Source organism: Cryptomeria japonica, chromosome 6 (genome assembly GCF_030272615.1).
Source record: "Cryptomeria japonica chromosome 6, Sugi_1.0, whole genome shotgun sequence".
Classification (NCBI taxonomy): domain Eukaryota; kingdom Viridiplantae; phylum Streptophyta; class Pinopsida; order Cupressales; family Cupressaceae; genus Cryptomeria; species Cryptomeria japonica.
The window spans coordinates 568,191,256-568,335,434 of NC_081410.1; the positions used below are offsets into that span (position 1 = coordinate 568,191,256).

At 34.9% G+C, this 144,179-nt stretch overlaps 2 protein-coding genes across 3 annotated transcripts; one reads left to right on the top strand and one right to left on the bottom strand.

Annotated features, from left to right (window-relative positions):
- The first annotated feature begins 58,803 nt into the window (after positions 1-58,803).
- Positions 58,804-62,667, top strand: LOC131049374 (mitochondrial phosphate carrier protein 2, mitochondrial). Its single transcript, XM_057983420.2, has 6 exons — positions 58,804-59,446; positions 59,766-60,127; positions 60,558-60,601; positions 61,602-61,816; positions 62,011-62,135; positions 62,474-62,667. The coding sequence occupies exons 1-6, from the start codon at positions 59,219-59,221 to the stop codon at positions 62,526-62,528; spliced, it is 1,029 nt and encodes a 342-aa protein (XP_057839403.2). The 5' UTR covers positions 58,804-59,218; the 3' UTR covers positions 62,529-62,667.
- Positions 62,668-72,203: 9,536 nt separating this feature from the next.
- On the bottom strand, positions 72,204-119,728 carry LOC131049324 (cyclin-T1-4). 2 transcript variants are annotated; one of them, XM_057983372.2, is made up of 7 exons: positions 119,560-119,728; positions 107,759-108,146; positions 85,821-85,902; positions 75,113-75,247; positions 74,736-74,911; positions 74,470-74,621; positions 72,204-74,132 (listed from the first exon to the last, which is right to left on the bottom strand). In XM_057983372.2, the coding sequence occupies exons 2-7, from the start codon at positions 108,010-108,012 to the stop codon at positions 72,781-72,783; spliced, it is 2,151 nt and encodes a 716-aa protein (XP_057839355.1). In that variant the 5' UTR covers positions 108,013-108,146; positions 119,560-119,728; the 3' UTR covers positions 72,204-72,780. The 2 variants fall into 2 exon arrangements, with proteins under 2 accessions (XP_057839355.1, XP_057839354.1); XM_057983371.2 differs by having other exon boundaries at positions 107,759-108,158.
- Between the last annotated feature and the right edge of the window lie 24,451 nt (positions 119,729-144,179).

The following is a 144,179-nucleotide window of genomic DNA, read 5'->3' on the forward strand; positions in this document are numbered from 1 at the left end:
CACAAATCAAGCAAAGAACAAAGAAAGATTTGGCATTTCTCCACTTCGTTCATCCTAACACCGACAAATACTTATTGAGCCACCAACATATTGAATGCTTCCAGGTGGTCTGTAATTCATCCACCCTCTTCCATCTTCAAGGAATACAATTTCTTCCTCAATAAAATTTGATTTAATAAAGATTTCTCTTGATACATTTCACCAAGCTTAGTCCATAGCGTCTATGCAGAGTTTTCTTCATGGATATTGATCAGAACAGAGTTTGTCAGGCACAATTTGATTGGACCCTTGTCTTTTCAATCCACAACATCATACTAAATCGCCGCAATAGGATTTGAGAGCCTTTGGATATTTGCATCAATAACATCCCACATATCTCGATTTATTAGCAGATCTTCCATCTTCAACTTTCACATCTCAAAATTCGTTCCATTAGGACCATGCAATGTCCTAATGGTTCATATGGTGTCCTAAGGGGTCATACAATGTTCTAACATCATGTGTGCCCCCTTAGGACCCCATATGACCCCTAACGACACCATATGACCCCTTGGGACACTATATGAACCATTAGGACCATATGATGTTGTAATGGTTCATATGGTGTCATAAGGGGTCATACGACGTTCTAACACCATGTGTGACCCCTTAAGATCCCACATGACCCCTAAGGACACCATATGACCCCTTAGGACACTATATGACCCATTAGGACCATATGATATCCTAATGGTTGATATAGTGTCCTAAGGGATCATACAGTGTTCTAACACCATGTGTGACCCCTTAGGACCTCATATGACCCCTAACGACACCATATGACCCCTTAGAACACTATATGAACCATTAGGACCATATGATGTCCTAATGGTTCATATGATGTCCTAAGGAGCCATACAGTGTTCTAACACCATGTGTGACCCCTAAGGATCCCATATGACCCCTAATGACACCATATGACCCCTTAGGATATTATATGAACCATTAGAACCATATAATGTCGTAATGGTTCATATGGTGTCATAAGGGGTCATATGGTGTTCTAACACCATGTGTGACCCCTTAAGACCCCATATGACCTCTAATGACACCATATGACCCCTTAGGACACTATATGAACCATTAGGACCATACAATGTCGTAATGGTTCATATGGTGTTCTAACACCATGTGTGACCCCTTAAGACCCCATATGACCCCTAACGTCACCATATGACCCCTTAGGACACTATATGAATCATTAGGACCTTACGATGTCCAAGTGGTTCATATGGCATCCTAAGGGGTTATACGATGTTCTAACACCATGTGTGACCCCTTAAGACACCATATGACCCCTAACAACACCATATGACCCCTTGGGACACTATATGAACCATTAGGACCATACGATGTCCTAATGGTTCATATGGTGTTCTAAGGGGTTATGTGGTTGTTTGCGCACTTTGTGTTCGAGCGAAGTACCTTGGGTTTGAATGAACCCCTTCATACGAATCCATGTTCGCACAAACCGGATTCCTAGACATCTCTCTCCCAAATTATTCAAAATTCTGAGAAATTATGGCCTTGAAACCTCTGGTTTAAGGCTCAAATGAAATAATCTTGACAACCCAAAATTATAGGATGGTAGTGCTCGAAGAAAGCTTTCCAACAACTATAATTTGGTTACATTGTGAGTTTATTATGATCTTATTTTTAAAATTTTACGAAATATTATTTTTTCAGCAAACATGAACTACTCTGTTCAATGCATTGGGAAAAATAGTAAACTAATTCAAAAAAATTATGAAAAATATCTATGCCCTACATATTGATGTCTTCTTTCTAACAAAAAAATAAATTGAATTTCGATATATATAGAACAAGTTATGTGTTCAAACGTACACCTATGTCTAAATTATAATTAGTCTAACTTCAAAACTTAATAAAATGAAAAATATTCAACATATCACTATCAAACCAACTCCATGACCTGGATATTGATGTTACAAACCAAAATTCAAAAGAATTGAGTTTATCATTTATAGAAAAAAAGTTATGTATTTCAGGAGGCATATCACTCTTAAAAAATGATGTTTTCTATAAAAAACTACTTTTTGAGGGAGATGGAAAAATAAAAACAATTTTCTTCAAAAGAAATTGAAAAAAATATATTTAGAATCTGCAGACAAGATGTTACAAATCACTAATTTATATCATCTTCAAATTTTTAATGTTTTAAAAGTTATAGGTGTCGGAAAGTGAAGATTATTTTAAAAATGTTCATCTCAGTGTCAAAGTTGGCAAAAAAGTGGGAACCATTATTGTGAGTTCACCCGGGGGCATATAGCTACCCTCAGATTTTATCACACTTAGTAGGAATTCTAGGAGATTTTTTATTTCAACTAACAAAGCAGGATTCCGCAAAGTATGGTTCCTAACATTGTATTGCAGGTACTGCTACACTCGGGGCTTTGTTCGATACTTATAGAAATATCCTTTTTACATGAATGTTTACTTTTATGTAATTTAGCTTCCATATGCACGCAGTGTCATATGACTGCTAAAGGGATAAATTTAGGACCGTAAATTGTACCCCTTTAATTAGGGTGTCCAATTCCATGCTCAGTTAGTACTCATTTTAGTATGTCTCATTAAATATTATGCATTATAGGACTTCCACATGCATTTAATTAATTAATTAAATTTGAGTCCTTTATTAATTTAAATTACATCACACTCTATAAACTAGGCCCTCGATTCAAGGTGTTCCCTTTTATTATTTTATCCTTAATCTTACCCCAATTGCAAATTCTAAAATACATTCCACATATCTATACATCATGGTTTCAACCACCGAGCTAGAATTAGCATTGGAACCTCGTTATCTTGCATCCCTAAAAAAATGGGATAAATTTTTTAGGACCAGGATAGTCAGACCCCCTTGGTCTCGCACTTTTTCCTTGAATTTAGACAGGATAATTTGGCAGTCTTGATTAATTAAAATCCCGCTATGTGTGAAAAATAAAAAATCTAGGTTGGCTTTTCGTCAAATTCAAATCTAGGATTTCACATATAAGTCAAATCACTTCCTCATTTGTGATAAGCTTTTGGCATCTTTGGAGAGCCACATTTATGCAATTGAAGGTATTTTAATGAAGTGAAGGTGTTGTTTTAAAGGAGTCTCAAATCTGCAAATAAATCAATTATCAAGTCTTGATTCACTCAACTATGAAAGTTTCATGAGACATTGGAGGTTGGTAGGGAATCACCAACTGATGATTGACTTGTACCTCTTCCTAAGGGATTTGGTATGATTTCATGTTGTTCTCATGTTTTTACTATTGAGCTTTAGATCTACATCATATTCATGTTGTTCTCATGTTTTTACTCTAGTTTGCATATTGGACACTTTAGCTCATATTTAGGGATTGAGCATTATTTAGCTAGAGGAATAAGTCATAGGTCTGAATGTATCTCTCCCTAAATTTAATGCATTCTTTATTCATTCAACTTAATTTAATAAATCAATCAAATGCTAATTTTTTTTAAGTGGCATTGGAACTTCCCACTCACCTTGTAGCTAGCAGTTAATTTAGTTTAAGTGTTGAGTCAATTAGTTCTAATTTCAATAAGAGGTTGTTAGATTCATAAATCATGGAAGTTCAAGATATTATTTATATCTTCTTTAGTGACTCATTTAAGGGTTACAAATCATTTTGGTGAGAAAAGGAAATAAATACAATTTTTAGTGTGAATATTCTATTGGACTTTATAAATTTTACTGCAATTTCATTAAGGGATAATGTTTTCTTTTGTCAAATGGTATTTTGATCTTGGTTTATTTGTCTAAATTGATTAAACTAGTACAATCAATGTTGTGTATGGTTATGCGAATGCTTATTATTATAGCATTGGTTTATTATTTTTTCCTTATCTTTTAGTTAAATAGAATGAAATTATTATCGTCCATTTATTTTGAATCATTCCATAGTTTTGTTACCTTCTCTTTTGTCTTTTCTTTAAATTGAATCATTTGAAGAAGTTTTGAATCACTAAGAGAAAGTTCAATATTATGATATGCTTAAATGTTATGTGATGCATGGGGAAATGTTACTGGTTTGAAACAAAATTAATTGGAATGATATATTTATAAATAGATATGTATTTTCAAGAACATTAAATTGGTTAAACCCAATTATAACTAGGTTTATATGAATTTGGATTTTAATTTACCAACAAAGGCCCCTTGTTGAATTGATCACACACATAGATAACCAAAATGATCAATACCTCACTATAAATAAACCTTGGATTAAGATTCCACACTTTTTCAAGAGGAGTAAGGGATATTTTATTTAATAAAAGTTGGTTGTACTAATATCACCATCAATAGTGAGAAACATTCATCCTAGCATAAGATCTTCACATTTTACAATATTATTAGTGCACTTAAATGTTATCTTGTTCAAAGCATCACTTGAAAGAATAATTATTGAGTTAGATAAGAACAACTATAGATCTCTTGAACCATCACTCAAATATGCACTGCTAAAGAACATGGTACACAAATCATTATAATTTAAGCAAAGGGTAGAGCACACGGGAGATAAAAATCTCCTAATCTTATTCATCACAATATATAATGATGTGGTTTGGGCAAACATATACATGTGACACTTTATTGGCTAGATTATATTGGTCCTCAATGATTATAGTGTTGTAAAATATATCTTCATACAATTCACACTCTATTGGGGCTCACCTTGGTGTCTTTCACTTCGTGCCCCTGATTATGACTAATTATGCTCAATCTAGTGTCTAAATTTGGAAGCTTAGCACCTTTCTAATCTCCTTGACCTTGATTTTATCCTAGGAGGTCAGTATTAAGGCACCTAGAACCATGGTGTAGTCAAAAGGGGCCCAAATTTGAACCCTCAATGGTCATAAGTTGGTTGAGTGGGTAAATATTCCCCAATATCATCATTCTTCAAATTTTAAACATATTTTGTGAGGTTGAGTATAAAATCAAGTCTCACCCCCTCATTTGAATCATCTCTCATATCATAATTCATTTATCATCAAATAAGTTTAAATTAAAAAAGCAATCAGACATTGTTAGGTCTGACTTGGAAAGCTAATGTACTGAGAGGGGAGGGGTGAATCCGTACTTCAAATTTTTCCTTGAAAAACAATTTTACTGATAAACATAAACTAAGTATTGTTGATCTCATAAATATATAATAGTGAAACATAATCTTAGAAATAACATCCATAAAAATTTCACTCCATAACACAAAGATTTTTGGTCACGCAGAAACTCTTGGTTAGAGAGAAAAACTGCAATGGGGATGGCACCCACAACTTCACTACTGTAGTAATCAAGATTGCTCGATTAGAGCTACATGTTTAGCTATTTATGATAGTTTACCCTGTTAGGAGTGTAAAGATCTTTAGATCTACCTTGCTAAAGGATTTTACAAACACTTTTACAAAATGTTGTACCTGGTTAAAGGCTTTACAACTTATAGACTTTATTAGTCTTTTACCCTGTTAAAGGTTTCTAACACAACTTAATAATTCAATCAAAATCTTTACAAAATATCTGCAACTTCACATCTGAAATGTTATAGAAAACTCTATGTGCTCAATATAAAATTACCTTTCTCATAGCATTCCTCGGTAATTGATAAATAAACTCGGTAACCACTTCTGTATACTCTGTCCCTTAAACTGTTCTCTGAAACCTTCTCGGTAACCTCTGAATATCTCTGTCAATCTTCTTTCTTCACACTTAACTATATCATCACTTCATTTCTTCTCTCTTGATTGTCATGTCATATCTCAAATACTCAATTCATTCTATTTATATAGATCTCTAAGATGGTGATTTGCTCATGCTTCGATCATACAAACATATTTTATTGAATGAATAAACATAGAAATTATTTCATTGGATAATCTTCCTCAAAATCATACAAAATCTTTAAATGCAATTTCCTATGTAATAACAGTTTCATCTTCTCGAATCTTGTAACACATTTCACATGTGTGTCCAGGTTCATTGAATCTGGTAACACGTTTCCACTCGGTTCAGATTAACTTGGTATTCCTTCTTTGTTGCTCAGTAGACATATGAAATTTACTCGGTAGACATTCTGTATTCATCACGGTTCATAGCTTGGTGTGTATCATCTCGGTGACTTGTCTCTCTTCTGTAACTGACACCGATAACCTTGGTATTTACCGACTGGACTTTTTGGTAGTATTAACCGACTAGTGTATATAGGATGACTTTGGGCATAAAACTAATGACAACTTAGTAAATAACAACAATCTCCCCTTTTGACATTAGTTTGGTATGTTTGACAAAACTCCTTTCAAAGTCATAACACAAAATCTATATACTTGTAAAATAAACTAACATGTCAGTATATACATTGTTCAAATACATACCCCCCTTATCAATATTCTGTACATAACTTGATGTTCCATACTTTGTATTCCATGCTCTTGATGTTACATGCTCCCCCTGTCAATTTCAACTATACACTCAGTATATATAATAAACTCTGTACACTCAGATACTCTGTATACTCGGTACACTCCCCCTTTTTGACAAACATCAAAACTAGTTACCATTTGGTGGGGGCAACTGATCAAAAATAGATTTATACTTTGTACGAGCTTCTATAAGAGCGTTGGTAAGTGCATCCTTGACACTTTCTATTATTATATTCTGAGCTGTAATATCAGCTGACAGTGTGCTCAAACCATCTAAAGTGCTTCCCTCTACTTGAGTTGACAATTGGGTAGCTCGGTTGATCTGCTCTTGAACTGATGACAAATGGGGAATAAATAATGTTTGAAGAGTCATGATATCCATCCTTATTTTATGCTCTTCATTCCAAAGTTCTAACTGTTGAGCCATAAGGGTTTGTAGCCTTGTATAAAAATTTTGAAGAGAATTTGGCTCGGTAGTCAATTTATTTGAGAGATCGGTAATCTCTTTTTCAATGACTTCGGTCTTATTCTTGATATCTTTGATGAAGAATGAGAATGTACATAACTTCTGAAATAAATAAATAATATGCTTGAGTTGAGGGGACAACTCATCAATGAATTCAATAAGCTTTATTTTACCTATAGCAATTGCTTTCTGCACTTCTTCAATCATCTGGGCAGTTAGCTCTTTATCTTTCAATTTGCTAAGGTATTCTGATGCTTCTACTCCTGATTCCTCCAATTGAGTGAGTATTTCATCCAGTTGCACATGGATGGCAACATCTTTATTGATGGTAGCTTCAAGTATCATGTCTGTCAATATTGTTTTGACCTTCTGAAGTACTCAGTTCTTCTACTGAATAGCTATCTGTCTTTTCTGTTGTGCTTTGGCTTTACAAAGCTCATCGAATTCTATCAGTGCTTGCCCTTTCAATTTTGTAATGTCAACATTCGGTAACACAATGGGCCTTGACAGATCTATCTTAAAACTGTCTTTTTGCTTTCTTCTCCTTAGATGATGATGCCTTCTCCGGTTGAATGGGTACAATGGCTTTTGAGGCTTGTCCTTCCTCGGTATGTTGCTCGGTAGAGGCAACACTTTTGTCAGTTCCTGTAGTCTATGTTGTATCCTTCGGTGTTTCCTTGCTCGGAGTTTCAATGGCAATTATCCTGGTGCTTGATGGTACTTGGGAAGTTTGCTTGCTGGTGGCCTGAGAGGTAGATTCATTTGGTTTATCATTTTGACCCTCTATACCTTGATCTGTGTCCTGAAGTTTCTCGGTTGTAGCTTGTTGGGTGATAAGAGGATAGGACTTAACCTATTCCACAACTGATTCACTTGATATCAGTTTGGCATAGGAGCTTCCTTCTATCATTTCTCCTTCCTGTGCTTCAGTGTCTATTACAACCTCATCTAACTGAATAGTGGAAGCAGGATCTTGCTCGGTGATGTCAACTATTTCTACCTCACCTTTTGGCTCTTCAGCCTGAATCCTGAATATTTTCCTCCATTTTTCTTCAGTTTCTTTTTCAACTTCAAGATATAGACCATTCATCATTTTCAAGGCCCTTTGTTTTACTTGAAAATTTGTCTGGTAGTTTTTCAAATGATCTCTTATGTCATCTACTGACATATCTGGAAAGAGATGAACTAAAGCTCTTTCTCTTATTTGCTTCTCCGAGTCCATAACATATTTCCATCTATTATCAATGTGTGAGTACAATGCTTCTGGAAGAAAACCAACCACTTCCAATGGAACTACTCGGAACTTGAGAAGTGCACAAATTACAGTCTCTTCTATTTGCCTCTTCTCTTGATCTGTTCTTGTATCATATTTTACATATCTAAATGACCCAAATCCACCATATTCCTTTAATTTTGCACAAAAATTGTCAACACTATGTACATCTTCCTTTGTGCTTTTTACAACTTAAAGTTTATTTACATCTTCTGACTCTGTGTCACTTGCCTCTTTATCCAAAATTAGTTTTCTGGGCTTCTTTCTATAAGTTTTTGTAACCTTAGGCATTTCTACATTCTTCTGCTTCTTACCGGGTGATGCAGCTGATGATCTAGTGTTCAGTCGCTTTGCTAGCTTGGTCGGTGATACCTCGGTTGTATCCTGTTTCTTTCTTTTCAAAACTTTGCCCTTTGGTAACTCGGTGCTCAGTGTAATTGCTGCTTCTTGAGCTTCAGATTCTTCCTCGATCGAAAGTTGATCACTCTTCCTTCTTGTTGGCTTAGTAGGTGTGGAGGTAGAACCTTCTCCAAACTTTTCAGTTAAATCCTCGATCATTCTGGTGGGTTTTCTAGCAGCCTTCGGTACTACAATGTTCATTTTTATTTTTTCCTTCACCTCTTCATAGGTACCATATCTGTTCTCGGTAGCATGCCTTGAAAGTGCTAAAAAGGCATCTATCTGTTGTTGAGCAATGTCAAAATCTATCTCATAACCCATAGGCGGTAATGATTGAGTCCTGGGTTCTACTGCATTGACATAACAATAGTCGGTATCCACTTCAAAACATATAGTATCCTTGTACTTTTCCACTAGCTGAGGTGGAATCTTGTACCTGCTATGCATCTTTTCCTAGAATCTATTGAAGTAATCATCCATTATCATATTGAAATTATCACCTAGCTGATTGATGAAATCATTTATTTGATGGGTGATAGGTTGGTGTAATTCCTAAACAATGTTACCGACTGATGGAAATAATTTCTGAAAATAGAAGAACATACACACTAAGAGTGACCCAAACTTTAGTGTGTTTGCAGTATTATTCTTCTTCAGTTTCCTTATTATATTGAGATTTTCTAAAAGATTCTTCAATAACACTTCACATAAATCAATTTGCATACCCTTTTTAACAATTTTATAAGCCAAATCTACAGCTGCACATGGTACACTGTTTTCTCTTGCAGACTGGAAGAAACAATAACCAATAACTCTAATAGCAAAATTGAGTTCTGCATCAATCACATTATTCAACTTAAGACCTCTGCTATCAGACTCAACACTTGTTAATGTTATCAATTCCTTCTGTGAAATCATCTTCTATGCTCAGGCATGGTCAAATATAGGGTATCCGGTTATCATGTGAATAAAATCCTTGGTGATCTTGAAAGGTTGATCCTCTAACCACATAAAATCATCATGCACTCGGCTCAAGACAAATTTGACCCATTGGGGTTTGAAGACTCGAGGATAGGTTAGGGCTTCGGTCAATCCCTTAACTTTGATATACTCAAACTTTCTATCTAGGTTTCCATCGGTGCACAATTTGTCATATATATCCTTAATCTCAGTATGACCTAGCTCATCGACTCAGCACTTGGTATAAAATCTAACATCTTCGATCAACAGAACCCTATCCGGAATAAGAGAGAATGTTGTTTTCTCATCGGGTTCAGATGCCACTTTGGGAGGTAAGGTGTATTTCAGTGTAGGCTTCTCAATGCTCTCTACTACAATGGGTTTATGTACCTTGGGAGCCATTTCAAACTTGAAATTCTACTTACAAAATAGCTTAGGGTTTCAAATAACCAGAAGTTGCTTCCAACTTAGTAAATACTTTGCAAATATTCACAACTGACTTTGATCGGTTAATTGTTGAAAATGCGGTTTAGATTATGCTAAATACCTTGAATTCACTCTTGGAAATGTTTGATCACCTTTTGATTCGCTCTGCTCTGCACTTTGAAAACTGATAAGTGAAAAATGACCGTGCAAAATACTTTAAATACCTCCTTTTGACCTTATCGGGCTTTGTGTGGTTAGATAAAATAGGCATTAAATGCACTCGATTCCACTATACCGACTATCTCTCTTATAAGCTTTTACCGAATAGACAGGTTTAATTCATTTACTGACTTCTCTGGTAATTCAAAAGACTAGATAATATTTCAAACTTGCTATTACATCTTAGCTATGCTAATTTTGGAATTATGTGCATGATTATATAGGAACTGTTAAGATCTAACCTTGTGAGAATGTAGTCCCTCCATACCTTTATTGATTAATTCGAAGTCGATGCACCTAACTCAGCAGGTAAGGTGCTTCCTTCATTAGTTGACACATCTCCCTTCTTTTTCCAAAATTTCTGTAATTTGCTTCTTATCTCCTCAGTATCTTCTCTAGGTTGGTCTATGCAGTCTTTAGCCACGTGTCCAACTTTTTGACAATGAAAACATGTCATTCCGGGATTTCTCCATGATCTTTGGTTGTTCATTTCAAACCTTATCATACAGTTTGCACTTATATATCTGTATCTTCCACAACATTCACAACATATCCTTGTATTGTAATTCCATGGTATTGAAGTATATTGTTGATTGAGATCTATGTGAGTTCGGTAGCTTCTAGTGTTTTCTCGGTGTGGAGTCCACATATAGTTTTTCTGCTTAAACCAACATTTCTTGGTATTGTGTCCATATCTATTGCAATTTTTGCAAAACCCCCTAAATTTTGCCTTCTAATAATTGTTAACAGACTTTGTCCTACATTGCTTAGATGTGTGACCATACTTATTGCAATTGTAACAATAACCATCAAACCTAGTAACATTCAGTTGCTTACCTTTTCTGCTTCGGTAAACGTTGGCAGTATGTCCTCATTTTCCACAGTAGTTGCAAATAGGCTTCTTGTCCTTCATGTTATTGATGTTCTCTTTGTTTCCAGCTTTCTTTGATGATTCTCCTTTCTCGGTGGTGTTGATCCCTTTCTCGATAGAGTTGTTTCCTTTGTAATCGAGTACTGCAATTTTGTTGGGTGTTCTCATATTTCTTCGTTGCTCATCCAACATTCTTGACGATTCGTGGCTTTTTCTCAGTGTTTCTTTTGAATTCTTTTCTGCTTCTAGTTCATTGGCCAGTCTTGATAATTCAAGTTTCAATGCTTGGATCTCATTTTCCTTTAGAGTAGCTTCATGATGTGCATAATCCAATTGATTAGATAGATTATGTTGAACTTCAGTCATCCTTGATATTTCATCATTCTTTGCAGACACCATTGCTTCTAGCTGTTGTTTTTCTCCTTCTATATTTCGCTTATTATCTTCAGCTGCTCTCAATGCTTCAATACTTTCAGTCATCTGTGTGCTGAAATACTCATGTTCCCTTCTCATTGCTTTTAGTTGTTCATTAAGTGCTTTGTTCTTTTCTTTCAATCCTGCAATCATTTCTTCAGATTCTTCTGATATGCTATTCTCAGATGATGTCTCAATTTGTTCCACCAACTCTTGTGAGTCCTATAAATCATCAGACAACCTTGTTCTGAATTTCAGTGATCTTTGCATTTGCCTCTGCATATCTGCAATCACTTGATTAGCATGATCCAATTCTTCTTGAAGATTCACAATCTTGCGTGATTGTTTATAGCCTTCCATTGATAGGATCTTTCTCTTTAGGCTGTTAGTCCTTTTACCAAGAATTGAGCTTTGATAACAATTGTTAGGTCTGACTTGGAAAGCTAATGTACTGAGAGGGGAGGGGTGAATCAATACTTCAAAACTTTTCTTGAAAAACAATTTTACTGATAAACACAAACTAAGTATTGCTGATCTCATAAATATATAATACTAAAACATAATCATAGAAATAACATTCATCAAAATTTCACTCCATAACACAAAGATTTTTGGTCATGCAGAAACTCTTGGTTAGATAGAAAAACTGTGGTGGGGATGGCACCCACAACTTCACCATTGCAGTAATCAAGATTGCTCAATTAGAGCTACATGTTTAGCTTTTCTGATAGCTTACCCTGTTAGGAGTGTAAAGATCTTTAGATCTACCTTGCTAAAGGATTTTACAAACACTTTTACAAAATATTGTACCTGGTTAAAGGCTTTACAATTTATAGACTTTATTCGAGTTTTTTACCTTGTTAAAGGTTTCTAACACAACTTAATAATTCAATCAAAATCTTTACAAAATATCTGCAACTTCACATCTGAAATGTTATAGAAAACTCTATGTGCTCAATATAAAATTACCTTGCTCATAGAATTCCTCGGTAATTGATAAATAAACTCAGTAACCACTTCTGTATACTTTGTCCCTTAAACTGTTCTCTGAAACCTTCTCGGTAACCTCTGAATATCTCTGTCAATCTTCTTTCTTCACACTTAACTTTATCATCACTTCGTATCTTCTCTATTGATTGTCATGTCATATCTCAAATACTCAAATCATTCTATTTATATAGTTCTATGAGATGGTGATCTATTCATGCTTCGATCATACAAACATGTTTTATTGAATGAATAAACATAGAAATTATTTCATTGGATAATCTTCCTCAAAATCATACAAAATATTTAAATGCAATTTCCTATGTAATAACGGTTTCATCTTCTCGAATCTTGTAACACGTTTCACATGTATGTCCAGGTTCATTGAATCTGGTAACACATTTCCACTCGGTTCAGATTAACTCAGTATTCCTTCTTTGCTGCTCGGTAGACATATGAACTTTACTCGGTAGACATTCTGTATTCATCTCGGTTCATAGCTCGGTGTGTATCATCTCGGTGACTTGTCTCTCTTCTATAACCGACACCGATAACCTTGGTACTTACTGACTGGACTTTTCGGTAGTATTAACCGACTAGTGTCTATAGGATGACTTTGGGCATAAAACTAATGACAACTTAGTAAATAGCAACAATTTTCAAGTCAATGAAGGAGAGATCAAACATTCAAGATGGCATCCATGATCAAGTTTATATGTTTCCTTCTTGAGTGAAGACATGCATGAAATCCCACCTAGCAACATCAACCTTTCACATGAGGTTTTAATGCAATAAGATTCATAGAAAAGGTATATCATTGTCAATTCTACATTTCCTTAAGGTTTTAAACTTCTTTCCTGCAAGGGTAAGCTCTCTTTTCAATCAATCATTGTTGTGGTGGAAGTTAATTCCTACCTGGGGTTTGACCTAGGCAAGCCCCTAGACATAACAACACTTTTTCTCTCTTTTCCGTGTAGGTGACAAACCCAACAATAGAGAATTATAGATCTAGAAAGTGTAGACATAGATACATAATTTTAGATTCAGAACAAATGGAAAATCCTAGACATTATTGTGAATGCAACAATGTTTGATACTTTTTTTTCTGAAATTTTGGGAGGATGATCTACAAAGCATCCTATTTTGGATTTTGCACACCTAAGCTGATTAAAACACCCATATGATTGTGGTGCCTAGCTCTAGTGTCTAAACATTCTGAACCTAGATTGCAGACACAAGTTCCTCTCTATATCCCATTTCTAGATCTACTTCAATATCTTCTTGTTTATGTTGTTTCTTGTCAAAATACCTACTTTTTGCATTATTTCTCATTGTATCTTATCCAATCATATAAAAAATAAAATAGAATACCCAATCAAAGCACCCAACTCTTCCAAGGGTCTAAAGTTAGGCCTATTGATTATCCCTTGATGAATGTTGATATGAATGGGTTTGAATTACTAGTTTTCATGTTTGAACTAGTTAATCTCATTTTCACTACATTTTAATGATATATTACATCTTCTTTTGCCTATGAAATTTCACATCTTCACCCTATAATAGAAAAGTAGCGTAAAATAGGCCTATTTGTATACTACCTCCCATTGAAGCTTCTCACTTTTTAGAAATAAACATATCCCATTTTTTTGGATAATAAATTATGTTTATTAGGAATGATTTATTTGGGTATGTAGCTAACTTAGATTTCATGTGGTTCACAATTCCCACAATATTTACCTCTCTAGATTCTATTTAAAATAATTTATTGAAGGATTTATATAATTTTAGACCTAATTCAATTATAACCTACTGAGGCATTCCATTACTTAAATCTTCAAAGCCTAACATGTAGTAATGAACTAGCTATACATTAATTAACAATGTGGTGTGGAAGGGATCAATATTAGGCTAGCTATCAGATATGAAATTTCTTAAGGAAACCTTAATGGTTTCTCCTAAATATCCTTATCATTTTCTACATTATTGGGAGTGAAAGTAGGATGGACTATTTCTTTTATAGCAACTAAGTAATACAAAACCATTTTTGTGTGTTCAAGGATCCTAAGTTCTCCATTTGGAATTGAAACTATATTTTGACTCATGACAACCCATATCAACAATGTTGTGATTGGGTAAGGGTGTATTATGTGAAATAGTGAAATCATTAGCTTTAGGAATATAAGACATGACTATACCACAAGAAGACAAATATTTAATACGCATCTCCTTCTCTTTATCTTCACCTCCTCCTCCCAATGGTTGGGATGAAGCTTACTCTATTTTTCTAATTGTATTTTCTCTTCCTAGATTATATTTTGTACTTGGAAGTGTTGCACATCCACTACCCTTTGGGAGATATATTTTCTTAGTTGCTTGTTGTTTCATTCGATCCTTCCTTTTAATCACCATCCCATGAACATGGTTTATTTCCTTGCTTCTTCTTATATCTTGCAATTTTCTCTTTTCATATTTGTTGTTGTATTACTAGTGTTACTTCATGGAGGTACTTGTCTATTCCTTAGTTTATACAAATTTTGGGCATGTAGTATTGTAGCTTCAATAAGGACTCATTTGTCTTCATTTGATCGTGTAGTTCCTTTATATTTTTATCGCATGAGTTCTCTTATGTGTTTAAAACCATTAATTGGTAATTCATATAGCATTGAACCCACACCATGATCATATTGAAACATTTTACTCAACTACATCATAATAAGGATATTCAAGTTCTTTATCTATGGATCCATATCTAGATGTATCTACATAATCAATTTATTCATTATAATAATCATCACATCCCTCCTCATCAAGGAATTCCTCTTCATTGATAGATAACACAATGACAACATAATTATTGAGGTCATGTAGAAGGTAATGCACATCACACCTTGATGATGTGTATTAGAAGTGCACATTATTCCTTTATAAAGGATCAAGAGTTAATTTGTCTTGTTTGTTTAATTCTTTTTACTAGAGAAATTGTTTATTATGATAACACGGTCTTTTGGACCAATCAACATTGTATGCATAGACATCTGAAATTGACACATCATCAATCATATAATAACTCAATTAAAAATAAATACCTATTTTTGCTAGCCTAAAATCTATTGGAATATTATACCAATACTTTAGTTTATTAGATTAAAATAATAATAAAAAATAATGCTTAGTAAATATGTTAGTTTATAGTTATATAAATAAATTAATAGTTAGTTTTTGGGAAGTTATTCTCATAGCTATTTTGCATGAGAAAACCAATGGTTATAGATTCCAATGAAATGTAATGCAAATATTATTTCAAAGAAATTAATTACTATTTTATAATTTTTGACATTCCTATGTAAAAATGATTTGATCTATTTTTTTTGTATGGTTGCTCTATCATTTTCCATAACATTAGTGATGTTAGGCCTACGAAGAAGCAATAGTAAAGAAATGTGGTTTTTTGGTTATGCATTATTTTTAAATGACATTTTTTATATCACTAAAACACAGTCACAATTAAACTATGACATCTTTCACATTTCTCAACGAACTCAATGAAATTTCAAAATTATGTGATTTTATTGTTTAATGATGCACACAAAGAAAATTGATGTTTTCGTAGAATAAAGATATAAAATTGAAGAAAAAAAGTAATTTATAGTTGCCAAAATCAAGCCTAGAGGGGGGTGTAAGCAAATTCATTGTGCAAATCATGTGGATTTTTTGCTATGTATGATGAGATTTGAAGGTGTTCCAAATCAAACACATAGTGATGTATGAAACATATATGTGTGAAGTTTTGATAAATGTGTTGAATCCTATCATCTTCATCAATGTGCTTTCTTTGCATTATTTTTTAGGTGAGCTAATATTTTTAATATTATTTTTTCTTGAATTTTTTTGAATATGAGAAGAAATAAGTAGGATGTTTTTGGAATGAAATTAGACTTATCTTATTATAAAAGGTCAATGGTACATATTTAATAGAAGATGCATGTGTTTTAATTTGAATATGCTTTTTGAAACTATTATAAATGAGGCTTCAAATATTGTAAAAAGTGTATTATTGATTCAAATTGACAATTTCAAATTTGATATATTTATTTCCATCATGTCACCAAATATTTGTGTTTTCTTAGTCATTTATAACAATGATATTCATGCCTATACTATTGAAGAGAGAAATAAGACATCAAATGAATAGATTGTAACAGAGTCAAATTAGAGGTTGGAGGCATTAGAGGTTGGAGGATTCTCATCATCTCAAGCCAATTTATCACTCAAGGACGATATATTGCATGAGAAGCACCATTTCAATCTATGCCCCTTTAAGAACCAAGGGGGGCTTGGATTTTCTTAACATTTCTCACTTATGGATGGAATTATTGTATCTACATTGGTTGAGATTACTTTGTACAATAGAGGAATATTTGGTGAACTCATAGTACGAGAGGAGGAATATTGACACACTTAGAGGAGATGTGGACTCTCAGAGATGAGTTGTTCTCTCACTATACAACACTAGAAAATATATTTTGATACACTTAGAGGAGATGTAATCTTTCAAAGGATTTTTTTTCTCTCATTATCTATGGAGGATGGAGACATTTTATGTTCTCTCGTGTTTGATAGGTTATTTATAGGTTTAAAATTTAGGATATCCACTGGTGGAGTTAATCTAATATTTCCTGAGTCGGCAAAGAGAATTGGTAGAGGTGTTCCATCAATGTTTCCAAAAGGGTTGGTTAAACTCTTTCAATATTTAATCATTTGTTTAGATTGGTGTAATAAGGGATAAATGTTGGAATATTACTATTATTACTTAGATTGAACCCAATGCTAAGTACCTAACCTAGCAATCTAGTGAAACATTGGATCACTTTCAGGTTCCAAGCCACCTATTGTGAAAGTGAACCTCTGGAGAAGGTTGGTTCTATTAAGGTTTAGGCATACCTGCAAAATACACAATAATAAATATAATGTAGAATAAAAGAGGCAAAAATAACAATTCACAATAACACATAGATTTAACGTGGTTTACCCAATGGGCTATATCTATAGATAAATAGTCATCACTTTATTTTATTATCCAATGAAGAGAAAATTACAATTAATCACATTTCACATTACATAACCACTTATTTATCAAACATTTTTGGTTGTTTATAAAGTTTGATTTACAAGACAAAATAATAGATGACTCCTTTATTAAATAATGGGAAATTTTTGCTTTGGGGGCACCATCACCAACAACCCCCAATGAGGGTGTTTCCCTTAGACCCCTATTGTGGCCTCCACCTTCAAGCTCCCGTTGGGGGGATATCACCCCCTAGGTCCCACAAGAGGGACTTTTCCTCCCTTCAACCCCCATTTAATTGATTTTGGGGAAACTGTGATTGACAAAGTCACCAAAATATAAGCCCAACAACATGGTCAGTCGCCACATGCTAACAGGTTCCTAATAACATTTCACCTAAAACCTACTCTAAACTACTACTTTTCAATGGAAAAGGGAAAGAAGTACCTAAAAACGAGAACGAAAATGATGGTGATGCACTAGATGTTATATATAAGACCTATTTTATTGTTCTATGCATACAAAATACCAATTTTGACTCAAATTTGCTTACACAACTCAAGCTTCAACATGCTCCTATATCAATATTACATGGAAAGGTTAATTTTTTGACAATCATAAGAGGAAGAGAAGGTAGTGTTTTCTTTAGAAATGGAACTGTTTTCATGTCAACACAAACCATGACCCACACATATCATTTTTTTTTGTGTCTGGAAGTGCTAAAGACTAGAAATTCATTTTGAGGATTTATATAAAAAAAACCAAAAAAAGAAGAAGAAAGATCTATTACCTAATTTACACAAAATACACATGCTTTTGAAATTAAATATGCTAATATTTATTGATTTCAAATGCTAAACAATACATATTCTGAAAATAACTGAAAATGCTTCAAAAATGATGTGAAAACATTGATTTTCAATCTTAAAGGACTATTTTTTGAGCTACAGAATAATAAACTTTGTTGGAAGGATATTATAAAGCTACAATATTAGTGAAAAAAATATAAGAACTAACTATTACTAGGTGTCCCTTTTTCTCTATCCAACTTGGAGAGAATATGGGACAAACTTTAAGACTTCTTAAGAGTCCTACTTTGACCAAGCTACTTGACCAACCTACACTTAAAGTTCTTGCAAACTATCTTCCTTGCTTGATTCCAACCAAAAGCTCCAAAATAGCATAGAGGAAGGATTGTTGGCTTGTTGCTTTTTCAAGAAAAAAATAAAAAATCTACTCTTAAACCTCGATATTTGCAAGTGTTATCTCCACTCCCTTAGATAGCTAGATGACAAGTCAAATTGCCCCCTAGATAGTTGGATAAAATTTCAACGCAGTAATGAATGTCTTCAAACTACTTCAAAATAATCCTTAACTACCTCTAAATTCTCTCCAATTGGCTCTCATTGATTTGATGATCAATTGCATAATAATAGAGCATATATTTTCTAATTTCTCCACAACTGTTCCAACTCCTAGGAGGCATAGGATAAGGTTCTTTCAATGCATTTTTAAAAGGCTTCTTTTCTAACCTTAACCACTCACTAGCCTTGCTTATTCCATGATGGATAATAGGTATGCTTTGATGGGTTCTACAACTATGATGGTTTGTCATTTTAACCACTCCTTCAAGAGCTCCATTGTTGTATAAATAATAAAACTGATTGATCTTTTCACTTACATAGTCTATAAATTCTCCTTCTAAGACTCAAGTCTTGAAATTACCTCTCACATGTGTCAAAGGTGATTGCATATTGTTACAACTATCTTTACTAATAATAAATTCTCCTAACTTCTTGTTATATGGATATAAGGCATGTTTTTCATGGCCGTCCTCAAGGTTTGTTCACTTTAGTCATATGACTAGTTACTTGGGCTATCATTAATAATTTTTTCTATGTTCAACTCATGACATATTAGTCTTCTTATTTGTACCTATTCATTTCATAAAACCATTTCTCTTCTTAAATAATGTCTCTTTTAATCATTGTTCTTTCTACAATTGACACCTTTTCAATAATGATAGTCCTAAAACTACTCATCTATGTTATGACTGTGTGTATCCTCCTACGAAACTATGAGTTCATTTTGAAAAAGTCTAGTTATAGGCACTTTGTAAGGGACTATATCATATGGCTTTTTAGGCTTTGCATTCTCTTCACACTGTCCTATGATCCTTGATTGTATTGTTCTCATAACATGTTTTCATTTCTACCACATTACATAATTATTTATTTATGCAAAAAGACAATTTTAAAGGACACAAAGAAAGACTCGTTGACCAAAAGACTTTGATTTATCATTGAACCAAGAGATCTGGCTAAGGGTGTGTTATAGTCTCTATGACATTCACTTAAGATATTGTTTGACTAACTTCTCAATTTGGGATATGAAGCTTGATTCTTTTTTGGTTCATCTATTTGTTCTTGACCCTAAAACTTGTTGCTTCATAGGAGTTTGAGTTGAGAATTCCCTAGTAGTGTGTACTTGTTCATTTATTACCTAGTTAGTTGCACTGGATTTATATCTCAAAGTTTCTCATGTATCCCCTTCATGTTTGGTTGTCAATGTTCCAATAGAATTGAATCTCACAAGTGACAAAACCTTTTGATTGTAGTTTGGTCCATATTTAAGGGTGGTGTTTGTAGAGTTTGTCTACTTCTTTTTCTAAGTTATCTACTATCAATATATAGAGAGAAAATAGATCTCTATCTATCTTCACCATGACTAGATCATTCTTCTTGGAATCTACTAAAGTTTTAGTGCCACTTGCAATTTCTCAATAGTCCAATAAAGTAAATCTCCTTGAGAAACATTGATAGCTTCTATGAATGTCTCGTGAAATTTTTTATAGGTTGAATCAATCTTCTAAATTAATTGCTCATTTTTATAGGTTGAATCAATCTTGAAATGAATTGGCTATTATTAGAACTATAGTACATATTGAATTTTGGTAGGACCAAGGACAATCAAGCTATTTAAGGCTAGCCTCATTTCTAAAACCTTTGAATTTTAGTAAGATCTAAAGATTTTAGTTTCTTACTTCTTGTTCAAGTACTACAAAAAAGAATTGAAGCCTCCCGAAGATATCAAAAAAAAAAACCACCCAAAAGAGTTCTAATAGAATCTTCAATTCTTATTGATGTCATGAAAAAGATTCCAAAGTAGTTATATTTAAAACAAGGATCTCATGTAAAATATTATCTAACATGGCAACAAATTATGCTTTATTTTCTTTCCACTTCTTTGTATGATGCTCTTTGATGGCTATACTCTCTTAAAACAAGATTGTCTTCTTGAGCTTGAACTATCTTTAGTTTGTTCTTCATTGTGTTTGTCCTCTCTTCATGATTCTAGGACTCTTTCATGACTATCTTGTGCCCTTGGATTTTCCCTCTCATTATTTTCTCATTTGTACTTTATTGTTTCCTAGATTGCAGAGGTTCTATATATGTAAAAGAATGTCCTTTTATACATCCTTGCATGAAATGATTAATGTGATTATTGATGTTGATTGTGTGTCTCTTCATTGCACATCCCATTCATCTATCTCTCAATCCATATTCTTCCTTTGATATGACAAAATATTTGGACAAAGAAGCTCCAAGTTGCATCTTCAAATCATCTTTCACTAACATCTCAACCCCCAATTATTTTATGAAGAGCTAAAGTCTATCCTTGCAACCTTCCTTGAATAAAATGTAAATTATTATATGTTGTATCTTTTCTTATTTGATTTCTTTCCATATCTAAAATGTCACAAGTCTACCCTCATCCTTCTTGTCCTTCACTTGAATATCTTAATTTATTTGGCCTCTGCCATTACATCAATGTCATAGATTTTAATCTTGCACACTAGACCTTCAAGTATACCATCCATTCTTGATATTTATGATGTCCATTCATGCTGGCAAATTGTCTATGGGACTACTCTATCTTTCTGCCCATGGTCTTGTTTGGTAATGGTGTATGGTGATTATCTCCTTAGTTTATATTTCATGATTTTCGATAGGGTTTTACAAAGTTTTGACAAATGATACCATATTCAAACATTTACCATATAGACCATGGATATATTTGAAATCAAGATCCAAAACATATAAAAGAAACAATTTACATTATTAAATGACTATCATGGGTCTCATACAACCCTTACTATGAAAAATATCATACAATTCCATAGATGAACTCTTCAAACATCTGCAACAGAAGATAACAAACCCATAAATATGCACAAATCCACATAAAAATAGCCTTGAATGCCCTTAAATGTGTGGGTATTGAAGATGCCTAAAACACTTGAAACCCCTCTTGATGCTTGCAACGTCCCCCATTTTTCTCTTTAATTTTGCAATGTGCCCTTATTTTTTAACAATAGCACTAGGCTAAGCCCTTCAAATAATAAGGAATAGTCCAAAAAAAAAAATTTACAAAATAATATTATAATTTTAAAAAAAATTACATCTAAATAAAAAATAATTTATATGAAAGATTTTTAAATATCTTATTATGGTCATGTTGTAACTCAATTCACTATTGTTATGAGTAATGCTTTTTATTGTTATAATTAATATTTAGAAAATATGAAGAGAATATGTCTCTTCAAAAGAAATTTACAAAAAAAATTTATTGATTATAGACACTATTGTTGTTCAAATCCGTGAGTACACCAACCCAAAAGAAATTTACAATTAAAATTATAATAATTTAATAAAATGCAAGATAAAAAAATTAATTTAATAAAATATTAAACTATAAATAAATTTAAAATTATTATAAATCTGTTATAATATAAATCAAATTTCAAACTCCAAAACATAAAATTTTGACAATTTTTTTAAAAAACAATATTATAATTATAAAAAAACACACATTAAAGAAATTCAAACTTAAAATTATAATAATTTAATAAAATATAAAATAATAAATAAATTTAATAAAATATTGAACTCCAAATAAATTGAAATTATTATAAATCAATTAAAATATAATTCAAATTTCAAACTCCAAAACATAATTTTTTCACAAAAACAATATTATAATTTTATAAAATACATATTTAGATAATATCTCTTTAAAAAAATTCAGAATTAAAAATTATAAAAATTTAATAAAAAATAAATCAATTAAAATATAATTCAAATTTCAAACTCCAAAACATAATTTTTTTACAAAATAATATTATAATTTTAAAAAATAGATATTTAGAAAATATATCTCTTAAAAGGAAATTCAGAATTAAAATTATAATAATTTAATAAAAAATACAAAATAAAAAAATTAATTTAATGAAAATTTTAAGTACAAAATAAATTTAAAATTATCACAAATCTATTAAAATATTATTCAAATTTCAAATTTCAAAATTTAATTATTTTACAAAATAATATTATAATAATAATTTTTTTTTATAAACAATATATATTTAGAACACATATCTCTTGAAAAGAAATTCAGAATTAAAAATTATAATAATTTAATAAAAAATAAAAAATAAAAAAATTAATTTAATAAAATATTAAACTATAAATAAATTTAAAATTATTATAAATATGTTAAAATATAATTTAAATTTTAAACCTCAAATCATAATTTTTTTACAAAACAATATTATAATAATTTTTTATTATTATATATTTGGTTTCCTTTATGTTATTATGTAAAATTCAATGCTATGTGCGGTCTATCATTATTTGGTTTCATGGTAACATTTTATTTCAAGGTATTAAGCATCACTCTTTCTCTTCCTATTTTGAGGACTAGTTTTATTTCAGAATATTTGGTTGGCACCCCTTTTGAGGTTGATCACTTGTTTGAGTTGCATTAGGGGTGGTGTTGTCCACATATTGATTATGTGGTTGCATTTTCGTTGATGTAATGCATTTGAGTGTTTTATCATTGGGGGTGGTGTCTTCTATGGTTATCCTATGTAATTGCTTTTGTTTAGCCTATATCTTTTATGATTACTCCGTGCAAATTCTTAATTGCTTCATTTGGAATGTAATTATTATTATTTATATTGGTGGTCTCTAATTGTTTCCCCGTGCTTGGCCATATTGGGATGTACACTTGTGACATAATGTGTGTGTTATTCTTTCTCCATGTCGTGCCATTGCAATTATTATGAAAAATTGTTGGATGTCGTGGTGTTTTGTTTTTGCTTCTTCTAAGTTGGTCGTATCTTTGAGGATAATGTGTTTTAATTATGAATTTTGATGTTCATTTTTTCTGCTCAAGTCAACTCTCTCGGCTCGTGTGGGATGTCCAACATCCCTGCCAAGCAATATTTTGTTATGATGTCGCCTTTTATGTGGTTTGTGTTATATATGTCTGGGAAATATGAGCTCTGTGACATTAGTGTTTTCAGTTGTTCATCCTTATGTCGATTGCTCATTCTAAAGCTTGATACAGAATTTCCGTAAGTTTGGTGATTTTCATGACTTTCTTGCATATGAAGATGAGAAAGTTGAGCGTATTTTTATTGTTTGCATGGATTTTCTTATGGATACTCATTTGGTTTGGGCTCTGGCTGATTCCTTCTTGGTCTCAAGATCCTACTCTTCTCTAGATATGGATTATGCTCTGTCTTTTTATAGTTTTGATTATGGCTTGCTCCCTTATGGTGGTTTCATGCCTCTTAATGTGTTTCTTGCTAATGGATGGTTTGGAGAGTTGTTTTATGTAGGCAGGTGTGGACAATTTGGTGACTGCCATGATGATACAATTATACTATTTGAATGGTTGATCGATCATGCTCCTCCTCCTTATTTAGGAGCTGCTCTCGATGTGTTTTCTGGGATCCACTCTCTTTTGGACGTTCTGGTGGTTTTATGTTTCTCCTCAATTGATTCTTCCTCCTCGGGTGTTGATGTGATCCCTCATTCTTCTTCAGCACCTCTAGAAGAATGTTCAAGCACATGGTATCTTGAAGACATGATATAATCTTCTTATGAGTTCATGGTATCTTGAAGACATGATATAATTTTCTTATGGGTTCCTTTTGTTTGTAATTTTGTGGATTGGTCAATATGGAGGTTATCGGGTTTATTGGTTTGTACTGGGTTGGGTCGTGGGTCTATGATCATGTATAGGGTGTTATTCAATTGATATTTTTCAACAGATTTTCGATCTTCTTGCCAGTATTAATGAATTAAAATTATTCAGTAGCTTTATCACTATTATCACAAAATAAAAAAAAATAAAAATAAAAATAATAATAATAATTATATGAAAGATTCAAAATATATTATTGTGGCCACTATAACAAACAATAGAAATTAAACAATATTATAATTTTAAAAAAATTACAAACTGATTCAAAATATATTATTATGGCCACCGTAACAAACAATAGAAACTAAACAATATTATAATTTTAAAAAAATTACAAACTGATTCAAAATATTTGAATCTTATTATGGCCATTATTATGGCCACCATACTTTGATACAATCTACAGCAGTAACAAACAATGGTATATAATTTCCATATTTGTTAATTTGGATAAAAAGTTGCTGATCAAACTCTGCCAATTCAATCCTCCGAATTATTCTTCCTTCGTTACCATATAATACTACTTCCTCACCCACAATCAATATGCATCCATTGTCATTAACTGCCATCCTGCAAATTTTGTGAGGCAAAGTGATGTGCAGACGACACCATTTAATTCTTTCTCCACCTTCTTTATCCAGCTTCCACATTTGATGATATTTTTTGTCCACCAGTACAATACAACCATCACATCCAGCCAATTCCCAAGATGCAGAAAAACTCATCCAATGAATCATAACATTATAATGTTTTTCATAAACTTTTGTCTGTACTTCTTCAGATGGGAAACCATTACGTGAAGGGTAGCTTGCACAAGGATCTGCTGGGGATGGAATTACAGTCCAACTATTTTCAACCCAATTAAATTCAATAACCTCCCCATTGTTTACATAATTTCTCAACCAATAAAATCGTCCTTGAGAATAAAATCCTCTCCCCAAAGGAAAATATGAATGCTCAACAAACATCTGATTCCATGAATTAGTTTTGGAGTCATAAATCTCAACAATACTTCTACTATTTGTGTGCCAGTAGTACTGTCCAAGCAAAATTATATGCTGATTGATGGAAGAAACAAAAGCAGTTGCTATGAAATCAGTACCCAAAGTAGTAGTGATATGTAGAGGACGAGGAACTTCTGTCCAAGTTAAACTACTTCCATTAGATTTATTACAGATATAAAAATTGGAAGGACCGTCTCTTACCCATTTGGAGCAACAGTAGATATCATTGCAAACCACCTCCATGCACTTACAATTCTCTGGAAAGTTTACTGAAGGAACCCTAAAAAAATCTGCATCACCTTCAATGATCCATGACTGTATCCCCTCAGACCCATATGCAGAGAACTGCAATAAGAACACAGAGCTCAAAGGAGAAGGATCTGGCAAAATGGTTTTGAAAGACTCAGGTGAAGAAAGAATCTCCTTCCACCTCTTACAGACCAATCTCATCCTGGAAAAATCTCTGCTTGACAATTTTGCTACAGCCATTAACACCAACTCTTCTGGTAGATTTTGCCATATCTCTGCTGTTCTATTCTTCTCCATCAAACCTGCACTGAGCAACTTGGGCATCTTTCTGAAAGATTGGATTGAGAAAAACACTAAATTGTTTCCTTTTTGAAACTTTTATCATCTACAAGCTAATGAAATAGATATCATGCACCGCATACCCAAGATCTTATCCATTAAGAAGGCAAACTGAAGAGTAGATTTCCTGTTGTGCCATGTATGCTTGGAGTTGGGCGTACTGTAACCTTCCACCTCAATAAATAGGAGGCATTCGGTGTAATATGTCGGCCTTGCATGCAGCCATGCGTTAGCTGGAGAACTGAAGTGTTATATTATCTTTAGTTCAAATATAGTTTTTTTAAAAATTTCTGCAGCTTATTGGCATAAAAGCTATATTTAAAAAAAAAACAAAGCAGCTAATGATCCATAAAAGAAAAAAAAAAAAAAAAACTAATAATTTTCAATTGGATGTTTTTTCCCCTCTGCATTGGATATTGTTTATGCAGCATACAAGATGTACTTTTTACAATCTTTAAATTGAAATTAAAATATAATGGTTTTTTATTTTTAATTAATTAATAATCATGATCACATCAATAAAATCACGGGTGTTAATAGTATTTTTAAAAAGTAAAAAATTAAGTTATGGTTAATTATATTGAAATGTAAACAACTAATTTATAATTAATTATATTGAAATATATTTTTATAAAAGTGAATGTAAGATGGGGATATTACATTAATGTCATATAGAATTTAGCAGTTAAGATATGGAAAATATTGTTCATTATCAAATGAATGTTTGGAGTTCTATGGAGATTTGTCTAGATCTTTGTGGGTCAAATTTAAAGTTTTAATGATTAATTTTGTATCTTATAGGAATGACATCATGTGGATAAATGAACTATGATCAATAAGAATGATTTGATATATAGTAGCAATAGAGATTTCTTCTCTTTTGCCATCTTGGCGCTTCAATTTTTCAAGGTTGTATTTATAAACATCTCCAAGGAGTTTGTTAGATTGTTTACGCCAAGTTCTCCAAGGTTGATCCTTTGTTTGAATCAACTTTATTATTTTGAACAATGATTGATTATAACATTCTCAAGCATGCAAAAAAAACTTTATGATTATGATTCCTTTTGTCCCATTAGAAACTCAAGCATGCTCTAGATATTCTTTTTAGTCTAAAAAATATAGCATGTTCCCACAATGATATTTCTTTGAATCATTCAACTCTATGGATTATTTGCATATTAAATTCTTTAAATGCCAAGACTATGTAGCAAAAAGTCACACAAACATGTACAATGTCTACTCATAATTTCTAGTAGGAAACGGCAAGAGTCTATAACTTAAAAGTTTAAAAAAACAAAAAACCCAGGTCATTCTTGAGCCACTCAAGATCAATCCTAAGGTGTTTAGGATTGACCTATAGCAATATAGTGCTAATATGTGGACATGATTGCAAATAAGATTGCAATAAATGAATGATAGTGGTAAATAAATGAGAGTGTAAAATAGGATTTTAACATACATTTGAATTCACAAAAATAGGTGTAAATAAATGTGAAATAGAGAGTGATAAGTATCAAGTCATGAGCCAAACTTAGCACAACAATGTGTGAGTTGTTAATATTATGCCATCAAAAGAGCCCAAAAGTGTATGTAAATTTTCATGAGTATGCAAATTTCACCATTATGTTCTTTTACCACTTTAAGGTGCATGTGAATCTATAAATATAATTTCTTTTAAATTATTTGAATATTTTTAGCCAACATGACAAGTAAGTATTCTAACATGTCAAAAGGATATTTGGTCCATGGAAGTTAATGAACCAGTCTTGGATTCTTCTTGTGCTCCTCTCCTTAGCATGAGCACTACACAGAAACTTACAAAACAAATAAAATATATGGTAACTTCTATCACACAAGTGAAATAGGAACAAATAATAGGTTACTTCCATTGTCTATATAAAATAAGTTGAGAGAGATGAGACTTAGTGATGCAGTCAAGGTAGGGAGATCCGATGAAGGACAACCCATCCTTGCATCCTAACACAAATACCATGCAAGATATACCGGTAACCGATAACATAATGTTAGAAATAGCAGAAAGAACAACTAGTAACAACACATAATACATAACCAGTAAACAGTGTGAATAAATCTTATAACAACTTGAAGAATTACATATGCCACATGTTGGACCGTGACCCAGGATTACAAAACAACTCTTACAACTTAGATCTATGATCCACAGATCATCCTCTCAACAAATCATTATCTGGTAACAACTTCCACTGTTCTGCATTGATCCAGACCTCATCCATCCTGGCTTTAGTCTCCCCAGACCAAAATCTCACCAAAATCAATATACAAATCTAAGATCCACAGATCTTCTGCTCGACAAATAGGTCTCCGGTAATAGTCTGCACTGATCTAGACTCTAGCCATCCTGACTTCAGTCTCCCTGGACCAGAATCCGTCTGAAAACTACATCTTGCTTGATCTCGAACTTTCATCTTATATCCTCTGTCTTTTGTCTTTTGTCTTCTCAAATGATTCACAAACTTCTCTTTATACCATCCACAAAGAATAATAACTTGAGCAATTCGGCCCAAAGACCAACCAGTTTATGAAACGTGTAAACAATATCAAGTCGGCTTAAATCACTAAGAACAACTTCCAATGCACAAAACATCACGCGGTCCTTTGAGAACATCAAAAAAGACATAAGAAACATAAATCAACGATCTGCAAGTCACGGGAATCAACTGCAACCCGATCCAACTTCGCTCAACACACTGCAAGACTAACCAGTAAGAACATATTAATCGGGCCAATACCAGAATCGATAACTCACTGGGATTAAATCCAAATGTCATGAAACTCAAACATGACAAAGACCACAAACTCAAGGGAATAAATCCAAAACCACAACTCTAAACTCTCAAACACAAATAAATGCCACGATCCCAAGCAATTCCACTGCAAACTGCCTCAACCGGTAAGAACTACACCGGTGCTCCTACATCAGACTCTCAGGGTAAATTGAAAAGTGAGTCCCATCACTTGATCTGGTTTGGTGATCTGAACAAGTCCACAAGTCTCCTCAACTTCCTCTCCAACCAACCGGTGCATAATCGGGTCTTCCTCCAACAACAGGTTCACAAACCAACTCTGATACCACTTGATGTAGTCAAGGTAGGAAGATCCAATGAAGGAAAACCTATCCTTGCAACCTAACACAAATACCATGCAAGATATACTGGTAACCGGTAACACAATGCCAAAAATAGTAGAAATAACAACCCCTAACAACACATAATAAATCTTATAACAACTTGAAGAATTACATATGCCACATGGTGGACCACTGTCCAGGATTACAAAAAAACTCTTACCACTTAGATCTATGATCCGCATATCATCCTCTCAACAAATCGTCATCCGGTAACAACTTCCACTATTCTGCACTGATCCGGACCTCGGCCATCCCAACTTTAGTCTCCCTAGACCAGAATCTCGTTGGAATCAATATACAAATCTAAGATCTGCAAATCTTCTGCTTGATGAATAGGTCTTCGGTAACAGTTTGCATTATTCTGCACTGATCCGAACTCCAGCTATCCTGGCTTCAGTCTCCCTGGACCAGAATCCCTCCAGAAACTACATCTTGCTTGATCTTGAACTTTCGTCTTCTATCCTATGTCTTATGTCTTCTGTATTCTAAAATGATTCACAAACTTCTCTTTATACCATCCGCAAATAATAACAACTTGATCAAGTCGGCTCAAAGACCAATCGGTTTATGAAACGTGTAAACAATATCAAGTGGCCTCAAATCACTAAGAACAACTTTCAATGCACAAAACATCACGTGTTCCTCTGGGAACATCGAAAAAGACATAAGAAACATAAATCAATGATCCACAAGTCACGGGAATCAACCACAACTTGATCCAACTTCGCTCAACACATTGCAAGACTAACCGGTAAGAACATATTAACTAGGCCAAGACCGGAATCGATAACTCACCAAGGTTAAATCCAAATGCCATTAAACTCAAACATGAAAAATACCATGAACTCAAGGGAATAAATCTAAAACCACACCGTTAAACTCTCAAACACGAAGAAATGCCACGATCTCCAAGCAATTCCATTGCAAATTGCCTCAACCGGTAAGAACTACATCAGTGCTCTTGCATCACTTAAACATTCCACTTGTGCATCCAAAGTGATATAAAACTATTTTACTTGATTATAGAAATGTAAAATTATGTATTTTATATGGTTATGCAACTCTACTTATTGGATAAAACAAAAACAAAAAGAAATGTGATATTTCACATTTAATATGATCATGTTAATTCACTCAATATGGAAAAATATCATATGGAACATTCCATATAACTATGAAAAATCCACTTAATTTGAAAAAAATTAGAATCTTACCCAATTGTGGTCATGTAGTGCAATAATGATCTATCTTGGTACTTGACGAGTCTCTATGTAATATAAATCACTACTTTGAGTAACAATAGTAAAAGTGTTAGGTGATGATAAATGCCCCCTTTAATTGGTTGTATTGATCAGATGCAATGTTTTAGAGGACACAAATAATGCATGCCAAGATGGTTAAACAATTAAATCATAGATAAGCCTATAAGCATATATAGAATTAGAAAGCATGTAAATATGGTCATGAAAATTAAATCATCATTGTCAAAATATGCATGTAGGTAAGATAATGTCATGTGACAAGAAAGTAATAAATATTAAATTATAGTAATGTAAAGCACATAAGGTGGTGATAATCACTACGACCCATTATTGCACCAACTATATCAAAATTATGTGGTAAACTCACAACCCTAAATACCAAATAATAATCATGTAAGAATAATAAGAATGTAATCAAGTTGAAATATAATTATGCAAGCAAGAATAATAAGATATGAGATGTGAATTTGATTCTACCCAAGTTATGCAAGGTAGTAAAATAATATGTTTATGTAATTAGATCATGTCAACATATAATAGATGATAACAATGAATAAAATCCCCATTGCATGTTTAATAAACAATAGTAGCATTGTAAGTCAATAATATTACATGTCTTACAATAATTTTTCATTGAGAGTAGATAACTCGAGATTTACAAGTGTGGGGCAATGATGAATGGTCCAACTTAATTAAAATGAAAGTTATCATGCAATTCCTTCTTATCATTGGGTTTTAGGGTTAGTGCAAAGAATCAAATCTCCCTACTAGAAATATTTATGAATGATTTCTTTGTTATTGTTTCTTTAGTTGTCTTTAATATTCTTATAGATTATCTAAGATATTTACTCTACATATGTTCATTTTTTCTAGTTCTTGTAATTTGCTATCTGTATATGTGTCATCAATAATGATTCCATGGAGGGATATGTTATAATTTAGTTTATACACATAAATATATCCAAGACCTAATACTTATAGCCAAATCACAATCCACATGAATAAATTAAAAATATTCAATATTCAATATTCGATATGAAGGAGCATAATCACAAAGAGTACAACATAAAAATATATAGAACTCCTAGATCCATGCATAAAGAAAATGACATTTCCAAGATGTAAGAGTATAACTTAAAATTAGGATGGGAGATAACTCACTCTAAATAGTATTAAATATTAAGTGTACTAGATAAGTGTTAGTACAAAAATCAAGGAACATGAGTAATTGATATAACTACATCTATGTGCTCATATAAAGTGAAAATTAATAAAATATAAATAATAATTAAACTATATGCTAGTGAACTAACATGGACCTAGACTAGTGATAATATTGTACTATTCTAGGTTTAAAGTTTAGAATTGTGTCAAAATTTAGACCATAAAAATAGTTTCAAGAAAAATGGTTTCACCCAAAATTACTTGGCATTTATGTGGCATAAATAATTTTGATCAAAATATTTTGCCTTAAATAATTTAATTGATATAGTTTGGCATTAAAATTCAAACTAGCTTCAATTTATATGGCAAGGTTTTGACTTAAAATGTTTTAGATGAAGGATTTTTTACCAAAACTCTTTCACCTAAAACTATCGATGCAACATCTCATGTGGTTGTATAGCCCCTATTTTAGAATAAATTCAACAAAAAATGAAATTCAACTCCATATTTCTCCAACAAAGGTTATTTTCATGAAAATGTGAAAATACCCTTTCATAGAGCTCAAAGTCTAGAATATATATATATATTTCTTTCTTTCTTTCTTTTTTGTTTGAAAAAACACTAAAAAATATCTTAATTCAAAATTATAAAGAGAATATTCATAGCTAGCACAAGAAGAAAAACAAGTAGGATCCAAAAAGGTCTCCAAACAAACCAACAAGTCCAAACACATATGAACCCAACAAAAATCAAGAGAAAATAATAATGATTAGCCCGAAGTAGATGTAAGAACTAAGTAACTTGCTTAACAGAGAGAAAATCCCAATCCCAAAATTCCCTCCATTGGGAGCATCTAAAGCCCATTTAGCAAGCAAATAAAAAACAACATTTCATTCCTAAGGAATATGAACAAAATAAATGAAATAAAAGTACTGAGATAAATCATGAATTTGAGCAACAAAAGAAGCCAAATACCACGAAAAACTCACATAATGTTGATTATTCGAAAGGGAAACTAAATTCATAGAATCCATCTAAAAAATAACATGCTTCCAACCACCTTCCAACTCAGACCCCAAGCTTTCTTCAAACCCATATGAAGCACACGATCTTTCATTTGATTATTAGTCTCAACTCTAGTATCCATAGAAAACTTAGAACTATACAAAACCAGAACTATCGCGATCAATTCCACTAATTTTAGTTGGTCCGGGATTACCCCAAGAAGAACATGTTACAAGTGTGGTTGTCGTTGCACCAAAAGAATAACCTGTTAATGCTCAATACAACCACTAGACTTATAGAATCCACAAGAAGTGTTTAAGCCATGTCACAAACCTGAGCGTTGTGTTGCATGGCACAAGGATACCAAGGGCGTACACCTTGCAACAATCTCCCCCAGTGCAAGCGAGGGGTTTGAACCTGTGACTAAGCTCTGATACCACTTGTTACAAGTGTGGTTGTCGTTGCACCAAAAGATCGACCTATTAATGGTCGATACAACCACTAGACTTATAGAATCCACAGGAGGTGGTTAAGCCATGTCACAAACCCGAGCGTTGCACTGCACGACATAAAGTTACCAAGGGCACACACCTTGCAACAAAACAATTAATGTTAAATTTTAAAATATCATTGGTCAAAGGTGCTCAATGACCATCTCTATTAATCTTATGAGAAGGATGTCAAGTTTAGAAGGATGAATCTAAGACGAAGAACAAAGAAAATCACCCAAATCCAAATGTTGGACAACCAAAATATCTATAGGAGAAAGAGTCTGACCAAAAGAGAATTTATGCACAATAGTCTCTTAAACTGAAGAGAGCATTTTATGCTAAACATACTCAATTAGATTATAATGTCCTTGTAAAATATGATGATTCTTCTCTAACCAAATTTAACACAAGAGAAAAATATGACCAATAGCCCAAGCCACCCCTAGAAAAGAAGTAGGAGGCTGACCCAAGCAAGCCCAAAAATCCATCAACTAAGTAGCATGAATAAATGGATGACTCCAAAATATCCACTATAAGGAAGTTAAGTAACGAAATAACTTCCTACACTAATCTTGAGAGCAAAGTATTGCAAAAAAAATTCAGATCTTTACAATAGTTACGAAAACTTAACAAAAATAAGCATGAATAGCATGCATACCACAACATAGCGATTTACGTGGGGAAAACCCATTTGGGAGAATAACCCCATGTAGGATTTGAGAAATACAAATCCACAGAACCCAAAGAAACCTGCATGCAAGAAACCTGTCACAGAGAAAGAGAGAGAACGAATACAAGGGTTTTGGCTCTGACAAAGAGAAAAGATGTATTATCAAAGAAAAAATGAATCAAGAAGATTAATAATACAAGAGATCAATCCTTATAAAGGAGATCAACACCAAAAGGAAAACCTAACCCTAAGGTGAGAGCATTTAATAATTAAATATTAATTATTAAATGACTAATGTATGCATAAAGAGAAATCTTAAGAGGAGAGCAAAGTTAATTAATTACTTTACTCTAACAGCCCCCCTTAAGATGAGCTACAATGCAGCTACAAACAATGCAGAAGAAAGCAAAGGAACTACAATGCAAAAGAGGGTCCCGGCAACAAGGCCTGATGAGGTACCCGAATACAAGAAAATCTCTATAAAGCGGAGTAAAGGAGAAAACCCAGTGGGAAAAAACTCCTCTCCAAAAAGAGATAAAGAATCATGCTGAAAAGAAAACATGAAGGAAGGAAGGCCTCACTGAGACCCCCCAAGGACAACTTCCTTCACCCCAAGCATTGAGCGCAACTAAACATAGCGCGGAGATGCCAAAGGTTTAGTGAAGATGCCAGCAACCTACTCCTCTGTAGGAATGTACTCCAAGATGAGAGAACCATCCTGAATCAACTGCCTGATGAAGTGCATGTGGATTTCAATATGCTTTGTCCGCTGATGCTCCACTGGGTTGCGAGAAATGTGAATGGCACTCTGATTGTCACACCAAAGAAGAGTGGGACAATCTGGAGGAAACCCAAACTCTGTCATCGACTGCCGAAGCCATAAAACCTCCTGACTGGCTAACACTGCTGCACGGTACTCAGCCTCTGTAGATGATAATGCAATAGCAGATTGCTTCTTGCAAGACCATGTGATAGGACCAGAACCAAGGCAAAAAACGAAGCCAGAAGTAGACTTCCGATCATTGACATCACCAGCCCAATCGGAGTCAGTGAAGCCAATGATGTGAGGGGATCCTGAAGAGTAGTGAATGCCATAATGTGTGGTGCTCCGAATGTATCTCAAAATACGTTTGGCTGCTTGCCAATGGCTCTCATGAGGATCATGGGAGAACCTAGAGACAAGGCCAACCGCAAAGGAAAGATCAGGATGAGAATGGGTCAGGTACAACAAACTGCCAACCAACTGCCTGTATAAAGTGGGGTCTACTGAAGGAGTAGAGCAAGTGGAAGACAAAGCAACACCTGACTGAAATGGAGTGGGGACAGACTTGTAATCAAGCATGCCAAATCTCTGAAGCATATCAAGAGCATACTTCTCCTGAAAAATGGAAATCCCATCCGAAGACTGAATAACCTGTAGACCCAGAAAGAAGTGCAAGAGTCCAAGATCTGTCATCTCAAACAGCTCCATCAAAGCTCTCTGAACACTCTGAATCATGGAGGATGAGCTACCTGTAATGATGAGATCATCTACATATAGCACTAGAATCAAAAGATCACCCTCCTGATGCTGAATATAGACTGTGTGATCGGAATGACAGCGTGTGAAGTGTGAGGAAAGCAAGAAGGAGTCCATCTACTCATACCAAGCCCTGGGGGCTTGTTTGAGACCATACAATGAATGTCGAAGTCTGCAAACCAAAGAAGTGTCCTGCACAAAACCCTGAGGCTGCTCCATATAGATCTCCTCATGTAGGTCTCCATGCAAGAAGGCACTCTTCACATCCATCTGAAACACTGTCCATCCCTGTGAAGCTGCAAGTGAAAGTACCAGCGGATAGAATTCATCTTGGCAACAGGAGCAAAGGTCTCAGATTAGTCAATACCCTCTACCTGAGAAAACCCCTTCGCAACAAGACGTGCCTTATACTTTTCAATAGAACCATCTGCAGCATACTTGGTACGATACACCCACTTGCACCGAACCAACTTTCTTCCCTTAGGAAGAGGACAAAGATCCTAAGTATGATTCTTCATCAAAGAAGAATACTCCTCATCCATGGCCCTATCCCACTCAAGGTGTCCTGTCGCCTCTGAAAACTTTTGAGGATCATCTGAAATGGCATGACTCAAAAGACTAGAACCAGATGTCTGAGCACGAGTGCGACGAGAATCTGAAGGATCACCTGCCAAAGAACCAACTGCATCAACAGTATCACGGGCCCACTTCGGCAAAGATGGAGCAACTGGTGGTGGTGGAGATGGTGGATCATCATCTACATCATCCTCAAGAGATAAGTAATCCTCAAGAGATGAAGAGGAAGGAGTAGGCAATGAGGGAGAAGCTGGTGATGGAGAATCCATCTGAGGATAGCACTCATCAAACTGGACATCCCGCCAAAACAGGACCTCACTAGAATCAGGATCAAACAACCTGTATGCCTTAACATCCTCACAGTAGCCAACAAATATGAGTGGTCAGCTCTTCCTCTCCATGGATTTCCGCTGAGCATCAGGAATAAATGCCCAAGCCTCACTACCAAAAACTCGGAATGTAGAAACATCAGGCTTGACATGGGTCCAAGCCTCCTCAGGAGTCATATGTCGCAATGCCTTATGAGGCATCCGATTCTGAATATAATTGGCACAATTGACTGCCTCAGCCCAAAATGAAGAACTCATAGCTCGAGACTGTATCATACAATTTGCCATCTCCCGTAAGGTTCTGTTCTTTCTCTCAGCAACACCATTCTGTTGAGGGGTATATGGAACTGTAAACTGATGCTGTAAACCATGCTTAGTGCAAAAATATCTGAAAACCTGATTTACATACTCCCCCCCATTATCTGTGCATATCCTCCTGATAGAAAGTCCAGATTGCTTCTCCACAAATATCTTAAACTTCCTGAAAGAGTCAAAGACATCAGACTTGTACTTTAGAAAGTACACCCATGTACGTCTGGAGAAGTCATCAATAAAAGTGAGTACATATCGGGCCCCTGAAAAAGAAGGAGTCGGAAAGGACATAAGATCCCTGTGTACCAACTCTAGGGCTGCCCTAGCACGAGAGGCTCGACCCTTAGGAAAAGGATCTCGATGATGTTTGCCAAGGACACAACCACGACATACACCATCAGTACAAGAAATCTGTGGAAGCCCAATCACAAGTGCCTGTGTACTCATCTGCTGTAGATATCTATAATTGACATGGCCAAAACGCTCATGCCAAAGCCTGCTCACAGAATCTGCATGTTCTATAAGAGAGGAACCAACCGTGTCTGAACTCTCAAAGCCATCAAAACTATATAAGTGAGATGCAGAATCCACACTCCCAGTAGCCACAACCAAGTCAGGATCATGAAGATCTTGAATAACCACATCATGAGGTGAGAACTCAACTGTTTTACCAGAGCCAGAGTGGCAAATCTGATAAACGGAGAGAAGGTTTGTCGAAATGTCAGGAACCAAAAGCACATCCTGAAGACAAACACCATCCAATGAAACAGTACCAGAATCCTGAACAGAAAGTTGTGCTGAGTCACCAACTGCAATATGTCTAGTGCCTGTAGGGGCAAGAGCGGTGACCAAATCCTCTGTGTGTGTCATATGGTGAGAGGCACCAGAATCTAGAATCCAGGTGGATGCTGAGGACAATGCTCGTGCAGAAAGAGCATGACCTTTGCTTGTGGGCTGTGAAGGAGGCTGTGGTGCACTGATATTATGCTGCTGCATGGCTTCCTCCAAAGCCTCTAAACGTTTCCAACACCTGAAAACGAGATGTCCTTCCTTGCCCCAAAAACTGCAAGGATCACCTGATTTCTTCTTAGTCTTGGAGGAAGACTCACCAGACTTTGAAGATTTGCCCTGTTTAGAATTTGACTGTGGTTTTGATTCAAACTTAGGTGGTGGCTTGGAGGGATTCTCACTAGCCTCTGAATCTTTCTTAGGCTTCAATTTCTGCTTCTGTTTTCCTTTGGAGGACTGGGCTACTAATGCTTGGTTCTGTGAACCTGAAAGTGAATCCAACTTCTTAAGCTTAGTTTGCTCATGAGTCAGACGATCACAAAAGACCTCAAAAGAAGGCATGACATGTCGAGCACCCAAGGCATCCATGGTGGAATAGAAGGTCGAAGAGAAGATCTGAAATGGACCCCGAAGCTTGGAGAGGATCAAGAAAATGCACTATGTATCAGTCTTAGTCTTACCACAACCCTGCAAGATAGATCTTTGTTGTTTGAACTTCATCAAAAAGTCCTCAATAGAAGGAAACGAATCAGGTACCAAGGAAGTTAACTCTGCCTCAAGCTGCAAAGCTCTGAACTCGTTGACAGTACCAAAAAGTCCCTCAAACTTGGTCCAAACGGCTCGAGGAGTGAGACAACCCTCAAGATGAAACTGGAGACTGTCGGAAATGTGTAAAGACATCAATCCCATAGCCTGATCCATATTGTTCCTGTGCTGCATAACCTCAAAAGGACGTGTCAACTAAGGTTGAATCTCATCCAAACAGGACCATAACCCTTTAGACTGGAGAAGAGTCATCATGCGACCCTTCCAAGTGTGGTAATTATGCGGGGTGAGAGATTCAATAGATCTGTCGACCATCTTGTGAACTGTGCCTCAACTGCTCTGAATGTTTTAATTATTATTAAGTGGTCTTTCAGAACTAGACAGAAGATGCAGAAGGGGTTTGATGGTTTGTATTGGTGTTTGTATATTCTGGTTTTCTGATGTAAATAACAGAAAGCAATAGAAAAACACCCCCCCACAATGCAAAAAACTAATCCCCAGTACAAATTGAAAGCCAGAAAATGATAGAAAGCAAGAACTGGTTGAGACAAAATTATGAGAACCTAAAGAATTTACTGATAAAATAGACTATATATCTGGAAAGAGCACAGAACCACCTTTCCGATGCCTATTTGCTTTCAAAAAACGGAGCAAAAACGAGCAAGTTATGCCCCTCGGAGTGCAAAAAGGCTCTTCGGACTTTGACTGCGAAAAAAGGAAATCAAACTAGAGAAATTTGAAAAAATTCCTACACCATTAGAACAAGCTCGGAGTCAGCTTTCCAACGCCTATTCATTTTTGAAAAACAGAGGTCGGACACCCAAGTTATGCCCGATTTTGTAAAACTGCTCCAAAAGAGGACCCAGATGGGCCTTTAAGCCCTCAAGGGCTTAAAAAAAATAAGCCCTTGGTCCGCTGGGCGACCAGGGGCTAGCGCTGGTGGCTGGCGGCGCAGGGGCGGTGGCGGCGGAGTGGCGGGGCGTGAGCTGGGCGCGGGCGGCGCGCGAGCTGCGGGCTGTGCCGGCAGCGTGGCGGTGGCTGTCGGGCAGCAGCCGGCGGCGGCGGCCGGGCAGTGACCGCCGGGTGGCGCACCGGCGGCACGGGCCTAAAAATGGCTGCACCCGCCGTAAAACAAAAAACTACGCATTTTTTTGGAAAAAAAACTGCTTTTTTTATTTTTTATTTATTTTTTTTGAAAGCGCCTCGAATTGCGTGCCCTGGGGTCGTACGGCGTTGGGGCATAAAAAAATTTGCCTTCTGGAGCAACTGTGTCCAAATCGGACAAATTTTATATGGAAATAGGGGTTTTTGGGTGCTACGAGCTCAACGGTGAGGTCCGTTTGGGCTCAAAGTGCACCGAAAAAAAAACCCATCTATTCCAAAATAAAAAACAGAAGACAAACACAGATCTGATGCAACCAAAACCTGGATCTCAAAGTCTTTCAAAAATCTGAACAAGCTGCAGCAGATCTGGCTCTGATACCATGTAGGATTTGAGAGATACAAATCCACAGAACCCAAAGAAACCTGCATGCAAGAAACCTGTCACAGAGAAAGAGAGAGAACGAATACAAGGGTTTTGGCTCTGACAAAGAGAAAAGATGTATTATCAGAGAAAAAATGAATCAAGAAGATTAATAATACAAGAGATCAATCCTTATAAAGGAGATCAACACCAAAAGGAAAACCTAACCCTAAGGTGAGAGCATTTAATAATTAAATATTAATTATTAAATGACTAATGTATGCATAAAGAGAAATCTTAAGAGGAGAGCAAAGTTAATTAATTACTTTACTCTAACACCCCACACTCCAAAAGTCGTCCAATATATTATTCAAAAATTAACAACAGATTACAATATACTTGCAAAGCAAGATTCTCATAGGAATATCACCAATAGAGATCTAGAGGCAACTCATGCACCTAATATATAGGAGACATAATACATGAAACCATCAAATGGTAGTACAAAACCATGGGAAAAAACCACCCAAGAGTGGCGCCCATCTTATCTCCAATACAAGATGACCTATGATGTGTCAATACACACACCAACACATGTAACTCCCTTTTAGTGCTCATTTATGTGTCCAACATGTTTTTATATTTCCTATTTTAGGAGACCCAACTTCCAGAGGCCATAAATTTTGAATCGGGTATCCAATTGACAAACCTTTTGAAGCATTGAGAAGCTCGTGCATGACATTTTCTATCAAGCTATAACCAAATACGTTAGTTATGGAAACTTTTGGGCCATTTCAAAGCCTCTCAAGCCCTCAAAATTAACTCCAAAAAAATTGTTCGTAACTTTTAAAAACAAAAACTTTAATATCTTCAAATCTCTAGAGACATGATATTACAACCAAAATTTACTTGAATGCTTACCTAGCCAATTCAAAGCTATGAGATTTTTTTTTAGCAATTTGTGCTCAAATGAAAACTTACTAAAAATAGTAACCTTATATACATGTACAAGGTTGAGACAACGTTTTTCTAACATCCTCCCACTTGTCGAACACCTTGCGAGAGAAAAGAGAGTATCTACACAATAATTCAATTGGTAGGGACCATAAGGCCCATAGAATCCAAACACCATCTAAACTTATTTGTGCCCATAGCCTTTGTTAAATAATCTACAACACTCATCAAAGTCTTTACCTTAACCAACTTCACCCTACCATCCTCGACCATATCTCTGAGAAAATGATACTGAACATCAATGTGTTTGGTTTGAGCATGAAATATCAAGTTCTTAGCTAGTTAGATTACACTTTGATTGTCATTGCACCTTGTTTTATTCCAATATCTTAAGCCAAATGGCTTATTTACGAGCAATAGTAGCTACCATATACTTTGCTTCAGTAGTGGATAAAGAAAGCATAACCTATCACTTATTGATCCAACTAATTGCAACACCAAATAAAATAAACACATAAGCACTAGTAGATCTTCTACTATCAATATCACTTGCTCATTTTGAATCCACATAACCATGAATATCAAAGGAAATATTTTCTCCTACCAAATTACCATGATAACACAAAGAATACTCTGAGGTGCCCTACAAATATCTGAACTCTTTTAATTGCATCCCAATGAACTCTACCAAGATTAGACATATATCTAGAAATAACTCCAACTGCTTGGGAAATGTCTGGTCTAGTGCAAGCCATAGCATACATCAAACTTCCAACTACACTCTAAGGCAACTTGCTCATGTCTTCCATCTTTGATGGGGGTGTAGGACACTCTAAAATAGATAATTTCATTCCAATTGTAAAAGGAACACATAATGGTCTATGATCTTGCATGTTAAACCTCCATAAAAATGAACTCACATACTTACTTTGGCCTAGCCATAGCTTTTCATTCACTTTATCTCTTCTAATTTCCATTCCAAGAACATGTTTTGCTACAAGTCAATATTTTTCATTTCAAATTTAGCAATAAGTTAAGAATTTAGTTATGAAATCACACCTTTCCCTTTACCAATAAGTAACATATCATCAACATATGATGCAATGTATATAAGATTATCACGGTCAAATTTATAATAAATAGAATGATCTAATTAAGAACACTCAAATCCCAAACTCAACACATATGTATCAAATTTTTAGTATCACCACATAGTGCTCTGGCCATGTCATATAAATATTTCTTAAATTTACAAACCAAATTAATTTTACCTTTCACCACGTAGTGCTCTGGCCATGTCATATAAATATTCTCCTCCTAATCACCATGAAGGAAAGCAGTTTTCACACCCATTTTCTCAACCTCTAAATCATAAGCAGTAGCAATAGAAAGAAAAAATCTAATGGATGTCATTTTTGCAATAGGAGAAAATATCTCACCATAATAAACACCCTCAATCTAGGAGAAGAGTTTTGCAACCAACCTTGCTTTATGCTTATCAATACCTCCATCTGAACCAATATTTTTCTTGAACACTCATTTACAACCAACAAGTTTTTGTCCTTCAGGAAATGGTACAAGATCTCATGCATCATTATTTTTCAAAGATTTCATTTCTTCATCCATAACAATCTTCAATGATTCTACATCATTCATACCTAATGCCTCTTCTACAGATCTAGGTTCATCCACATTAGTATTCAAAGAAAAATATATCTCTAATAATTAGGTGAATACCTTTTAGATGGTTGTCTATGTCTTGTAGAACTTCAAACAAGTTGAGTTGGAGGTTCTTCCTCCTCTTCTAAAGATTTTGAGGTAGATGAACCCTCCTTAACTTTTTTCTTATCTAGGGTTCTTGATTCAACTCTTTCAGGCGTAGAAGTAAATTGAATCATATCTTTTTGTTTAGTCTATTTTGGCTGCAATGTAACAGAAGGAGGCTTAATTTCTCTAAAAATAACACTTGTACTATGTATTATCTTTTGTGCAATAGGGTCCCAAATGAAAATCTTGTATCCTTTCACACCACAACTATACCCAATGCAAATAAATTTCAAAGCCTTGTTCTCCAACTTTGTTTGCTTCTCCTTTGGCACATATGTATATGCCTCACAACCAAAAATTCTAATATGTCTCGGAGAAGGCTTATGACCCAACCATGCCTCCATAGGCATTTTATCAACAAGAGATTTTGTAGGAGACATGTTAATCAGGTAGCAAGCAATGGAAACAACTTCAGCCCAAAATTTTGTTTTAGACCAACACCACTCAGCATACTCCTAGCTTTTTGCATTAATGTCCTATTCATTCATTTTGGAAATCCATTCTGCTATGAAGAATATGGAGTCGTCTTTTATTTATTAATGCAACAGCTTTTGTAGAATCTATCAAAATCATTAGAGTAAAATTCACCACCATTATCAATCCTCAAAAAAAAAAAATTCTTTCTAGTTTGCAACTCAACCATTACTTTAAATTCTTTAAATTGATTGAAAACTTCATATTTATTCTTTAAGTACACCTTACCTACATTAAATTCTTCATATTCAAAAAATAAATCTCTATTAGAAGTCATATGAAAAGATGCACTTGAGTCAATTAACCATGCATCATTACCTGCATGAGTGGCCAAAGATTAAATGAATGCATCATCATCTTCCTTATCAGACTTAGAGTTAGAGTCAAATTTCTTTTTTCTTCTTCTTTTCTTCTTTGCAATCTTTATGAAAGTGTCCAAATTTATTGCAATTCCAGCGAATGACTTTGGACTTTTTAAGAGATTTGGATCTCCCTTTGGACTTCAATTTATCACGCTTCTCATTCTTCATGCTTTTTTCCTTAGTATTCCACAAACAGTTAGGGATTACTTCAAACTGATGTATATCTTCCTCTGCATCTCTTCACCAAGCAAGGAAGCCACCACATTTTTAGTCTTCAAAACAATAGAAGTATTATCGATAGCCATAACAAGAGAATCCCATGAATCTAGCAAAGAACAAATCAAGATCTGATATTTCTCTTCCTCATCCATCTTGACACCAATAGATGTCCATTGAGCTACCAACATATTGAATTATTCTAGATGGTCTTTAATCCATCCATCCTCTTCCATTCTCAAGGAATATAATTAATTCTTCAAGGACATTTGATTCAATAATTATTTGTCTTGATACATCTCACCAAGCTTATTCCATAGCTTCTTTGTAGAGGTATCTTCATGGAGTTGATTAGAATAGAGTCTGCTAAGCACAATTTGATTAGACCCTTGGCTCTATGGTCCATTACTTCATATCACAATAGTATTCAACTTAGCACATCACAACAGTATTCAGCTATTATTAAAACATATATATATATATATATATATATATATATATATATATATATATATATATATATATATATATATATTTCATCTTAAATATTCAAAATATCACATTGATTGCATATTCAATCATCAAATTTCTAATCAAGATAAATATATTCAAATTTTATCCATGTGCTAAAGTGTTTAACTAAAACAAGTAACAATAAATAGTAATATCACAATGGGGTGTAACAAGGAAGCACAACCACAACCACCATCACATCACAAAATGTTTGCCCAACATGGAAAGATGCATCCCTATCTCCCTTATCATCAGATTTAGAATCTCCATCACTAGTTGAAACCCTATTGCCGCCTCTCCCTCCTCGCCACTCCATCTCTGAAAAAGGGTATATGTTAGAGTTATCTTTTATTAGCTAATAATTATTTATTTAATTATTAGTCTATTATACTCTATGCTTAAGCTAAACTTAGGAATCTTATAATTCTTTAAGGTTTTCACCTTTAGGGTTTCGAGTATCCTCTAACAAGGATTCTCTCTTTGTATTTTTATAACAACTGTAATTATTGAATTGCATTCTTGTTGCACAATCAATATGACTCCTCTTTTCTAGATCTCTGAATTCTGGCCTCCATAGCTTTTTTGCTTCTCTCCTTTTGTGACAAGTTTGCATGTAGGTGATCTTTGGGAGCTGTAGAGTTGATTTTTCCTCAACTCCAATATGGTATCAGAGCTCCAGATATGCATGCCCTTGTTCTCTTCATGAGAGATTTTGGGTCTTGTTATTCAGATCTATGTATTCGGGGGTTTGTGCTATTGATTTTTTTCCATTTCTGGGGGTAGCTGATTTTTTGGTATATTTTGGTGCCAAAAGGACTTCACAGTTGGATTTAGAAGGCTGATTCCATGAATTTTGATATATAATTTGCCTATTTTCGGTGACAGTAACATCTAGGGCATGATTTTTTATTGGCATGTTTTTCGAGGCATGGAGATCTGTACTGTTGTACCTGCAACTGCGTCACAAAACTTTCGTCTCAAAAACAAAAAAACAATTTTATTTTACTTTTACCCTCTTTATGCCCTAAAAGAGAGGTTTTTTTTTCTTTTGGTCGTAAATTGGTCATACAAAGGCGCTTTTTCAAAAACCTTATATTATCAGAAATCTCTTTCCGAGCTCTATCCAGATTTGGAGGTTTGAACTTTTGATTTTTCTTTTTTGATGGCATTTTTTTGCTATCAAAGCTAGAGTTTCTTTTTTGCACTCCGAGAGACATAACTTGAGCATCCGAACTTTGATTTTTGAAAACTTTATCTCGTTGGAAAACTTGTTCTGTGTTCTTTCCATTCATATGAGTTTTCTTTCCAGATTCTGCTCCAAGTATATTTTATTCAGTTTTTTTCTTTTCAGCACTCTAGTGAATATCTTGGATGTTTCAGGTCTTGGGATCTCTTTCTTTGAGTAGGATGTCTCGTCTTTGGTTGTTCTTTCTATTTCTGGTCTTTTGTCTCCTCCGATCATTGTAGCATTTTATTTATGCAAACACACTGAGATAAAGTGTCATCATGCATTGTATACTTGGGATCTTGCACATCTTGTGCCTTACTGTACATGCACTACTTATAAAGTGCCATGGAGGGGTTGATGTTTGCCTTTGTTTTCCATCTACCTTTGTCACGTGAGTGTTCCTTCCACGATATTAGCCTCATGATGTGTGTCAAGTGAGTGTTCCTTCTAAACACTATGTATTTTATCTGCACCTTCGTTATTTATGGTTCTCCATCATGCAGTTCTTGTTGGTCATTCTTTTCAGTGTACTTGTCCCTCTCCCTTTTCAGCATTATGGGGAGGTTCGTCCTGTTGGTTCTAATGCTTCCTTGGTTTGATTGATCAGCTCTTCAGGCTTTAGTGTTTCATGCCATCTGTATCGTCGAGTTCAGTTGTTTGCCTTTGTTTGCCATTTGATTCGAGTAGTGTCATTTGAGGGCACTCGTGCAGATTACAGTTTTCTCTATCTGGTCATGTTCTATTTCAGTAGAGGTTCTTCAGATCAACAGTTACTCATCGATAGTGTTTGCAGCTATTTCACGCTTCAGTGGTGTTCTTCATTCTCTTCTTTTTGTTCCTATCTTCTGGAACATTCTTGTTTGGAGGCTTCTTAGTCCTTCACTTGAGCTTTCATCTCTTCTTGGAGAGGAGTTTTCTCCTTTTTCTCCACTTTACAGAGATTTTATTATACTTGGGTGCCTTGTCAAAAAAATAAAAAATAAAAAAAATTACCCTCTTTCTACCCTATGTTAGAGTTATCTTTTATTAGCTAATAATTATTTATTTAATTATTAGTCTATTATACTCTATGCTTAAGCTAAACTTAGAAATCTTATAATTCTTTAGGGTTTTCACCTTTAGGGTTTCGAGTATCCTCTTACAAGGATTCTCTCTTTGTATTTTTATAACAATTGTAATGATTGAATTGCATTCTTGTTACACAATCAATATGACTCCTCTTTTCTAGATCTCTGAATTCTGGCCTCCATAGCTTTTTTGCTTCTCTCCTTCTGTGACAGGTTTGCATGTAGGTGATCTTTGGGAGCTGTAGAGTTGATTTTTCCTCAACTCCAATAGTATAGAATGTCTTTTATTAAAATGTAATGTTAACCAACTGCATTTACAATTAAAAGAAAAATAAATAAATAAATACGTGTACATTTCAAGATGTTAAAGATGCACACAGCAAGTTTACTCATGTGATAAGAATATTTGATTTGAAGACAAGCTAACTAGGTAAACTTACATGGTAAGACCACAATACATAAGTGGGTTTCATTGTGTAGTCCTAAGTTTAAGGAACCTTGTTTGGGTTTCATAGTGCAGTCCTTACTTTAAGAGACCTTGTTTTGAACATATTCACTATGTACATTATGGCGTAACTATGAAACAAAAGGAAATATAAGATGATTTCAAAGGAAGATAGTTATTAAATGGTGACTAAATAGTAATTTGGAGGGACAAGAAGAATGTCTTAACATGAATGTTTCAATAAATTATTTCTTATTCAATTTGGGATTTTGAGAGTGATGGAAAAGATAAGTATATAAGGAATTAGTTAAAATGAAGGAAAAAGGGAGTATTCCAAAGTAGTGATCCAATCTTAGGCCATGTCAACTAGCAGAAAGGGATAGAAGGAACTCTAGATCAAGAGTTTGAACCTAGAGTGACCTATAGGGTAGATCAATAGAAAGGTAAAAGGACGAGCAAGAAATATCAATCAAGTAGAATGAATATTATTTTTTGATGGATTAATTTTCTTTAATTCTATCTTGGTTTGATCGATGAGGATAATATATTTCAACTTACATGCTTTATCCATAGAATTTTTTACTTTTTCTTTTTATAGGGACATGTCAACCCCATGCAACTAAGAAGATGCAAGGGCTCATCACTAAAGTTTAGACCAAGTGAGTATGGACATCACGGAGTTGGAATAATGGTATATAGTATGTGTTTCTTTTAAAATGAAACATTTGATGGGGAAAGAAAGAGGTGACTTTCTTGTAAGTATCTATGAAGCACTAATGAGATTAAATATCACAAAATATATTTGAAAGAAAACTTTAAATGAATAACTTTCACAAAAAACTTCTTAATAGTCAACCTATTGATTATCAAATTTAGGCCCTATTATTACTATCAAGTGTACGACTAAAAATATACTAAAAAAATGGTGTGTTGTTTCAACAAATATGATTAAATACTCTAGATGCTATTGGGAATTATTTGATTTTTTATTATCTATAGTCTTCTACAGTGTTGCAATATATATTATATGTAGTAGTAAAATTGGTCAACTAATACTTTACTTCTATATCATTGTTATGTAAGCTTATTACAATCATTACGGACCACAGGACATAATTTCCATTGTTTAAAATACATGAATACCTTGTCCTCTTATCATTTTTATAGAATCAATTATTTATTCAAGTTTATTCTACCAAAATTTATGACTAGAATCTAGTGTTATGATATTAAGTTGTATCTACATTCATTAAAAGTGAAACAAAGTAAGTTAATAGTGGAGGTAAAGCTAAATGGAAAGTGTAAGGAGGTGATAACATTATGCAAGTAGCTCTCAAAACATCCTACTAATAATATCTACAATGTGTTTGTTGTGCTAAAAAAATCATCTTTGTAAGCTTCCAATATGTAATAAACTTCCTATCACCATGACACTACACATTATCCAAATTCTCTATGATCTTGGTATGTACAATATTTCCTTTGGCTTTTAAAAATTTATGTCACTTAATGGAGTAAGTTTAGACATCATTATAAGTGGAAATAGCACTGAAATTCTAAAAATCTATGTTTTAGAATCATAGATTAAGCCTTGAATGCATTATGATATTTATAAGAGAATATTTAGGTAAATTTAGTGGATGGTATTGTAATCATAAATTATTTTGTTGTCATATTTATGAAATATTTATGTTTTTATTTTTGGCTATTTCCATTAGGTCCATTAGTAATCTATTTTAAACTCACCAAGGAATGATAATTTTATTTATATGTTGAGACATTATTGGAAATTTATAAGCTATTTCATGTTAGTTAGGTATGAATTATGTAAGAAATCATCTTAATAGAATGTGATTTAAAATCACCATTTCGTATAAAGAGATACACACACATTAGTTCATCGCATGCTATCTAATTTAGTGATGAGAATGTCACTATGATAGCAAAATATAAGGGTTATATTTCTTTAGTGTTCATAATATGTTTGAGTTATTCTGGTGTATAAGTTGTAGTATAACAACTTGATATGCGTTGAAACCATGTCAATTCATAGAAACGGGGAAGGGTGGGCATGTTGACTATCAAATGAAGTTTATAAATAAACCTAGAATTATGTTTTCTACCAATAAAACCATCTCATTTTTGCATGATAATAGGGTAATCCTTCAAGGTTGAATTATTTCATTTCATCAATGCTTTGACTTCTTAATAGACAAAAGTGGAAGGTAATTTATATTATTACCTTAATATTTCACATGGAATAAGGTGGTATAGAGTTTTAGGTTGAAGCTATAGCTATATTGATCTCCTTATATGGTGTACTAGGAAATAAATTTATTTATATGAGCCTTGCCAATAGTTCATAACAATATAAGGGATGATGACTTCATTTATTAGTTATAGAACCACATGATACTAAACATATTTTAAAGTTGCAATTTGATTCTCTTGAATCCAATTCAAACTTGTGGATAAAGGTTTTATATGAATACATGATATTTATTGACCTCTTAAGGATAACCCTCATAGGGGAACTAAGGAAAGGGTACTATGGTTGTGTTGGATTATGGTATGTTTATGTAATATTCATGGCTAAGAAAAAGATATACATGTATTGCAAGACCTATGAGGTCACATGTACTTCCTTGGTAGGCTCTTGATGTCTATGAACAAGCTATATAATAATTATCAAAATATATCATCACAAGTAAATAGAATTGCTCAATTCCTATTTAATTAACATGGACCTAGTGTCGATGATATGAATCTATAATAGGTTTTAGGATGCTCCAGTTGAATTATGAATGATAAAAGTGCTTAGGTCTAATTTGAGATCTTGATGTCCTTAGATGAAAGTGTTATGGTTTAGGCTTGTTAAATTGGGAACTTGGTTGGATTTCTCTATTTACAATTAAAATATTTTGACTATTGGAAATCATTAAATGGATCTTTATAGGAATTTGTAGTTTTAATCAATTAAACTATAGGAAAACTACGTGCAACTCGAATCTCATTGGAAGCAGGTATGTAGGCAGTCCTTACACAAAGTACTACATAAAATTGTTCAACCTTCTCTCTTCAACATACTCCAATCTAAGACTTAAATTTGTATTAGATGGATATGAATGAGCTAAGGGAACTTGATAACTTGTATCTAATAATGATGTAAAATTTAGCTAATAAGATTAAATGGGGTGAACCATGGTGATTGGAAGTGTTAATTAAATTAAAACTTCTAATCTAGATGGAAGATGCTTATTCAATTAAATTAGTAGTTATTATAAATTGAAGTAGAAAACATAGTAGTAATCAAGAGGTACTTTTTACAATAATAATAGTAATATTTTCAAATAATTTTAGATAGTCCAGTAGATAGAGACTTGATTCTTGAACTTACAATTTCTTAAGGGTAAGAAAATTTGAGCAAGGTGTACTTGTCATTTCTCTTTTCCCCATAATCTTTGTTGTATTCCAAATTGCCCATTTTTATCTCCAACATCTTCCCTAATCCAAACTTGTGTGAGTTGACTTAAGGTTACCAATTTTTTTGTATGAAGTCATGGCTAGTCTTCTAGGTCTATGTAAGCCATTGATGTTGTGAAGTCTCCCTTGCTAGTGTTACTTTCCTCTCAAGTCTTCTTTCTCTTCTATCTTTGTCAAAGTATCAAACTTCTTCATCTAAGCATATTGTTCACCCAACCCCTTCCCATTTCCTTTTTCTCATCAAAATTATATATTTTTTGATGCACTCATCCCTTTCCACCAAACCTTGATCCTCTGCACACCGTGATCTCAACATTGAAATCCTCTAGCATACATTGTACTTAAACCTAAATTTCCAACTAAAAGCATGAACCACGAGGCAACCTTGACATTCAAACCCTTACACTCTTACACTTTCCATTATCAATCTCCACATGTGATCCTACATGTTAGGAATTCCATTAATGCACAAAGTGACAACACAAATCTTTATTAGATCTCATCAAGCATTTACATTTAACGTAGCCTTTTAGAAGCTAAACCACATGTACTTGTAGCAAGAAATGTCATGAGGATGCCAACAACTACCATTGATATAGTATATAAGGTTTTTAACCCAAAGGAGTTCCTCTATACTTCCAAAGGACACTTGTAGGTCACATAGGACCCTTCTCCAAACCTTCCAAGTGATTTTTGCACAAGAGGACAACATGTTGGGCTTAGTATGAAGTGGAATGATGCTCAATAAGTACAAGAATCCATTTCTATATACTAGGCCTAGAATGAAGACCATTATGTAGTTTTTGATGCTCTTTTTAAGAATCTTAAGTTTGTAGAGATGGGATTGAGAGGCATCAAGAAAAAACTACAAACAAACACTAGCCACAAATTGCTATGAGCAATTATTGTTAGGCATCTAGAACTAAGGATGAAAACTAATGAATCTATGATATTGACAAATGAAACATGTATCTCATGTCAAAGAATAAAAACACTTCAACTAAAGGATCCATCTCACCCAGAGGTTTTGTTCGACCTTTACTGATGGTTGGTCTTCAACAACATCAAGTTTATTTGATTCACGGGTTGCCTTGTGAGTAAGCCATTGTATTTTTAGTTGTATTATGGTTGTATAGTAGATATTTAGATTACTAGGGTATACTACTGTATATTTTGTTGCAGTTATTTCCATAGTTGCATAATGTAAAAGTGTTTTAATCTTGTTTAATATGAAAGAGGGATTTTGTGATTTTATCTTATTTGTGAGCCTAGTTTGTAAGTGTAGTTATTTTTGTGAATGTAAATCGTGATTAAATATGATCTAACTAGTTCATGCATAACATATTTCAAGTTGTCATTTCTTTTTATTTGGAACCTAACCCAAAATATTAGGGTTTTCTAGAATTGAGTAGGGTTTTTTATTTAAGATAAAATAGTGAACTCTAAAGCATTAAATGAGTCATTAATGATATTGTTCACATTAATATAGTTTAGAGTTTATAAGGCTTTTATTTCAATTATTTAAGTGAGAAATGTAAACAATAAAAATATTTTCATAAATACTTGTTTGATACATTATGCTTGGGCTTGTTCCAAGTCTTTGGCATCTCTACCTTGTGTTATAGAATCTATATTGGACGCTTGTTTTCACCTTTCAATGCATACAATACACTACATAATGCATGTACATAAATTGTGGTGTTTGCACAAATAACACACCCATGTAATGACTATACCTTGGCCTATGGCACCCTTATAGTTCTTTTTATTTCACAACCTTAACATTGTTTCTTTGCAAGCTTTTGGCCCTTTGAGGCTTACTAGCATTCTCCTTTTGGGTTTTTAGGTTATTCTTTTAGTGTAATAGTCATTTTGTCTTTCCTTTTGTTAGTTTTTTTGTGGTTTCATATCATGATCATTTGACCCTTTTTTTCTCTCTACTAACTCTAGTTTTTTGTGTGTTATCCTTAAGATCCCTCCTAACCTTGGTTTTGCAAGATTTGGAGTATTTTTCTAGGGCTAACTTCTGTATTTGTTGGTTTGGAAAACCTTTTAGCATAGATATCATATTGTGTGGTGCCCCTAAATTTTGAGTGGTGCCCCTACATCATCTATGGCACTTGTGTCTTTCCAAGATATACAAGCCCTTTCATGTTCATCTTTGCATCATTTTTTACTTTGAGAACTTGATTGTTTCTCTTGTGCTTTGTGCTTGGAATTCTTACTAACCTCTGTTTAATTGATTTTTATAAGCTAAGCCTCATGTTTTGCAAGGTTTTGGATATTTTGATGCAAACAACATTTTCTATGGCCCTATAGTTTCCATGCCACTGTTGCATATCCCATGACACACGTGCCTTTTTTTAGTTTAATTTTTATGTTTTTGTCATCTATATCTCCTTACATGTTTAGAGTGATATTTGTGCCATGTGTCTTGACACTAGACAATTTTATCATTTTTATAACATTAACCTTGATCATTTTGACCAACTCCTTTTGATCTAATAAATTTAATTATCTTTAAACAAAAATATCACAAAATCAACTACATACAATATTTTTTATATAATATTTAATATTCACATAGTATTATTTGGGCGGACATCTATTCACCCTAAACTTTTGTTTCCAAAATTATAATAATTATAAACAAAATAAGAACTCAATAAGAAGGTTTGGGGCCTACTCTACTGGTGATATCTTCCTGTGATGGAGGACATGTTGCACCAGCTTCACCGTGTTAGTTTGGTTAGCTAGGACAACTACTTCTCCATATGTAATAATTAGTAAATAATTGTTTGCTAAACAAATTTTGTTAGATAGGGACAATTATTTGTTAATTATTTGATCTCTTTTAGAAACTTCTAGCAACCAATTTTGTTAGGGTTGTTTAGTTGTTATTAATCTCAGTCGTTGATTGAGAATTAATCTTGGTCGTTGGTTTTCCAACGAGAGTAGTATAAAAAGGGTCAAGGGTCATTTGGGGTGTATGAATTTTGTGGAGAAACTTGCAGTGTTAGCAAGGGCGCAGTGATAGCATTGGGATAGTAGCGGGGTGGAATCTCAGCAGGATAAATTGGGAGGTCATCGAAGCTCTGCCAGTAAGAGGCAAGCAGTATTTGTATCTCTTGATTTGTTGTAGTTAATATATATTCCTCATTTGTAGTACGGGTTTTCCCTTTAGGGTTTTTCAAGGGACAATTGTCCGGAAATATTGTGTCACTGTGTTGCATATTTCTTTCCACGTGTTTTTATTTGTGAAGTTGCAGCTGTGTTATTTTTTAGTATTTCGCAGTTAAATAATCTTTATGAGATAGGAGATTAATAATTAGTAATTGCAATAGAATTTTCACATGGTATAAGACCTAAGTAGAAAAAGTTTATCCTAGGCAAATGAAAGAAAATCGAGGGTTTATAAAACCTAGTTTGACCTCTTTAGAATTATTATTTCTTTTATCCCTTGAGATGGCCTCGGCAGGTTTAAGAGATCACGACAGATTAGATGGAGCCTCAATTTTTCATGTCTGGAAAGCCAAAAATTCTTTATTGCTAGAAGAGAATGGTATCAAGGAATATGTTACCACTGTTGTGATTGTACCTACAGATCCAATACTTCTTGCAACATATAAGAAGGAAGATGCCAAAGCGAGGAGGATAATCCTTGACGGTGTTAAGGATCATATAGTTCTGCATATAACAGATTTGGATACAGCGAAGGCAATGTGGGACGCCATCCTAAATCTGTACCAGAATGCGACCACTAACCGGAAGCTGATTCTCAGAGAAAAGTTGAGGAATACTCGGATGAACAAGGGAGAAGACGTGACAAGTTACCTCACCAAGATTAGACTTGTCAAGGATGAGTTAGCAGCTGTTGGAGATAAACCAGGTGATGATGAGCTAGTACGGATAGCCCTAAATGGGTTTTCTAAGCAGTGGGATGTCTTTGTTCAAGTTATTAATGGACGAGACACCTTACCAAGTTGGGATTGACTTTGGAGTGATTTCACTCAGGAGAAGCTTAGACTAAGCCTTGTTAGTGGATCAAGCAGTAAGAGTCAAAAAGGTGAGATGGACCAAGAAAACGTTGCCCTAGTAGGAAAAGGGAAAACAAAGAAGGGGTCTAGCAAGGGATCAAATCCACAAAGTGAGAAGAAGAAGAAGGCCTTGTCTAAAATCAAGTGCTATGGATGTACAAATTTGGCCACTATGTCAATGATTGCCCACAAAGGAAGAAGAATGAGAAGAAAAGGAAGAAGCAGATGGCGGCTTCAACAAGTGCAAATGAGCTCTCTAGTAGAATGGAGGATGAGTTTGCACTCATAGCTTGTATGATTAGCTCAACCTCATAGAGTGTCTGGTATATATATAGTGGGGCATCATTTCATATGATAGGAGTTAGAGAGTATTTCTCCAATTACAAGGAGGAGAACACCAGAATCCGAATCTCTATGGGAAACTTGTCCAAACTCAACCCAATTGAGAAAGGGACTATTCAGTTTTAGAGGGAGAATGGAAAGCTAATTTCCCTTCATGATGTGTTGCATGTGTCAGGCTTAGGCATGACTCTGATTTCCATATTTGTCCTTCAGGATAAAGGCTACAATGTACTCTTTAGAGGGGCTCATGTGTTGATCAAGCAGAAGGATTGGAAATCACCCATAACTATTGGAGTTAGGAGTGGTCGACTTTATAGGTTGTAGTTTGATACTCCTAAGGCACTCATGAGCAACAATAATCCTATAGATCTTGGAGAGCTATGGCATAGGAGGATGGGCCATATACATCATGGAGCACTTAAATTGCTTCATGAGACTGTGACAGGTGTTCTAGAGGTGAGCACAGAGCACGATGATGTATGTAAGGGATGTGTGTTGGGGAAGTTTGCAAAAGCATCTTTTCCAAGGAGTGACACTCAATCTGAGGGTGTTCTTGATCTAGTACATTCAAATATATGTGGGCCAATGTCGATGAAGTCTGTCAAAGGATACGAGTACTATGTTACTTTTATTGATGACTTTTCTAGGAAGACTTGGATATACTTCTTGAAGACCAAGGATGAGGTTTTCAGTCGCTTCCAAGAGTTCAAGACTCTTGTGGAGAATTCAACAGGAAGGAAGATAAAGGTTCTTCAGTCAGACAATGGAGGCGAGTACAAAGGGAATGAATTCCAAGAGTTTTGTACGAAGGAAGAAATCAAGAGAGAGTTGAGTGTTCCTTACAACCCACAACAAAATGGGGTTGCTAAGAGGAAGAATCGGTCCATATCGGAGGCAGCAAGGGCTATGCTACATGATTGGGACCTGCCCCACTACTTATGGGCAGAAGTATGTAGTACGACAATATACATACAAAACAGGGTTCCACATAAGGCACTAGGGAAGATGACACCAGAGGAAGCTTTTACAGGAAAGAAGCCAGATGTCAGTCACTTTAGGATATTTGGGAGTTTGGCATATTGTCATATTCCAAGGGATACACGTACCAAGTTAGATCAGACTGCAGAGAGGGGGTACTTTGTGGGGTACAGTGAAACCTCAAAGGCATATCAGATATTTATTCCAGGGACCAGGAGGATTATAGTCATGCGTGATGTCAAGTTCATGGAGGACAAGGCATTTAGGAGGTCCAGAGATTTGCCAACAAAGCATCAGAGTGACCAGCTAATAGAAGCTCCAAGGATAGCTCAACCGAGTCAAGGACAACAAAGCTCGAGTACGGTCACTAGTACCAGTATAGGCTCAGGTGGTGAGAGTTCACAAAGTATGGAGCAACATGTGCAGGAAGAGATGCATCAAGAAGACATGGAGGTTGACATTTCATCCTCTACAGTTGGGAGTAGGAACCGTGAGGTTCAGCAAACACAAAAGAATACTCAGGAGTTAGTGGGTACTCCTAGGAGGAGTAGTAGACAACGGAGACAACCAGCCAGATATGATGACTATGTTGCATTAGTTAGTCAGTTGGTAGATAGAGAACCTTCTAGCTATCAAGAGGCTGCACAATATCAGGTGTGGCAAGATGCAATGGTTGAGAAATATACCTCAATAATGCATAATGATGTATGGGAGGTAGTTCCTAGACCAACAGATAGGGTTGTGGTTGGATCGCGTTGGATCTACAAGATCAAGCATGGTGCAGATGGTAGCATCGAGAAATACAAGGCAAGGTTTGTGGCAAAGGGGTTCTTTTAGAAGGAGGGAATCGACTATGAGGAGACATTTTCTCTAGTGGCCGGGTATACTTCTATATGAGCTATAATCTCAGTTTCAGCATAGATGGGATGGCAGATCCATCAAATGGATGTCAAGACAACATTCCTAAATGGCGAGTTGAAAGAGGAGGTATACATAGAACAACCAGAAGGCTTTGTAGCACATAGCACAAAGAACCACATGTGTAGATTAAAGAGAGTTTTGTACAGACTCAAGCAGGTTCCTAGAGTGTGGTATGAGCGCATTGATAGTTATTTGCAGGAAATGGGCTTTGTGAAGAGTGAGGCAGATGCTAATCTCTACTACTTGGTGGTTGGGGGTGAGATTCTCATTCTTGTTCTATATGTGGATGACTTGTTTCTAACAAGTTCGCTGGGGCTCATAGAAGAGTGCAAGAGGGACCTTGTAGCAGAGTTTGAGATGAAGGATTTGAGACTTATGCACTACTTTCTAGGCATGGAGGTATGGCAAACAGATGGAGAGATTTTCCTTGGACAAGGGAAATATTGCATAGAAATCTTGAAAAGGTTCAAGATGGAGGATTGCAAAGCCATGTCTACACCTATGATCACGAATTGGAGGAAGGTAGACACATCTAGGGAGAAGGATGTAGATCCCACCTTATACAGGCAGTTGATTGGTTCTCTCATGTATTTGGTCAACACCAAGCCAAATATAGCATTTGTAGTAAACTCTCTTAGTCAGTTCATGGTTGAGCCAAAGGGAGTACATTGGACAGCGGCAAAGCATGTGTTGCGTTATTTGCGAGGTACAATCGAGTATGGGATTAGGTATGCTCAAGGTGAAGGAATCAGGTTGATGGGCTATACTGACGCAAATTGGGCAAGTAGTACAACAGACAAGAGAAGCACTTCAGGGTGTTGTTTCAGTCTGGGATCAGGAGTTGTCTCTTGGTTCAGCAGGAAGCAGAAGTCTGTGGCTCTGAGTTTTGCAGAGTCAAAATACATAGCAGCTAGCATGGCGACATGTGAAGCTATATGGCTTCAGAAGTTGCTAGTAGCCTTGTTTGGTCAGAAGGTGGAGACTACAATGATACACTGCGACAATTAGAGTTGCATCAAGTTGACTGAGAATCCGGTGTTTCATGATAGGTTGAAACATATAGACATCAGGTATCACTTCATCAGAGATTGTGTACAACAGGGGATTGTTCAGCTACAGTTTATACCTACAGATCAGCAGGTAGCAGACATTTTGACAAAGGCATTGGGGAAGGCGAAATTCATCTTCTTCAGAGAGAAGTTGGGTTTCATGCATAACAACTTCCTCGCTAAGAGGGAGTGTTAGTTTGGTTAGCTAGGACAACTGGTTATCCATATGTAATAATAGTTTGGTTAGCTAGGACAACTGGTTCTCCATATCTAATAATTAGTAAATAATTGTTTGCTAAACAAATTTTGTTAGATAGGGACAATTATTTGTTAATTATTTGATCTCTTTTAGAAACTTCTAGCAACCAATTTTGTTAGGGTTGTTTAGTTGTTATTAATCTCAGCCGTTGATTGAGAATTAATCTTGGCTGTTGGTTTTCCAACGAGAGTAGTATAAAAAGGGTCAAGGGTCATTTGAAGTATATGAAGTTTGTGGAGAAACTTGCAGTGTTAGCAAGGGCGCAGTGATAGCGTTGGGATAGTAGCAGGGTGGAATCTCAGCAAGAGAAATTGGGAGGTTGTCGAAGCTCTGCCAGTAAGAGGCAAGCAGTATTTGTATCTCTTGATTTGTTGTAGTTAATATATATTCCTCATCTGCAGTACTGGTTTTCCCTTCGGGGTTTTTCTAGGGACAATTGTCCAAAATATTGTGTCACTGTGTTGCATATTTCTTTCCACGTGTTTTTATTTGTGAAGTTGCAACAGTGTTATTTTTCAGTATTTCGCAGTTAAATAAACTTTATGAGATAGAAGATTAATAATCAGTAACTGCAATAGAATTTTTACACATTGGTCACATTTTATAAAGACCAGCCGATTTCTACAGTCTAAACAAAGACTCGATAGAAAGTCAAATAAAATATGTGCTTATTTTTGTTTTACTTCTCAACCCATTTTTTCATTTGAGTGCTTCGCAAGTCAGTCTTTTCCACACGTTTTTTCAGAACCTTCTTTCAGACTTTACTAGACTCAAATTCAGTTAAATATTTTAAATAAACGTTTGACTGGTTAACATTGCTAAATCTAGTTTTTGACTAAACGTGCAACCTTTAGGTTCATCCATGACGAAACTAAAAAGATACGGCAATGAGTATGAGCTCATGGATCACGTCTTCCAAAAAATTTGGCAATTAAATTTTCCTGTCATTTACTGAAGGGACTCAAATTCTCAGACGTGTAACGTGCAGATTCATTTCAGGGAGTTTGGTGTGCATTCCAGAAAGCTTGGCCTGGTCCTTTTTGACTAGTATCTAAGTCAAAAAGCATACTAACATCAGCCATTGGAGTGATCTACCCGGAAGATGCCAGTCAGAGCATTACCTGATCAAATGAAATACTGCAACAGAGCTCCAAAATTGAATGAGAGCTGAGCCTATATATGTACAAATTCCCCTGCACTTCTTGTTATGTAATTGGTTTCCAAGCCATCCTTGGTATATCTTTGGGTTGAGAGGGATTTGTGAAAACAAAAAAGATTCAATCTTTCAGAACTGATCTTCTACAAAAAGATTGAATCTTTCAGAACTGATCTTCTACAGATGGCCATGATGAAGAAGCATCAGTGTGAAACTATTGTTCCAAGTCATCTGTATTATTCATCTGGTAAAGTTGAGAATCCTTTTATGGTAGCATCACCTAGTGAGCCCAATAAGATTGCCATGTTCAGTCCAGCATATTATGGTGCATCTGCCATTGGAGGAATTCTCAGTTGTGGGCCTACTCATACCGCCGTTACCCCTCTAGATGTTATCAAATGTAGCATGCAGGTAAAGTTAGACTTTTATTCCTTTGAGATTTCTGCATGTTAATCATATTTCTAGAATCTAGATATACAAATTCCGTGAAAAAAAAAATTTATTTCCAATGTTTCAGGTCTGCCTTCTATATGACTTCTACAGATATTTCATTGATCCAGATATCCCTGAAGAGAGTTGTAGAAGGTAGACCCCAAATTTTGGGAAGAAAAGAGAACTAACATACTACCACTATCCTATTATAGTGTTATTTGTCCTTGAATGACTGTGGGTTTGATTTGATAAATTAATTTAATTGTTATAACATATGTGTGTACATTGTTTTCCCCAGATTGATCCTGTAAAATACAAAAATATCTCTAGTAGTTTTCGGGTAATGATGAGAGAGCAAGGATTGAAGGGGTTTTCCAGGGGATGGGCTCCAACTTTTTTGGGGTACAGTGCACAAGGGGGCTTCAAATATGGATTCTATGAGTTCTTTAAGAAATATTATTCAGATATTGCGGGTGCAGAGTATGCTGCAAAGTACAAGACATTGATCTACCTGGCAGGCTCAGCTTCTGCAGAGGTCATTGCTGATGTTGCTCTCTGCCCTTTTGAGGCAGTAAAAGTGAGGGTGCAGACAAAACCAGGCTTTGCCAGAGGCTTATCTGATGGCCTACCCAAATTAGTCAGATCAGAGGGACTGCTTGGGTAAGTTAAACCACCCTACAAATCACCAATTAAAGTTGTTCTTGTTTAGCTTGTCTTGTCAACTTTATCTCTTAATTAAAGATTTTGAGAATTTTCAGAGATGAATTTGTATGCATACATCTGTCTTATGAAGTTTTGATTCGAACTTGAAGACCCCTCTTCAAGAGGTGGTGTTTGTGAGTCATTTGGGAACAGTCTTGCATTGAGGCACTCTGAACTCTTCTTAATTGCAAGCTTTTTGCCTTCCCATGTAGCAATATCCCTTGTGGATTTCATTCAAGTTAATGCCTCCTCGTTCTTTTCATTTTCCTTCAAATTCTTTGAAGTTTATAGCATGTTACCAACAGAAACAAATATGCTGCATATGCTGGAAGTTTTAATAAAATTCCACCATCAGTCTAATCTCATCACTTTCTTCTATGAATGGCAGTTTGTACAAGGGCATTGGACCACTATGGGCTCGTCAAATACCTTGTAAGTTTTTTGTTTCCTTAAGTGCCCTTTATAACTTAGTGTGATACATGTTACTTATAGTCAACATTCTCTTGTAAGCTCTGTTCTTTTGCTTCAAGAGGTGTTCTACAGTGTAGTTGGGGCGAACTTCTTTGTAGTCCAATATTGATTGTTGCTTGCCAGACCCTCTGAGTCAAACATATGAATAAGTCATGATAATGCATCTGGGTTAAACATAAGCGAGTTAGTCCTCCTTTGCACTCACAATTCTTAAATTAGTCACAACAATTAAGTAAATCCATAGGATAAGAAGATGTCAGACCTGGATTTAGATGATATTTTACTGGTTTTATTTCCTTGTCCAAATCTCCTCTTTAGGTTAATTAGGTTAAGTAAATCCATAGGATAAGAAGATATCAGACCTGGATCGGACTAACTGATGATGAAGAATTACAATTGTTTCATTATATAAAGGTTTTAGATACATCCAAAGACTTTTAGAAACTTATCTTGAAAAACTTGCATTATTAGAAATAGGAAAAAAACAAAAATTAAAAAATTAAAAACAAAAAACTGTTTAAATAGAAGAAATCGTTATACATTCCAACAAATGACATGACATTGTTTAATAAACTTATATAATATCCCTGTAAAAACATTTACTATGAAGTTCATTGTCTCACATTTTGGTAAAGGGAAAACATCATTTACTTTTACAAACTGCATGAATTCTACAATTTAGATCTCTAAGATTCTAATGAAATGGCATGTTCAAGATACTGGTATAAGTTATGCCTAATTCACTTTCACTGTGGAAGCCTGCAATATTAGAGGGCATTCTCTTATCCATAGCATTAATCAAACTGATTTAGTTTTACACAGTTCATGACTCTTTGTATTGTAGATTATCTTTAATTGCTTGCATAAATACTACACAAACTGGTGTATTAGTACAACTTAGATCACAAGCTTTATAAGAAGAATCTAATTGTTTTTCTCTATATTTGGATTGCCATTACAGACACAATGATGAAGTTTGCATCATTTGAAAATACAGTAGAGCTGTTGTACAAGCATGTTGTCCCTAAACCAAAGGAGCAATGTAGTGCCCCACTTCAAGTGGGTGTAAGTTTTACAGCAGGATATATTGCTGGAATATTGTGTGCTGTCATTTCCCATCCTGCAGATAACCTTGTTTCATTTCTTAACAATTCTCAGGGTGCTACTGTGGCACAGGTAGGAGAATTTATAACCTTTCTTTAAATTTGATTTTTTTTTTATTGGTAAATTTGATTATTAATCTCTTTTAAGTGTTTAATTCTTTTAGCTGCTTAAATATGTTTATGTTATGTTTGGGCTTGGCCTTATGATTTGCTATCATTTGGATTTGGTTCTAAATTTGGGATGTGTCTTTTTACCATCCTCTTTAGGCTGTGCAAAAAATGGGGCTAGTAGGTCTTTGCACTCGAGGTCTTCCTTTGAGAATTCTTATGGTTGGATCACTTACTGGAGTACAATGGGGAATATATGATTCCTTCAAAGTGTTTGTTGGCCTGTAAGTTCAATTCTACACACAATTTGTTTATTCATTCTTTATTATAAATAATTATAAAATATCTCTTAGACTGAATTTTTTTTCTCTTTTTATCTGTAAAATGTGAAAATATTGTAAAATAATATACTTTTTAAACAGTCAATTTTAATGTTTTAATGTTGAATGTGGTTGTGATTGATTAATTTATGCTTGTTATTAGATTATGATTAGTCCAAATTGATAGATGCATATGAAGATTTAATTTATTAAAAAATTAAATAAACTCTTATGTAAATTAAAATTTATAGCTGTACTTTTTAAGAATGAAATATAATGGTTTTTCTCATTTTATTTTGCAGACCAACCACAGGCGGTAGTACAAACCAAACCAGCACAGAGGAATATAAAGAGTGAAAGCATTATGATAGGGAATTCATTTATTTTCTTAAACTATTTTAAACTACAATTGTAACCTTTTATTTATTATTTTTTCCTTCATATCTAATTTGAAGGATTTATCATTCTTAATCTATTATGAGTTGTAATTGATATTTCTCTGTAATAGGTTTTGGGTGAGGATTATTCTCTTTATTGGTTAAAAAAATTCAACAAAATTTGATAAAGTTATATTAATTTTAATTTTAAATATAATAAAATTAAATTTTTCAACAATGATAATTTATTAATTTTATAAAAAATTAATTATAATATTATAAATTATTATGATGTAATGTATATTAAATAATAAGCTTTTAGATTAGTTTAAAACATAATTAAAAAATATATAAATTTAAAATTTGGGTCATTTTTTAATTTACATAATACATTTTGTATCATAATCTTATGGTTTCTATTCAAGTTATATATTATCTCACATGATAAAGGGAACTAGAACATCTAATATTATTTAAGACAAGTGAACTTCTATTTTTTTTCAATTTCTCCTAAATGTGTTATCTACAATTGATATAAAATACTCTTGAATAAAATAATATTATAGCAAGGACTAAAATATTTAGATAAGAAACAAATGTGTCATTACATAAACAATCATTTCAATTTACCATCAAATCCTTTATGGCACCACAAAGCTTTATCATTAACACCAAAACATAGAACCTTTAAAAAACCCCTCTTTCATAAGGACTCCGAAGAAGACAATAATTCAACCCCATAACATCATGAAAGCCAACAAGAAAACAATCTTGATAATATTTGTAGAATTTGTAGGCAACACATGGTGAGAGACACTTGTTCTTTAAATTCCATAAATATTTATAGCACAAATAAATAGGGTAGATAGTAGAAATAGTGTATCGTGAATCTTCAATTCTATTTATATTTTCAAGCCTCATTCTAAATGCCAACTTAATCTCCTCCATTTGTCATTATCTCAAGTATTAGAATTCAGCTAACATACATCTCAGATATAGGGGAGGGGAGAGAGCCTAATATTTACAGCCAATAATCACTTTAAAAAAAAGTTACAGTTATATAACTTTTTGAAAATGTAATTACATAAATAATTTTAAAGCAAGTCACATTCAAAAATAATATATAAACACAAAAAGTATATAATAAACTCTTTTTTTTTTAAATTAAAAGGGATAAAAAATTATTCAAGAACAAGAAAGATACAGGCCACACCTCAAGGAGCTTAAAGAGCCCGGTCACTGTCCACTAAATGATCCAACATAGAAACCATATTAGGAGGCAATTGCCCCTTATCCACAATACTCCAAGCATACATAGGATCAAAAGCCCATTTGGCCAAGCAATTAGCAACCCCATTCCACTCTCTAGGAATGTGCCTAAAAACAACAAAATCGAAAGATCCACACAGTCGAAGAATCTGTCTAATAACCATCTGTAAGTACCAGCCAACACCTTCAAATTGTTGTCTAGTAAGCAAAGTCACTACGACCTGAGAATCAAACTCCCAAATGATCCTACTCCAACCGAGAACACAGCTATGCTCAACAACGTACAAGATGGCCAAAGCCTCCATAAGAATGTTCGTTTGAAGGCCTTTATAAACAGAAAAAATAAACTGAATGTCTCCAAAACTATCATGACCAACCCCACCAATACTAGCATGACTTGGATTCCCCCAAGATGAGCCATCAGTGTTAATTTTGAAAAGTCCCTATGGAGGAGGGGTCCAATGACCCTCCCTACTGATTCTCTGCAGAGGGTGTCTGCATCTATTCCTCATGACCTGACTAGAAATTGGCAGAGCACCTCCTTGAAGAGGAAAGGTGAGGCGAGTACAGATAGTAACATCCCCAGGACCCACACCTCCAGAAAGGTCACACTTCGCTAAGACTGTCTCTCGAAGAGAATGAACAATTTTCCACCACAAATGTTGAAAGACCATCCGACTATCTTGAAAAATCCTACGATTCCTCTCCAACCAAATATGTCAAATGATAAAAGACAGACCCACAGCCCAGGCCACCTGAAGGAAAGAGGTTGTCACAGGGGCTTTTCCCCAATGGGTCCAAAACTCAACCAAATAAGAAACATGCCAACAGGATTGCCCCCAAGCTATCCACCATAAGTGTTAGATCTCCCTAGCAAAGGAGCATTGAAAGAAAAGATGAGAGACTGATTCCACCTCAGAGCGGCACAAAACACACATCAAGGGACCCTGGAAGCCCCACTTACATAAATTGTCCCACGTAAGACACTGATTATGAGTAACCAACCACATAAATTTGCATTTTGGCTAAGAAAATTTACTCCAAACCTACTTCCACCAAGGAACCTCAAAATCTACAAACATTTGCTTAAGAAGTTCCAAGTAGCCTGAAGAGATAGAGTGTTTGCCTGATGAATCTCTGCCCCAAGCTAAGACATCCTTCCCATCCGAAGAGTTACACTCTCAAGAAGCAAGAATCTGAGCCAACTCATTCTGATGCTCCTCTTAACCACCCGACGGTCATTCACAAGGGTCCCTCCATCTTTACCCCTCAGTTAGGCCTATATTTTGAACACAATTATAATGCATAACCTTATTCCAACGAGCTGCTATAAACATGTCACATAGGGGTTGCAAATGCAGATACATAGAAAGTAGAGAAGGATTACCATCCCAAGAGTCTGACCAAAAAAGAGCTTCAAAGCGTCGGTTAGGGTAAAAGCAGAATGTTGTGTCACACTTTTATAAAGGAAGTGGCCAATACAACTAAAACTATTTAACTTCGATCGCATAAAAGTGACATTTCTAAATTGAATTTCAAAATGATGTAAACTGATTAAATATAGAAATATTAATGAAATTTATGTATGTTATTTTACAATTTTTTTAAAAATGACATTTGTTTTATATATTCAAAGACAGATTTTTTATTGCTAAAAAATGTTGAAAATCAAGGGTTCTAGTCGATGCCACCAAACAAAATGAAAATGAACTACTCTTTTTTTTTATTTTTATTTTCCAAATAGAGGACATATATATGCAATGTTATAAAAAAAAAATTGATGTATATTTTTCTCGTAATAATATTTTAAAGTCCAACATAGCTAAATTTGGTAGTTTTCATTTAATTTTAATATCTTTACCCCACATTTAGGACATAATTTATGATTATCAAAAAAAAAATTATACCCTTTTAGAAAAGATTTAATATATATTTTTTAATTTCTAAACTTCTTTTTGAATTTTAAAAACCTACTCGCAATGTTTAATTAATAAAAAATATTAAAATTAATCAAAATACAAAAATTATATGTCTAGATTCATGACTTCGAGCTCTACAAAAGAGTATTTTTTTATTTTTGTAAAAAATATTCTTCCTGAAGAAAAATTGAGCAGAAGTGAAAAGTTTCATAAATACCGACAGAATAGGTGATTTGGCTGCCACATCACATGCCACATAGGTGAGTTCGGTCGAACTATTTTGAATTTTTTTAAAAATTCTAAGCTCAAACACTCACAAGAAAGGGATAATATAGCCAATAGTGTGACTGAACTAAGTTTGGCCAAACTCTTGGTGCCATTTAGACACCATGTCAGTAACACGAGCTGCTACATGGCTGGGTGGTAGTCCAGTTGGACTACCCCCAGTTAGCCCCAAGTGCGACACAACTTCATGTTTTTGCCCGTTACATATCCAAAAAAGACCCTTCTTAACTAATTGAGCCCCAATTGTCAGAGTGTGCCAAATCATAAAGCCTCTACCCTCCAAGGGATAGCGGCCAACATCCACCTGGTCAACACCAGGTAAATACTTATGCCTGAGAAGTTAGCCCAAAGCTGATTCTGACTTGTATGCCATCGCCAATATATTTAGCTGCAAGAGCTTGCCCATTCCAAATAGCAGATCTAAGACCCAGACCTCCTTCCATCTTTGGGCGGCAAACAACTTCCCATCGAACAAGGCTCCACTTAGAAGTCTACAAATTACCGCTCCAAAGAAACTAACGTGAGAGAGCATCAAATTCTTTAAGAAAATAAACAGGAGTTGCCTGGACAAAACTTCTATAAATAGGAAGAGATTGAAGAAGGATAACCCTAGCAGTAGTGGAAAGTCACCGATGAGTCCAATGATTAACTTTCCTACGCAGCTTATCAAGCAAATTCTACCAAAGAGGACTTGGTTGTCGGCCAACAACAATGGGAACACCCAGATAAAGAAAGGGAAGAGATCCAATTTGAAACCTCAAGTTGAAACCTCAAGATATCAACAATCCTTCTCTAAAACGATTCCTGGGTATTAAAAAAATAGATTGAAAACTTGTGATCATTGACTTTTTGACCTGAAGCAGCTAAATAGATATCTAGTGCCCGTCTAAAGGATTTCGCTTCATGAATAGGAGCAACTCCCATAAAAGCAGTGTCATCCACAAATTGGAAATGAGAGAGCTTAGGCAGCCCATGACCCCAAGTCCAGCCCTAAATCATGCCCTGTGAAACTCGAGACTTGATAAATCTGCCCAGGCCCTCAGCCATAATAATAAACAAATAAGGGAAAAGAGGATCCCCTTGGCAAAGACCTCTTGAAGATCCAAATAACGTTGAAGGCTCCCCATCGAGAATAACAAAGAAGGATGAGGAAGTAACACAGCTCATAGTCAAGCTGACCCACTCCGAACTAAAACCAAAGGCTATGAGAATTTTCTGCAAGAAGTTCCACTTAACTCTGCCATAAGCTTTGGCCATGTCAATTTTGATGAACATAGACTTCTCCTTGGAAACTACCATAGAGTGAATAGCTTCAGAAGCCACAACCACTCCAAGAATTTGTCTTCTTACCACAAAACGTCCTTGCTCATCAGAGATTAAACCGGGGAGTCGGAGCTTAAGCCTCTCAACAATCAATTTAGTAACAACTTTATAGACAACATTACACAAAGCAATAGGCCTGAAGAAGTCCAACCAATTAGCACCATCCTTTTTAGGAATAAGAACAAGGAAAGTAGAATTCATGGCCTTGAGCATTTGTTTGTTGTAATAAGATTCTTGGACCACCTCCAACAAATCCAAATTGACACTAACCCAAAATTCTTGAAAGAATTCAATAGGAAACCCATCTGGACCCAGGGCCTTACCCTTACGCATCCCAAAAACAACCTCCTCCAACTTAGACAAAGAAATTGGACGCATAAGAGACTCATTCATCTCATTAGTAACAAGAAAGGGAGTACAACCTAGGATAAGATTTTCCTGATCCATAGCAGGAGGTGAATCCTCAGTAAAGAGTGAAATATAGTACTGAGAGGCCTCACATGACATAGTTGGCAAAGAGGTCAATTGATCTCTTGCAGCATTAACCAAAAAGAAAATATAACTCTTGTTATGACGGGCATGCACCAACTTGTGGAAAAAAATTGTATTTCGATCTCCTTCACAAAGCCAATCATTATGGGCCTTCTGCTTCCAAAATATCTCCTCCCTAAGTTACCACTCTTCCAATTCCCGAACAACTTGTGACTCAGCTCTACCCAAGTCCTCTGAGAAGCCAAGATCTTGAATTTGATGAGTGGTAACATCAAGGCGAGCTTGAACATTCTTCTTCATGACATGAAGGTTACCAAAGAATAACATGTTCCACTTTTTAAGCTACCACTTGACAAATTGTAATTTCTTAACAAACTAATATATAGTGATACCATAAGCAAGGCTCCCATCTCTCCACCACTAGGCCATTTGGTCATGAAGGGAGGGGTCCCGCAGCCACATAAGCTAGAACTTAAAGGGAGGAATTTTATGAATCACCACAGAGGAAGTTAAAAGTTTGATAGGCCAATTATCAGAGCCCCTCCAATCAAGAATTTCAAAAGTAGTGCGTAGACTACCACCAACCCAATAACAAGAAACAAGAAACCTATCCAACCTCTCAGAAATTGCCTCCACACCACTCCTATTATTCCAAGTAAAGATTTCATTACATGGTTTAATATCAATTAAATTCAAGTGGTCCACATTCTCTCAAAAGAGCACAGAGGAAGGGCCCAGATCCTAGCTTCTAAGCAAACATCCATTCACCTTCTTGAGCTTGGAACCCTCCCCCACATAAAATGAATCTGATGATCTTGCATGCACATCTGAAGAACTATGAGGTGGCACAACACCCACAACCACCAAACTATTAGAAGACTGAAGCTTCTCCATTCCTTCAAAAAGGCCACAAAGATCCTCTCCCCCCACAACAAAACTGCACACCCTCTCACCAAAATGAGAAACATAGCACAAAGAGGCCTCCCCCTAGGAAACAATAAGAATCCTCTTCACCCAAAACCCGACACCTCACAGCATGAGCCCAAACCAGCAAAAAGAAACCAAAAGAGACAAGATCCCAACCCTAGCACAACCTCAAACAGCACAAACGCCCTTGATCCACTCTATCCACACCCTATGCAGCAGAACTCATGAGGCTAGGGAAGCCCTAACCCGCACAGAGAAACCAGACTGCCACCCATTCTCCTGTCATCATCGGTAACCTTCGTCTACAATTGTGCCAAGTATCAATAAACTTAATATACAAATTAGAGACCTTTTTTTTCTTGTTTAAAACCTTCTAAAATCAATACTTTAAAGATAGTATTCCACATAAAAGAAACCCTTGAAATAAGCATTGTAGTTTTAGCAAGTATTTTTAGTCCTATGATAAAAATAAAAATAAATTTAAAAAAATATTCACAAATATGATATACCCACCAACATATAGTGCCCTTCTAAGGGAGAGGGTCATATGGTGGTGAAGGTTATGTTCATGCCTCCCAAAATCTTTCTTAAATATTTTATTATTTTTGAATTTTGTACAGTTGCTTAATCGTCAAGTCCTCTACTTATGGGTTTTAAGTCCACATGGTCAATAGTAGAATAGTGTACTCTACTTATGAGTTTTAAGTCCACTTGGTCAATAGTAGAAGTAGTGTATGGTGAACTTTCATTTCTATTTATTTTTTCAAGTCTTATTTGAAGTGCCAACTTAATCTCCTCCATTTGTCATTGTCTCATGTACTATAATTTAGCTAGCATACATCTCAAATATAAGGGAGGGTAGAGAACCTAATATTTACAATCAATAATATCACTTTAAAAAAAAAAGATCTTTGAAAATTTAATTACATAAATAATTTTGAAGCAAATCACATTCAAAAGTAATATATAAACACAAAGTATATAATAAACTTGATTTAATATACAAATTAGAAACCACTTTTTTATGTTTAAAACCTTCGAAAATAAATACTTTAAAGATACAATTCCGCATAAAAGAAAAGCTTGAAATAAGCATTGTAATTTTAGCAAGTATTATTAGTCCTATGATAAAAATAAAAAATACATTTAAAAAAATATTCACAAATATGATGAACCCACCAATATAAAGTGCCCTACTAAGGGAAAGGGTCATATGGTGGTGGGGGCTATGTTCGCGCCTCCCAAAATTTGTCTTAAATATTTTTTATTTTTTTAATTTTGTGCAAATGCTTACTTGTCAAGTCCCCTACTTATGGGTTTTAAGTCCACATGGTCAAATATAACACCACATCACATGCCTTTTTTGTCAAGGTGTCCAAAATGGTCCAAAAAAGAATTAAGACTCATAGATGTGCACTAAATCATGTTTATCAGTGTGTTGATGTGGCATCACATGATTGATTGCTTTTTCAAATTTATTAAAATCTTTAAGGGATAAATATTGACTCGCACTTTTTGTACTCCACTAATAGACAACTATACCCAACTACTATACCAAATATAGAATCCCACACCACCATAGAGCATCTCCCTTACCTAATACTTTCTTAAAAGTGACCAGTGGCCAATCCTAACAAAATCAGATTCAAACAATATCCTTCCAAGTTGGAAACTTGACCCTTACACAAATCATAATTTAAACTAATATTCAAGATTTTGGAAAATAACTTAAACTAAGTTGTAAAATTTTGGAACATAACATTGCCAACTCTTCCATGACGTTGTAAATGGGTATAGTTAAATTTCCATTATAGCTTGCATAAAGATCTTTGCTCGATTTCTTTATTACAAAGATACTTCTAGCAGGTATTGTTTCATACCTTTTATAAACTACAAGTGCAATTGGTGATTGCTAATATCTCCTTTTATACTCCTTTCCAAGGTAACTATGAAATGGGCAAAATAAGATTTAACCCATTTATGTTTTTAGTTATTTCAAAATTAGGAAATTTGTTAGGAGAGAAAAAAACAAAATATTTATCACTAGCTTTAGACTTTTTATCTGTTCTTTCCATATTGTCTATCTAGCATTCCAGATGTAGATTTGAACGTATTTATTATTTATATGTAATTCAGAATATAATATGATTTTGAATTTCAATTAATTTGTAAATATGACCAAATACGCAACAGAAAGATGAATATACATTGCCATCCTTTTCCTTCATAGGAAAGCTCAATACATGCAACCATTTTGAATATGCAATTCTCAATAGTGTGTCTAAATGCAGCCAAATCATAAATGCACATCTAAGAAAGTGGAAACTGAAAAGCATTTTATTTTAGAGTGTTAGGGATAAGTTTGGTAGTATCTTAACTGCTAGCTCATGGTATGGTATAATTTATTCACCAAAGAGTATATTGTGAAGTTGGGGGTGCTCATCCTCAACTTACATAGAAAAAGAATTGAATTGCAGAGGTCGGTTTGATTGCGCAAGCTGTCCCATAAGTTATCCTTAGCCTCGTGGATCTTAAAATTTTATTCTTCTAATGCTATAGAAAATGAATTTTGAAGTTGATTGTGAGAGAGAACGGGAAAGGGGGAGAAGCCATTATGATTACGTTATCTCAAACGACCTTGATGAGTAATTAATACAACAATGACATTTTTCTCATAAAGCGGTGTTTTACTGTATTAAAAACTTTTATATTTGAAAAGTCTCTTGTTTAAAATCAAACAAAATGGTGTATAGTAATGTTTGGTTACCCCCGGTTTTGTGATCACCCCGCATTAGTTCAGTTACTAATGATTTTGCCTGTTAGGGTTTATTGGAAAGCCTTTGACTATGGAAGCATGTTACTTTTTCTTTCTTGGTGGTTGGTAAAATAGGGTATCTCATTACTCTGTGCTTGAAGGTGGCTGTGAAAAATGGGTAGTGGGTAGTAATGCTTAAAATTTCTCTTCTTTGATTGTGCTTATGTTGTGGATGATAGTTAGTACTTCTGTTGCTAGATTGGTGCCCCATATATAGAATCCCTATACTACATTTTTAAATAAACAGGTATTTTTAGTCTTCCTAGTTGGTGAAAAAATGAGAACGTTATAAGTTATAAAATTGCATAACCATAATGATTCAGGCATGGCCCATGTACATCTTCTATGGTTTATATAAACCCACCACAATTAATCCCGGATTATTATTTGTTCAAGGTTTAACATATCCCCTTGCGAAATGACCTTCAGTTTAGATGCCATGAATCTTATTGTCTATCCCATCGAATTCACTAACAAGTTGCACCGGGCATGGTCCATTGGAGTGCACAGCAAAAATCGGATGTGATATTTTTACCCAATTCAATTTCCAACATTTGTACATATTTAACATGATGCATGTCAAATATCAAAGCCCATAAGATTTTTACCATTTGAGCTCATCCCATTTGACAAATACCAGATCATTTTATTCATTAGCAAAACTTGCCTGTTCAAAATGAGCCGACAACTGGAATATGTTGAATGTTTCTCATGGTTGGATATTTTTCTTATCCATGTTATGACCTATGTCATGGATAGATGAGTATACATATAAAGTAACTGAAAATCTACAGGAAAAGCACGTCTTTCAATTCGCTCTAGATCCTTACCTTAAAAAAGTTGAATAGACAAATAAACAGTCCCTGAAAGAATTTGTAAGGAATGTCTGTACAGCTTTGTGAATGTGTCACAAATTTGCAAATTGAAAGAGAGCAGCCATATATCTAAGGGTAGACTCAATGAGTTTATCATGAAGCAAGGAAGAATCACTAGAATAAATAAATACAATTTTCAAGTATGGTACATACCCAAGTTACCACAGAACTATAGCAATCAACTGAGCCTTCCTCACATACTATTTCAGAATTTCCATGAAGACCTTAAAGCTCTGTAGTAAAGTATACCAGAACCTAATTGGGAAATTGGAAAATAAAGGGTGATCTTTTACCATCTTTTATTTTCCATGTCAAATGGCATCTCAATCAGTTTCCATGATCATATCTGATCTTTTTATGGTCTCGCTCTTGTTTATCTCTATCCTTATAAACATGACGATCCCGCTCACTATCTCCCCGGTACTGTTGTTGCTGTTGATGTGAAGAATGATGATGGTGATGATTTCCATGTCGATGTTTGTTCTCATGAGAAACATCCCTCTGTCCCTGTTGATCACGAGTTCCATTATCACGCCTCCTGACAGGACTCCCTCCTTTCTCAAGTTCATATGACCCTGGAGAGAGTTTGTTTGCCAATCTTGGCGAATGCATCTGCTCATAAATGTCTGGAAGCTCCCCTTCTTCTGTGCAATCATAGGGAATTCCTGGGATGTCCCTCTCCTGATCTCCTTCAGCAATATCCTCCTCACAAGACATTGATTTCTTCTCACGAAAGCTCTCTGTGTTTGATTTCTTTCTCTTTCGTCCATTTTCATTGTGCTCCCTCTGTTCCTTTGTAGGTTCTGAAGTTTCCTGCTCTGCTTTGTACAATAATTTCGCCCTCTCTTTTCTCTCCTTTGCTTTTTCCACTTTAGCAGCAGCTTCAATACCACTTTCCAGTTCTCTCTCAATGAGATCTTCCACATCTACTGGTTCAAACTTTCCTTTTATGGGGCGTGGATCCATTCCCTCTCCACGTGACTTCCGCCTTTTCTCCAAGGCTGCCTTGACTTTGTCTTTATTAACTTCACCTAAGCCAATCCAAGTTTTCTTGCCTTTACTATCCTCAAACTTCTGTCCACTGTCATTCCCTGTTCTATCATTCTCCTCTTCTTCCATAGTGATCCTTGAACCTGCTAGCTCCTTTATTGCATTTTCCATTAGACTGCTAGTTTCCTTCTCATCAAAATGTTTCGTTCTTTTCTGATTATGTTTGTTATTGTTATCATCACATTTACCTTGGCCTCCATCATTGGCAACTGGATCTGAATCCTGACGTGAATCATCAATCAACCAACCTTCTTTAAAACGGTCCTTTGTATCATTGGTCCTTGTGGTGCTTCCACCTATGCCATAAGTTTCTTCATAATCTGTGGATCCAAATGTATCATTTTGTTTCACATGAGAACTACCCGCATATTTTGCAGTATTTACACTGTTTCTAACATCTGCAGTCGGTACATGGCTTGCACCTATTGCAGGTGCAGTTAGAGATGGACCTGGAGAACCACATTTAGGAACCTGAGAATAGCCATTTTTGGAAGGAGCTGCTTCAGTGCATGACTGTGAATGCCCTAAATTCTGGTTGTTTATACCAGAGCTTCCACCTATCTCGCTTCCACGGGCAGGAGGAACAAGCTTGTTTTGCTCGTATAACTCGAGCATTTGGTTGCTGATTTCTGCAATCACATTAAAAACACAGTAACAATATAAAGTAAATTTCCATATGAACAGTCTTAATTTCCAGAATGAAACACACTATGCGAATCACTATGTAGTAACAAGCTTTAGATACATAGATCAGAAAAGCATGAGCACAGAAATAGCACATCAAATTTCAAATTTTGAAGGCAAACATGTGGCATAATATCATATTGGAAAAATACAATCTCACTAATGTAATCAAACTTTAATAGTTCTGTAATTGTAGAGACTGTTAAAGGAAAACTGAAAAGACAAACAGCATAAAACTAAAAAGCAATCCTGAAGGGCCCACATAAGATTGTTACTGCAAACCTTCCAACTGTAGTGGAGTCACATCAAACTCCTGCCACCAGACCACCTCCCCGTCAGAGGGCAGCTTGACCTTGAGGAACTTAGCCGCAAGGAAGATGGCCCCAGCAGCAATGTGGTGAGGTTTAAATTGCAGGCAGAGCGATGTGCGCAGCCTGCACACCCCTTCCACTGCTTCATTCCAATGAGCTCAAAAGAAGTGACTAAAGAGAATCCTTTCAAGGACCTCTCATAAAAAAAGAATCCCAAATACAGTCAAGAAAACATACCCATCATTTACAAAATTCCATGCCACTTGAGCAAGTGCATTCTGAGCAACCTTGAACTTTTTAATTGCTGCAACAAGCGGTTTATATGGATGGTGAACATTGAGATCAAATCCCAGAGTTGCCAACACAACTCTTTCCCCAAACAAAGTTAGTTCTTTCTGTTGTTCATAAACTTCCTGCACGTAAGGTAAAAACATTAAATTGAACAGCCTAAACTAACTATTTGTTGAAAAAGACACCAATTAAAAAAAGTCATATTTCAAAAATTAGAGAAAGCAAATTCGTTCTAAACAATGCATCCTAAACACCACTTGACATGAAAATCAGAACATGGGAACAGCTGAGAGCTAGTAACCCTGTGGGCCATGTCCACCCACCTTCTGCCTGATCTTTTGAACAGCTTCAGGATCCTTCTTATTACGAATTTCATATGAGATAATTATCACATCCTTCAAAGGACGGGGTGTTTCCTCTACCTTTCCAGCAAGAAACATGCAACCAGTTGCAATAGTCTGCAGTAACTCCAGGCGCACTCGTTAGCGTAATTTTTATTTGTAATGCATGTCCCAACTAGATTTACTTTCTAAAGGAATAACCTTCAGCAAAAAAGAATGCACTACATAATCAGAAAACCCAACAGATATAAAAGTACTTTGTTTTTTAAATCACTCATACCCTAGCCAAATGTATCAGTCGTACCCTTGCAAAATGTATAACCCTACTAATGCTTTCCAGACATACATTTCATAAACTTGATTTCTTTGTTTACCTTTTTAGAATAGTTATTTATTGTCCACACAAACCCTACAATCACCATCAATCTATTCCTTACAAATCAATCTTGCTAGGTATTACAAGATTAATTTGAGCTTGAAGGATAAATATGGAATTCCTAAAATTTCCAATGCCTGCTCTGGAAAATGATACATAATGATAAACCTATGCAAGCATAAATACTGTTGCATACAAGACGCCTTTACAATAGTCTTAGAAAGAGAAAAACCAAGATATCTAAGACCAAATTATTCATTTCCACTGCTGAGTATCACATCTAAATAATAGGTGCCAGGACAACTACAAGAAATACTGGCTGTGTCATTTTTCCTACTAGAAGTTTGAAGTCACAAAGTAATCCTAGCAATGTAACCAAGATATCTAAGACCAAATTATTCATTTCCACTGCTGAGTATCGCATCTAAATAATAGGTGCCAGGACAACTACAAGAAATACTGACTGTGTCATTTTTCCTACTAGAAGTTTGAAGTCACAAAGTAATCCTAGCAATGTAATCTGAAAAAAATAAAAATTTCCAATGAATAACGAATTTCACACCAGAAGAGGCAATTATAGCTTGCATGGAGCCCACACAGTGCATGCAAGCTATTAATTAATATCCATATTATACAAATAGTATCTAACCATCACAGCACATTTATAAGTGATCATGGCACCACTTTAACATAACTCTGTAGATGGCTGACTTGGCATTTAATGCTAGCCATGAATTGGCCTACATACAATAAGTTAGAATATACTTCTTCATAAGCATCTCATAATTTTTTTGGGGGGAGAGGTGAAAAATGATTCCCAAATAGATGACTAAAACTTCCCTCCCCATAATGTGTATTTTGAGAGTAAAATGATATGTCAACGATCTTCAGAGCATATAGAATTGAACTGGAAATTTCAGTTCCTGAAAGTTTGAATTGATGTATCACCATTCATCATCAATGCCATCTGAATATTCTTGGCAAATCTTCCAATTCTCTATATAACCTTCATCCTCAACAAAAAGTCTTATCCCATAGTGTTGCATTGTGTTTTTCATCTTCTTTCTCAATGGGTGAAATTAAATGAGCATAAATTTTATCCTATGTTACCGGTTTGCTCCTGAAAACCCCCAGGTCGAGGTGCAGGTCCATTTTGAATCTGGTATGCATTCCCTATGGGACCATATAAGGTTCTGCAAAACGGACCTAGATTTGGCAAGGTGGTTGCCTATGGGGACGTCCAAAGTTTACTGCAGAGCATGCCCCAGCAAATCCAGCTCTCTTTTACAAGATCTGAACAAACAAAAAAGGAACCTCGATAAAAAAAAAATGCCAATTTTTTTAATTTTTATTTATTTCTTGTTCTTTTTTTGCCTCCTGTTTTTGGATTGGGATTCTCCAATGGTACCATCAAATGGACTATCCACAGTAGGTTGGCCATGCTACCTGCTGCTTCACTTTATATCACTTTCTTCAAATATTTCAGCCTCTGCAAAAAAATCAACAATGCCATCTATGGCTATTACAGCCCCCAACTTCAATCAATAGTGAAATGATGGCAGTGAGAATGCTGAAACTTGCACAAGATTATTCATATTCCCCTCTGTGCTGTATCCAAGACTTGATATCTCATCACCATTCTGTAGAAGAAAGAAGAGAAAATAAATGTTGATTCTTTGACAAATGGCGATATAACAGCTTCAATAACCGTTTCAAACAAAAGCTACTCTTTGATCTCCACATGGCACACATTGCAATAGACAAAGGGCAAAGGAAAAAGAAGATGGTGAATTTAAGATGAGTATGGATGTGGCAAGATCCGCATGCCACATTTTCACAACAAAACAGCAACACTCCTTTCATAGTTTGTAACTTTATCAAGCAGGGGGCCGAGAAAAAAATTATGACTTCTCTTCAAATATTTGTTTCAAAAGTGTGGATTTGCTTATTATATGCATGCTATCTGATATTCTGAACTTAATTCCTGTTTTGAGGGTGCAAATATCCATATACCGATGACTTTTATATGTTAACGAACATACCCAAAATGAACCCAACTCCATAAATAAATTGCTATACCAGCATGCCGAAACACAAACAAGTAACTTCATTTATCTCTTATACAGGATTTATGTATTTACTCTTAAGAAGGAGAGTTTCCTTAAGCTACTTCTGATTGTCAAGATAAATATTGCAGTCAAACAAAATTATCAACTGGTGGAATATGCCACTTTGCATAGAAAAATGTAGTGTTGCAGGTAGATGTGTCTCTGGTACCAGGGATGGGTACAGAGACGCCTCCCTTGACAAAAGACATCCCATCCATGTCTCCCCATGTTTCCTTTCAATAAAGATTAAAACCTGAGCATCAAATGACTGCAGCAGCCAAGTAGCGAAATCAGCAAATAACAGTGAGCAGATAACAGGAGATCTCAGCTGATAACAGCAATTCCAACCAGTTGCACAAGGATCAATTCCAGAAGCGGCTGATTGCAGGAGCAGAAAAGGTAGGGAGGGCTTTTTTTTCTGTTGTTTTTATTTTTCCATTAGTAAATTTTAATTAAAACTTAAAGCTTTAAAACTTTAGGTCTACATTTTTTTTTGTTTTTTATTTAAGCTTTAAATTTAAAATTGTTAATAATTATTAATTTTTTATTTTAATTTTAAGCTTTAAATTGTATCGATTAGCTGAAATTTTTATTATCATTTTTGTAGTTCAATTTGAGGGTTTTTTTAAGATTTTAAATTTTAGTAATTTTACATTACAAGTTTCAAGATCTTATTTCTTAATTCACTTTTTTGAATTCTTATCTATTTCATTATTAACATATATATTTCACATTTTTTAAAGTGTAGCATTTTTTTTATACAATCTGTTCTGAATTCTTCTAATGGTATCTACAAATACCAATCTCTTTCTCTTTTGAAAATGGTGTGCCCAGTACTGGCACCCGTCTCCTGTACCAGCATTAATCTCCTGGCAACACTCAGAAAAAGATTGTATGTTTTGGAAGAATTGCATTAGCAATCATCTCAAAAGAATTCTCTACGTGATGTTCATACCAAAGAGTGAAGGATGTCAACACACCAACTTGAGCACATACACCCCAAAATCTGCTTTCGGATTAGCTCAGCTTTCAGTCCATATAGTACTTCATAAAACTTTCTTGTCTCACAATTATTATCAACGCCATATGAACATTGACAAAATACTCGAGTCCCACTAATACAATTTGTTCTTTCTGCTTTTACTTTCTTTCTGTTTGAAGGTCCCACTTGCAGGAACCATGTACTACCAACATTTGGAACTGCCAGCTTAAAAAATGCAATAGTCACCTAAGCTACTGTATCTTTTTATTTGAAGCAAAGCAATAGTGTTTTTCATCATGCCTGATAAAATTAACAATTCTCAGTTATACCCATTGGAATGATTGATTCTTGCACAATATTGCACAGGTTTTGTACCAAAACTCTTTTGAAGCACAACTTGTCTTTCCACAACACTCACAGTAGCTTTATACATGAACCCTGATCAATTATTTCAGTATATAATATTAAAAAGTGAGAAAGCAAGTGAATGTTATAAACTCTCTACAAATATAATAAATGCCACCACTGTACCAAAACAAAGAACTATACACGTTCATAACAAAATTGAAAATAAGTCACAAGTTTATGCAAGCCCAAAAGATTATCTTCCAAGAACAATCAAGCCTTAAACCTTTGAGTATTGATTCTTCATGAAACACGTAACTATCAATAATTTATCATTTTTAAACTGCTCAAAAACCTTCTAGAACTAAACCCCATTAAAAAGAAGCCAAACACTACAATGACCACTACAAAGACCGTTGCTGTTAGAAGGGAAATTATTGATAAATTAGTAATATATAGCCAGAGTGGCATCCACTGATTGTAGTGATGCCATAGCTGATATTGCTGGAACCTGGAAAGTAGGGGCTGATACCACAGAAACAATAGCAACTATCAATAATTTATCATTTTTAAACTACTCCAGAACCTCATAGAAGCACACTACATTAAAAGAAGCCAAACACTACATGAGCACTAAAACCCATTGCTGTTATAAGGAAAGTTGTTAGTTAGATGTCCACTGCTGGTAGTGATGCCACAGCATATTTCACTGCAACCTAGATAGTAGTGGCTGATACCATGGAAACAATTGACCATGACAATTGTTTTATAACTCTCTCACACCTAACAATTTTGGAAGACCAAAAAACCTCAAAACATTCAGACCAGGGAATTTAGTCTGCTCGTATTTTGCTTTCAGATACTACAGATCTAATCAGTTATAAAAATTGTGATAAGTTCTATATTAATTTTTTTTAAATAAACATACATTTCTAAATAACTTAAAAATTTATATTAAAAAAAACTCTAAAAAAAATATACATTCTTATTTCATTTTTATTTTATGGGTGTTTTCTTCCCATGATTTTTATTTTATATAAAGAAAAAAATATTATTATGTCATAAATATTTTTTTCCCATGATTTTTTGGTTTCTACGACAAATTTAATAAGATTTGGGGCAATTTTTTTAAGCAACCAAATCCCTATGAATCAGGGATGGTTGGAAAAACACAATTTTTTGGTCACGAGCAGGTGCAATATCCAAGTCATATCTGTGTCGTACCATATCTGTATCAATTACTATGTTATGTGTACCAGGGGAGGAGGTGGAGTGTCCTGCAACACTACTTTTATGGATGATTAGTGGATGGAAGTCTTGACCTTAGAACCTGGAATGTTTAAATAAATGTAATTATACATCAAAATAATTTGCCAAAAAAAAAAATCCCTTCAAATGTAGCAACTTAGGTTTGAAGGCCTCTAATTCATTTTTAATTTTTTAAGAGTTTCCTTACAAGTTTTTGAATTTTCACCTAATAAAAAATTGGTCCATCTGTTTTTATGCTTCTTGAAAATGATTTAAGGGCAACACATCACTTATTATTGTGCTTGCTCGTGTTTGGGCATTTAGTTTCCATCAGAGTTAAAAAGACACCAAATTGGATGAATACACAACTATTATTCAAGACCCCCTAAAGGGATACAGCTGGGCATGGCATACATACATACATATATATAGACTCATTAATTGGAAATTGATTAGTATTATATATTTGTTGCTGCTGTATTCCAAAAATTTATACCTGTAAATATAATTTTGTCAAGAAAATAAATGCTTCAATAGAATGACATTCTAGACAACAGCAAGATTAAACGATGTTCAAATTAATGTATGCCTTTTTCTCTATTAGTTGTAGGCTCAGGTACATGTATGAGTTCAAAAATTAAGCTTCAGGTATGGATATCCGTCATCTATTTGGGAGGCCCAAATTTAATATAGCTTGGATATATAATTATCATAACCAAATCAACAAAAACTGATCATTATATGAATAAAATAAACAAAATTAACCACAAAATGCCACTAACAATTGATTTTATTTTTATTTTAAGTGCTTGATAATTTAAGGGTATGGCTTTATTTTTTTGATAAAAAATTGTTTGTTTATTTATTTGATGTTTAACAGTAATAAATGCCAGGTTCACCCTGGGTACAAGCTGGTGTGGGTTCATCACTGGCAGCGGCTGTGCCTGAAGCAATTTGGAAACATGCCTCGATGGTATGGATATCCATCATCGTTTTGGGAGGCCCAGATTTAATATAGCTTGGGTAGGTCTTTAGCAATATCCTAAAGACCTACCCACATATATATATATATATCATGACCAAATAAACAAAACTGATCATTACATGAATAAAATAAACAAAATTAACTATTAAACTCTACTAAGAATTGATTTTTTTGGCTATAAGTGATAATTTATGGGTATGGCTTTTTGATAAAAAAAATGTTTGTTTATTTATTTAAAATTTTAATGTTTAACAGCAGTAAGTGGCAGTTTCACCCTGGGTACAAGCTGGGTTCATCACTGGCAGGGCTCTATGCCTGAAGCAATTTGGAAATATGCCTAGATGGTATGGATATCCACCATTGTTATGGAAGGCCCAGATTTAATATAGCTTGGGTAGGTCTTTAGGAAGTATATATATATATATATATATTTATCATAACCAAATAAACAGAACTGATCATTATATGAATAAAATAAACAAAATTAACCACAAAAATGCTACTACCAATTGATTTTTTTTAATTTGAAGTGGCAATTTATGGATCTGGCTTTATTTTTTGATAAAATTTTGTTTATTTGTTTATTTAATGTTTAACAGCAGTAAGTGCTAGGTTCAAACTGGGTACAATCTGGGTTCATCACTGGCAGGGCTCTATGCCTGAAGCAATTTGGAAACATGCCTAGTACTGTCCCTGGATCAGAACCCAGTTTAAACTGAATACAAGTACTGGAAGCAGGGGGTCTGGGGTGGAGTAGCAGAATGCAAGAACATAACTTCTTGTGCCAAAGTACATTCAATTGAAAAATAGAATTTAGTAACATCAATATTAAATTCTTTCTCAAATGGGATTTTTGCCAACACAATTTTGAGCCTTTCAAATGTTTCCTGGTACTTCTTACCCCATTCAAGTGGCATACAACACCTAACCAAATAATGCAAGGGGGTATGATTAAAAAGACTTGATGGATCTTCAATAAGACCCTTCTGGCCCCAGAAACGGCACTACTGTGTAAATTTGTGTAGGTCATTTCTCAAATTTTACAAACTGTGACCCAAAAATTTTCCTTATAATAATATAAGTTCACAATAGAATTCATAACTACTTTTGCTACATATGGGTAGGTCATTTCTCAAAATTTGGAAACTGTGACCCAAAAAAAATTCCATATAATAATAGAAGTTCACATCTACTTGAAATCAATGACTGTTGCCTCCTATAACAGACTTGTGTATTGGAATAGTGACCACAGGGATTCAGTTAAATGTGCAAACAAGTCGTCCAAAATGATATTGAAATATTTGGTCAATATTTATTATTATTTAACAACATGATTCCAAGAACATCCTATTGGATTCGTGAATTTCACACTTAGTTATGACATATAACCTAAACACCCCCATCTAGGTAAGAATAGAAATCATGCCTGCCACTTCTAATATAGAATATATAAAGGACAAAGACAATGGTTTCTTTACTACAACTAAATTAAGACTTTCATGATCAATACGACGCTACAGTTGCAGTTGCAACTTGGACCAAGTAACCCCATAAATCTGAACCACCTATTGCAAGAACTTGTTCAATTTTCTTTTTCGTATTACAAATGTAAGCATACAAGATTAGAACAAGATAAATAAGTATTAAAACACAGATTTAAAACTACATTAATACACAAAGATTTAAAATTACTTATTCTACTTCAAACACACAAACCTTGGAAAGAGAGTTATGGATAAGCTCTTGTTAGAAATTTTTGTGGATCACCGTGATAGCATCTACTTGCTCAGACTGGAATTACGAATTGTTGAAGGTGAAGGATTCAATCTCAATTTGTAAGATTTTGAAGATATAGATAAGGATAGATGGAAGATAAGGATAAAGCGGCTACCATTAGTCTGTTAACTGATTTAATGAATTTATTTATTTTGTTTCATCAAGGAGAAAAAATAATTTGATTCATGATTTGTTTCTTTTTTGACAATTTATTGACCATTTTTTATCAATTGTTAACTGACTGATTCATTGCTTACTTTTATCACAATTTGTTAAAAATTAAGAATAATGGATTATTTGGATTTAATATTTATTTTGAATATTTGTGAATAAATGATTATTTAAATTAATTAAATAATTAAGATTGATTGATCAATTTAATTTTAATAAAGTGGATAAATTAATGTGGAATTTATTATTTTAATTAATGTATGTTGTTAGGCATTGAAATGGGGATAATAGTTGGAAATCCGTGTTGATGCGATTACAGGGTCTGCAACCAGTGTTGAGTTTTTGGCTTGGATAGGAACTTCCGCACAAGTTCAGTGTTAACATGTTAGAAGTGGTTCAAATTATTCTATTTTGCATTTTACTTTTAGTAAAAGTGAAAATCTTTTATTTAATTAAGTATAGCAAAGTGTAGACATACATTAATGATTTAGATATTTGCTGGATAGTATAAAGATAAGAGCAAGATAGAAGAATAATATACAGTGATAAAATCCATGCAGTTGTTTGATTGAACAGTTTGTACCGGTTTCTTTGTAAGTCTTTCAAAGAAATGAAAAACTGATTTGAAGGTGTAATTAATTAATTACTTGTCTTATGCTTTTGTAATTCAAAGTTTCAAATGCTGTTTTATTGATACAACATTAAAATATAATTTTCAGTTATTAAACATTAGGATTTAAGTCAACTCAGTTGAAACTCTTAAACTGGTACTTGAAATACTGACTCAATTGTCAATATATCAAATATTCTTTCCGCATCTAGAATTCAACAACATTTTTCAAGGTCTTCATTTTCCAAAAAATAATCCTACTATCAGTTGAAGTAATGCATAAATAATTTGTGGTATTCCTCCTAAATTTTTGTATGTTCGCAAGCATACTTCTGTTTGTCCAATAAATATATCTATAGCGTATAATATTATAATCTGGCATACCATCCAACACCTTTTGTAATTTGTTGAGGTTGTTCATTAGTTCTACAAAGGATTTGTTTTGTCAATCACATCAGAAATTTTATATGTTGAATCTATTCAAATTTCTCCCCACAATGCAATTCCTTTAACTGCTTCCTTCACACATTGTTTTCCACAATGCATCTTCTATTTGAGCAACCCATTTTGAATGGATATGATTTACTAATATTTGAATGTCTCAATTTCTACCATGTTCCATCACGGGCAATCATGAGTGAAAAGTCCTCTGTGGCTGCACACTTGAGATTTTATTATCAAACATCCTTGTCACATTGAACTTATGAGGGCTTTGATTAGTACGGCCTGTCAAATATTAATGATCTCTATGATTTCTGTATACACCATTGATTGGAGATGAAGGTTGCAACCTCTTCTACATTTGTTTTCAGAATGTACAAATTGTCCTTGATATCGCATGGTTTTAGGTCACCTATGAGCAATACTTGACTTGCAATTTTTCTTCTTCATGTCCTCTTTGTTCTCAATTTCAGACACCATATTCAATCTTTCCCTCCAAACTTCCTTACTTTTATAGTACTTTACTGAACCTATTTGCTATAAATTTTTATCTAGTTAAGTATCTAACATCTTTGTCTGCCTACAACTGCTCACGCTACACAAAGTCAAAAGATTTATTTATTCATTTCTTCTATGTAGATTCAACCTCCAATAAAGTATAAATATTTTAATTCATGACCAATAGGTTTGTCAAGGATCTGAATCAGGTTATAATTGCTTATATTTTTTAATCGTATATTATTTTGCCTTATTTCAATTCATTAAATTTTATTAATTTAACCATCTACATGTAACAGTTATTTCTTAATAGCCAAATGCTTAATGAAATTCTTGTGGTGATTTATTTTTCTTTATAAGCAATTGATTGCACCATCTAGCACTATTGCCTTCAAGCATTTCATATTGCAAGAAATTACAAAATTTGTTCAATCCATCATCATCAGATTCCCAGATAAAGTCTGAAAACTCATCAACAATAGGTTTTTCAAGCATCTGAATCAGGTTTATAATTGCTTGTATTTTCTTATCATATATATAATATTATTTTGCCTTGTTTCAATTCATTAAATTTTATTATTTTAATGATGTGTGTAACAGTTATTTTTTAAAAGTCAAATGCTTAATGAAATTTTTGATGTGATTTATATTTCTTTATAAGCACCAAATTGCACCAGCTAACACTACTGCCTTCAAGCATTTCATATTGCAAGAAATTAGAAAGTTTGCTTGATTAATATAGCGTCCCATGTAAGCTGCAATTCAGACTACACAAAATTAGATCATCAGATTCCAAGATAAAGTCTGAAACTTCTGTATATTTTCTTCTTAATTTGGAAAACTTAAATACACAAAATAACACTATGTTCCAGAAAATCTAAAACTGAAAAACATACATTTAAAATACTTTATATCAAACATTGTAAAGATGCAGACAAACAAAGCGATACGAGATTGTGAAATCACCATCCTTCAAAATAAAGGAAAATAAGAACTCGTGAGATAAATAAATATCTTTTCAATAATAAAAATAAAAACAAGAAAAGCTGAATCCTTTTGAAACAGTTCTACACAATCTTCTAAACCAGCATTTTCTTCACATGAGGTCTAAGAAATTTTAAATCTGCATGTACATAATTTTTTTACTCACATATCTATCATTCCTTGAATGAGATTGACGATGAAAGAAGCGATGGCAGAATACAATAGCAGTTGCTATAGTTACTTGAGGCCTGCACCAAAAGCAGAAAAATCATGTTGCAGAACAATATAATTTTAATCAATGGAACAAATTTGAAATTTGAAATTAAGAAGTGATGTAATGACACTGCGAAAATAAAAAATGCCTTTTGGAATAATAATGTATAACTTATGCCTTTGAAAGGAAGCCCTGGCAAATCTGGGGCTGACTGTATGATCCTAGACTGGAAAGGTAAGTTGGTTTACAGGGCTTCAAAAAATATCAAATCCAGGACAAACAATGAAGCAGAATTTCAAGCTCTCATTTTGGGGTTGCAATTATGCTCTAAACTCAAACTGAAGATTCAAAATGAGGGCACTTCAACTACGATCATTAATGCAGTTAAATCGAAGTCTTCATTTGGATGGAAGCCAGTATCTCTTTTAAACTAAGTGCTCTCCTTTTTGAATAATTTGGAATCCTACACCATCAATCACATTTTTAGGGTGGTAGCATGGAGGCTGATGCATTGACCAACACAGCTGTTATCAGAATGGAAGAGGATGTTGTCAACAAACAGGATTTGGCTGAGTTGGTGGTACAGCCATCATCTATTGTTTAGAGCGTTTAATAATGATTACTCGTCCTGCGGATGATTTAGGAAATGGAGATCATGCCACCTCAAGCATTGCAAAATAATTATCATAACTCTTGAAGACTGTAATTGTTGAGATAATTATCTGTGGTTTTATCAAGAATTTATTCACATCTCAATGTCGTTTTTTCTGCTCTGGCTTTTGTATATGGAGACCCCAATCAGGCGACTCTGCTCTCAACGCCAAATGACTTTTCTGAAGAAAGTGACAGAGAAAAGACTTCAGTGTGTGTTCAAAACACGAAGCAGCCGTATTTTGTTTGCACTGCAGTGGGTGCTAGGAGATAAATTTCTTACGACATAGCACAAATACAGAGTCAACAATGATAGTGCCTCAATGTTTGTCGCATCTCTTTTGGATTGGGAGGCATGAAGGACACTGAAATCGATGGCAAAGACCTTGATCAAGCATCAATTTCTGGGAAGTTTGGATGAGATTTTGGAAATTGCCCCGTATAGCAATGGTGTCCCTCTCCCCACAGACTTTTCTTGGCTTCAAACCAAAGGGGATATTATGGAATAGTATCACTATCCCATCATCTCTTCTTCATGGTCTGACATGGTTTCACAGTGGTGCCATAAGGCAGTTAAAGGGGCAGCCTTCCTGAAACAAGTTATGGGCTTGGTCAAGCTGTTGTGGGTATTGGAGCTACTTGCCCTAGCTGACAAGTTGGAGTAACAAGTCTTTCATCTCAGCTGATATATATAGAGTTAGATAACTAGTTGTATATAAATAATATCAGCAACCACAAGGTTTTTGTCTATCCAATGGTTTCTGGACATACTTTCTTTCAAACTAGACATGTTATAAACTATGTAATATCTTTTTTTATTTAATATAAATGGGAGCAAACCCCCCTTGTTGCAATTTACTGATCAAAAAATAATAATGTATAACATATGCAGGTACCTCAGCCGATTCCATAACAGTACTAGAATTTGCAAAGATACATACTGGTACGAAAGAATAGAAAAGTCAATTGAACTTGAAAATGGTTTTGAGCCAAGTACTTCACTAAAGATTGACTTTACTTTTAGATGCCACCAAGTCTGAATGGATCACTGTGATGCTTGCAAGATAACTTCCAGACCAATTTTGGATGCTATGAGTGTTTGGTTACATCTTTTGAACTCAGCAATGCACCTGCCACATTCTATTGTAATTTTTTACTCCATCTTGGTCTACAGCAAGACCCGGAACAGTCAACTTGCCAATGTGCAAAACGTTTTAGATCTTTGCCATCATCTTCAAGACTACATAATTAAGTCCTTTGGTCAAACCTCAATTAAATACTAGGATTCCTCATTAACAACCACAGAGTACAGGCAGACATAGATATAGGTCCTTCAAAAGAGGCAGACTCCATTAATCATGTCCTTTGGTCAAACCTAAATTACATACTAGGGTTCCTCATTCACGACCACAGAGTACAAGCAGATATAGGTATAGATCCTTCAAAAGTGGCACACTCCATTAAACATTGCATGTCTTAAGAGTTCAAGTGGTATAAAATTTCTATTGAAAGCGTATTAATGATTACGACATTTTGCACCCCATCCACATCAACTTGTCAGTCAAAAAGATCTTAACTAAAACACACAACACTTGTGCATTCAGCAATTTGAAACACTTTGCTTCAATCCAGCACTTGATGTCTCTACCTTGACACAATCATTTAAGCTTGACATCAAAACTTCCCAATGTGCCATAGGAGTGTTAATTAAGTGGGGAAGAAATCTCATAGCTTCTTTTTTTTGGTTACGACAGGGGTATCCCCATGACCCAGCCCAGCACCCAACCTGCCTTACCTTGGTCTTACACATTGCCAAGTTGCGGTTCAGGAAGGGGCGAGCTGAGGCAAGACTAATCCCCTGCGGGGAGGATCCACAGCCTGCAAGAAGGCCCCCCTCTTAAATCCGGGAAGGGAGTCGAACCCGAGACCCATGGGAAGAAATCGCTTAGCTTTAATATTCCAAGAAACTGTTACCGACTAAGCTCAATTAAAACACGTACAAAAAGAAATTATATGCCTTGGTCAAAGTGCTCTAGCAGTGTTGCCACTACTTTCTTGGTAAAGAGATAATTTCTGCATACCAATCACCAGCTATCTCAGATTTAGAAATATCAATATTTCAAGTGGGCATCTTACATTCAGCATTTTCATTTGGTAATAAAGAAGATCAATAAAGTGGCAGAATTCTTAGTTGTCATCCTCCATACATAAGCATCCTGGATACAGAAATATAGATATTTCAAGTGGGCATCTTATGTTCAACATTTTCATTTGGTAATAACGCATATCAATAAAGTCACAGAATTCTTAGCCATCCTCCTCCATACATAAGCATCCTAGCTACTCAGTGTGCAGCCTATAGTGAAAAGAAAGATCTCTACTCCACAGATACTTAGTCTAATTGTTGAAGCTTTGCACCAACATACAGTGGTGAACTAGACACTTTTCCTTAACTAAAGCAAACAGGATGGTTTGATGTATAAGTTTACTCAACTTTGCAGTTACTTGGACCCTTTTTGTTGACTTTTCCTGAAGGAAGCCCGCATGTCCTCCTCTGTTGGATGTTTTAGCATACAGAAGAACTTGCAACACTTTCATTGTTACTTTTATTGACCTTCCATATGAAAGCAGGTTAAATATTACACCAATCAAAGGCTTGGATTAGTCAACCATCAACATTATCTACAACCATGAGAACCCATTTCTTGAATTTCATTAGTGATCTGCTTAACACTCAAATACTCAATGCCAGCATGAAAACATCTTTGTGATTGTTTGTCAGTTTTACCAAATGGCAATCTTTATACCATGTACCAAGACCATTAATACACCACAAGTTGCCAATATGCTCCTCAAGCATGTTTGGACCAAATTCAGGCCAGTATTAACTATCATTTTGCAATTGCAAATCACTCTTCTTGAGTCATTTTATGTGATTATTGTTGAAGCTTCTGAGTTTTAGTTGCATTTCTCCAGTTAATTTCATTCCAAACTAATGGTCAGAATGAGCTAGTTAATCACACATCAATCCATATTCTACTGTCATATCCTCGTCTAAATTCTTAATCTCATACCCTATAAATAATCCAGGCAAGTGAATTTGTCATAAATATTTTATATTAGTAAAGGATCCACGATAAATAATGTGAATGCTGGTGGCCGACCCCTCTTAAGTCATATAAAGTGGCTTTAAAAAGTAATAAATTAAAAAAAAGTCAAAATAAAGGCTAACCTGCATCACTTGGGGAATAAATTAAATAAAACCAAGTTAAATTATGGCCTAACTCCCTCATATAAGAGCCACTTTGAAGGAATTAAAAACATTTTCAAATTAAATTAAAACAGTTTTATCAAGGCTGACCTCTTGGAGAGACGCCTCTCTTGGAGGAGTCGCCTCTTTAAAGAGGCATAAAATGGTATATAAAGGGGATGACATGAGAGGAAAATGGACAGATCGATTGATTAATATTGTTTGGTATGAGTTCCTTTGTACATAATAGAATAAATGCTGCATCAATGAATATACTCCTGCACACTAATGATTGAACAATAGGATTCGAAGAATATTAGACATCTCTCTCAGCAAATCGGGATAACACTCCAGGCTATTTCTGCATAACAGTATCTGTATATTTCTGCATGCTCATCATATCGATATTCTGCATATTTATAATGGATACTGTTGATATTCTGGATATCCCTCTTAGGACAGTATATCATGCTCATATCTGCTATAATAAATCTGAATTATGGGATATTACTGTTGGTTTATTCTGAGAGTTACTAGTCCTGATAGAGAGAGAGAAGTTACAGTTAGAGGAAAACGGTGATGGAGTCACCTTCTAGGCACACTACCTCATGTTATAAGACCGGAGAGGAGTCACCTTCTAGGCACACTACCTCATGTTATAAGACCGGAGAGTCCCATGAGACCAAAGGGGTACAAAGGGTGCTGCCTTTGGGCCTATGAAGGATAGACTTCCTGGGCACCCTTGACAGCCCTCATGTATCATAATGAATTAATGTGTTAATCATGAGACATAGGACAAGGATGACAAGATTGGGGAAAATGTTGATAGGATACTGTTGACGTGTATTTTGTACACCATCATACACAGAATAAAATACCTAAGGGCATCTTATCCTCTCTTGAATAAAGCCTCTAACTGCTGAAGATTCGCATGAAGGATCAGTTAGGATGACTCCAAGGTTCCTTTTGGTAGGGTCTCTACATGTGGATGAGCTCTTCGTGGTACGATGTGATTTGCTGGAATCACAAGGGGACTTACATTGAATTTCCGATCTGCTTTGCTAGAACACAAGCTCTTACTAACTTAGATTAAAAAAAAAGGAAAAAAGGATAAGGGCGAAAAGAGGATCTAATCCTAATACTAAGAATGTAGGAGCAATGACTTGATTTTTGATGAAACTCTAACTAGGTCTTGTTTTGACATCAATGGAACATCTACACAAGGCTAGTGCGATCTTCTATGGGAAGCTTTATGATGTTCAAATCATCACCGCAGGCATAGATACCATCCAAGTTGATGCATATCAATGAAGAGGCGACAAATTGAAATTGAGCTTGAGCTGAACGATTCCAGTTGACTACACAAGGCAAGTCTGCAATCAACAAACTGCTAGTAGTATGGATATACGAATTCCACCATCAATCAATCACATTTCCTTCATTCATCTAATCATCTACCATCTAAGATTGAAGACTCAACAAGAAACCATGCAAATTGCAAGAAAACGACATATTTCACCATTACTTCAATGAAAATGGAGTTTGTTTACAATCAATGGCAACAATTTCTTGCCTTGTCCTCCTATTCTACTCTAATTGCTTCCAACTATTCTCTAACTATTCTCACTATTTACAACTCTCTCTAATTGCTAACTCGCCTTTACAAATGAAATGCCTGGGCTTATATAGTGCCCACAATACAATTTGATGGCTTAGATCAATTCAAGATCAATGGCCAAGATTTTACAATGAAAACCCTAATTAGGGTTTGTTACAACCATTACATAACATTTAATGCTTGACCAATGAAATAATTGTATTGCTTGGACACATGTCCCCTCTAGAAAAATCGACCAATGGATAGCCGGGGTAGGTACATCGGAGTTTGTGCCACCTTCCATGAGTTAAGTACATTGAATCTGGACATGCTGAGATGGACTTCACTGATTGGAGAAATGATGACTAGGACGCCACCTCATTTGACACTTGGAACTTGGTAGATATTCAACTTGATGTTGTTGAGAAGCTTGCTTTAATTAATTCATCTGGAACTATTTTGCTTCTTCAACGAGCCCTTGTTCTAACTCCTTGCGTCCTTGATGTGCAGGAAGATGATGTACCTCGCCTTGGAACACTGGATTGAAAGAGTTCGCCCTTGTCCTGGCTTGATCGTCCTGGCGAAGACCGTCCTTGATCCGGCTTGATTTTCCTTGATGAGATCTCCATTTGATGCCTACACAACATTTCAAAATTAGTAACATGATTTTGCAATACATAACATAAATTAGAGAGCAAATTTTTAGGAAACCTAATGATAAGTCCTTTATTAATCATTTCCTAAAAAAGAACTGAGCTAAGGCAAAACAAAATTCCAAAATTCAAAATTAAGGAAATGACGATCAACGTTCAAAATCAAAACAATAAATCCATATCGTCATACCTCTTTGAGAGCTTAACTCTAAAATGCAAAATAAAGGAATTTGCCTAGGCAAAATTTGAAATTCGATAGTCTTGATGTGATCTTCAAAAGAACGTTCCTCTTATCAACTTCGCCACCCTTCAAGTCTTGGACGTGATTTCCTCTTCAAGTTAGCAATTTCGCCATCTTTGATATGTCTTTGACGTCCTAGGCAACTTCGCTCAAATGGAAACTTCAAGTTCGCACCACCTTGCTTTGAAATAAAATTCGCTCCTTCAAACACACTCGCACTTCTCCCTTTGATCGCATTTGAATGATAAAATGGTGATGTGAAAATGAAGATTCTCACCCTCCCTTTATAGCGCTCACCTCATACTTACCTTAAGGCCGACTTTGTGAAAATAAAGCAAATTAAACGATTTTTTTAATAAATAACAAGGCCGACTTTTATAAACCAATAAAATACCAAGCGCTCCTTTTGATTTTCTATTAATTAATAAATAATTAATTAAATGCCTTTGTCATTTAAATTAACAAATTCGATTTTTTACAAGGCAAAATAATTTAATTAATATCAAGCGCAATATTTAAATGCCATTTAATTGAATTTTCAAAACTTATCGAATTTTAGCATTTAAATAAATTCAAAAATGTTTGTTTAGTGCCCAAAAATGAAAAAGTGGGAAGATACGTACCTCATCGCCCCGGTCCCTGACTGAGGGACAGGAGCGATCCATCAACTTTGTCATGACTCTTGCAATTTTTACGTCCAAGGTCCTCATCTCCACGTTGATTTTGCGATGTTTGTTGGGTCCTTCAAGCTTGAATTTCTTTCTTGTGCGAACAAGTGCATCTCATGACCATTATCGCCCTGGTCCCTTGGAGAGGGACAGGAGTGATCTCCATGTCTTCACGTTCATCTTGTATCTTTGACCTTCGAACTTCCATTGTAAGGCGAATAATATCATTGCTTGTCCATTCCACGCCCGTCCCACTTGCTTTCATGAGGTGCTTGGATGTTATAAGGATCATCGCCCTTGTCCCTTGGAAAGGGACAGGAGCGATCCATGTCTTTTCTCCGTTTTGAGCTCAAGTTGGTAACATTTGACCATGGTTCATCGTTTATCGTCTTCGAAATAATGTCTTTTTACCTCGTCCATCCTCGCCTTGACTTGCCTTTGAAGGAGTATGAGTGTTTTTGCAATAATCGCCTTGGTCCTTGTCCAAAGGACAGGAGCGATATAGACTCCTTAGCTTGATTAATAACATTTGGACGTTAAAAACCCTTGAATATCACTTTAAAAAGATGTCTTGAACCTCGTGTGACCTTGAAAAAACTTTGACTCAACGTAATTTTGCATGAATTGATCAATACACTCAATATCGCTCTGGTCCCTTCCTGAGGGACAGGAGCGAAGTTCAACATTGTGAGCTTGTTCTTGTTTTTATCAACTTGCAATTATCTTCAATGCGTGTAATGACGTCCTTTCGATCCTCTTGGTAGCTTAACACTTGCTTGTCTTTTGAAATCGATGCTTTAATGGAAATATCGCTCTGGTCTCTTCCTGAGGGACAGGAGCGATCCTGGGTCTTAGAGTGCAAATCCCTTCAATGTGACGACCTTGATGCTTGCGTTCGATTGAAAATGCCTTGAAACGTCCTTTGCCTCCTTGTTCATTGTCTTGGAAGGTCCTGAACTTGGAGGAACGGCATCATACTTATCATATCGCCCTGGTCCCTTGGAGAGGGACAGGAGCGATCTTGCTCTTGTAGGCTCCATCTCACTTTGTCATCTTCGAAAATTATATTCAACGGATTCGCAATGCCTCCTTTCATTCCTTCGAACATAAAATTTGCTTGATCTTTGCCCAGATCGTACCTTATGAAGAATTTCGCTCTGGTCCCTTGGTGAGGGACAGAAGCGCATCGCCTTGGTCCTCCAGTGCGGGACAGGAGCGAAATTCGCTCTGGATCCTTAGTGAAGGACGGGGGCGAAATTTGACTTTTCGCACTCTCTATCAGGATAACTTTTATGGAATATAACATTTAAGTATAAGTGACATTTCTTATACTTTAAGTTATATTCCATATATACTTTCAGGATGTTTGAGAGTGGTTTCAGACCTCCAGGAGTTATATTGCAAAATCTAGTTTTTGGAGGTTTTTTCAGTTTCCAGACTTAGTCAAATTTCAGGATCAGGGCATTCCAGACTTAGCCAAATTTCAGGATCAGGACCTTACTCAAGCCGGACCTGCTACCCTGTTGATCTCCCCGACAGCACTTCAAGTTATATTCATTTGATAAAATATACCTTTTTGGACCTTTTCACATAGTCAAGACGTTAAAATCCTGCAAGGACAAAGCAAAATTGGATTTGTAGCTCCGGTCCTTCACTGAGGGACAGGAGCGATTTTTCCCCTGGAGGCATTTCTGTGCTCATGAAAATCTTCAATTTATATTCAATGGAAAGATCTCGCCTTTCTCCATCACTTCCAATTCGTAATTCATCTTGACCCTGCAGGAATAGTAAAATATTTGAAAACGAGCTCCCGTCCTTCACTGAGGGACAGGAGCGATTTTGCTCCTACAGGCCAAAATAACATGATTTTACACATTTTAACACTTCACAAGGCGAAAACAAATCATTAGAGATGCCTAGGATCAAAAATCAAAAATGTCAAAATTTGGTCAAAAATATTCAATTGGACAAAAATTCACATTTCATCTTCAACACTTAGACAAATTTAAGCTCTGCATTCAAAATTCCAATTGAAAATAGACCATTCTGGCGAATTCATTGCATTCAAAATTTGCATTCTAGAAAAGGAAATTCAAAAAGCTCCCAAAATTGACTGGATTTTGGTCCGAAAAGACGGTAATTAAAACCCTAAGGCCTGACCCTAAATCCAGACAACTAACAAACTAACAAAACCCTAAAAAAGCAAAGCGAAAACGAACAAAACGAGCAAAAAACATGGGTCCCCATTTGCAATGGGGCGATGTGTGAAAACGTCACAACAGATACCTCACTAGGTATTCCACCTCATATGGTGTTGGCCACATGAGGCCGAGGGGGAATGAGATCCGCCCTTGGGCCTAGGGTAGAGGGTCTCTAGGGCACCCTATTTAATCACTCTCTTCTATGCCCTCTATGATTGAATTCTCAGCATATAATACTGTAATTAAAGCTATATCTTACATGTGCATGGTTGGTGTTTCCTAATTAATGGATCTATTTAATGAAATATGGTTATTATATGAAATTTTGCTTGGTCTTCTTATTGCAGATGCATTGCAATAGCAGAATGAGAGAATTTTATTGTTTGTGTAAACTTTGGCCAAGACTGACACAAAAATTCATGACATTTAACAACAAACTCAAGCCAATTTCAAGGCACTCCATAAACAATATCCAGCTCCTCGTTCTTTACAAATTGCTCATGTTTGGCTTCACTTGGATAAACAAGGACTTCTGAATGAATAACATTATAAGTTGAAAACCCTTCTGTTAATGTTTTGTAGCAGCAGGAGACTTCATTATACCTGCGATGGTTGTGCAAACTTCTTGTTGATGTTTACCTTGTTCTCAAGTCTTCTCAGTTCAACTATATTGTGCCATTTTCCTTCATTCCTTTGCTCCTTTTTATGAGCTCTGTGTTCAATTCTTTTTAATATGGTTTCTCTTGATGCTTCAAAGACGACTGGAAGTGTAACGGCTCTCTATGATAACCGTCACCGTCCATTTTGTATTGCTAGTGTCTTCATGGGAGTTTCGTGCTTGCTGGCAGCATCTTCTATCTTTTCCGAAATTCATCCAGCAAGAGGTTCATTTGAGACAACGTCCAGGTGCCTCATCATGATGACAGATCTTGGAACGGCATGGATTGTAACTGTCGTTAAGCATTTTGCGTGCTTCAAGCCTAGGCATTTCGGTTACCTTCGATATAGATATTTTGAGCTATGTCTAGTCTTTAAAAGGCGTGTTAGCGAAAGGTGTTTGTGTCTGTGAAGTCTAAAAGAGAGACTATATTAAAATCTGCAACTGTGATCATCGGGCCGTGAGTATTTGATAGTATCTGCTTCAGCAATTTCTATATCTTCTTCAGCCTTTTGTATATGATTGGTGAATGATCATTTCTTGTCGCAGAGAGTTAATATGTCGTATGAAGCTTGCAGGCTTTACTTGAACTGTTAATAGGCTTCTACTATTGATTGTTAAGTGTTAACAATCTTGTTTAGACTATTGCCTGATTAAGCTTGAGAACATTGCATTTAGATTTGTGCTTTCAATAAAAGGATCGATTTTTGGTGTGGCTGGGTTTTTCACCCTCATGTGGAGGGTTTTCCCAGGATAAATATTTGTGTATTTTGTTCTTGTGTGATTTTTGAGTCTCAGATTTCTGTTTTTTGCTTTTCTGGTTCTAAATTTAATACCTTCAAATACAGACCTTAAGTTATTCTCAAAGCAACCAAAACTCATGTCTTTCTCCTCAATCTTCCTACTCAACTTGTAATCCATAAGGTTGTTATTATGAGCAAGATCAAGTTCTATGGGTTATCTCATTGGAAGAGGAGGTTTCTATCATTCATCCAGTAGCTATCATTCCTGGTTTTGAACAATTATTGGTTGAAGATACTTTGCTTAATGCCCAAACTCACATACCTCAGGAAAGCACATGCAAAGGTTTTGCAATAATGTCACAAATCAAAGTCCGCCACAAAGAACTTTATACTATTCTTCAAGCAGTCACCTTTTCCTTAGATCTTCCAAATTGAAGATGTTCTTTCTGTGAGCAAGCTCAAGTTGTACAATTGATCTCTCACTTGGGTAGGGTGATTTTTGTAACTCATACAAAAGATATCATTCCTCATTTACAACTACTGTTGATTAAAGATACTTTTCTAATTGTCCAAATTCATACAAGTAGCAAAGAGCCACACCACTACTTAATTTGTTGCTTGCAAAAACAATACGTGATCCAGACCAAGTGATTTTCCCAAAAAACTTTCCTAGAGTTTCCCAAATCTCATGTAGAAATTGGAGAAAAAGTACTCTAAGCAGAAAGGAGATGATGAAGAAATGAATTATAATCAGTTGTAGCTATAGTTATTTTATAAATCGCTAAGATCCATAACCAAGTAGAATCATTCAAGAGTAAATCGAAATAAATTAAAAAGGAAATCAAATTTTGAATGCTACAACGTAGGAGTTGAAAATACATTGTGTAATATTTTCACCTATAATTTATAAACATGGACTCCTCTAATGTAAATTACTCATTCACAAATAGAATCATATCAATGTTCAAGTTAATCTAGTCTCTTAATCTGGAGAACTTGAGCCCTAGAACAATATGGTGCTTCATGATGAGCACTTATTCAGAGTAATATGACCACATATAAATGCATAGATATCATTTAGCATGAACTTTCAACCTTCGAATCACAAGTTGTTCAACCAACTCTTGATAGAGTTGCACCACACCTTAGAGCTTATAGCTGATGAGAAATTCTGAGGTATTGATAGCCTTTAGTATGGATTCCATATAGTCATTAAAAGGTTTTTTTGTCTCATTTTTATCAAAGTTTATTAACGGGTTCACAACCAGGTCAGCTCACACACGAAAGATCCCACCCACATTGGAGCCCCTCCAAAGGATCCCATAGTGATAAAAATCACCTGCTACCTCCAACACCTTCAGATCTTTTTCAAAGGGATGACATTCCAAGTGCATGACAAGTATCCCTGTCTAGCACTTGCTATTTCTGTGGACAAGTGCCTGCACTTTAGGTAACCATGGCTGGAATAATGGATCAAGACCCCCAAAACTAATAAGTCAAATGAGTGGATTGGTGCACAAAGAGGAAAGATCACCCCTTCCTGCAGTTGCAATTGTTTCATAAAATCTCTGATTTTCATAGAGGTAAAAGAAATCAGGGGGCAACAATGCCCTGGCTTAGATAAGAATTCAACCAAAAACTTGCTTGCTACCAGAGTTACAGTCACTGTGATGTTTCCCATTACAGCTATTTCCATAAACCAGAAATTTACGGCACCACATCTGTCAAAAGATTACCACAATATTACAAGATATACTAAAACAATGACATGCTAACTGAGTTTTATGCATTAGTTTCAATGGAAAAAGATATTAAACAACAGGATGATCTGTGCGTTTCTTTATTTAATTGCACACTCCAAGGTCTAGTCTGCCCCTTTTCCTTCCTGGCAAACAAAAGACATCTAGCAGCTACAAGTTGATAAATACATCAATCCTATCTGCTATAAACAAACATCTAGCTGGAAATACTTTATTTCACCAGGATGTGTGACCTGTCCAGATTGGCTGCAATAACTAAAATTTCTTCCCAAACTGGGGAATTCACCCCACAGCCATAAAGCAAAAAAGAAAGAACTACATAAAACTGCCATACACTGCTACAGCCCCTCAAACTGGCAAAACAAAAATGGGGCTCAACCTCCCAGGAAAGAAAGGACTAACCGCTGACCCAAGCCCAACTCCATGCTGTTTAGTCTCAAGCAGAAAGTTCTATCATCTCATTTTGATATATAAACCAAATCTACTAAACAGCAAAATTTATTTTCTTTCCTCGTTGATGGAATAAATCACTTTAAGGATTTCCTGGTAGCCCAGAATTTAAAGTGGTCAAAATCCATTCCAGAACAATGATCAGCCAGACACTAATAAATACCATAGGTAAAGCTAGAGCATGCCACGACAGTTTCAAGTCGTATACTTTGTGAACATTGGAGCAGATCTTAAATTGCCTGGAATCTATCATGATCAGGGTAATATTTTCTGTCATATGTTTCACCCATCCTTTTTCTCTACAAGCCCCAATAGCATATGATGCAAGCCACAAGAGCTGTTCTTCTTTGATCCCATTCTTGACAACCTTCCTCCATTCTAACAAACTCACTTTGTGTCTTTCCTAACAGATTCATTAACAGACAGCCCTCCTATGAATTTTCTAATTTTTGTGTCATTCAGCAGATTCCCAAAACCATCATCTATAATTTCACAGAAGAGGAAGATCTTTTTTCTCAACTGCCCTGGTCAATAACACTAGCTTCCCTCCCTTCTTTCACACTAAGTTGCCTTTGCTTGCCTACAAACTATATTGGCTTCGCAACTAAAGATTAATTTTGTTTCTGGTAGATATCTCATTTTCACATTACAATCTTTTTGTAAACTCCCAACAATCCTGCCTTTAGAGGATGTTGTCAATTTGCAACCAGATTTTTTATCACACTAAAGCTATGCAATTCTAAGTTTCTAAATCAATCGTTTTCACGAAAAAAAGAGGAACACGTAATTTGCTTCTTGGAACGTCACACAAGAGACGAACACATTAAAAGGGCCTGATAGAAAATCTACAGCACCTGCCAGTGAGCAATTATTGCATCAAAAAACAAGAGTAATGATAAATGATAAATGAACAAGGCAGTTGGACTCTTTGCACCTAATCTAGAAGCATAATTCTATGAATTTTATGCTCTCCCACTGAGAGGTTATCAGTTAAGAAAATAGATATTAGTAGAAGTTAAATGGTTATCTCCACATGGTGGTTTCTTCAACTTGAATTTCAAAAGGGCATCTAGGGGAAATCAAAGCCCTATGGGAGCCAGTGTGGTTATCTGGAATGGATCTCAAGATTTTTTATAAAACAGTTCCTTTTTGTGGGGACAGAAATCCAACAACAAAGCTGATTGTGAGGCAATGATAGCTAGACTAGCCTTAGGAAAGGCTGAAGGGTGTAGTAAATTATTGGTCAAGGATGATTACACTAATGCTAGTCAGGGCTTGCAGAAAGCTTATTGTCCTAATTGAAACTTTCCAGTTTATTTGAAGAAATTATTTCCCTTACTCAAAATTTTGAGTTCATGTGATTTGCCTATTGCTGTTGTGAATGTAATGGGGTAATAGATTTGCCTCCAAACAAAGGCATAAATCTAATGCCCTTTTACTCATCAATGAGATTGAGGGTGGTCAAAATGGGAAGGTTGAAAGCCCTTCTAATTAATCAGAAATCGCCTTGATTATGATAGCATCTCAAAGTACACCTTTCAGGTTGACTTTCCCATGTGGACTGGTATGATGATATCATACTAGGATGTCTGGTTCAGCCCTCTGGCCCCCTGGTACCGGTCCGGTCCGGTCCAAACTGAGTCCAGGTCCAAGGCCGATCTGCCTATGGGTCCAAACAGGGTCCGTGACCACAACGGCCAGTTTGAACTGGACGAGGTTCAAACCCAAGCCGGACCTAGGTAAATTGCAACGGACCACGCACGAACCTGGCCGGAAAAGTGCCAGCAAACACATTTGTTTTGTAAATTTAATAAAAATTTGACATCCACAACCCTAAAAACTGGTTTTAAATGGTTTTAAAATGACTTAAGTTCGGTTTTACGTCTCATTTGGTTGAGCAAGAGGGAGTTGGAAGATTGATTTGTGAAGCTTGATCAAGTGTTTGTGCTTCATTCCTACTCCTTTGCAAGCTTCTATTGGGTGAAAGAGGTAAGTTTTTTGTCATTTTATTTTGTTTTTGTTTAGTTTTTTAGTTTTTTTATTAAGTTTTTTGTCATTTTATTTTGTTTTTGTTTAAGTTTTTTAGTTTTTTTATTTCTCTTTAATTCATAATTGTCCAAAAGATCTACCTTATTTTTTTTCCATTCTCTTGTTTTTATTTTGAATGTGTATAAAATTTCTTGCCATAGGTACTACAATGGCATCTACCTCTTCCTCCATAGGCAATAATGAACAACAACCATATTCTAATTCTCCTTTGTGGAAGTATGTTGATATTATAAGACCCTTTCCAGGAGGTGGGGGATTCCGTTGGAAATGTCAGGGTTGTGATAAAGAAAGGAATAGTTCATATTTTCGGATGGTAGGCCATTTGTGTGTAATGCTTGGAAGAGGAATCAAGAAATGCCTTGGTAAAAAAAATATACGAAATGACACAATATTAAAATATATCATGGAGCATGAAGAAGTAGAAGAGAGAGAAGCACGTAAACAAAATATGCCCGTTAAAAAAAATCAAAGGGAATGCAGCCCCCATCTTTGAATAATGTGATAGAAGACCACCCCTTTTATGCTACCACAGCTGAGCCTGACATTGAAACTCAAGCACCCATTCCACACAAAAGAAAGGGACCTTTGGAAACTCCATTTCAAAATGAGAGTCAAGACATTGCCGACCAAGATATAGCAAGATGCATATATGCAAATGGGTTGCCTTTCAGTATTATTCGCTCCCCATAGTGGAAGAAGATGTTGAAAAGTGTCAATGAAGCTCCAAAAGGGTATAAGGGCCCCGATTATGAGAAGATACGCAACACCTTGTTGGAAAGAGAGGTCAAGGGCGTTGAGGATGCATTGAAGCCCATAAGGGATTCATTGAGACAAGGGTATCCATTGTTTCAGATGGGTGGAAAGATTCAAGAAACCATCCCTTGATCAATGTCATAGCGGTGTCCCCTAAAGGGGCAATGTTTTTGAAATCTGTGAATTGTGAGGGGCAAGTAAAAGATGGGCAATTTATTGCTGATATTCTCATCTCTACCATTGAGACAGTGGGACCTAGAAACGTTGTTTAAGTCGTAACAGACAACACAAAGAATTGTAGAGCTTCTGGTTTGTTGGTTGAAGAGCGGTATCAGCATATCTTTTGGACACCTTGTGCAATCCACTCACTTAATCTTATGCTACAAAAGATTGGGAATAAAACTGGCTAGATCAAAGAAGTGTATGCAGAGGCTGGCATCCAGATGTTCATCACAAACCATCACATGTCTCAAGGAATTTTCAGATTATTCTCAAATTCGGAGCTATTGAAGGTAAATGAACTTGAAGTAGTAATTTAATTAAAAAAATTAAAATTACTATTTTACATTTTCTGATTTTCATAATTTGATTGTGTAATGCGTATTCTTTTTACATATTTGTCTCTATTTAATTGTCTTTTTTTTGCTTTACTTTCTATTACAGGTTGCTAAGACCCATTTTGCATCTAACTTAATTGTCTTGAGACGACTTGTGAAAGTGAAAGCGGCACTTTGCAATATGGTGCTCAGCAATAATTGGTCTATATGGATGCAAAGCAGCACTAGAGGGCAGCAAAAATTAGGCTAAGGATATTGGATTACTCATGGTGGGAAAATGTGGAGTATCTCCTTCGCTTCACCAAGCCCATTATGGGTTTGGTGGGAAAATGTGGAGTATCTCCTTCGCTTCACCAAGCCCATTATGGGTTTGCTTCGCTACACTGACATAGATAGGCCTTGCATTGGAGAGGTGTATAATGGCATCGTCTCAATGCTTGAAAAGATGAAGAAAATCATGAATCACAAAGAGCAAGACCCTGAGGAGACCTTCAAACAATTCCAAGCAATTGTTGAAGAACGATGGAACAAGATGAACACTCCTCCACATCTTCTTACCTATGCATTGACACCAAATATTATAGCAAACAATACCTTGATATGTCAAGAAGGCTTCCACCATACAGAGATTTAGAAGTGTTTGATGGGTACAAGGCAACATTCCTTAGACTCTTTCTTGATGATGATATGCGAGATTTGATTTCAAATGAGTTCATAGAGTTTGTGAATGCAAAAGGTCTAAGTATTGATAATCTTTGTCATCGATTTAAGAAGGATGCTCATAGTTGGTGGTACCTCCATGGCCAACAATTCCAATTGCAGCAACCCCTGACAATCAAAATTATATCACAAGTTTTCTTTATAATTTTAAATTACTTTGTCTTCATAGGTTGCTAGTAATTTTATAACTTTAATAATTTAGTTTTAACTGTTTACTTTGTCTTGTCTTCATAGGTTGCTAGTCCATCTGCATCAAAAAGAAATTGGAGCACATATTCTTTCATCCACTCAATAAAGCGCAATAGGTTGCAATCAAAAAGAGCAGAGAACTTAGTATATATGAATTCCCACTTGCATCTCCTTTCACACAAGCAGGATGAATACAAAGAGGAGTCGAAGATGTGGGATACATATGCAAAGCATATGAACTTGGATGCTTCCACTTCTTAGCTTGCAATTGCTGCATTGGAGGACTTGGACAACGAGAATGTTATTGATGCAGCCGATCCATTGGCCTTGGCAGTATTTGTGAATTGACTAATGCCATTGAAGATGAAGAAGAGGAATCCATTAGATGATTTAAACTTAGTATAAAGTTCCAATTGTTGCAAGTTGAATTTTGATACAATGATAATTGAACTTGATATTATCATTTTAATATTTTGATGTTGAACTTGACGTATATGATGCTGTTATGGTATGATAATGAAGCTATGATTACAAGTTTATGGTGTTTTTGTCATTTGTATGATATTATGTGACATTCTAATCCTAATTCATGCTTATAGGCTGCATATATATATTAGATGTTTTTGTACTAACGAACCCAAACACCATTTCAAAATTTTGCCATACCGACGAACCGGTTCTTCAAACCCAAACTGACAACCTAGAAATCGTATGATGTTTTGGTAAATATGGAGTTCTACAGAGTGTAAACCATATTGATTGTTTGAGTAATAAAATATTTTCACTAGTCTAGATTCTTGTTAGTTAACTAGGCTAGAACAATTACCATTTATACTTCATTTATTCACTACATATAGGTACACTTAGGTAGTTGTGTCAATTAATCATGTGCATTGATTTACGCACTTGATTGACACTAACCTAACCTAGGTTGAGTTATACTCCATCTATCATGCTAGTTAAAGTGAGCTAACTCCCATCCTGATTGGGAATGAATGGGAGTTAAACTCTCACCTCTTAGACATGTCATCTCCTCGATTCATGAATCCAAGAAGCCAATATAATTGTACATTTCTTTTTGTAAATTAACTCAATTAAATTGAATATTGAAACATCCCATTTCTTAGTTTTGTGATTGGCTCGTATAAATTAGGTCTTGAGTAGATTGTACATGACAAAATCTAACAATGATTATATCTTGGTCTTTAACAAGTGGCATGGCAAGCACATGAGCATTAGTGTTTTATCTGGCTTTCCTTCACTCTCCCCACAACAATCTGTTTGGTGGCTTTACATGATTGCTCTTGTTTTGGGTGTAGCTAATGTTTAGGTGACGTAAGTTAGAGTTTGGTCTAGTTTCTGATACTAATGCTTTGATTTTAGCCGGTTTAACAACATGCAGGAAGAACGGTGTTCCAAAAACTCCCTTCAACAAAGTCATGTTTCTAACCACTACCCAAAGATCTTTTGACACCCTGATTTTATGATGCTTCATCTAGTTAAGAGTATTTTTAGGGAGGAAGGCTTAGTAACATGCCCTTCTGCTCCCAAGCCACCATTGTAACTGACTTTTGTGAGAAGCTCAAACAGATGGTTCAATCAAAGTTAAAGTTCAACTGGAGCTTTTAATTCTCCTCCCAATGAATGCTATTGTGGCTGAGGATGAAATGAAGGAGTTTGAGGAAGTAAAGACTAATGTGGAGGGTGCCTGTGTCAATGTAAACAAAGCTGAACTTGCACTAATAGAGGAAGAGTTGCATGTAGCAAATTAATATGTAGAGATTTTAATGGCTTTCTGTCAAGATTTATGCTCAATTATTAATTTCTTGTTGGTTTCTCAAAATTTTAGCATGCTTTTAGTTACCTTCACGTATATGCTTCCTCTGTTATTTGTGGTAGAGTTTCCAAACACTACAAAAAAATTCATGGCATCAAATTTGAAGCTTTAGGTCTTCTCGATGGAGATGGCATGGTGAAACTGAAATCAGTCGTTGTGGTGGCTATGGATTGGAATAATCATGTGATAGGCAGAAAGGAGGATCTCAGATTTGAAGCTGTTGTCTCCAGTCAAGGCTTTTCAAAATTCCCACAGCCCAGTGTTGAGTCCTTTGTTGGGTTAGGCTGGGGTCCCATGGAGGGTAGCTTCCTAAAAAATAGAGCAGGAGCTGCTGAGATGTTTTAGGAACATTTTAAAGCTGCTGGTCCCATGGATTTTGTAGTGCAGTTCAGTTTAAACGTTTAAGCTCCGAAATTTAAGTACGCTGGTGGTCTCATGAGTTTAATATCTCTGTCTTCTATACTTTATGCACAAACAAAAAAAAAGTAAAAAAATTCATTTTCCCTCCAAAATTATTGTTTTATGAAATCTAAACTTAAATGTTTGACAAATGGCAGATAAAATCCCTGAGCTGGTAGGGCAATTTTTAGCCCCACCCCATTTTCACCTGCTCAAATGTGCAAGCCTAAAAAGTAGGAGCTTCTATTTTTTAGATAAGATAAGATAAATTTATTAATGTCCAACAAGTGACCACAAACGGGTCAATGGGACTGAAGAGTAAAAACAAGGGGGGATGCCACCAGCAGGGACACCAAATGGTGACCAAAGAAAAAAACAAAAAAACAGAGGCAACTAAACTTCTAAACTTTTTAAACTAAAAACTTAAATCCCCTCCCATGCTCACGTGATATTTGCAGATCCCTGAGCCACCAAGCCAACCCTAAGAAGCCGGAGCAGTGGAGAAAAACCTCGAAAGATTCCAAATAATCCTGTAGCAAATTTTTTTTCTCCATGGGACGTCCTCTTCCTAAAAAATAGAATCTTAAGCCCCTCTATGGGACCCCACCCTTAGTTTCTGGTTATAGTTGGCTGCTGTCTGGTTGCTTTCCGATTTCTCAACCTGCCACCACTTGTGTGGATTGATTGTGGCTGTATTTTGGTTGTTTTGTAGTGCTTCAGATTGTATTCTTATCTATCCTAGTTCCCAGGGCTGGAGCCCCTACAAATCCCCACTATTAAATTTAGAAGATTCTATGATCTAAGAAATTCTATCAAGCTTATGTTCAATTATTAGTCATCATACATGCATATAGAATAAAGAAGGTATTTGAAACTTGCCAAAGCACTCTTTCACTGTCAACTAATAAATGAGAAAACATGACACAATTTACATGCAGCATTTTCTAAAATGACCTATTCCTATTGCAAGTAACTGGAGCTTCCACTTAGTTAAACTCATTTATTTATTCTTCAAGGGAATTTTAACATGTGGCAAAGTCAACAATGATGACTAAATTTCCACTAATAGGTTCTTTTCTTCTATGACCTTTATCTCATCATACATTGTTAATTAGTATTACAAACAGTCACAAGGCAGGCAACGTGCAGAGGACAGAAGTACCTCTTAAGTAATGTTAGTACCAGAGATGAGGATGCTAAGACGTTAACCCTGAGATTTCTGCTATCATTACTCATCAACAAATCCAAATTTTGAAATTTGGGGCTACACATCCTTATCTGCTCATTATTCAAATACAAATTTTGTGATTTCCAAGTTTCAACTTCTTCAAAAAATAAATTACAAGCTTGGTCTCATTTCTTTGTTTCCCTTCAATTTTAGTCTTCATACTTTGCAGGCAAAATACACTTCTCACCACAGTAAGTTTGCTCCCATTCGTTTAAGACCCAGTGCCCTGTAGGTTCACTAAGGCAGCTTTTTTAGTTTTTGTATCTTGTTGTTAAGGCCTACATGTTTAATTCTGGTATGCATTATGTAAATTTTCATTTTTAAATGCATGGAAAAGCAATCATTACAATACGTAGCAGTTCACTCAAGATCCTCTACTCCTTGTGTATTATAACTTACGGCCTCTGCTACTGTGGTAGGATTACAGTTAAACCTAAATTTGGAGGGAACTTTGCCCTATGAGTTGGGAATTTATAGCCATCAACTACTTTCACCCCGCAGCTTGCTTCCTTTTAAGCATAAGGCAGTTAGTTATACTGTCTACACACCTAATGTATTAGTGTTAACTGTGTACATCTGCCTATTTGTACCTGTAAATATTAAATTCCCTGAACCATTGCTTCTATTTCCAAATAGGAAAAGAGAACTTTACAGCAAGTCTGCCATTAAACAACTATTCATCTTGAATGTCAGAGAGTAATAAACAAAGATATTAGCTGCCCTTCAAAAACAATTAAAAATTGCAAATTAGTTGTGAAGTGTAGGTTATCACTTCTACATGATTTGTGGCTATCTCCTAGACTTGGTTGCAAGACAACATCTACATTACAGGAGCTTTCAAGATGTAAACTAATTAAAAATTGTAAATAAAATTTCATGATAAGTACAGATATAGAATTTAAACAAAATAGCAAATGTAAAATAGAACTAGATAGGTTGATGTTTTGATTAATCAACTATTGATTTTAACATAGAATTTAAACAAAATAGCAAATGTAAAATAGAACTAGATAGGTTGATGTTTTGATTAATCAACAATTGATTTTGACATACCTAAAGCTTGCATTACTTGCATTCAACGGGTGTTCAACATATAATTGGTAAACTTATATTTAAAAGAGAGAACAAGAAACTTGTCATTGGAGTGAACTAAATATTATTTGATTGCAAACAAAACCCTCTTTACATTAGAATAAGTTTAAAATAGGACTGTTTCTATAAGACAGATTAGTGTATGCACATGAAAAGTAATCCTTGCTTATGCAAATAGGGCAAATATTACGTACAATTTCAGTCTCATGCCCAAGTCTTGAAGAAAGGTGCAGTATGACTTCCGAAAATATGTTTCTCTTTTCAAATCAATTCCATCATTTCTTGATGGAGAATTTTTCTCAATTTCTTCTCTGCCAAAATACCAGTTACTGCTAGAATGATCTGGCTCCTCCAATTTTCCATGTGCCTCATCCAATTTTCCATGTGCTGAAGAAGACGCTCCACTTGAGACAATTCCAAGATTAGTTGGATCCAAAAGCCCTGCCATTTTCTTTTTATATCTTCTTCCTGAATTCACAATTAGCAATCTTTCTTATCAAGAATTCGCTTGATCTTAGATGTCTCTGTCGTCCCTAAAAATATCTTAGAGTGCTATATGTGATAGCTCTTGGTAATTTGTTCCTGCAACACAAACTGTTGAAAATATTAGAGATGAAACACATATATCACCAACAATCAACACCTGCAACACCAAAATCAATCAAGATCAAACTTGCAAAGTCACATGAGTGGAAGTGTGGGGTATACGCATATAATTTTAGAAACTCATATGTTCATGGCCAATCTGTGTAAGCATTTACATGCTTGAACACACAGACATACCCATAAACACATGCAAACCCTTTTGAAAATGTAAGTGTGCATGGTAGGCCTGTAAGAATGCACTGACAAACAAACGTGCACATAAACAGGTGCACACAAGTTTGTGTATACACGTGTTGGAAACAATAGAGGAGCGAACCAATTTGAATAATGAACAAGGATGTTACATATTTAAACTTTACTCAAAGATGTGACCAATATGGCTGCAGAAAACCATCTACTACCAAAGTTTGACAGCAACAAACTATGCTACATGAACAATCTAGCAATATAGGTAACAACACTATTACAAAATAATAACATAGCTTAACAACTTATCTCTCTCTTATGTAGTTTATTCTATGTTGTTGTAATCAATTAATCTAACATTCTCCCTTAACACATCATAGTCATAAGCCTGCAAGTGAGAATTTCACAATAACTCAAACTTCACATGCAACTGATTTGGTGAATATATTTACATGTTGATCTTGAATGGAACAAAATTAGAGCTAAATATCATGTTACTGAACATGTTCACACATGAAGTGGAAGTGAGCCTTAATGTGTCTCATGTAATCATGGTACATTAGATTACAAACAACTTTTATAACACCCTGATTGTTGCAGTATGGGACCACTGATTGTGTATGTGGTACCCCCATTCTTACTAGTAGAAGACATAATCATAACATTTCATAGATATCTTCACCAGTTGCACAATATTCTGCCTAAATGGAAGATCAACCAATCGTGTTTTGTTTCTTACTTCCCAAAAACTCAGACTAGATTGAAGAAACAAATTATGATATGGATTTCCTACTATCAAGGGACCCGGTATAGTCTGCATTCATGTAGTTGGACAAGAAGAATTGATCAGTCTTCTTGTACTCTAGGCAATGCTCCATTATCACAGACACACCCTAATACTGATTTCAGTGTCATAACTTACGTTCCTACACAACCTATGAAAGATAACTGACAATAAAGATGACATCTAGACTAGTGGGAGTCAAATAACTAAGAATCCCAATCAATTGATAATAAAAGAGTGGTACGCACTTGAGGAGATGAATCAAATTGAAATAGTTTTATTTAAAATTGAGAGATTGAAATTGTAAATACAAAATATAGTGAAACTAAACCATATTGAAAACTACACATGATTGCACAGTAATGAAAATATTAAAAATTTCTACTATCCATTGAGAATTTTCTCATTACTTTTTACATTTCGGTACACTGGCTTTTAAAGCCTTTGATTTTCCCACACAACCACTTAACTTCCCTATCTGACTTAACTACTACTTACATGAAATACATAACAAAACATTATTAATGATAAGAGAGCGGTACTCACTTTCGGAGATGGATAAAATCAAAACAGTTGTAAAATTGTCTCCTGCTAAAATTTAAAAATTTAATTTGCAAACACAAAATATAGCAGAACTAAACATATTGAAAACTACAACATGATTGCACAGTAATGGAAATGTTAAAAACTATATTATGCATTCAGGATTTTCTCATTAACTTTAAAATTTTAATACATTGACATTATAAAGCTTTTGATTTTTTGACACAATTGCTTAACTTCCTTAACTAACTCAACGACTTTGTGACGTCCCCACGTTGAAATATAATTTAATAATAAATAATGATAATAAAAATTAAAATACAAAAGAATAAACAAAAAAATTAAATTAAATTAAATATCAATACACTTATTTGGTACTGAATAATCATCCATTAATTTCTATAACAATCTATTATGAAGAACCATTTACCTTTATAATAAATTATTAAATACCATTTATCTTTATAATAATGTTATTATATAAAATATTGATTTGCAGTCAATATTAATTACTATTAAATAACTATTAATAAACACCTAGTGGCAGACATACATGTATAAAAGAAACAAGGCACCATAGAATGTAGTCTTCAATACACAGGAAGATTGCGAATTATCTTACACCCATTCAAACACTTCCCGTGCCCACCATTTGTAGTGAAATTGCGATGATTGCAGATGGGGGTATATTGCAGAACTCTTGTACTCGATACTTGTATTATCGTGGATAATGAAGATGGAGAGTATGAAAGTAATCTTGTTAAGACAGTAGTTAAAGCGATTAAGATAATAAACAAATATTCATGAAGAGATTCGTCTAAGGGAAAGGTATGCCCATTCCTTGGAAGAGACACAACTATTCAGTCCATAAGGTATTTAGAAGGATGAATGTTCATTGCAGGAGGGGTATCATTGGAGAATAGTTACATATTGCTGTTAGAAATACATAGACGCGGGTATAAGAAACTGATATATCAGAGAGAGTAAACCATTGCCAAAAAGCCATATATATGAATAAATCAATTGGAAGGCATATCATACATCAGACCAGCCTCATTCCTTTATCACAATAAGTAATTAAGTAATCTCATTTATAGTATATCTCATAATTATCTATCAGACCCTGCTATCAGTTCTACATCAATTCTGACATATTTGGGTAAGAAATAACAATTGATAATCTGTGTAATACCCTTCACTTGGTTTAAATCTCAATCATTTGATAGAGAAAGAATAGGAATCAAGATAATCGTCCCCACTTACCAAGATAGTCCATAAGGGGACATTACAGACTTATGGGAAATACATAACTTATTATTATTATTCTCTAACATACCAAAATATCTATTCTAACATTTATTTATTATTACTAACCAATGACGTAATATTCCAGCATTCCCTCCTTACATCAATGGACAAAACACTGCATGGACTGAACACAACAGCCCATTTGGAAATCTAATGAAGCATCTCCACCAAATCTCCCACTCACCCAGCACACACCAAACTGATTGCATCAGCAGATATCCTGACTATCAAACTCTACAAATCCTCTATGCCCCATGAGAGAATAAAACCCAACCTCCATGCACAATTAGAAAGCAACCCTCTAAAAGTCCACCCTGTTCTGAGCACATAAAAATACCTCCTCCAACGCATGCACAATATGAGAACAATTCTCCTCCAAGAGTCCACTCTCCTCTGCGTATCAATATGCCTCCTCCAGTGCTATGGGAACCTAATCCCTTCTCCAGTGTACGGCAGGAATGAAACCAGTGTAGATACATTAATCACACATATTTCAATGATTACACTATCCACAAAGGAAAAACAAATACAGATAAGCTAACCACACCTATTTCACAGATTGCACCACAAATACTACCAAGCCCCCCTTTGCTCAAAGAAGAGGCACAAATATGGTGGTGGTTCTCAAACAATCTATTATCTTGTACAACAAGCTAGCTTGAGATAGGGAAAATCCCCAACCTGCGGTACCTCTAGCCTCCTTTATGACCTGCATAATCCTTGATATAGATATTCCTCGTCATTGTTATGGTGGGGGTAGTCTCCACTATGTAATACAAAACCACAGTCTTCTATCTTGCTTTCAATGGCAACCAGAGCTTTATTTTTCTTCAATTAGCCATTAATGAGGTCCTTGGCACAGTGGATGTGATTCATCTGAACATGTCCATTTTTCTAAAACTAGAAGCATTAAAAACTTTGTTCTTCCATGTTGAAATGTTCTTCTTGAGAAGCAAAGTAGTTTCTTTACTAATCAGATGATTTTGCTTGACTCTAGTTTCTTGATCTGTTGAGGATTGATTTTTCTTAAGAGACAAATAATATACTGAGACCATGCCATAATTGTTTTGAGGTCTTTGTAAGATGAACATGAGGCAAGTATGCATATGATAATCCACGGCCAAGGAGCATTGTTGCTTTACAATCTTTAAATGTCCATTTTGTGGCTTCATCTATGTCCTATGGCTTTTTTGTGTTTCTAGCTATGATATCCCATAAATCCTTTTCAACTAGAACTAACTGCACCTTAATTTGCCAGATACAAAAATCATGCACCTGAAACTCGGAAATGGAATATGATTTCTCCATTTACAAAATTCATGCACCTTTTACAATAGTATATTTCTGAATATATAACAAACACCCATCATATCCTTATTTCTACATTTACAAAACAAACATCTCATATTTTTTTTACAAAACAAACACACAATCAAAAGATTTGAACATTCAACCTCCCATCCATTAAATGTAGTCCCATTCTCCAACAACTCCCTACACCAGCTCTTATATTATTTTCTCCAATAATAATTTTAAAGACATCGACTCTAATTAACTTAATATAAATCAAAAAAAAAGAAATCAAATTCAAATGCCGTTTACATGCACCTTATTCTCACATGAATATGTTCTTACATATAAAATTAAAACACCTTTTATTTTACATACCTTTCTTATTTGCTATATCACTTTTCCTCCATAACAGAGTTTCAGGACTCTCTTTTTTCAAATTCTTTCTATATAACCAGTCTCTCCACTTCACTTTTTAAAGGTTTAGTAAAAAACAAATTTACCAATTCCCTATGCATTTTCCATTGTCAAAAGAGCAGCCAATAATATTATATCACATAGTATAAAGAAGATTCTACTCTTCCCAAATGAAATTCAGAATTTATTTACCAAACTTTCAGCAAAATTTTGCTGCACTCGATACCTATTCATATTTATTTTCCTGCTTCAACTCATGGCTACACAATACAAGGGCACAATCTAATAATCACATGGAGATACAGTAAATACATAAGGCCACCAATAAACATACATTCCATCATCCTTGATAGCTTTGTATCACATAATGCCGCCAATAAACATGCATTCCATCAGCACTGATAGCCTTGTACTGAACTGGCTTAATAATCTCTCAGAAAATGATTTAATCAGCAAGAAATAACGATAGCAAGCAGCAACTATTCCTTAGATGTATACCCTGCTTGCTTTTTCATCCATCTCACAGGCCAGCCAAAGTTTAAGCTCTAATACCATATTAAAATTGAGTGATTGGAAATGAAGACACAAAATATAGCAAAACTGAACAATATTGAAAAGTGCACAATTGCACAGTAATGGAAACATCAAAAAAGACTAAATTACATATTTGGGATTTTTCTCATTATTTTTTTACATTTCCATATATTACATTTATAAAAAATTTGATATTTCCCATACGATTGCTTAACTTCGCTACTCAACTCAACAACTACTTATAGAAAATATATAACAAAATATTATTATTCTCTAACAGACATTTATTTCACATACTAGATTTCTATTAAAAAAAGTTGCCTCTTGCATATCCAAGAGGTGCAAGAGAGAGTGTGTGTGAAGATTATTACAGTTTACAAGTTTTTCCCACTTTTAAGAGCTCACCAAAGAAATGTAACTATACTATTTTCCCTTCATTTGAATATAATAGCTTCATTCCTTATTGATTTGTGTTTTTAGTGATTTGTTGCATAGATATAACCTAGGTCCTTTTCTAGGCAAGTTGTATTCGTATGTGTTGTTGTAAAGCATGATTGTCTTTGGCCTCGTCTAGGGTTTTCAGCATTACTTCTTAGTGTAAGGATGCATGAGTTGGTAGGACTTTGACTCGTTGTTGTATCCAAGATATGCTTCAAGGTTTTCTTGTCCAACTTCTTCTACTTCTCTATAATGTGCATGTCTATTATAAAACCAGAAACATGAGGATGGTAAATATAAGGTGTGTTACCTATCCATGCATTCTCTAGAGTAATACCATTGAGAACTATTGTAGGTGCAAAGTTCAACAAGTAAATTATTTTGCAAATAGCCTCTACCCAATATGCCTATTCCAAGTGAGAATCCTTCAACATACTACACACCACTCCCAAGATGGATGTCTCTTGATAAAGCCACTCTACTGAAGTTGTATAGGCAGCAATCAATTGATGTCAAATGCCACATTCCTTTAATAAAAAGAGAGAACACATTACTTGTGTATCCCCCTCAATCTAAGACGAGCACATAGATATGATGACTAGATTGCTGTTCCACAAAAGCTTTGAACTCTTCAATTATTCTAAAGATCTATTGATTTGTCTTCAAGCAAATATACCCACATAATCTATGTCTGATCATCAATGGACAGGTCACTTGATGACTACTAGAGCCAAAAGGAGCTCAGTGTTTTACTAGCCAAGCAACTTGAGCAAAGATAATAAGTCTTTTTGAGCAAGGAAAGGCTGCATGCCATGTAGTTAAGTGCAAGCAAATAACCAATGCCTAGATGAACATGCATTTAAGGCCATAGGATGTTAGAATCATGAACCTTGATTGCTAAAGCTTAGTTGTTATTGTGGACGTCAAGTTCAAACATTCTAGCTGATTTGAGATGTGAGTGCAGCAATCTTTAAACTCCTAGATTTGTCTTGAATGAAACACAATTTCTTAGCATTTTTCCTATCAAATTCAACACCTTCAACTTGTGATCCAAAAAAAAATTGCCTAACAGATAGTAAGTTCTTCATGACTCTTGAAAAATGAAGAAATTTTAAACAATTGCAACAATGTGTGCCAAATTGTAAAGTGACAACCTAAACCTTGAATATTGTAGGTGGTATCATCTCCAAGAGGAACCTAGTTGGGATCAAACGTATTCTTTAAAGTGATGATCCAATACTTTTGTCCAATCATGTATCTTACAGCTCAAAGCGCATACCATATTGAACTTGGATTAGGGATCTCCTCATGAGTATGTGCAACATGGACATACTCTTAATCTCAAAAGTTTTCATCTTCAACAATATGTCCATGTTGTGGTGTGGTATTCTTCTTCATCCATCGTAAACCCTCCTTCTTTACAACTTGTAGTGTTTCTTGTGGCTTTGTGTTGCTAGAAAACCCACTCATAAATGAGTTGCACCCAATAACACTTTTGTTTATATGCATTTTTCACACAAATTTGACATTTCTTCCACGAATGAGAGTGGTTCCCTTGTTGTGGTTGCTTGCCAAGCTTATTTCCATAGTACATACACTTATTGCCTTTCTTGTTTCTGGCTAAGACATGATTTCTTCATGAATGGTCTCTTCCTATTGAAGCATATCCAAAAGTTGTTCAAAATTCAGTTTCTGATTGGAATCATTTAAGGATGTCACAAAGACTTTGTATGCAAAGGGCAACACTCTCAAGACAATAGTAACAAGGAAATCATTTGTCACCTTTTCACAAGACACTTGTATAGAGGTCCACAATTCAACAACTAATACGAGGAAAAATTCAACAATTTCATCTTCACATAGTGAAACTAAATATATGGGTGTAGAATCTAGTTTTGATTCCTTAACTTGTAGACAGTTTCAAGTTGTCCCATGCATCCTTGGTACTGGTAAAATCTTGGATATAAAGTTGGACCTCATCTAATTCATCAAACATAACAATCAGCTTGGATTTCTGGTTAAGCTTGTCAAATTTTCACTAATATTAGAAGTATATGGCATGTTCCATGATGGTATCGTCAACAATTGGACATAAGCCTTCAAACTTGAGATGAGTTTTGACTTGGGGTTTTCTGGTAGATTAATTATCCCTCTGAAAGCTTGGGAATCTAAGCAACAAAACATTTGTGGCACTAGTGGCAATGAAACTCCACACTTATTTAATTTTTTAACAACACTTGAATTTCTTTAACAAAGCGTTTAAAAATAGAACAACCATACAAAAAACTATTACTTCTTACACATTGTAAGATTGGAAGCAAAAACCTTCTGGAAAAATGTGCCAAATTTTCATCAAAAATAATCAACTTGGATCATGAGATATTGAAATAATTCAATTCAAGGCCAGCTTACATTAAAAAAATGATTAATCACTAAGATAATAAGAGTTATATTGAAATGCTTTGGCGAAATGGCTTACAATATTATTTGAAATATCTGAAAAAGTTTCAGAAAAAAATTCCTCCCAACGTTTGAGATATCAAATCAGCACAATTAGGCTATTTTATCAAAATATTAAGCAAAATATATAAAAATTCAACCATTAAAATATCAATGCCCTAAATTTGTATAACTTTAAAAATTATGAAAACTTTAAATTAAAAACCTTTAGCACTGCTTGTATTTGCTTCATGCTATGCCTATGCACCCTAGCTGTGGAAGGAGGAATTTGTGAATATCATTGTTCAGGTCTTTGGATCTATAGTTCACACTACCAAATCCTCTTCTCTTTCCAAACAAACATTTTTCTAAACATTGGCTTTTGTATAGCAGAATTCTATGCCTGAAGAATCCAAAGGGCAACATTTTTGGCCGGAGATTACTATGGAGCTCCTCTCACTGACACAGAACCAGAGAAGAATAAAATGGTTCTCTTCTTTTTCAATCTCTGATGTCAAATGTTTAAATCAATCAAGGACTGATCCAATTTGAATAATTAGCAAGAATTTTTACATATTTAAACTACTTACTTGATGTGTAACCAATATTGTTAGAGAAAACCATCAACTACCAAAGTTTTACAGTAACAAATATGCTATGTGAACAATCTAACAATACATGCAACAACACTATTACAAATAGTTTATGCTTTCTTCAATGATGTAGTAATTAATTAATGTAACATTGTACAGGCACACACACGCAAAACAAATATCCAAAAACAAAGAGCATGAACAAATAAAGAATGATTCATGTTTACACAAGTCAATGTACAAAATGGAAATTTTAATTCACATCTAACACAAATAAAGGTGAATCTCACTACATATATATCAAAAAATTTAAACATAAACATTGATAATAATACATGAATTCAGCAATCAGACCATGTCAATATTATTTAAGGATAAAAGAATAATCAAAAGTGTTCTACATCTATTATCTGTGCTATCAGTTGTGTCATAGCCATCCTCTAAGTCCACACACATAACCATAGAAACCAAGAGAAGTCCTTGTGGTTGAGTTCAATTTGTTAAACCGTTAAATTCTCATTGTGGAGACCCAAGATCAAATCCCCAAAAATGACATAATGTGGAATTCTGAATGGTGAGTCCTGGTCTTCCATTGTTGGTTTCTAGGGGTAATATCTAAGTTGTTATTTAAATGTTAATAACTTAATACACATAAGGAGCTAATTAATGTATTGATCGTAAGGAGCTATATTATTGTCTCAGTTGGACTCAGGTGCTCATTTGAGCCATATTTGTAAACTATCTTCAAATATTGAAAGTTACAATTACTTGGTGATGTGGGGGTCTTGGTACATACATGAGGACAGGGACACCGAGCAATCAGTGTAAGTGAGTAAATGAATAAGGAAGCAGCTATATTATATATAAACATAGTTACCAGAAAGTGTGGGTACAACATCGAGAAGGCAGTCCACATTCCTATAATGGAGTTTCCTTGCAAGCATGCACAGAACCAATGTCCACAGCAATGAATGTAAACTAACAGAGCATGGTTCACATTTTAAACAAGTCAATCTCCATAAGGTTCTTCACAAGAGGCTAGTCTTAAAAGTTAAAACACAAGATGAAGCTCAATGCATATATAAACTGAAATTTCAAAAATCAGATTTAATACATTAATAATACCAACTCAGATACCTTAAATATAAATTTTCATACATTACCATTAGATATCAACCTTCTATCTTAGTTTTTCTCATCGTTATTTATTATTTAATAACAATTATATTTTGTATGACAGGTGTGAGAACTATTATGTATAGATTTATTTCTTTGGCATATAGGTTGAAAAGTGTATTTGAAATTAGTGTCTTGTCTTGCTTGTAAGAATTATTTGTGGCTATCAAAATACTATCCACGTATAACTATTCTGATGCCCAGCTCAACAATAAGATGTGTAGCTGTGAGCTATTAAAAACATACTATCTCATCAATAAATCAATACCACTATTAAAGACCTTCCTTTTTCCTATCCATTCATTGTCTCATCAGTAAACTGTTTGGACATCAGTATAATTTCTTTGTTTATTGAATTATTTCTTATAGAATTGGGCCTCTAAAAAAATAAAGTTAAAGCCTCAGCAAACTTGGATCTCAAGTACAATCATAGGCACAACTCCAACATTTTTGCAATCAAAACTATTCTATGTCAAAGGCGTCATTTATGCAATCCCATCACCTATATCCAATAAATCCTCAATCAAGTTGCTCTTTGTATAAGGATAGTTCTCAAGATATGGCTTGAAAGAAGGATATATAGGAAGCTTGAAAGTAGGGTATCTAGGAAACTCAAGAAGACAATCAAGTCCTATCCCTTCATCCATAAATAGAATCCAAATCTCTTCATCATAAATATAGCCTGGATGTCTCCATCCATACATGCAGCCTCATCAACAAATTGGTCCCATTTCAGCAGCTTGAGTATCAACAAGAAAGAAGTTAAAAGGTCTATGAATTAATACATAAGCTACCAATGTAAACACAAATTTAACCTTTTTAATTCAGCTTTCCACTGCATTGTTTTAGGTTTCTCGTTTCATGTAACATAGCTAATAAATGAGTTGCATAGACTCCAGCATGAGAACTTGAAGTGATTAGATTGATTCAAAGCGTGGATTGTTCTTCCAACAGTCCTGTGTCCCTAAACCAAATTTTTTGTAAAATAGAAGTTATTATTCGCTTAAAATTTTCCAATAATGATTTTTCCTGGTGTCCTAGAATCGGTTAAGAATAAGGATTGTTCTTCTAACACTCCTGTGTTCCTAAACCATAATTTGTGTATAAAAGAAGTTATTATTCGCTTGAAATTTTTCAATAATGATTTTTCCTGGACTGTCCTAGATTCAGTTCAGAATAAGGATTGTTCTTTCGAACGCTTATATTATCCTAAATCATAACATATTTGTGATTAAAGATATTTATAAGCTGCATGCTTTGGGCTATTTGTTCCAAAATATTCACCATATCATTTTCCCCCATATTCGTCTCTCTCTTCTAGTTTACGGTTCATGCGTACACTAAGTTTTCTTGGACTTCCTGTACTTCGTCTTTTAAGGACATGGCATTAATGACTCAGAAGTATTTTGTCAGGTCCAAAATCTTGATATGTCGATTACAGTTATAATTTCAGCGAATAGGGCATTTAATTAAACATCAAATCTTCGTTTAACCATTCTTATAAAGCTACCGTATACTCGGGAGAAAAAGTTTATTACATTTTAATCTAGCTAAAACCCTACACATAAGCCATTTCACAGCGGCTTCAAGACAGCTTTTCCATTATTTCCTTAACAATTTCAAGCTCTGAAGATGTCTGGAAACTTTGAAACACGATAAAGAGAAAGAAATGAAATTTTACCTCGTTGTCTGAGTGAAGCAAGCGGCAGAAGAAATGGCCTCTGCACTTCCGATGTGAGCTTTCAACTCTCCAAACCCTGAAAAGTCATGGAAAAGGAAGATAATAGGAAGCAACCCAGTTTAGAGCGTCGAGATTTAACGTTTGTGATGTCCCACGTTTTGGGGTTTTAAAATATCGCGTAAGCGATTTATAATAATAAGCTTACACGTCAGCAAAACGAAGGGATATTTTTTTATTCTCATATCACTTACCTAGATTGAACACGATTTATATTGTTGAAATTTTGTATCTTCAAAATCATGAAAAGGGTTTATATAAAGGACTAAAATCCTACTAGATTGTAAAACAAGAAGTATATATTTTGTAATTTTAGTTTTTTATTATGTTTCTTAGTATTTTGTTCATATGTACGATAATGATTATATAAAACTAGCATTGTATCAAAAATAGGTGCAATGTACAATGGTTAGTAATGTATATTTTAAATAATATATTGGAGAATATATAATTATAGAATATAAAAATTGTATTTGTTAATGAGAATTTTTTGTAATATAAATGAATTGATTTTAAAATATAAAAAATCTAAATACAAATGAATGCAAATTAATTAGAAATAGTTGAATTTTTTGTGTTGATCCTACATGCCTTTCACTAAAACTCTTATTTTCCCTTCTAAGATCTTTTCAAAAAAAATCAACATTTCTCATCTTCGCATGCCTAGTAAATTTGTCATCCATTGCATGTATTTCCCCCGACATCTATGTCTAACTTGTCATCCCTAGCATGCCTTTCACTTAAAGTCCTTTTTTTCCCAATAAACTATTTTTCAAAATGTTAGAGTTTCTCATCTCGGCAACCCTATTAGATTCATCATCCTTGACATACCTTTCCCAAAAATACAGTTTTCTTTTAGCCCTCTTTTCGAAGTTTCAAATTTTGTGATCATAGTATGCATGTCAGACTTCTCATCCCCGACATGTCTTTCCCTCCAAGTTTGATTTTCCTCTCATTGAATTAACCCTAAATCTATCTTAACCCTAAGTGTTCTCTTATGCTAACTATAATTGTAATCTAAACCTAACTTTGATTGTATCCCAAACTATAACTCCAATTATACCTCTAATTGTAACACTAACTCTTATCGTTTAGAAAAACATTAATAGTAAATCTAACCCTGATTCTAATTGTAATCCAAATTTTAGTCTAGCCCTGACCCTGACCCTGATCCTAAGTGTAACCTTAATTCAAACACTAATCAAAATTGTAATTATAACCTTGATTGTAACCCTAACCGTATTTGTAATTGTAAAACTAATAATAACCCTATTTTCATTCTAACCCTAATGGTTACCCTAATTTTAACCCCAGTTCTATAACCCATATTCTATCATATTTTCAACCCTAATCTTAATTATAACTCTAATTCTATTTTGATCCTAACCATAAAAATAATGATAGTTTTGATTCTATTCATAATGTTAATCCTAATTCTAATTGTAAATAATTAAATTACTCATAAAGATAATTACACTAAAGGCATTCCCTATATGAACCCAATCTACTAACTTCTATGATCGACAGTCCACATATATGGAGAGACTTACAAGATGATTGCAATGTTTAGAGCCGTTGGATCATTTCAATAATAAATTTCAAATTTGATATTAAATATTGTAAATTGGTATGTATCTATCTAATAAATATGATAAAATGATAGAAAAACTTCCACACAAAAACAAAAAACTTAATTTTACTATTAAATTAAAAAATAGTTTCTATATTCATGGCAAAGTTGGATCATTTCAAAAATAAGTTTCTAAATTGATTTTAAAACATAATCATGGTCTAGTATTTAAAAAAAATTAAAAGGAGAAAAAATTATAATCTAAAATTAATATGTATTTCTCTAATAAATATGATAAAATGATATACACACAAAAAATTGCACGCAAAACCAAAAATCTTAAATTTAATTTTAAATGAAAAATAATTCTCTATATTAATAAAAAATATTTAAGATAAATAAAATTAACAAAATAGAACATACATTAAAAATGCGACCGAATTCAAGCAGAGCATCAAAATGCGAACCTGCAATTTCAATGGTGGGCAAGCAAATTCACGGTCGATAGCAAATTATAGACCACAATGGGTGTTCTCTATTGGTAGATGGGTTGATAAGTGTTGGCAACCCAGGAGCAAGATCGACAAGGAAAATCCATCCTCTGCTCAAAATGAATGACAAGTGGTCAAGTCCAGGAAGACTAAACAAGCGGAAAAACACCAGCGTTTTCCAGTTCAACCTAGATTTGACCCTGCAATTTCCAAAAAAGGGTGGCATGGTAATTCAAGCAAATACAATAGACAGCCTGCCCCTAAGATTTTTTCCCACTAAGAAACCAGGCACAAACAATTTGAATAATCTCGGCAAAAATGATCTTAAGCCAAACCCTATAAATGAACAAATGTCATACCTTGAGCATAAAAAGGTGATACAAATTGAGCTAAAGCGTGATCCATCTGTCAAGCAGGGGAACCTAGAAAAAAACCCAGTCAAGCAGGGGAACCTAGAAAAGGAGATTTCAAAGTGTTTATCGTTCACAACAAGATTATGAATTCCAGTTGAGAAAGCTTCAACAAATCAAATTTATTCGCAAAATGGAGCGTCTTTGGGCAATCGATCAACAAAATTGAGCAATGGTGGTATTGGGCATACCCCCAACAAGTAAGTATAACAATCCTACCTAATGATTTTTTGTTTATCAAATGTAAAACCTCGGATTTGATGAGTTGTTATTTGGGAAACCAGTTATTTTCAAAGGTTACAGTTTTCATTTTTGGGAATGGTAGATAAATTTTAACCCTTATGAATATATACCTAAAATCTTTCCTAAATGGATTAAGATTTCATATTTGTCAGTAGAATTACTAAGTTTTGACACCCTTGAGGAGATCAGGAATGCACTAGGCTCTTTTATAGGCTTAGAAGCAAATTTCATGAACTCTTCTCAAGTTAAAATTCTCATAGACATGAATTGTGCTGATAAAAACCTCGTACCGGAGTTAATTACAGCCCAGATGGCTTAATTAAAGTTGAACTCTATAAAGGAGTCATTTATGAAAATGAAATCACAACAAAATAGGATATTGTTTCTAGGGTTGACTCTGCAAAATATTCTAGCCAGGATGCAGGGGTCAAAATTAATTTTAATAACAATATAGGTGGTTTTGTTTTAGATATAGTAAGCCCTAGACCTATGGAGACTAAGGATAATGTTGTGAATCTTGCTAGTCTAGTTGTATTACAACCTCCATAGGAGAATCCTAAGGAATCCCTTCACTTATCCCGCCAGTCAGTTTGAAGAATAAGATAAAAACATTGAATAACAATACTAGGATTGAGTAGCAATGTATATTGGCTTCAGGAGCAAAGGATCAAATCCCTACTGAAGTTGAAGCATTATATGATTTAATGGGCATAAAACATGCATGTAATTCAAAGTATGAAACAAAAGATGCGATCAGTATAGATGAATTCAACAAAAAACATGAGCTTATCAGAAAAATATTGGAATTAGAATCTAAGAATGAGGAGTATGAGGAGGAGAATGATGGGATGTTGCGAGGAATAGATTTTAAGGAAGATAAGGATGGGTAAAACATAGTTAAGTTAGGTTTGGCCTTCACTTGCCCAGATAAAGAAACCCCAAAGTGTGGGAAATTACCCAAAAGAAAAGACAGTAAATCCTTAACGAAACTAAGAAATAAGGTTGGGGAAGCAGAGGATCGGGCTAAAATTACTGCTCTATTTTAGGTTGGGAAGGGGAAGTGCCTTCCCAATGAGGAATGAGGATAACAACCTCGAATGTTAAGGGATTAAATGCCCCTAACAAGCAGCACTTGTTTAAGCGTAGTTTAACTATTTTCAACTCTGACATTGTGATGATTCAAGAAACGAAATTAAGGGATGAAGATTGTAGTATCTTTAGAAAAAAGTTAGGTTGTAGAAAGTGGAGCATAATGTAATCATAGGGACTGCAGGAGGATTAGCGGTACTTTGGGATCCAAAAAGGATTAGGTTTGAACCAATTTTAAATAAAACACATTGGCAACATGTGGGAAAGTAAGTAGTTTTCACAATTCATTGAATTTCTATCTTATTAATGTTTATGGGCCTATTAGCACTATTGGTAAGAAGTATGTCTAGGCAGAATTAGATGCCTTCATGATGCAACATTCAGAATTAGATTACATTCTTGGGGGGGGGATTTTAATACAATTTTGAACCTTACTTAAAAATAAGGGGGCATTCAATCTATATCACGAGCTCAAATAGAATTTTGGGAATGGGTCAATAGAATTAATTTGATGGATATTATGATTAACAATGGCTCCTTTACTTAAAATAATAAGAGGGCGAGGGCCAGTCACATAGCAAAAACTTGACAGGTTTTCCTTTAGAGGAGATTTAGCAGAATTTCAACACACCATGAGCTCCTCTATTTTATCAATAATGGGTTCAAATCATTTTCCAATTCAACTAGAGTTAACAAAGGAGAAGAAACCCAAGAGATGCCCCTTCAAGTTTGAGTATATGTGGTTTCGGGACAAAGATTTTATAGACTTGGTAGATAAATGGTGGAATGAGGAACAGTTCCAAGGATCCAAGATGATGTGTTTTGTTTCTAAACTAAAAAAGATCAAGCTAGATATTCTTCATTGGAATAAGGAGCATTTTAAGAACATCTTTAGAGAAAAAGAATTTATGGAGGCAGCATTGGATAAAGTTAATGAAAGTGTCATTAAGGAGGTAATGGACCAGAATAAGTATGTCAAGGAAAAAGGAGTTGCTTCTTAAATATGAAGATGTCTTGAAAAAATAAGAGATATTCTAGAAACAAAAGTCCCATGAAAATTGGTTAGGAGCAGGAGATAGAAACTCGAGGTTCTTCCACAATAGTGTTAGACAAAGAAGGAATATCAATAGAATTAGCAATATTAAAGGAGGTAGAGGCACCTTATTGGAGGATCCAAAAAAGATGGCAATGGAAATAACTAATTATTTCAAGGATAATCGGAACAATTGGGAGAGTTCGAACTTTAAGTCTCAATAGGAATTATTAAGAAACTTACCTAGTATTATCTCGGCACAAGAGAATAGGATGTTTAATAGTAGATTTACTTTAGATGAAATAGAGGTTTCTCTAAATCAATTGCACCCGGATAAAGTGTCAAGCCCGAATGGGTTTCCTGCTGGTTTTTCAAAAATTTTGGCACATTGTAGGTAAGAAAATGTGGGAGGCAATTGAATCTACGAGGAATTCAGGAAGGATTTTAAAGGAAAAAAATAATACATTCATTACACTCATCCCCCAAAAAGATAAAGTTGAAGAGTTGGAGGATTTCAGACCAATCTCGTTGTGTAATACAATTTATAATGTTTTTTCTAAGGCGCTAACTAATAGAATTAAAAAAATCTTACCCTCTATTATCTCAAAGGAACAAACAAGATTTGTACTTGGGAGATCCATCTTAGATGGAGTTATTATTGCACAAGAAACAATCCATTCTATTGAGCAAAATCAAAATTCTAGCTTGTTAATAAAACCGGATATAAGAAAGCATATGACATAGTAGATTGGATATTTCTCTGTAAATGCTTGGAGGCATTCAGATTTAGCAAACAATGCATTAACCTGATTTTTAGTTGTATATCCACTCCTAGATTCCCTGTTCCGATAAATGGCTCTCCAGAAGGGTTCTTTGAGTCATCTAGAGGGTTGAGACAAGGGGACCCAATCTCCCCCTTTCTTTTCATAATCATGGCAGAAGCTTTTGGTGGGTCAATTAGCAGGGCACAATCTATTGGTCAGATTATAGGTATTAAAGTAACTGAAGGAGTAGAAAATATAAACCATCAACAATTTGCTGATGATACAATGTTCTTTGGGGAAGGTAGTAAATCAGAGGTAAACACTTTTAAAATAATTCTAAACTTGTATGCTAAAGCATCTATCAATCGATCAATGCCAAGAAATCAAAAATATTCTTTCTTAATATTGTGCAACAAAGGGAGGATGAGATTTGTCGAATCCTAGGTTTCAATAAAGGGAAATTTCCTAGTAGATATCTGGGTTTACCATTAGATAAAGGTAGTAGGGTTAATAAGTTGTGGGACCCAGTTGTGACAAAAATGGAAAGAAAGATGGAATCTTGGAAAGGTGAGTGGTTATCCAATGCAGGTAGAGCCACATTGCTTAAATTTGTCTTGTTAACAGTCCCTGCATATCAAATGTCTTGCCTTCCCTTAAGCCAAGGGGTCAAAGCAAAAATTGAAAAGAAAATATAGACCTTCTATTGGTAAGGGGTTTCTAAGGACAAAAAATTTGCCTCAATAAACTGGGATAAAATTTGTAGACCTATACATGCAAGAAGCATGGGACTTATAAAACTAAGTTGGCAAAGCAAAGCCCTAGGGGCTAAGCTAGTATGGAATGTGTATAAAGAGCCAAACAGGAAATGGGTGAGAATTATATAGAGTAAGTATCTGTATGGAATAGATCCAAGCAATATTTTTAGGTCAGCAATGTTGGCAATTTGGCATTGAGTTGTCATTGATGCCAACCAGTTTGGCAAGGTCACCGGTAAGTAAGAAGGGGTGACCAATATGATGGCAATACACATGAGAGTGAGCAGAAAGAAGGAAGGTTACCGGTACACATGACTTGGGTCATCTAGTGGTAAGGAATAAACTGGGATGAAGGTTGTTTGTGTGTTATGAAGGCACAACAACCGGTGAACCAAACAAAAAGGATGTTCGATGGTCATACTGGTAACATAGACTAAATTGGTAGTCAACCTGGGTCGACAAAATATGTCAAACCGACATAGGAAGCCAAGAAAAGGTGGATGTTGATAAGCATGACAACTGGATGTCAGGTGGAGGTATTGCATAGGTCGGTGGAGTGTGTATCAAGGTAACAAATCTGCAGGCAGGTCGGCTTTTGTGAGGAACCTGCAAGTCATGGAGGATGCCAAAAGATGGCAGCTCAAGGAAGGCAAGCTAGAAAAGCAATCGCATTGATCTTGCAAGAAGATTTGATCTTCGTACTTGCTAGGTGAAGGAAACAACAAAGCCATTAATGGTGAGTGACAGAGAAAAGAAGAAAAGTGTGGTGCAGACCTCCAAATTTAGAAAACACACATTGAAATGCGAAGTTCGACTGGTGATTGATCGTTGTCATAAAGATCATATCCCTGAAAAGAAGATCAAATCAAAGGGGATTCAAATTGAGCTGGAAAAGGAAAACCTAACATGACAGTGTTTGAATGCATTCTTGGCGGGAATCCATGATTATAAATGTGTGCGGGAAAAGTGGGGGGATGAAACGAAAAATGTGATTTCAAAACTAGTCCACGCACCAATGGGACTCTTGGTGCAAGTTATGGAGTTATATTGAATAACTCAACTTCCCAAGGGATGTTCCATTGTTCTCTATCTCACAAGACCCCTCAAGCCAATGCCTTTGCTCTCACATCACTAAGCAAAGTGACTTAGGGATGACAACCATGAGAACGAGGGATATTGATCAATCTAGCATGAATACATTCCTAGTTATGCATGATACTAAATCTAACATGATTTAAACTAGCATGGATATGATAATAAGATGAAATGGTTAGTTAAAAAAAACTATCCTAACATGCTATGCTAGTCTAATATGATAATGCTATGATAATTAGAAATGCTTCTAAAAATGTTTATTTAGATGATTTCTATTCAAAGAGAGGCTAAATGCTTGATAAAAAAATGATTTAGATTATATGAGATGCTTAGTAAAATGTCTATAAGTTTGATACTAAAGACTTGGATGTGAAAATTGAGGAATGAGAGCTCTATTTATGGGAAAAACAAGGCAATGGAGGGTTGAGATTGAATAATCTCATCAAGGGCTAGGATTGAAAGTTAATCAATCCATGTTTACAATTCTCACCAATGAAATGGTGACAATTGTCAACAAGAGATTGATTGAGAGGAGATGTAAGAAGCATTAAATGCTTTAGAGGACATGAAGGTTACCTTAGGAGGTAAGGGTTAAGGTTAGGCTAGGGTCATCCATTGGATAAAGCTTTTACCCAAGGGGTAAACTCTTGTGCAAAGGTTAAAGGAATAACCAAGGGTAAAGCCATGAGTGCCTGATGAGACCCCTGGGTTAGATGAAGGTTGAATTAGGCAAAAAGTCTCTAACCATGCCACAAGGGTGAGTTAACCATTAATGGTTTGGAAGACTTTGGGGACAAATTTGTAAGAGTCCTTCCAAATTCGGGGGAACTCAACAAGTTAGCTTGTTGAAGACATAAAGGCTTTATTGCTTTTGGAAGACTTTCCTCCAAATTTGAGAAGTGACATCCTCAAATTCAGGGAAAAGGAACGATTGAAGGGTTTAGGCTAATTGATTAGGATTAAATAGGTTCTAGGAGAATTTAGGAAGGGCATTTAGGAGGCAAGTGGGAGATGTAGGAAAATGCAAGTGGGTGGGGGAAATAGAATTTAATTAAAATAAAATTAATTTATTTCAATTGTGGTTGCAACTTGCATTTGTAGGATTTTGCAAGTGGAGGGATTTAATTAAATGTATTTAATTAAATGGGCTAGAAGGGAGATTTAATTAAATGTTTAAATTGGCTTAGATAGAAGAAAGGTATATTAATTAAATCTTAATTTAATTAATAGGTGATTAGAAGAATAGGGATATTAATTAATAGGAAGAATTAAGAATAATTAAATGAATAAAATTCACTTAATTCATTGTGCAACTTTTAGGTGTCTACAACAAATATACAAGCTTCAAACATAAAAGATTGATGTTTGTGGAGAAGAAGAAGAGTGAAGAGAGCTTGAGTGCAGAGAAGAATCATCTCCCTTGGAGTTTATTCTAAGTAAGTTGCAGAGTGAGTCAAAAAGCAAACCAGTGAGAGGGTTTAACTAGCAATGATAGAGTACTGGTATAATAGTAGTAGGTTCAACAGTTGAGCAAACCAATGAGGTGTGGTTGAGCAAGGCGGCATCCGAGTGTATCATAGTGAGTTGTAAGACTATGAGAGAGAGAGAAGAGAGGCCAAGAATCAGAGAGAGTGATCTCACAATTGACAGTGCGAGATCCAGTAAAGAAGAGAAGACTGTCAACCGATAGTAACATATTTGATAAAGAGTTGCAGAACTCATTTGCAACAAGAAGCCATAACTGTATCAAAATTGTATTTCAATATACATCACCAAGTTGGATCTTGGTGCAAGGGTTGGTGCTCCTTGGGTTGGTGCCCTAAATCTTTGTAATTCAGTGTTTCACTTGTGAGTATGGATTGATTGTTTAGTACTTAAGAAGGAGCATGGATTGGAGCAGTAGTCTCCAACAACATTTCTCACAGAGTTTTTTCCCATATTGGGTTTTCCTCGTACATCTGGTGTTGTGGGTTGCATTTGTGCGATTGTCTTCTTTGGTCTCCTCATTTGCTTTACTAGTTTGATTGTTTAGTACTTAAGATAACAAACAATATTCTGAAGTTGCATTAACAGTTAAAAGAGTTCAAGAACCACTGATTCGCCCCCCTCTCAGTGGTACTTTGTGTTCAACAATTAGTATCAAAGCCTAGGTTCTCAGTTATCTCTAAACCTTGGGTAGATTCTAGACTTAGAACACAATGGCAAGGATATTTGTCAAGAGTGGGTATGTTGTCCCTAGTGTTCCTCCCTCTGATCTGGATGCCAAGAAGGAGTATGAGAACAATGAAAAGGCCAAACATGCTATCTTGAGTAGGTTGTCTGATAATGAGTTTGTCAAGGTCATGCATTGTGCATCTGTTAAGGAGACCTGGGATAAAATGCAGAGGTTATTTGAAGGAGATGCAAAAGTTAAAGGGGATAAGCTACAAGCACTAAGGGGCCAACTTGAAGGCATCAAGATGAAGGATGATGAAATATTACAGACTACCTTCACAAATTTGATGAAACTGTGAATACCATCAAAGGACATGGAGAAGATATTGCAGATGAGATCCTTGTCAAGAAGGTACTTAGGTACCTTACACCTAAGTGTGATACAAAGGTATCTGCCATAGAAGAAGTCAAGGATCTGAAGATCTTTTCAATGGATGAGCTATTTGGCTCATTAACAACCTATGAGATGAGAACAACTGGTGATGCTTCCTTAAGGAAAGAGGTATTGTTTAACACCACACATAAGGGCAAAGATGTAGCTGCTCATAAAGGATCCAGTGAAGACCCTAATGTAGAGGTAGAAAACTTTGTCAGAAAACTCAAAAGATGATAAAACAAGTATAAAGGAAAGCTACCACTCAAATGTTTCAACTGTGGTAAAGTTGCACACTTTGCTGCAAGTTGTCCTTATAATGAAATTGATGGAGATGAGTCAAGAGGATTTAGCAGATCTGCTGGCAAAGATAAAGAAAGAAATGCCTACCAGCAAGGAAGAAGAGGCTACCAGAAGCAAAACAACCTCTATACTATTGAAGATGATGCCACATATGAAGAAAGTGCATCCGAAGATGACTACCATGAGAATGACATAAATGTTAATTTCTTTATGGCACTTGATGAACCTATTGGTGAAGATGAGGAAGAGGAGCATATTGAGGCTGAAGTGGATTTAGAAGGTGATATTACAAGTGCTCTTGAGGAATTGAGTAAAACAAGAAGAGAACTCAAGAAGGTCAAGCTTGTTGTTGTAGATGAACTAGGTCTCTTGAAGCAATCCCTGGATGAGTCCAGTCAAGTTATATCTGACTTGAAACTATAGCTGGAAGAAACCAATAGGATATGCAAAGTTGCATCCTCTGATCTAATGAAGAAGGAAAAGGAGCATCGAGATCTGGAAGCATAAGTAGTGAAGCTTAGAAAGGAGCTTGAAGAAAGTAAGGAAGAAATAAAAGTAAGGAGCAAATATGAAGGCAACATCGAAGCCTTAGACAATATGTTGAGCAAACATAAGCAAACCAAAGATACCGTTGGCTTAGGCTTTGAAGAAGGTCAAAGTTGAAACAACAAAGACACATCTGGTAAAGAAATAAATTTCACCTCTTCAAATGAAGGTGAACAAAAGAAGACATTCACTGTAGGCAAGGATACTAGTAAAAAGACATATGCAAATGTTGTTGGAAATCACCACACAAACCGGTATACACAAGCAATGAACTGGAGGCCACACTCATTATACCGACATGCAAATCTAAGGAGAAATACAAGAGTTGACCATGAAGGATTCACCAGAGTCAACAACACGAAGGGAAGACCCCCGATGAGGCAGTCCTTTGCAGGACCAAGGCAACCTAACTGGTATGAAACTAACTTTCATGGTTACTGTTATTGGTGTAACAAAGTTGGGCATAAAAAGATGACTATAGATTAACCAATAAGCCCTCTATGAGTTATGAAAGTAGAAATCCATGTAATGCACTCTGGGATATGAATGTTGTCTATTATTAGTGCAATGGATATGGTCATAAGAGTTTTGAAAGTAGGAAGAATAAACTAGTGCCCTACAATAATTTTGAAGGATTTATCTTTAAATGAAAATGTGAAATGCTATAATTGTCAAGAGTTTGGACACATAGCAAGGTTTTGTAAAAATAGGAAGATCAAGCAGAAGAAGACAAGTCTTGATCAAGAACCGATAGTTGAACCTGAGCACAAAATAGCAGCTAACAAGAAGAAGGAAACCAAACCAGTATGGGTTGAGAAAGAAAAAGAAAAGGCATAATCAAGTCTGATAGTGCATACTGCCTTACATGCTGAAAGGAAAAATCTATGGGTTATAGATAGTGGTTGTTCCAACCACATGAATGGTGACAAAAAGAAATTCATCAAACTTGAAGACTAGAATGGTGGTTCAGTAAGATTTGGAGACAACTCATCCATCAAGATAAAGGGAAAATATACTCTAAGTATTGGTGGAAAGTTGAAGGCACATTATGTATATAATGTGGAAGGCTTAAAGCACAATATGTTGAGTGTGAGTCAGATGTGTGACAAAGGCTATAAATTCACCTTTGACTCAACTGGTTGCCAGATAAAGAAAGGTAGTATCGGTCAGGTTGTGGCAGAAGGAAAGAGAACAGATGGCAATGTTTACAATCTGAAGGAATGCTATGAGTCCCAATGCATGTTAGGATGGGTTGATGAAAGCTAGTTGTGGCATCAAAGATTAGGTCACATAAACTTTGATAACTTAGTTGCAGTAAGAAGAAAGGGGTGTGTGAGGAATATTCCACCCATCATCAAACCGATAAGCACATTTTGTGATGAATGTGTGAAAGGAAAGAAAACTAAGGTGAGTTTCAGGACAAAAGAGCACAACACCTCAAGACCACTTGAAATTGTGCATACAGATCTGTGTGGTCCAACTAGGATAAGAGTTGTTGCAGGTGAAAAAGACATTTTATGCTCTTTATTGATGATTACTCAAGAATGACATGGGTCACCTTCCTGCAAGATAAGTCACAAGCATTTGATCGATTCAAGATCTTTAGGAAGATGATGGAGAAAGAAAGTGGGTGCAAGTTAAAATGCCTCAGATCAAACCGAGGTGGAGAGTTTACATCAAATGAATTTGAAGATCATTGCGAAAAACATGGAATTAGAAGGCAATACTCAGCCCCTAGGACACCACAACAAAATGGTGTGGTAGAAAGGAAGAATAGGATAGTTAAGGAGATGGCTAGAACAATGTTAAATGAGCCAGTCTACTAGACACATATTGTAAGAAAGTTGTTCATATTGCTGCATATACCTTGAACTGGGTTCAATTAAGAACAAATAGTAGAATGACACCCTATGAGTTATGGTATGACTGGAAGCCATCTGTCAAATACTTCAAAGTATTTGGAAGTAAGTGCTTTATCAAGAGAGATACATATGGACTAGGAAGCTTTGACTCCAGGAGTGGTGAATGATTCTTCCTTGGTTACTCATCTAACAACAAGGCCTACAAATGCTACAATAAAAGACTAAGAAGAGTCATTGAGAGTGTGCATGTAAAAGTTGATGAGGATATGCACAAAGGAAGTCAACCATAGGTAAACCGATATGATTATTCTGGTGATGAAGGTGAGGAAGCTCAGTCAGACAATGAACCAGAAGAAGCATCCAAGAAGGCTCCCAACCGGTATGTGCAGTTGAATCACCCACAAGAGAAAATTATGGGAAATAAGAGTGATGGTGTGCAGACTAGAAGAAGACTTGCCTGAAAAGATGAACAATTCAACTTTTGCCTCATGACTGAAGTAGAACCTAAAACATTCAACGAGGCTAGCAAAAGAAAAGAATGGATTGATGCCATGGAAGAAGAACTGCAATAGATTGAGAAGAATAAGACTTGGGAATTAGTCCCTAGACCGAAAGACAAGAACATCATCGACACTAAATGGGTCTACCAGAATAAGATGAATGAAGAAGGTAAATTTGTTAGGCAAAAAGCTAGACTAGTGTGCAAAGGATACTCTCAAGTAGAGGGAATTGACTTTGAAGAAACATTTGCACCGATAGCTAGATTAGAAGCGATTAGAATGTTTATAGCCTTCTCTGCCTACAAGGGTTATAAAGTATATCAAATGGATGTAAAATTTGCCTTCCTAAGTGGAAATTTGGAAGGAGAAGTCTACATGGAGCAACTAGAAGGGTTTTTGTTGCATAATGGTGAAACATTTGTGTGTCAGTTGAAGAAAGCCATGTATGGTCTAAAGCAAGCTCCTAGAGCATGGTATTCAAGATTAGATCAGTACCTAAAGGAGCGGGGATTCAAAAAGGGGAATGCTGACAATAATTTGTACATAAAGATGGAAATCACATGATCATTGTGGTTGTGTATGTAGATGACATTATCTTTGGAGGCAACAAGGACACCCTCTGCAAATAATTTGCTAATCAGATGTAGTCAGAATTTGAGATGTCAATGCTTGGTGAATTGACATACTTCCTTGGTTTGCATATATTACAACAAGATAAGGGAATCTTTATCTCACAAATCAAGTATGCAGAGGAAATGTTGAAGAAATTTCACCTGGAGGATTGTAAATTGGTAAGTACCCCCATGGTGACCGGAAGCAAATTAAGCAAGAATTATGAATCACGGTTGTGGATCAGACATTGTCTAGATCCATGATAGACAGTTTATTGTATCTAACTGCTTCTAGACCAGATATAGTACATGCAATGTGCATGGTGGCCAAATTTCAAGCAACACCTAAGCAGTCACAAATGAATGTTATAAGCTAAATATTTAGGTATCTCCAAGGAACACTCAGTTATGGATTGTGGTACCCTAAACAAGGGGAATTCATCTTAGAAGCATACATTGATATTGATTGGGCAAGTTGCATTAATGACTGGAAGAGCACAAGTGGTGGTGCATTCTTCCTAGGTGACCGGTTGGTCTCATGGCATAGCAAGAAGTAGGACTCAATCTCTTTATCAATTGCTAAAGCAGAATACATTGTTGCTGCTACAAGTTGCTCTCGGGTGTTTTGGATGAAGAAGACCCTCAAAGATATACATGTGGACATCATTGATCCTATTCTCATCTGGTGTGATAATTTGAGTGCAATTAACATAGCAAAGGATTCGGTGATGCATTCCAGGACAAAGCATATAGCCATCAAGTATCATTTTCTCAGAGAGAAGGTTGAAGGACAGGAAGTGATGATGGCTTATGTTCCTACCCGAGAACAAGTAGCAGACATTTTCACCAAACCATTACTAGTAAGCACCTTTGAGTACCTATGACACAAGTTGGGAGTTGTGTCATCTGCCTTATGCACTTGATCATGGAAGGATTTATATGGTTCAGGGGGAGTTCATAGCAGTCTAAGGGGGAGCTTGATATGGATCAAAGAGGGAGTGTACAATACCCTTTGTCATTGTGTCAAAGGGGGAGAAATGTACCGGTATGAAGTGTCTTGTGGTAAGTTAACATCAATGCCAAAGGGGGAGATTGTTGGCAATTTGGCATTAAGTTGTCATTGATGTCAACCGGTTTGGCAAGGTCACCGGTAAGTAAGAAAGGGTGACCGATATGATGGCAATACACATGAGAGTGAGCAAACAGAAGGAAGGCTACCGGTACACATGAATTGGGTCATCTATCGATAAGGCATAAACCAGGATGAAGGTTGTTTGTGTGTTATGAAGGCACAACGACCGGTGAATCAAACAAAAAGGATGTTTGATGGTCATACCGCTAACATAGACTAAATCGATAGTCAACCTGGGTCGATAAAATATGTCAAATCGACATAGGAAGCCAAGAAAAGGTGGATGTCGACAAGCATGACAACTGGATGCCAGGTGGAGGTATTGCACAGGTCGGTGGAGTGTGCATCAAGGTAACAAATTTGTAGGCAGGTCATATTTTATGAGGAACCCGTAAGTCACGGAGGATGCTAAAAGATTGCGGCTCGAGGAAGGCAAGCTAGAAAAGAAATCACACTAATCTTGTAAGAAGATTTGATCTTCGTACCTATTAGGTGAAGGAAACAGCAAAGCCATTAATGGCGAGTGATAGAGAAAAGCAGAAAAGCATGGCACAGACATCCAGATTTAGAAAACGCACATTGGAATGCAAGGTTCGACTGGTGATTGATTGTTGTCATAAAGATCATATCCCTGAAAAGAAGATCAAATCAAAGGGGATTCAGGTTGAGCTGGAAAAGGAAAACCTAAGACAACAGTGTTTGAATGCATTCTTGGTGGGAATCCATGATTAAAAATATACAAGCTTGAAACATAAAAGATTGATGCTTGTGGAGAAGAAGAAGAGTGAAGAGAGCTTGAGTGCCGAGAAGAATCATCTCCCTTGGAGTTTATTATAAGTAAGTTGTAGAGTGAGTCAACGAGAAAACCGGTGAGAGGGTTTAACCGACAGTGATAGAGTACCGGTATAACGGTAGCAGGTTCAACAGTTGAGAAAATCGGTGAGGTGTGGTTGAGCAAGGCAATATCCAAGTGCATCACAATGAGTTGTGAGACTGTGAGAGAGAGAGAAGAGAGACCAAGAATCAGAGAGAGTGATCTCACAATCGACAGTGTGAGATCCAGTAAAGAAGAGAAGACTATTAACCAGCAATAACATATTTGATAAAGAGTTGCAGAACTCATTTGCAACAAGAAGCCATAACTGTATCGAAATTGTATTTCAATATACATCACCAAGTTGGAGCTTGGTGCAGGGGTTGGTGTTCCTTGGGTTGATGAGCTAAATCTTTGTAATTCAGTGTTTCACTTGTGAGGATGGATTGGAGCAGTAGTCTCTAGTAGCATTTCTCACCGAGGTTTTTCCCATATTGGGTTTTCCTCATACATCTGGTGTTGTGGGTTGCATTTATGTGATTGTCTTTTTTGGTCTCCTCATTTGCTATACCGGTTTGATTGTTTAGTACTTAAGATAACAACCGATATTCTGAAGTTGCCTTGACAGTTAAAAGAGTTTAGGAACCACTAATTCACCCCCTCTCAATGGTACTTTGTGTTCAACAAGCAAACCCCCCTAAAGGTTCTAGGGTGTGGAATTACATCTTGGAATGTATGAACTTGATCATAGATAAATTATCTTGGGACATATTGGATGGCAGCAAATCTCTTTTTTGGAGTGACTCTTGGGGAGGATATGCAACCTTGGACAATTACCCCATCTCTCCTAGAATTAAAGAAGTATTGGAAAACCTTTGGGGTATTCACCTAAAAGATTATATCAAGTATACTAATGGGGACCCAACCCTAGGCTAGAAGTGGAAGGTTTTGGATGCCACACCCCTCTCAAAAGCAAAAAAATAAGAATTAGGAGATATTCTAAAATCTAGACAGTTCACTGTCAAAAAAGGGGAGGACAAATTAATCTGGGTTGGATCAAACACTGGTGTTTGTAAAGTGAAATATGGATATGCGGACTTGGTTAAAGCACAACAGTGGGAGAAAACAAAGATACATGTGCATTTATGCTGGGACAAGGAATGTTTACCATAAGCAGGCATGTTTCTCTAGGTCACGCAACAAAAAAGAATATTAACAGCGGAGTGGTTCATGAAACTTGGCTTTGAAGGCCCTTCTAGATGTAGTCTACATGAAAGGAGTGAGGAAAGAGTTAAGCATCTATTTTAAATTGTCCTTATTCCTCAAAATGTTGGAAATGGCTTTGTAAGAAACTAAGTTGGCAAGAAGCATTATTGAATGATCTTTTAGAGACTATGAAGGGTTGGGCGGGTATTTGTAAGGGTAGCCTTTATAGAGATTTTTTGAAAATTGCTCCATCTATTCTTGTTTGGGAACTATGGAAAGAAAGGAACATAAGAGTGTTTCAAGATAAGAAGATGAACTTAGAAAGACTCGCGAACAAAGTAGAAGCAACCAATGTTGAAACAACCAACAACAGGCTCATGAATGACAGATGAGAGGATAGAGTTTTCTCGAGTTGGGACAACAAGATTAGGAAGGAATGGTATGGTTTAGTTATTCCTCCCCATTATAAGAAAGGAGGGAAGGAAAGCAAGATACTAAGAGACCAATGTGTTTGGACAAAGCCAGAATTCGGCTAGTTTAAACTCAATTTTGATGGATCCTCGAGAGGCAATCTTGGAGTTGCAGGTATAGGATGCATCATACACCTCTGGGATGGTTCCATTTGCACTAAACTTGCCAAACCAATTGATAGGACCATGAATAATATTGCAGAATTGTAATCTTTAATAGAAAGATTATTATTATGCAAGGACTTAGATATTAATAAATTGGCCATAGAGGGAGATTCTCTAATCATCATCAATGCTTTAAGAACCAGACAAACTCCGAATTGGAAGATAAATTCAAAATTGGGGAGAGATTTATAATTGCTAGACTTCTTTGATGAAGTATTAGTTAATCATATTTATAGGGAAGGAAATTTGGAGGAAGATAGGTTAGCCAATTTAGGGGCAAATGGTAATTTTATTGAGGTTATAGGTTGCCTAGCCTAAGCTAAGCTATTCTTGGTAGTTTAGGGACTCTGTGAGCTAGGAGTTTAAATTAAGTTTTAGGAATATTCCATCCATTGGCGGGATCCGACACACTTAGATCAGTGTATCAACACATCATTAAGCTGTTGTGGTGGATCTCAGGCAGTTGTAATTGTGGCGACTAATCACTCACGAGGATAGTTGTGGGCTCCACTAGGATACAAAATCGTATCAATATTATTTCTTATTTGCACGTTGTATGATGGAGTCGTAGGGTATTATCATTAGTAGTTAGTTATGACTCAATCATGTTGAAGCATGTAGTATGAGGAGCCTCGGTCTTCTAGGCTTTTAATTATGACATTGTGGTAGTTTCTAGATATAACCTCTTCTTTTTTATCCAGCTCGACAAGATCAAAGTAACTTGCGAAGGAAGCATGGAGTCAAATTTGAAACTAGTCTCTACAAATGACAACATGCTCATGGCTTTCTGGGGTAGAATTAAAGTTGAGAGATGGGGTGGAATTTTAGTGGAGTTAGATGACCTATCGGTTCGTGCAGTTCAAGAAATCATGGGGGAGGAATACATAAACTATGAGAAAAATTATCGGGTAAATTGTGACATTTTGATTGCCTTTATTGCAATTCTATTAGCAGTAGGCACTGAGAAAGAAGAAGCAAAATTATTGTGCAGAAATATATTTTGGGAAGAATTTATGGGTAACTTAGATATAGCAGTTGCCAGTGTGGATGAAAACCTTATGATTCCATTTCCAGGAGAGTATGGTGTGAAACAAAATCGACATCCTGATAAGCCTGTGAAGAGGTGGCCGTTGTTAGAATTTAGAGACCAAGAGGGCTTTGAACATAGGAAATAGAGCATCGTCGGGAATATAGATTTTTTGCTCAAATGGATCCATTTCAAGGAAGCGGTAGGGAATTGTTGGTGGATGGATTACCTCATTGAAGAAGGCTTCCAACCTCCAAAGGATATGGAAGAGATGGAGGTTGAGAAAATTCAGGTAATTCCCACGGTAATTATCAAGGCAAGCTGGGTCAAGAAAGCAAAGAAGGACCAGAATCTCCCCAAGAATGAAGCAGTATCGTCTTGTTCCACCACCAAGCGTATGAAATGTGACTTTGTTGATCATAACATTATAGATGAATGAATATCTGGGTTTCCATAGTATTAGGGTTTATAGCCCACGATTGGGTTAGTGACAAAAAAAAAAGAGTTTTGTTCACTCTTCTTTTGTTGTATATGATAGGAATATTTGCTTCTTAGGCTCGGAACATTTAGTTATGAAGGTTTTTTTGGTTTGGTGGGTAGGTTTTAAAACTTTTAAACTTCGAGGACTAGTTTTATTCCGACAGATATAACTTGTGGACTGCTATATTAATATATAAACATATTTAGTAATTCTATATTTCTTGCAGAAGCTTCTTTGAATATGGATTTGAATTTTATGGTATGGTCTCTTGCATTTTGGCATTTATTATTGAAGTAATTTAGATTTCCTTTAGACTCCTGTGTTGTTGATAACATCTAGAATTTCTTGATGTTAAAGTAGCTCCTTCATAAGTAAGGTGGTATTACCTTTGAATTCTTCATATTATGGTTCATATGATGGATTCAGATTCATTATTTTATTTTGTTATTGGCACATTAATTTTATCAGTATCAGATGGATAAATGGTATTTCTGGTTATAATCTATTGACTGGTATAATGATAATCTTGGCAATGGTTGAGTAATTAGAGCTCCTAGTTTATTATTATGTGTATTTCATATTAGAAACTTTGAATGCTAATATGGTCTTCCTCTGGAGAGTTATGCTGAAGATTATCTCAGATAGGCAGATATCTTGCAGTTGATTAGTAAGGTATATAGGTAAATCTTTAAACTTTCTTGTTCTTTCGGCTTCGGCCTGTTACCCATCAATAAATAAATAAATAAATAAAATTTAAGATAATATTTAAAATATTCTAAAATGAAAAAAAATCATTTATAATCTCATCTTTAAAAATGTTTAATAAATATTATAAATTAAGGCTTGTTAATGGGCCTATCTAGGTTAATCTAGACTCACAGAAGGCAAAGGAGGTCAAATGGAAAAGACCCATAGAATGGTGGATCGAGGTGAATTTTGACGGGGCTGCAAAAGGTAATACAAGTCCCTCAGGGGCAAGATATGTGTTAGTCTGTATATTTTGTTTACAGATTTTGTAGTTAGACTTCATAGCTGTGGTCAAATTTTGTATATGGTGTATAGGGTTTAAGTTTATGGGGGATGTATATCTTGTCTAGTTTTGTATTGTTGGATTTTTTTAGGGCCTATTGTATGTATGGCTAGAGCTTATGGATTGCTTCATGACAATCTGGTTTCAATTTTGATGTACCTGTACTTATTTTACTATTAATAAAAATATTATCTATCATTGATAATAAATATTGTATTATACTTATGTTTTTTAAAAAAGTTTTACTAATAGTCTCATCTATAATGTTATATTTATTAAATTATATAAAAAAGGTGACAAAACAAAATCATAGGAGTTGATAAATTTTCTATTTTATAGAAGATTGTGGATATGGTTCAAAAACTTTTATTAAATTTTGCTCTCGTTCATGTAATATTAGTCTGTATATTTTGTTTACAGATTTTATAGTTAGACTTCACGGCTATGGTCAAATTTTGTACATGGCGTATAGGGTTTAAGTTTATGGGGGATGTATATCTTGTCTAGTTTTGTATTGTTGGATTTTTTTAAGGCCTATTGTATGTATGGCTAGAGCTTATGGATTGCTTCATGACAATCTGGTTTCAATTTTGATGTACCTGTACTTATTTTACTATTAATAAAAATATTATCTATCATCGATAATAAATATTATTATAATTATGTTTTTTAAAAAAGTTTTACTAATAGTCTCATCTATAATGTTATATTTATTAAATTATATAAAAAAGGTGACAAAACAAAATCACAGGATTTGATAATTTTCTATTTTATAGAAGATTGTGGATATGGTTCAAAAATATCATATCTTTTAAATTAAACTTTTATCTTTTGAAAGCCACAAATCTCTCTTACCATTATGGCATGGAAAACTTATTTCTATTTCTCAATAAATTATAAAGTACATTGTTACCATTGTATTTATAATTTTTGTTTGAGTAGCTTTTTTAAAGTTGTCAATGACATAATTTATTTTATTATTAGATTTTTGTTTTTAGGGAGAGATTATATTCATTTTATTGTTATTATAATTTTCATTAAGTAATTCTATTGTAATGAGTTTTTGCTTAATTAATTACTACTAATTAGATTTTAAACAAATTTGAAGTTCAATTTTTGTTTATTTGAATTATGTTAAAAATTATTTATTAAGAATTTGATTTGCTACTTAGGATGTAGACTTTATTTATATCATTGTTATGCTTTTTTAATATAACATAGTTTTTTAATTTGATAAAATAATATAACATAATTTTTAATGTTACTAAAATATTTGCACTTTAATAATAAAAAATTTAATTTAAAATAAATAAATGGCTTCTATCTCTCCTATTTCCATATTTTTATCCCTCTCTCTCCCTTTAATTCACTTCTCTCTCACTACTTCAATCTCCCTATCTCTCTATTTCTCTTCCTGCCCATTGATATGTCTCTATGGATCCCTCTATATATATCTCTCCCTTTCTACCTCTCTCTTCCTTTATCCCCCCTCTTCTCTCTCTCTCTCTCTCTCTCTCTCTCTCTCTCTCTCTCTCTCTCTCTCTCTCTCTCTCTCTCTCTCTCTCTCTCTCTCTCTCTCTCTCTCTCTCTCTCTCTCTCTCTCTCTCCCCCTCTCCCTCTTCTTTTCATTTTTTTACATCCCTCTTTCTATCTATCTCCATCTCTCCCTCCCTCCCTCCCTCCCTCCCTATCCTACTATCTATCTATTGGTATAGCGCTCTCTCTCTCTCTCTCTCTCTCTCTCTCTCTCTCTCTCTCTCTCTCTCTCTCTCTCTCTCTCTCTCTCTATATATATATATATATATATATATATATATATATATATATATATATATCTTCCCCTCTCTATCTCTATCTCTACTTCTATTTGTATGTCTATCTCTCTATCACTCTCTCACTCCCCCCCTCTCTCTCTCTCTCACTTTATCTGACCATCAATATATATATATATATATATATATATCCATCTTCCTCTTCCTAAATATCTCTTTATCTTTCCTTCTGTATCTCCCTATCTTTGTCTATCTTTATCTCTCCCTCTTCTTCTCTCAATCTATCTTCATCTCTACCTCTATCTTCCTCTCTTTCCTATTATCTCTAGGCATGTTCCTCTTTCTCTTCCTCTTCCTAGACATCTATATCTATATATCTTTTAATCTATCTCTATCTCTCCATCTTTATTTAAGTCTTCCTCTATTTAAGTTTTGTTTCAATTGTGTTTGGATCCCTGTAAGTGGATGCATAGTTGATTTGAAGCTACAACTTCTGCATTTAGACCTTTTTTGTACAAATAACATCGTTTGTCAAATGAACTACCAATTGACCTCGTGTATTGCATAAATGTATGCAAAAAAAAGACTAAAAATTTCCCTAATTGATCTTTTGCACCTCATCGGCGTACGTATTGCACACCAAAGCGCGATTGGTAGTTGTTAATTATTATTATTGTAAACTTATTTTATTTAAATCAAATTTATGCAAAATTAATTATAACCTTCATTTTAGTTCTTACTTTAATTATAACCTTAATCTCAACTCCAATAGTTGGGATGGATAATAAAATTACTCATAAACAAAATTGTTAATTTTCATTATTGTAAATTTATGTCAATTTATTTGTAACCTTAAGTATTGTAAAATGCATATTACTTAAAGTAAATTATGTAAAATGAAGTATGACCTTAGATAAACAACAACAACAACAATAACAATAATAAATTATGGGATTGGTGGCTAATTCTAGCACATAAATCTAGAATTCAAAACAAAAGCTAATTCTAGCACTAAGCATAATTTTAACACCATCTTTTATTTACGAACTTTTTATTAATTCAAAGGAATTTAAGTATTTTTATTTAAAAAAAGAAAATGTTCAATAAATTTTTAAAATTTATTATATTTTTGATATCGTAAATTTCAAAATACATTAACTTAAAATTTAATCTAAATGAACTTAAGTAATTCTTATTTAATAAAATTAAATTTCAAATATTTGTTATGTTTTCAATGTCTTATTGGAGAACATAAATCTCTTTAACATAAAAAAATTCAAATGATTGCAGAAATCTACCAAAACTATATCCCCCAATTACTAATTGAGTGTGTGCTTGTGTGAAAACGATTTTAGTAATTTGTTATTCTCTTTTCTTGCTATGTAATTTGCTATTCTCTTTTCTTGCTATTGTTTTATGTCATGATGATGGATCATAGTGTTTGATATGACAACAAAAATAATCTACATGATCTAATCCAAAATCAAGCATATTGATATTAAAAATATTCTTATTTATTTCACAAAGTTTTTAAATTATAAAATAAAAGTTGAATGATTCAATAAATACTCCAAAAAGTTAATTAATTTCAAGTAAGATGTGCACAAAAATAAGAAATCATTCACATAATAATAATTAGAAAAGGTAAGAAATTAAAATGTAAATAAATACACAAGTTTTTTATTTAATAGTTTCCTTCAAATTCATTATAATAGATAAAATAGTACTTTACAATACATTGTCATTTTCTTCCTTGTGTATATGTATATGTATATATAGTTTTTTATATTTTACGATGATATTTTCCTTTGTGAACATATTTATATTTAATAAGTGCACAAAATAGACCCAACATCGTTTGGAGAAAATATGAAAAGCACTAAATTGGATTAGTAGAAAATTATAATGTTTTCTCATTTATGTCAAAAAAAGAGTGTATAATGGCAATGCAAATCAAAGTACACAAATTTCGGCAATGTGAATAAAATTATACAAAATTTAGAGCATGCACAAGTTGAATATTTTTTCTCACCTTTTTCATATAAGAGACGAAACAATTGATATTATTCATTTTCAGTTTATTGGCTGAGAATTAAAATCCAATGAATCGATTTAGGGGAAGGGTACCAGTAGTGGACATAGTTCCAACAGTGGACAACTTTTTATCAACCCAACCCCTCGTTACTAGATTGTAAAGGAGCCCAAAAAATTGATAATGAAAAGTTCATTAATGAATATCACATGTACCAATAGTGGATAATGTTTTAGTTTTTTTACACCATAATTAGCTCATTTGTGCACCACTACTAGGGCGTTTGTCCACTACTAATGGACTAATACTAGATATTTTGAGTTATCTATTATTGGCGCAAAGGTGATTATGTATTGGACAACACTTTTAAATGACCACTTTTGACCTTTGCGGACATAATGAATTCCATAGCATGCATCATTACTACCTAGAAGCCAGATCCTTAGTTATAAGTAGTTAAGTTGTGTACGGAGACAACCAAACAAAAAAAATTTGAAATTTGATGTATGGTTTGAGAGTAAAAAATGCCCAAATTTAGCTATGTCCACCACTGGTACCCTTCCTCTAGAGGTGAA

Excerpts from the sequence above, each read along its gene's own strand:
- LOC131049374 (XM_057983420.2), top strand. The coding sequence starts at position 59,219 with ATGGCCATGATGAAGAAGCATCAGTGTGAAACTATTGTTCCAAGTCAT. Across the intron at positions 60,602-61,601 it reads ATGGGCTCGTCAAATACCTT|ACACAATGATGAAGTTTGCA; the intron begins GTAAGTTTTTTG and ends TTGCCATTACAG. Across the intron at positions 61,817-62,010 it reads AGGGTGCTACTGTGGCACAG|GCTGTGCAAAAAATGGGGCT; the intron begins GTAGGAGAATTT and ends CATCCTCTTTAG.
- LOC131049324 (XM_057983372.2), bottom strand. The coding sequence starts at position 108,012 with ATGGCAGGGCTTTTGGATCCAACTAATCTTGGAATTGTCTCAAGTGGA. Across the intron at positions 75,248-85,820 it reads ATTCAAGGAATGATAGATAT|ACTATTGCAACTGGTTGCAT; the intron begins GTGAGTAAAAAA and ends GAGTTACTGCAG. Across the intron at positions 74,133-74,469 it reads GACTCCACTACAGTTGGAAG|AAATCAGCAACCAAATGCTC; the intron begins GTTTGCAGTAAC and ends ATGTGATTGCAG.